The 144,179-nt window shown below is 42.6% G+C and overlaps 5 protein-coding genes and 1 non-coding gene across 7 annotated transcripts; 3 read left to right on the top strand and 3 right to left on the bottom strand.

The window, feature by feature from the left end:
* Window positions 1–29,617: 29,617 nt before the first annotated feature.
* TIMM8A (translocase of inner mitochondrial membrane 8A) lies at window positions 29,618–32,709 on the bottom strand. Its single transcript, XM_004611659.2, has 2 exons — window positions 32,489–32,709; window positions 29,618–30,653 (listed from the first exon to the last, which is right to left on the bottom strand). The coding sequence occupies exons 1-2, from the start codon at window positions 32,618–32,620 to the stop codon at window positions 30,492–30,494; spliced, it is 294 nt and encodes a 97-aa protein (XP_004611716.1). The 5' UTR covers window positions 32,621–32,709; the 3' UTR covers window positions 29,618–30,491.
* A 798-nt stretch (window positions 32,710–33,507) lies between these two features.
* Window positions 33,508–80,325, bottom strand: BTK (Bruton tyrosine kinase). The gene is made up of 19 exons (XM_004611660.2): window positions 80,220–80,325; window positions 67,552–67,719; window positions 66,628–66,726; window positions 62,367–62,435; window positions 60,297–60,378; window positions 50,584–50,712; window positions 50,199–50,266; window positions 48,748–48,935; window positions 48,197–48,259; window positions 47,486–47,540; window positions 46,332–46,411; window positions 46,028–46,155; window positions 45,314–45,388; window positions 44,050–44,221; window positions 43,338–43,554; window positions 41,699–41,763; window positions 41,002–41,120; window positions 38,862–39,019; window positions 33,508–33,922 (listed from the first exon to the last, which is right to left on the bottom strand). The coding sequence occupies exons 2-19, from the start codon at window positions 67,690–67,692 to the stop codon at window positions 33,851–33,853; spliced, it is 1,980 nt and encodes a 659-aa protein (XP_004611717.1). The 5' UTR covers window positions 67,693–67,719; window positions 80,220–80,325; the 3' UTR covers window positions 33,508–33,850.
* A 4,142-nt stretch (window positions 80,326–84,467) lies between these two features.
* On the top strand, window positions 84,468–87,216 carry RPL36A (ribosomal protein L36a). Its single transcript, XM_004622726.2, is given in 6 exon segments — window positions 84,468–84,525; window positions 84,528–84,577; window positions 85,008–85,113; window positions 85,342–85,409; window positions 86,783–86,905; window positions 87,075–87,216. Coding segments are annotated over 6 exon segments (426 nt in total). The 3' UTR covers window positions 87,096–87,216.
* A 2,610-nt stretch (window positions 87,217–89,826) lies between these two features.
* GLA (galactosidase alpha) lies at window positions 89,827–102,147 on the bottom strand. The gene is made up of 7 exons (XM_004611690.2): window positions 101,908–102,147; window positions 98,273–98,447; window positions 96,264–96,441; window positions 95,037–95,128; window positions 92,321–92,482; window positions 91,286–91,483; window positions 89,827–90,259 (listed from the first exon to the last, which is right to left on the bottom strand). Exons 1-7 carry the CDS (start codon window positions 102,099–102,101, stop codon window positions 89,987–89,989), a joined length of 1,272 nt encoding a protein of 423 aa, XP_004611747.2. The 5' UTR covers window positions 102,102–102,147; the 3' UTR covers window positions 89,827–89,986.
* Window positions 102,148–102,356: 209 nt separating this feature from the next.
* Window positions 102,357–108,671, top strand: HNRNPH2 (heterogeneous nuclear ribonucleoprotein H2). Of its 2 annotated transcripts, XM_055122792.1 has the most exons (3): window positions 102,396–102,515; window positions 104,450–104,481; window positions 106,466–108,671. In XM_055122792.1, exon 3 carries the CDS (start codon window positions 106,519–106,521, stop codon window positions 107,866–107,868), a length of 1,350 nt encoding a protein of 449 aa, XP_054978767.1. In that variant the 5' UTR covers window positions 102,396–102,515; window positions 104,450–104,481; window positions 106,466–106,518; the 3' UTR covers window positions 107,869–108,671. The 2 variants fall into 2 exon arrangements, with proteins under 2 accessions (XP_004611719.1, XP_054978767.1); XM_004611662.2 differs by lacking the exon at window positions 104,450–104,481 and having other exon boundaries at window positions 102,357–102,515.
* A 2,084-nt stretch (window positions 108,672–110,755) lies between these two features.
* Window positions 110,756–110,861, top strand: LOC129400557 (U6 spliceosomal RNA). Its single transcript, XR_008627778.1, has one exon. It is a non-coding gene; the product is annotated as a U6 spliceosomal RNA (small nuclear RNA).
* The last annotated feature ends 33,318 nt before the right edge of the window (window positions 110,862–144,179 follow it).

Genomic DNA, 144,179 nt, shown 5'->3' with positions numbered 1-144,179 from the left:
AATAACACAAAAAAATCCAAAAAATTGAGTAAAGAAAAATAGAATTTCCTTAAAGAAGACATACAGATGGCCAGCCAGCATATGAAAAAGTGCTCTTCACTTATCATCAGAGAAATGCAAACCAAAACAAGTTATCACTTCACATCAGTGAGACTAGCACACATACTCACACAAACAAAACCCCAAAAACATCAGTGCTGACATATCTGTGGGATCAGAAAAACCCTCATCCACTGTTGGGAGTGGGATGGTGGGGGTGTTGACTGGTTCAACCTCTTTGGAAAACAATATAGACACTTCTCAAAAAAATTAAGAATTGATCTCCCCCCAGGGTCCCAAAACAGTTCTAAAAAGACGTGGTTTTATGGGTTTTTTTTTTTTGAGGGGCTACACCTGGCACTGAAGAACAAACCTGGATCTGCTGCATGCAAGCCAAGTGCCCTTCCCACTGGACTACTTTCCAGCCCCACTATGGACAGGGGTTAGGGTGGGGGGAATCTATTAAAGGAGAATTTCATCTTTGTGTTTCTAACCAAGGAGCACAACTGTTATAAGTATCAGAGGATTCCCATTCCTTCCCACAGATGTCCTGTTAATTTCGGGCCTTGTATTGCTAAAATAGAATTACCATTTTGTATTCCCAATTATGATGACTGGACTGGTCTTAAAGGCATTTAAGATCTTTATGATACTTATTTGACAATTTGCCTTGGTACAAACTATTGTTATCTCTAGGCTTCTAATGAGGCATCTAAAAACCTTGGACCTATTTTAGACCCTTACAAAACCTTGGGCTTCCATGGTCTTAAAGAGAACACCGGTAAATTACAGAAGTATTTAGAATATAGCATGGTGACAACAAAAATGGAGCCAATGTAAGCCACTGTCATGGGGAAACTGAGACTTTCTCTTTCACAAGTGTTATCCCTTTTTCCCACACAGCTCCAGAAATTTACCTTTAAATGGTTTTGGTAAGAGCCATCTAGAAAGCCCTGGAAATTCTCTAACCAGGCAAAAATAATGGCAGGCCTTTACAACAAACCTTGAGAGTCCCAGTAGTCAGACTGAAACATACAATCACAATATTAGAGAATAGGATCTGTATTCCAACAATATGGATCTTACTCCAACAATATCAATCGATACAGGAGAACAGGATATCATATCCATATTGACCACTGACCTAGATTGTGGGGAAGTTGGTAGGCAGGTGACTAAAATGGTTTTCACACACTTTAACTACAATATAGCTGCTTCTCTCTTCCTTGAGCTTTCCTCTACTTATATATATATTTTTTACTGGATTCCAGACTACTATAAAAGTTGGCTGATTTTTGCCAGTATTGGTTTTTAGTGGTAACAGTGGGTTTTTCTGAATTTGTATTTTGGGCCACAATCAGGGCTAGTGGGAAACTATACAATGCCAGGGATCAAACCCAGGACTCCAGCATGCAAAGCATGCATTTAACCCTTTGACTCATCTTCCCTGTCCTTTTATAGCTATTTTAGAGGAGGAACAGAATCCTGGAGTTCCTACCCTGCTATTTTTGGTGAGGTCACTCAACATGTCCTTTTTTTGGCTTCTGGATCACACCTGGCGTTTCTCAGATGTTACTCGTTGCTCTGCATTCAGCAATTACTCGTGGCAGTGCTTGGAGGACCATATGGGATGCTGAAGATCAAACCCGGGATGGCTGTGTGCAAGACAAATGCCCTACACGGTGTTCTATTGCTCTGGCACCACTCAACATCATTTTAACATTTATTTGATATCAACTTTTTATTCGTTTTCAGAGTTTTAGTAAGTTGATTTTGACAGACTTCTTTTTCCTTTCTTCATCTTGTGATGTCCAGATGTAACTCATTTGCTTGTGGTATTGTGTTAAGGAGACCCAGAGTTATCAGAAAAGCAAAGTCAGCAGAGAAGCAGGTGGCTGATAACAGACAGCTGGGAAGCAGAACAAGACACTCCAAGGACAGAGGAACAGGATTCCTAGAGAAAACTCACGTCCAGACTAAGCAGCTGTAACACATTGCACTTTATAGCTGCCAAGTAGAAAATTCCTTTAACTGTTCAAGGCTAAGTGAGTGTCTGGCTTCTGTACTTTAATTGTGCTTACTTGCTTTATCTAATGAGAAAACTTCTTGATGTAGCCAAGCACAATGTCATAAGAAATGTTTAGAACATTGCGTGGACTTGAGCTTGGGGCTGTACATTGCACTGAGACCCTTGATCTCAGGCTCAGCAGCCCCTCAAATTAATAAAGGCTCTTCAATTCATCAAACCAGTGTATTTAGATAATCTTGGGTAATCTCTCACCCTGCAACAGTACTAGCTCACTTGGTTTCAGTGTACTGGGGAAGGGCTCAAGAGAGGAATGCACATAGTTACGTTGTTCCCACATTTTGTTGTGGCATGCTGGGGACTTGAATTTGTCATGGTGCTAGGGACCACACTAATAGCTACAGTGATTGCTCTCAGTAACATGGGGCAGTGCCAGAGCTGAAATTCAGAACCCGACACCCCATAAGAAGATCTATCACTGAGTCATATCCCTCAGGTCCCAGGAAAGGGCTTTTGAAATTTCCTACTCTGCTATTTTCACTGAGGTCACACAAACACAAGAATGTGCGTGTGTGTGTGTGTGTGTGTGTGTGTGTGTGTGGCTGGAGCAATAGCACAGTGTGTAGAGCATTTGCCTTGCACACGGCCAACCAGGGTTCGATTCCCAGCATCCCATATGGTCCCTCGAGCACCACCAGGAGTAAGTCCTGAGTGCAGAGCCAGGAGTAACCCCTGTGCATCGCTGGGTGTCACCCAAAAAGCAAAACAGAACAAACCAAAAAAAGGAATGCGTGTGTGTGTTTGTATTTTGAGGCCATAGGTGATGATGGTCAGGGCTTGCTTCTACCTCTGTGCTCAAAATCACTCTTGGAGGGGGCCAGAGGACTGACCATATGTGATGCCACAGACTGAACCCAGATTAGGTGCGAATATGTTTTTAACCAAGGTAAATTGTCCATGTCAGTATTTTATCCCACCAGAGATTCATTACTGGAAGGAGACAATGTCTGGTCACTTTGAGCCTAGTCTTGAGTCTGAGGCCCAGCATTTTTCTTAGAAGAACCCTTGTATTAATCAAGATTAATCAAGACCTTATTTAAAATGACCAGCAGCATTTCTGCGGCAGGCTTCAAAATAATGTTTTGAGCACAGTTGTGGAGACTGACTGACTATGGAACTGCTAATCATGCAAAACATTTCCTGCTGTGAAAAAATATCTTCCCTCTGAAAAACACCTGGGTCCTGTTTCTGCAAAACACCCTCATACCTTTAGCACCAGGAAAAGAAACTGTGAAAATATGCTGTAAAAGCACCAAACCCAAGCAACATTCCCATGTTCTAAGGTATCTAGTGCCAGCAGTCCCCATCCACACTGTATGATGTTCTCTTCAATCTCATACCTTGCTCAGACCTGTTGCAGTGCACTGCATACATTTCTTACTTGCCTTTTAGCCTTTGGTAAATTCTTTATTATTATTATTATTATTATTATTATTATTTGTTATTTAGGTGACACCTGGTGATGCTCAGGGGTTATTCCTGGCTCTGCACTCAGGAATGACTCCTGGCGGTGCTCCGGGGACCATATGGGATGCTGGGAATCGAACCTGGGTCGGCCACGTGCAAGGCAAACGCCCTACCTGCTGTACTATCGCTCCAGGTCCTGGTAATTTTTTTTATTTTATTTTGGTTTGGAGGCCACTTTGACTGAAGCAGGCAGTGTTCAGGGCTTGGAGCTGAGGAATCACTCCTGGTGGTGCCTGGAGTACCATATGTGATGCCAAGAATCAAACCCAGGTCAACTATATGTATGGCAAGTAAGTGCCTTATCTACGGTACTATCTCTCTGGCCTGCCATTGTTAATTTTTTTGTGCTTGTTTTGGAACCCACCAGTCTGTGCTCAGGGCTCACTTCCAGCTCTACACTCAGGTATCACTATTAACGGGGCTCAGGCAACCAGATGGGGTATAGGGATTGAACCCAGATCTGTGGATGTGCCTTACACACAGTACTATTGCTTTGGCCATTGGCAAATCTTTTTTATCTCTTTTTTCTTTTTTTGGCCACATTTGATAGTGCTCAGGGGTTACTCTTGGCTCTGCACTCAGGAATCACTCCTGGCAATGCTCAGAGGAACAGATGGGATGTTGGGGATTGAAAGCAGATTGGCTGTGTGCAAGGTAAACACCCTACCCGCTTATACTATTGTTCCAGTCCCAGTAAATTTTTTTACCCTGTGGCACCAGCCAAAGCCTCTACTCATGATAAGTTCTCTTTGAGCAATTTTTATGCTTCCTGAAAGGTTGATTATTTAGGGGTTTTTTTTATCTTTCTCTTGCTTTACTCTTTAGTAGATTATCATCTTTGTCCTATTATCATCCTTGTCCTTTTCTGTATTATCTGAATGTTTTGAAGCTGCTATATAGGTTAATTTTACAATGAGTGAAGGGCGAACAAGCGTTTTTAAAAACAGTTATCACTGTCACTGTATCACTGTCATCCCGTTGTTCATCGATTTGCTCAAGCGGGCACCAGCCACGTCTCCATTGTGAGACTTGTTGTAACTGTTTTGGGCATATCGAATACGCCACAGGTAGCTAAAAACAGTTATAGACAGCTAAATATCTTGTTTCAAATTGAAAAAATATATTGTTTCAAATGGGGTGAAAAGAAGTTTCACAAATGTAATAGGAAAAGTCCAAACTCCTCACTAAAACTCATAAAAGAAACAGTTAAGTTTGGGTGGGTTGAGGCAACAGACACTGGTAGAGGATATGATGACGGAACATTGTATGCATAAAACTTTTAGTACTTTTTGTCCACATATAGTACAAAAGTACACATATAGTACAAAATGACCCATATAGTACATATTATACTAAACGTACTAAATGTGCAGAGAGTCTCTTGCCCGCACGCCTGGCTGTCTTCCCCTGGGCCCCTTGGAGGGGATGGGCTCCAGCTTCCCTCCCCACCCCAAGCAGAGCTCCCTGAGGCTGAAGACCACCGGAAATTAGCTGCAGCCATGCTGGAGGCTCCTCTCTACACGTTCGGACAGACCTCACGCATGAAGGTACCGGCAGAGGAATCCAGGTGTGTGTAATCCCATCAACAGTCAACATCCAGAAACTTAAAAGCAAGCTCTCAGAAGCGCGTGGCCGCAAGCAGCCGTGCGATATCTTTAGCCTGCTTCTCCCTCTGGGGGAAACTGGCAGTCTTCTGAGAGTTTCCTGCCCACATGGGACAGCCTTGCAAGCTTCCCATGATGTATTCATATGCAAAATCCAGTAATAAGCTGGATCTCATTCCCGTGACCCTGAAGAGCCCCCAGTGCAACATCGTTGGGAGGGCCAAGTCCAGATAGACTCCTAAGATCTCAGGGAAAGGACGAAATGAGATGTTACTGGGCCCGCCCGAGAAATCGGTGTTTAACCGGCTATCGTGATCGTGATCCTCCAGATGAAATTATACTAACAACATGTTTGTTTCTATGAAATACTAGGGGGGAAATTATGTAGTTTAAGGAAATTGTAATGACTTGGTTATCTTTACTTTTTTAATTTTTATTTTAATTGCTTTTTGGGTCATACCCGGTGATGCACAGGGGTTACTCCTGGCTCTGCACTCAGGAATTACCCCTGGCTGTGCTCAGGGGACCATATGGGATGCTGGGATTAGAAGCTGGGTTGGCTGCGTGCAAGGCAAACGCCCTACCCGCTGTGCTATCGCTCCAGCCCCTTTACTGGTTTTTTAAAAACATTATTTAGCTTAGGGCCAGGTAAATCGTTCAAGGAACTCTCTCTCTCTCTCTCTCTCTCTCTCTCATGCACATGTTTTCCATGGCAGAAACCCGGGTTCAATCTCTAGCAACACACAGTCTCCTGAGGACCAGGAGCTGGGCAACCCCAAACACCAAATCAAGTAGCCCATTAGCACTGCCAGGTGTGCACCAAAAACAAAACAAAACAAAAAATGCTTAGTCTAAGTCTAAATAAATTCTTCTTTGGGGGAAGGGGTTCAGCTGTCAGTGCTCAGGACATAACTCCTGGTTCTGTGCTCAAGGACCATTCTCTTATACAAGATCTTAATGTCTCCAGGTTGAGATACAAGTCTTCACACACTTTCCACTAGGGAAATTTTTTTGGATCATTTTTAGCAGATCATTCAAAACAAGCAATACAAAATAAGTTATTCAGGATCTGCCTTTGGGCAAGCTTGAGTGGTGGTGGGAAAATTAAAAATAGTGGTGGTGGGAAGGTGTAACGGTGGAGGGATTGGTTTTGGAACATTGAATGTAAAAAAAAATTGTGAACAACTTTTAAAAAAAAGAAGTGTACAGGGCCAGAGAGACAGTACAGCTGGTAGAGCACCTGTCTTGCTTGCGGCGATCTGGTTCAATTCTTGGTACCATATCTGGTCCCTCAAGCATCTGTAGGAGTGATCTCTGAGCGTGGAGCAAGAAATAAGCCCCAAGCACTGCTGGGTATGGCCCATAAACCAAAAAGAAAGAAAACAGGGTTGAAGAGATGGTATACGAGTTAAGTAAAAGAACGCAGTAGTAAGAATTTACATAGATAAACATGTCCTTTATTTGAGGTGTAAGGAGCAAACTTCTAAGTATAAACAGAACAGCAAATATCACTGAAGTAAATATTGATACATTTGGATATAAAACTTAATTTTTACATAAATTTTTATGAAATTTAATGTTTACATACAGAAAAACTGCAGGACATAATGAGAAATGCACATTATGAATTGTAAGTAACATATTTGAAAAAATATATGTTTATATATACTAGAAAAAACAGCCACAACCAAAGAAGACTAAGGAGACAGGATGACTATATGCAGGGTGGTAACCTTCATGGGATCCAATAACAGAGAGGGAAACTAGGTCTTTAAGAAAAGAGGAAGTGTGGGGCTGGAACAATAGCACAGCAGGTAGGGCATTTGCCTTGCACACAGCCTACCCAGGTTCGATTCCCAGCATCCCATATGGTCCCGTGAGCACCGCCAGGAGTAATTCCTGAGTGCAGAGCCAGGAGTAACCCCTGTGCATCACCGGGTGTGACCCAAAAAGCAAAAAAAAAAGAAAGAAAGAAAGAAAAGAGGAAATGTGAATATGGATTTTAGGTAGTCAGTATTGGTTCATTAACTATGAGAAATGTACCACATTAACATAAGATGTTAACAAAGGGGAAACTGTGCACTGGGTATTTGAAAACTCTGATATCTTCACAGATTTTCTGTAAATCTAAAGCTACCTTTAAAACTAAAACGTTTGGGGCTGAAGCGATAGTACAGTGGGTAGGGCATTTGCCTTGCACGCAGCCAACCCGGGTTCAAATCCCAGCATCCCATATGGTCCCCTGAGCACCGCCAGGGATAATTCCTGAGTGCAGAGCCAGGAGTAACCCCTTGCATGCGGCCAACCTGGGTTTGATTCCCAGCATCCCATATGGCTCCCGGAGCACTGCCAGGAGTAATTCCTGAATGCAAAGCCAGGACTAACCCCTGTGTGTCATCGGATGTGACCCAAAAAGCAAAAAAGAAAAAAATATTTAACATTTATTAAATGGGCCAGGGATGTGGGTCAGACCACATACCTATCATGTGTGTGAGGCCCTGGGTTATATCATCAAAGGAACAAAAGTTTTATAAAATATTTGATTTAGAACTAGCTAATAAGGGGGCAAAGTGATAGTACAGCAGGTGATTTTTGCCTTGCATGGGGTCTACGCGGGTTCATTCCCTGCTATTCCATATGGTCCCCAGAGAACGCACCACCAGAAGTGATTTCTGAGTGTATGGCCAGTAACTCGAGCATTTTCAGGTTGGCCCCAAAAAATTAGTTAATAACAATACTATATAACTATATAACTTAATAACATATATAACATAGACTATGTATTATAATGTAAATATAAAACTATAATATACAAATTAGAAAAATTAGATTTTCCAAAATTGAAATGGTAAACATTTAAATATTTGGTAAATATATGAAAAAAATAAACATTGGCCTTTCTCTCCTATACTACTTACTGGAATGTAAATGATTTCCGGCTTTCTAGAAGCAGTTTGTCTTCACACACAATGACAACCTTAAAATATTCATATTTTGAAGGGTGAAGATGTGGCTTAGTGGTAGAGCACTGGCCTAGCATGTTTGAGGCCCTTGACTCTATTTTCAGTACTGAATGTTCCAAAGAGTACCACCAAGATTGACTCCTAAGTAGTAGGCTGATAGTAGACCCAGAGCACAATAGTGTGCCCCAAAAGCAAAACAACAAGATAATACTTTTTACTTAGTAAAGGAAAGCTCAGAAGATTCACAGCAGTTCTATCAAATGAGACTCTTTGAACCAAAAGAGAATGGGGGAAATAATACAAAACCTCAACAAGATGAACACCTCACGAAGAATAACCAATCGGGCTAGATTATCATTCATATTTGAAAGAATGATACAAAGATTCAAGGAAAAGAAACAGTTTAGGAAATTCATAACCTTGAAACTACTCTTACTAAGAGTTTCTTTAGTAGTTACTTCTCAGCACATGGCATGAAGTACGGCACTCACTCATGGTGCTATGGTTGTCTTCCACTAGATAAAGGAGGATATGTTTAATTCTATCTTTCAAAGGGAGTAAATATTTCAAATAATGAATTAATGTCTTATTTACATTGAATGTTCTATGTCCTATCATTTTTTTTACATCCAGAGATTTAAATTACAATCTCTTGTCTGCCTTAGCAGACACCTAAGCAGTATCTATAATGTAATATTTTCTAATATAAAACCAACATTCCCTTTTTAGGATGGAATACTTCGTAACTTTATAGGCCTATTTAGATTTTCCCCTTTGAATTTTCTTTTATGGTTGTGTATGCAATTTTTATTAGGTTTAACAAATCTTTGGAAAATTGTTCTCTTCATCTGTGGCTACAAGATAGCTCAAATCATGTTCAGATTATTTACTCATAAAAGGCTGATATCATTTCCCAGCTGACTTTTTTCCCTTTAAATTTTCTTAATTCTCTTCATTCTTATTAAATTTTAGGGGATTTTTTTCAGCGTCACACCCGGCGATGCTCAGGGCTGACTCCTGGCTCTGTACTCAGGAATTACGCCTGGCGGTGCTCGGGGGTCCATATGGGATACTGGGAATTGAACCCGGGTCGGCCGTGTGCAAGGCAAACGCCCTACCCGCTATACTATTGCTCCAGCCCCTAAATTTTAGTTTTAAACCTTACCTATTTCATGTAAACTTCAAGAGACCACTATGACAATGAAATGATCACTATGAACAAAAACTGAGTGCTGAAAGGAGGTTAAGTGATATGCATGATACCCTTTCAGTAATAGTATTGCAAACCACAGTGCCTAAAAGGAAAATGAGAGAGAGAGAAGAAAAGTGTCTGCCATAAAGGCAGGCTGTGGGGGCAGTCCAGGTGGATATCCGCAGGTGGGAGGAGAGGGTAGGAGGGAAACTGAAGACATTGGTAGCTAGAAATGTGCACTGGTGTAGGGATGGGTGTTTGAACACTGTATGACTGAAACTCAATCATGAAAAACTTTGTAACTGTATATCTATCTCAATAATTAATATATATATATTAGCAAAAAGTTTTTAAAGTTTTGGGGCTGGAGCAATAGCACAATGGGTAGGGCTTTTGCCTTGCACACAGCTGACCTAGGTTCGATTCCCAGCATCCCATATGGTTTCCCGAGCACCGCCAGGAGTAATTCCTGAGTGCAGAGCCAGGAGTAACCCCTGAGGGTCGCCGGGTGTGACCCCAAAATCTAAAAGATAAAAAAGTTTTTAAAGTTTTATTAATAACAGGGGATACATGATTATTACCACAATAAGACCCAAGTACAAAATAAAGTTAATGCAATATATTTTTATTAAGAAACGGTGACTTACAAAGCTGTCGATAGTTGAGATTTAGGCATATAATATTTCAACCCCAATCCCACCACCAGTGTCATCTTCCGTCAACCAGTATTCCCATATTCTCTTCCCACTGTCAGCCTCTGCCCCATCCCCACCTGTCAACTTGACAGGCACATTATAAAGTTCCTGTGGTTGCAGCTTAGATTCATGTTTTCAGTGTTGTTGAGTCTGTGTTTTGGACATATGGCTACACCACTCACCCATATCACCAGTATAACTGAAGCCCTGATGCCTGTTCACCCATGACTTCTCTTTCTCTTCTCCTACCCCCACCCCCACCTTGATTTATTTCCTTCTCTGTCCTCCTCTCTAAACCTAGGGTCAAAGGTAACCAAGGCATCCCCACTTTACTGCAGCACGTTTCCTCATCCAGCAGTCTATATACCACTGCTAAGTGAGGTCATCTTGTGTTTTGTTTGTCTTAACATGATACCTTGCAGTTCCAACCCAGTTCAGCAAATTAATGCCTTATATCTTAAATACCAGAGTTGATGACTTATGAAAATGAGTGCAGGCATTATATTATGCTCCATTAACTTATCTATTTAGGTACAGATCATATGGCAATCATCACAAGTTGACTTTCTGATTTATTTTCTGATAATTTCATTTGCGATTTTTGTTTTCTTGGAGCAATCAGTATGAAACAAATTTGTTATGTGCCTGCTTGGGGGACAAGCTGGGTGAGTGGAAAGGAAGTGAAGGGAAGGTCATAATGGCTGTGGAATTGGTGTTTGAACAGTTGTATGTCTGAAACAAATGTTTTATGAATAACTGTGAACAATGGGGTTTTAATAAACATGTTTTTTTAAATTTAAGGAATAAAATAAAATACCTTACAGACCCCAGCCCTCAACCTTGGCACTTAATAAGTAAAATGTAGTATTCAGGGAAGTAGTAAAAGTGGACATACAAAATTTGACTTCCAAACCTATTTGATAATCATAATGTTAAAATGTTGATTGTTATTTATCCTACTGATGTGATTGCTGACGCTTAACGACATGGGGAAAAAGTTGAGTACAAGAAAAGTAGAAACAAAAATTGTATGCTGATTTTACTTTTGAAATGGTGTGTGCATATATACATACGTGTATGTGAGCATAAAGACAGAGAAAGTATGCCAACATATTAAAATGATTATCTTTACCATCTCACACCACAGAGACTGGCCCACATCTAAAAGAACAAAAGTGACCAGTGTTGGCGTGGATGTGGAGAGAAAGGGACTCTCTTTCACTGCTGGTGGGAATGTCGACTGGTTCAGCCCTTTTGGAAAACAGTATGGACACTTCTCAAAAAATTAGAAATTGAGCTCCCATTTGACCCAGCAATACCACTTTGGGAATATATCCCGGAGATGCAAAATAGTATAGTAAAAGTGACATCTGCACCTATATGTTCATTGCAGCACTGTTCACAATAGCCAGAATCTGGAAAAAACCCGAGTGCCCGAGAACAGATGACTGGCTAAAGAAACTTTGGTATATCTACACAATGGAATACTATGCAGCTGTTAGAAAAGATGAAGTCATGAAATTTGCATATAGGTGGAACAACATGGAAAGTATCATGTTAAGTGAAATGAGTCAGAAAGAGAGGGACAGACGTAGAAAGATTGCACTCATTTGTGGAATATAAAGTAACAGAATGGGAGACTAACACCCAAGAATAGTAGAGATAAGTATCAAGAGGAGTACTCACAGCTTGGAAGCTGACCTCACACGCTAGGTGAAGAAGCAGCTCTGATAGAGAAGGGATCACCAAGCAAAGGGTGCTTGGCCGGCCCACTAGGGATGGGAGATACAGGCTGAAAATAGATTATAGACCGAACAAGATGCCTACTTAATACTTCTGTAGCAAACCACAACACCCAAAAAGAGAGCGAGCAAATGGCAATGCCCTGCCACAGAGGCAGGGTGGGGTGAAGGGGACAGGGTGGGGGTGGTGGGAGGAATGTTGGAACCATTGGTGGTGGAAAATGGGCACTGATGGAGGGATGGGCACTCAATCATTGTATGACTGAAACATAAGCATGAAAACCTGTAAGTCTGTAACTTTGTCTCACGGTGATTCACTAATAAAATAAAATTAAATTTTAAAAATATAAAAAAAAACCAAAAACAAAATAAAATGATTATCTTTTTGAGTAAAGTGTTCAGAACAATCCTAGCACATAGGAAATGGTAAATATTATGATTATTTTGATGTCAGAATATTTACCTAAATGGTCTAAATGTGAATTTAATTGTATTTACCGTGCTCAGAACTCAGGAATCTAGGAATTGAATTTAAGAATTCACATCTTTAATCTGTCAGCTCTCAGTTGTCTGAGTCATCCCTTTTTGAGGGGAGCACGGGGGTTTGGGCCAGTGGTATTAGGGGTTTACTCCTGGATCTATACTCAGGGATCACTCCTGGTGGAGCACAGGGGATCATATGGGGTACCTGGGACCAAAGCAGGTTACCTGCATGCAAGGCAAGTGCACTGACTGCCCTGACTGGCATTGGCTTCTACTACTTATTACATTTTTATATTCTTTTCCCTATTTATCTCTGTTCCCCATTTTGTATTTCCTTATAACTGTTTATTTTGCATAACCATATTGTACTTTACCCCCTTATCTCTTTATCTATGCTCAATGATTTAACTTGTCCATTGCTTTTCAATTTTAAAACCCTTTTTCATTTCTAGATTTTTAAACTCTTATCTTACGAAAATGTGTCATATTTTTTTCTTACATGTCAATTACCTAATTGTTTTAAACTGCCATTTTATACTATACTAGATGATTCTGTTAGTGTCAATATAGGTTTGTTTGCTTTTTTGTTTTGTTTTTGGGGTCACGCCCAGCTATGCACAGGGGTTACTCCTGGCTTTGTACTCAGGAATTACTCCTGGCGGTGCTCAGGGGACTATATGGGATGTTGGAATTGAACACGGGTCGGCTACGTGCAAGGCAAATGCCCTGCCTGCTGTACTATCGCTCTAACCCCTCAATATAGGTTTACCATATTATATACATTATAGTTATATATAATGTTATATTTGGGTAGGGGTGGTTGGGTTATACCATCAGGTTCTCAGGGATTTATTCCCAGTTCTATGCACAGGGATTACTCCTGGAGGTGCTGGGGCTAGGGCACCAGGTGCTGGGGATCTAACCAAGGTTGGTCAGGCAAGCTCTTTAACCCCTTACTATCTCTCTGGCCCTACTAATAAACATTGTTTTCCCTTATCATTTGCCAGCCCCAAAAGTTCTTCAGGATGATGCACTGCTTTTGTTTTGGCAGCTCTTAACTGCTTTAGTGCAAGTGCAAGGGGGGAAAAGTTCTTTTAAATTGAGAGCAACTTCACTCCCTACTTCCCTATCAGGGCAAAACATGAACCAGTTTTTTTTTTCCTTTTTGGTTTTGGGACCACATCCAGCAGTGCTCAGGGCTTCCTCTTGACAGGCTCCAGGGACCCTATGGGGTGCCAGGGATCAAAGATGGGTCAGCCAGGTGCAAGGCAAGGGCCCTACCCACTGAACTATCTCTTCTAGGTCAAACCAGGAGCTTTTAAACCCCCAAAGATGCTTGCTGTATTCCTTGGCTGATGCTGTAAGACCAAACTGCAGGTTACATCACTGCCAAGCCCTACCTCACCTCTGTAGCCACCCTGATATCACTTCAATGCAGAGGCATCATTTTAGGAGAATCCACAATCCCCCCACTACCACCAAAAGTGAACTGTCTATGCTTTAATCTCTCTGTTGTAACAATTCATGCACCTCTGGCTTGGAAAAAATAAAAACAACTTTCAAAGACTAGCTCAGTCACATAATTCTTCTTGTGTTCAGAACAAGAACCCACCAGCTTCGAGGTCATCCCACTAACCATTTTATTATATAAAGACTTGGGGGGGGAGCTGGAGTGATAGCACAGCGGGTAAAGCGTTTGCTTTGCATGCGGCCGACCCAAGTTCGATTCCCAGCATCCCATATGGTCACCCAAGCACTGCCAGGAGTAATTCCTGAGTGCATGAGCCAGGAGTAATCCCCGTGGATTGCTGGGTGTGATAAAAAAAAGACTTGTGGATTTATGAGTCAGAAAGAGAGGGACAGACATAGAGGGACTGCACTCATTTGTGGAGTGTAGGGTAGCATCACATGAGGCTGACACCCAAGGACCGTAGATACAAGGGCCAGGGGAATTGCCCCATAGCTAGAAGACTGCTTCATGTGCAGAGGGGAGAAGGCAGATGGAATAGAGAAGGGATCACTAAGAAAATGATGGCTGGAGGAACTAGTTGTGATGGGAGATTCATGCTGAAAGTAGATAATGGACCAAACATGATGACCTCTCAGTGTCTGTGTTGCAAGCCATAATGCCCAAAAGTAGAGAGAGAGTATGGGGAATATTGTCTGCCAAAGAGGCAGGGGGAGGGTGGGAAAGGGGGGTATACCCGGGATATTGGTGGTGGGGAATATGCACTGGTGGAGGGATGGGTGTTTGATCATTGTGAGATTGTAACCCAAACATGAAAGCTTGTAACTATCTCACGGTGATTCAATAAAATTTTTTAAAAAATTCTTAAAGTGAAAAAAAGACTTGGGGGTTTAATACAACCATTGCATTATGTCAGACATTGCCGATGGTGGGGTGTTTCACCCTGTTTTGAAAATACTTTTGATTGTAAATTGTACTTAGTGTGGCTTTACCTGCGGGGGTCTTGTGGATGAGTTTTTCTACGTAGAGCTGTTTTATGTTACTTCTCTCAGGAAGGTTTAGGGATATCAACAGCTAAGAATCACTAGTTGCAGATTTTTTTTTACCTATGAAAACTCCTAAATCTTAGAGGAGGTAGACATTTTGAGCTCCAAACAAGATGAAACAGGATTGCATTCACAGATCTCCTGACAGAGGCCATTTTCCTTCCTTCCCAGACTGTCTCTCTAGACTAATGAATGGATTTTTGTCTGTTTTACCCACATTGAAGTTGCATATATTAAACAAAACAAAAGCCTACTCGCCACTACTTATAATATCAAGCATACCGCCCCCCCCCATAAAAGGATAAAACTCAAATTCCCATTATATACTCTGGTTTTTAGTTTCCACTTTCTTTTTTGATCTCTGCTAATTTTATTTCTGAAGTATATTGGAGGGCAGATGGGCTGAGCTGGCAGTGAGCTCTTAGAAAGGTAATAAAACCAAGATGGGAATTACAGAAATTACTGTCACTAAGCCCTGAAGTAGCCTAAAAGCATTAAGGCCAAACTCAGGATGTGGACACAGGAAGAAAAGCTGGGTAAGACTAATGACACCATTCCTGGCTCTGGAGCTGTCTTGACATCTGCAGGAAAGGAGAAACTTCTGCAGAAACAATAGGCTGTATTAAGCACATAAAGTATAACCACCAGAAGTTCAAATCTCTTCTAATATGACAATAGCCTTATTTACTGTTATGTACACAGAAAACTCCATACCATGGCAATTGTAAGGGTTTCTATATAAAACTCCCTCCTGAGGGGCTGGAGCGATAGCACAGCGGGTAGGGTATTTGCCTTGCATGCAACCAACCCGGGTTCGAATCCCAGCATCCCATATGGTCCCCAGGCACCATCAGGAGTAATTCCTGAGTGCAGAGCCAGGAGGAGCCCCTGTGCATCGCCAGGTGTGACCCAAAAAGCAAAAAACAAACTCCTTCCTGAAAGTCATTCAAGGGCTCTCTTCCCTCTGGTGAAATTGCTGTTCTCTCTTCAACATGCTGTTCTCTCTCTCTTTGCCTCATCATAGTCTCTAGAGCTTTATATTTCACTATTCATCTCCTGCTGAAATTCTTTTCTGTGGAAAAAAAGAATGGTCACATTCCTGATAAAGCCTGGATAAAATTTAGGACGGAGTTTCTTTTCCTAAAAACAGCAATTCCTCACTCCAGCCCGGATCTCACATCTACCCAAGAAATTGGATGACAGAGATCCTGTCCCACACCAGGCAGAGTAAGTGGAACCCAGGTGTGGTTTGATGACCGCCTCATAGTGCTGGTGAAATGTTTTTTTTTGTTTTTTGGTTTTTTTGGGTCACACCCGGCGATGCACAGGGGTTACTCCTGGCTCTTTCACTCAGGAATTACCCCTGGCGGTGCTCAGGGGACCATATGGGATGCTGGGATTAGAACCTGGGTCGGCCACGTGCAAGGCAAACGCCCTACCCGCTGTGCTATCGCTCCAGCCCCAGTGCTGGTGAAATGTAAAGTCCTAGATTTTCCCAGGTTCTTCACAGCGTGACAGATGTGGGTAGAGGTGGAATCAGCAGGCTCCCTTCTCACAGCTGCTGTGTCTCCTCTCCCTTCACATCCATCACTCACCCATAGCACTTTCCTTACTTGCAAACTCAGTGGTACATTTAAGATGACACTATGTTTATTGGGTTGTGTTGATTGCACTGTACTCCTATGTGCTATGATTTTTCAGGTTCTTCGGGCCACCAGATCGCCAGAATTGTAAGTCAAAAATAATTTTTGTTTTGTTTTTGAGCCACACCCAGTGGTGCTCAGGATTTATTCCTGACTCAGGGATTGTTCTTGGCGGGTCTCAGGGAACTGTATGGGTTGCCAGGACCTGAAGCCGTGTCAGTAGTGTGCAAGACAAGTAGCGTACCTGCTGTACTATCCTTCCGGCCCTGAGTTACTAACTTTTATTCTGAAAATCATGCTTCTTTCTTTTAGCAAAGCATATAATTGGATTTTTCCTATCTTATTTCATTGTCTTTGAGTACTCTGTCTAAAAAAAAAAAACATAACTGACCCCTACCGTTGTTGCTTAAGGTCTGCCATCTCAATGATTTTATTCTAACTCTTGGTAGATAGGATTGAATACCAGATTTTATACCAGTTTTCTTGAAAAAAGACTTCTTAGTGAGGATGAGAAGGATACAACTCATATATCTGCATATAAATGTATAAATGACAAGCATAATTTTAATATAAGAAAATTGATCATATTTGTAGGATAACATAGCCTCAGGTAGTTTAGGTTTATTGGGTTACTCCCGTTACAGTGCTCCCACTCCTCTTTGTTTATTTGTAGCTTCTTTCTTAGTGTTCTGTTGACTTGTAAATATTGTTTTTCTCTTCTCCATGAGTCCTTTGCATAGTTTATTCAGAGCAATGTCCTTTTTGTATGGACACAGGAAGACTTAGCAAATGCTATGCTTTTATAACCTGGGAGTCATTTGACTCTATGTGATATTTTCCTCCTGGGCATCTGTTCTCTCGACCTAAGCCTCAGCTGCCCTTACTTCCTAGCACCCCCAAAAGCAGGGTCCCGACGAGGGATAAGACAGACCCAGGGCAAGCGGTGAGTTGTGTGCTACCCTGGCATTGAGATGGGCCTGGCCAAAGTGCCTAATGCTTAACTATAAGTTAAGAACTTGATCATGGACAAGTGTTGTCATGATCCAAACAGTGATAACTAGATTTGGACCCTGCTAGGGTTAGGAGTGAGTGCTGTGGTCAGAGCCTGTGTCAAGATGTTGTCAGGAGAGCTGCCTTGCAAGCCTCAATGTATCTCTTGCTATGTCCATACAAAAATAACTAGTATTAGGATGTTGATAAGTGTTTGGACTAAGGAAAAGAAAAAAAAACTTAAGAGTCAGGAAGGGCTTTGGAATGCCCTGCCCTCAGGAATTGCTTTCTTATGTTGATTTTGCTACCTGGCTGGGGGTAGCCTAGAGGGCAAGGTGGGAGAGACAAGTAGGAGGAGAGACTAGAGAAGCGAGAGGGCGGCAGTAGATCCAGAGAGGCCGGAGCTGGGAGTGCGGGAGATGAGAAAGATGGAAGATTGAATAAACGGTAACTAATCAGCAACCAGCTTGGTCCTCGTTCTTCCATCGCCTGTCCTTGGCCAATGGCCGTCCCAATCCAGCCCATACACAGCGGTTCCAGAGCACCAAACGCGGGCAGTGAGACAGAGCTTCCCAGAGAGCCTGCAAGTGCACACGCCCGACAGCGTGCCTTAGTTTTTTTACAATATTCTCAACTTTTTATTGATCTGTGGCACAAAAAATAAGAACTGCTTACTTAGCATGCTTTTGACAAGAGAACTATTATCTTCCCAAACATTTCAGAAACAAACAAAACATATAAGATATAGAACAGGTGGTAAATAAGTGAATTTGGGGCTAGGGTGGGCACACAGCCCAGTGCTCATAAACCAGAAGAGGTCCCTTCTCTATGCATTTTTCAAGCTGTCAAGATTTTTTTCAACTATTTTAATGTTCTAGGAAAATGTTTTTTCAACTGTTCTAATGTTCTAGGAAAAAGATAGCTACTCAAGAATACATAAAAACTGGGCCCAAGGGGCCGGAGTGATAGCACAGTGGGTAGGGTGTTTGCCTTGCACGCGGCCGACCCGGGTTCGATCCCCGGCATCCCATATGGTCCCCTAAGCACCGCCAGGAGTAATTCCTGAGTGCAAAGCCAGGAGTAACCCCTGAGCATCGCTGGGTGTGACCCAAAAAGCAAAAAAAAACCAAAACTGGGCCCAAGAGATAGTACAGCCAGTTGGGCCATTTGCTTTGCAAACAGCCAACCTGGTTTCTTTGTACCACATATAAGCCCTGCTAGGAGTGATCCCTGAGAATACAGCCAGGAGCAAAAACCTCAGCACCACCAGGTGTGGCCTCAAAGCAAAAAAACACCAAAAAACAAACACCCAAACAAAAAGAATACATAAAAACAGGCATACAACTGAGGGCCAGACATGTGGTTCAGCAACAGAGTGTATGCTTTGCATGCCCAAAGCCTTGATTAGATCCCCAACAAAACAAAACACACACACATTTAAGTAGAGCCCACAGTTTTCTTTTGGTTCCTTATGGTATTGCTGTTTGAAGTGGTCTAGCCTAAGTTTCCTACGAAGATAACTAGCTTAATTGCCATATATAAAATGCCTAACAGGCTGAGACAGTCCCTGCTAACACAACTAGCTGAGTCCAGCAGACATTAGAGGCCCTACTGCTGCTCCAGTCTGCTAATTCCTAGCATTGGCCCAGTCACATTCTTCCTGGGATAGGCGCAACTGGTTTTAAATACCTATCAGCCCATTTCATTATTGGCCCAGTACCTGTTATATACAACTCACTCCCTTCCTTCTCAGAATTGGCCATACATCCCCTGCTCACCCAACCTCCCAGAATTAACTAATCTGTTTTCTCTCTCTCTCATTCTCTCTCCCTTCCTCCCTCCCCTTTTCTCTCTCCAAGTTTACCAGTTGATAGATATATAAAACCAGTTGAGCCTATCCCAGGAAGAATGCCTCCAAGGAGTCAGTCTGATTGGCTCAGAACATGTTTATATGCAACTCACTCTCTTCCTTCTCAGAATTAGTTATCCCCTGTTCACCACCTCCCCGAGTTAACTAATCTGTTCTCTCTCACTCACTCTCACTCTCTCCCTCCCTCCTCCTCTCTCTTTCTCTCCTCCACTCTCCCTTCTCTCTCTCCCTCCACTGTGTCAGTCTGACAAGTGCACTCACTTGAAATAACCCTACTTTGCTCTCCTCTAAACCACCAAGATCTCCTGGTAAACTCTTTTACCAACCACCCTAGGGCCCAGCAGAAGTAGGTTTGAGAATCTCTCCCTTTATTGTTGATCCTTACTTTATTCAAATTTTGGCATTTTGTTCTCCTGGGTTTTTGCATGCACTTTTGAAAATACTGCTTTAAAATAGTATCATGGGATTGGAAAGATAGGTGGATGCGAAGAGTGCATGTTATGCATACAGGAGGTCTGGGTTCGATCCCTGGTACCACATCACACCCTTCAGCATCTTAGTACATCAAACCCCTGATCACCACCAGGAGAGGCCAAAAACCCATTTTTTAAATATCATGATGACTGGGGCTGGAGCGATAGCACAGTGGGTAGGGCCTTGCACACGGCTGACTGGGTTCGATTCCCAGCACCCCATATGGTCCCCTGAGCACCGCCAGGAGTATTTCCTGAGTGCATGAGCCAGGAGTAACCCCTGTGCATCGCCAGGTGTGATCCAAAAAGAAAAAAAACACAAAAAAAGCAAATGAAATATCATGATGACTGTTTTGGCATCTTCTTTTTTTTTTTTTGCTTTTTTGGGTATGCACAGGGGTTACTCCTGGATCTGCACTCAGGAGTTACTCCTGGTGCTGCTCAGGGGACCATATAGGATGCTGGGAATTGAACCCAGGTCAGCCACGTGCAAGGCAAATGCCCTACCCACTGTGCTATCGCTCCAGCCCCTTGGCATCTTCTTAAATTGAAACATGAGGCAAATAACACTCATCTCACCCTTATCCCAGCCCTGTATGAGGTCTATAGATATAGCTATTCGAGACTGCCAGGTATCTGAAAGGATTGTAGTCAAAATATAGGACTTTTACTCCACACAAATTACATGGTACTTCCTTCACAGCACTCTACATTTTTTTTGTTTGTTTTGTTTTGGGGCCATACCCAATAGTATTCAGGAATCACTCCTGGAATGCTTGGAGGACTGTCTAAAGCTGATCAGATCGGCACATTGGACCCCCTGTGCAGCAGGAGTTGATCACAGAGAATGAGACAGACATACACACATATAAGGAGACAGAAAAACATACATCCAAGCTTTAGGGTCACTTGGGCAGCCATAAGTAGCCATTTATTCAGACATACAATAAGTACATGAGGATCAGAGGCTGGGTATTTCACATAGCTCATAATCGGGCACCCTGAAAAGTATCAAGTCGTGGCAATTTACTATTCTGTTTTTGCTCATGTTGTCCCGACATCTAAAAGACTGTAAACAGTCTTATTCTATGATTCTGTGGTGCATTCTGGCAGCTGGCAGATGTTTGTCATCTATTCCATTCTTTCCTGCTCTACTATTCTTTCACAGATACATTTTTGCAACTCCTTTGCATTTTAATACCTAAACAACCTTATGGAGGGGCATATACCATCCTTGAGGTTTTATTGTTAGGGGGATAAAAGTCTTTTGACAGGAATTTGAATTCCTTTGAATTCCTTTGCCAGGGTCAAAGGCAGGTAGGCTCTATACAAGGTAAAGTGCCCAACCTGCTGTACTATCTCACAGAGTCAAACACCAGTCAAATAGAGTCCAAAGCTCAGAAGTGGGAAGCAATTTTATTGCTTAAGATTTATTTTTGAACAGGAAATACATTCTCATGACTCAAAAGTTAAAGCACAGAGAAAAGTTAAGTTCTGGGAATATATCCCAGGGCTGCAAAAAAGTACAGTAAAATGTTCATTGCAGCACTGTTCACAATAGCCAGAATCTGGAAACAACACAAGTACCCAAGAATAGACTACTGGTTAAAGAAACTTTGGTACATCTACACAATGGAATCCTATGCTGCTGTTAGGAATGATGAAGTCATGAAATGAGTCAAAAAGAGAGGGACGTAGAATGACTGCACTCATTTGTGGAATATAAAATAACATAATATGAGACTGATACCCAAGGACAGTAGAGACAAGGGCCATGAATACTGCTCCATAGTTGGAAGCCTGCCTCGTGAGCTGGGGGAGAAGGCAGCTGGAATAGAGAAGGGATCACTAAGTCAATGATGGTTGCAGGAATCGATCAGGATGGGAGATGTGTCTGAATATAGATAAAGGAGCAAACATGAAAGCCTCTCAGTATCTATATTACAAACCATAATGCTCAGAGAGAGAGTATGGGAGAAATTGTCTGCCATAGAGGCAGGGGGAGGGATGGAATGGGGGGGGTACTGGGGACATTGGTGGTGGAAAATGTGCACTGGTGGAGGGATGGGTGTTTGATCATTGTATGACCTAAACTGAAACATGAAAGTTTTATAACTGTGTCTCATGGTGATTCAATAATTTTAAAAATAATTTCTGAAAAAAAAGATGCAACAAAAAGTTAAAACGAAGAAAACACAGAGAAATGCAGAGCAGGGGTTTCCTCCCAATCCCTAATAATCATCCAGTTCCTCTCCCAAGACTATGTTAACACTCTTTCCATTTGCTTTTCTCTTGTTCTCCCAGACAACGATGTTACTAGCATTATCAAAGACGCTCAATTCTGAACAAAAAAATAAGTTATCACTAACTGTTTGGAGCGTGAGAGATAAGGTAAGGTGCTTGTCTTGCATGCAGCTAAACTCAGTTCAAACCTCAGGACTGCATATGGTCCCCTGATCACTGACCTGGTAATAGCCCCGGAGCACTGCCAGCTGTGACCAAAATAAAAATCATCACAAAGGACTTATAGTGTGTCAAGTACTTTACATGTGGTTTCATCTTTCAACCGTGTAAAGTAGGCACAGTTCAGTTTTATACAGAAACAAGATCAAAGAAGTGTCAGGTGGACATAATCAGGAGTTGAACCCAATTCTGCCTAACTCTAAGAACTTATGCTACTCCCACTATACCGTAATATCTCTAGAATATTCCAGTCTTTCTGTCCCTGGCTTAAAAGAAATATTATTTTCCTATCTAAATACACTAAAGGGGGGGTTAGTATATTTCCGCAATCCTCAAATTTTTTACACCTGCACACCGGCACCTGTCCTGCATAATGGTACTCCAACTGGCAATTATAACCAAAGCGGTAGGCCTTTCTACACCTGCAAACCAACAGGAGTCTGCAACCTGATGGCTAAAGAGCACTGGTATAACTCAGACCATGTGCTCTGGAGTCAAACTGTGTTCAAGATCCATCCCTAGAGCTTACTGGATAGCCATGAATAAGTTACTTTCTTTCTACACCTCAACTTTTTCATCTGTAAAATGGATACAGTGATCTTAGTTCCTCATAGAGTTAGTCTCATAGTTCTTTCTTCTTTTCAATTGTATTAAAGTTATACTTTACTTTTCAAAAGATTTTTAAAAAGATGATTCATGAAAAAGACTTCAAACAATGTGTAGCAAATAGTACACACATCCTCAACAAAGCATAGCCACTATACTCAGACAGAGCTCAAAATTCTGTTGGCCCTTTTAAGTCATCTGAATCCTGGATTTGCAATATCTGAATTATCCCTTCTATTTCTATATATATATGAGAAAGAGCCATAATTATATATGATACAAACTTTGATTTTTATACTGATGTAGAAGATACAGCTTTAGATAGACCATACGAGTCACCAATTCATAAAAGATAATAGCTCAAATGCTCCTTTTTAAGGTCTGAGGGAAGGACGAAGTGACAGTCCAGAGGGGAGGGCATTTGCTTTGCACACATCTGACCCAGGTTCAATCCCCCGGCATCTCATATGGTCCCCTGAGCGCAACACTACCAGGAATAATTCTTGAGTGCAGAGCCAGGAGTAACCCCTGAACATTGCCAATATGACCCAAAAAGCAAAACTAAATAAAAGGTTTGTGGAAACATAGTATTCATTTTATTTTTTGTGGTACCAGGAATTGCCCAGGGCCTCACACATGCAATGAACGTGCCCTACTTCTGAGCTCCATCCCCAACCACTGCTTTAGAATTTCTTATATAAATACTAAAAATAGGGACTGGATCAATAGTACAGTGGGTAGGGCGTTTGCCTTGCATTCGGCCAACCCGGGTTCGATTCCCAGCATCCCATATGGTCCCCTGAGCACCGCCAGGGTAAATTCCTGAGTGCAGAGCCAGGAGTGACCCCTGTGCATCGCCGGGTATGACCCAAAAAAAAAAAAGAAAACAAAATCAAAATAAAAATAGTTCAATTCTTTTATGCCAGAGGGGCTGGAGTGATAGCACAGTGGGTAGGGCGTTTGCCTTGCACGCGGCCGACCCAGGTTCGATTCCCAGCATCCCATATGGTCCCCTGAGAACCGCCAGGGGTAATTCCTGAGTGCAAAGCCAGGAGTAACCCCTGTGCATTGCCAGGTGTGACCCAAAAAGCAAAAAAAAAAAAAAAACCAATTATTTTATGCCAGGACTTGTCTTTTTGGCCCCAAGTGTAGTGATCAATTCCAATTTTTTTCCTTCAATAGGTCTTTGCTATGACTAGAGAAATTTCCTGCTATATATTATCTGCTCTTCTACTAACTGACTTTCTGTGTCAGGTCATAATTTTGTTATAGAGAAGTCAATCACAAAACCAGTATGGGATAGATACTCTTTTTGTTTTTGTTGTTTTGGGGGCACACCCTGTGGTGCTCAGAGCTCTGTGTTCGGGGATCACTCCTGGCAAACTTGAATAATAATATGGGGTCCGAGGATTGAACCCAAGTCAGCCATGTGCAAAGCAAGTGCCTTATCCACTATACTATCAGTCTGGCCATGTGATTGGTGAAAGCATCCAAATGAATGATCTATGGAGGGCGTTGGCTACTTTCATTACCTATATGGCCATTTTCATCTATACTAATTTTTCTTACTGCTCTCATGACTTAGTCTGTCATTCGTTAAATGACTTTAACGGTTTCCCAGTGCCTTTTAAGGTATCAATTTAGCCTAGTCCATACCTATTGACCTTCAACTGGAGATCAACAATAGCCTTAGTTCTCCATGGAATGGAAATGAAGATTACCACACTTTTCTCCACTAACCTCTTTAGAGTTCCAAGAAGTTGACAACAAAAAGGAGACAGAGTATGGACTTTTAAGACATACTGTTGGATTGCATTTGGAATGATTTTTATTCAGTTATTAAAACAGGGATTTTTTTTAAAACAATTTAAAACAGGGATTTTTTTTTCTTTTTTTGCTTTTTGGGTCACACCCGGTGATATACAGGGGTTACTCCTGGCTCTGCACTCAGGAATTACTCCTGGCGATGCTCGGGGGACCGTATGGGATGCTGGGAATCAAACCCGTGTTGGCCACGTGCAAGGCAAACGCCCTACCAACTGTGCTATTGCTCCAGCCCCGAAACAGGGGAAATTTTTTAACAATCATCAGAGATGGAGAGATAGTATAGTGGGTAGGGTGCTGCCTTGATTATGGCCAACCTAGGTCTTGTCCCCTGCACCCCATATTGTGATGAGGTGCCAGTGCCTTAAGGTTAACAATAAAGGCTGTGTTAGCACAGATGCAGATGACTGCCAACAGACAGCTGGGAAGCAGAACGAGACACTCCAAGGACGCAGATAGAGAAAACTCAAATCGAGACTAAGTAGCTGTCTCGATTATCTTTATCTTTACAGCTTCCAAGTAGAAAGTTCTTTAGCTGGTCAAGGTTAAGCGCAAGTGTCTGGCTTCTGTACTGTAACTGTGCTTGTTGCTTTAGCTAATGAGAAAGTTGACTGATGCAGCCAAGCAGAAGGTAATTTAAGAAATGTTTAAAACTTGGCTTGGACTTCGGCTCGGGCTGTTCGTTGTGCTGAGAACTTTGCTCTCAGGCTTGGCAGACCCTGCAGGTTAAAGACTTTTCAGTTTGGCTAACACGTGTGTTCAAGACTTCTTCGGCAATCTCTCACCCCATAACAATATGGTACCTTGAGCATGGGCTGGAGCGATAGCACAGCGGTTGGGCGTTCACCTTTCACGCAGCTGACCCGAGTTCGATTCCTCCGCCCCTCTCAGAGAGCCTGGCAAGCTACTGAGAGTATCGAGCCCGAGAGGCAGAGCCTGGCAAGCTACCCGTGCATATTGGATATGCCAAAAACAGTAACAATAAGTCTCTCAATGAGAGACGTTACTGGTGCCCACTCGAACAAATCCATGAGCAACAGGATGATAGTGACAGTGACCTTGAGCATGCCCAGGAGAAATTCCTAAGTGCAGAGCCAGAAGAAACCCTTGAGCATCAGGTGTGGCCCCCAAAGGAACAACAAAAAAAATTAAAGGCTATCAATTTCTTTCCAAGATATTTTACTTTGGATTGACTGTCTTGTTGCCTGTTTTAAATAGGACCCACACCTAGTAGTGCTCCGGAAACCTAGGGACCACGTGGTGATGCTTAACCCATGGTGCTTTGTAGACCTAACTGTTCAGTGCCTGGGCCCAGGGCTGTATGTGCTTGTGGCCTGTTGCTGGGTCTCTCAGAACACACCTAGTCATATTTAGGTGTCCACACAGCGACAGGAACTATACTCATGGGATCACACTCATACAGTGCCTTTGAGCCATAATCTGGTCTGAATTTTTTAAGAGTTTTTTGGGGGGAATCATCGCAAGAAGTGCTCAGGGAGCCCAGGGGCCACTTTATGGGAAAGGCAACTGAACTGGATAGTTCAATGCTTGGGCCTGGTGATGCTTGGGTGTAGTGGGCTCAGGCACACCAGAAACCCCCCAAAATTGCTTTGGGAGTATCCAGTGCAGGGATGAAACTTAGGACCTCAGGGGCCAGAAGGACCGTCAGCAGATGGGGTGCTTGTCTTGACACTGCTGATCTAGGTTAGATGTCTGGCATCACATATGGTCATCGGAGCAACACTAAGAGTGATTCTTAAGCATAGAGTCAGTAGTTAGCCAAATCTTAGTACCTGCAGCCCTTTGAGCCATCTCCTCACCTGACTTTTAGTGTTTTTGTTTTGGGTGGAGCACCGGGTGATGCTCAGGGCTTACTCCTGGCTCTGTGCTCATGAATCGATCCTGGTGGTTCTCAGGATCATATGTGGTGACAGTAATCGAACCAAGCTCACCCACATGTAAGGCAAATGCCTTGAGCTCTGTAGTTTCTCTGGCCCTGATACATTTTTAATTCAAGCTCCTTAAGGTGATTACCATAAATATGAAGTTCTTTTTTGGGGGGTAGCAGCAGTTTAAGACACACCTGACATTGCTCAGGGCTTACTCCCACCTCTGCACTCAGGGAACACTCTTGGCACTGCTTGGGGGGAAATATGAGGTCAACCATGTGCAAGGCATGAGCCTTACCGTACTCTCTTTCTGGCCCACTAAATATGAAGTTCTTGCTTGACTTCCTTCTGGTATCTCTAATAGCTCAAAATGTAATGGGCAGGAACATTGGGTTCCAGTTTTCTGTGTCCTTGGTTTAAGACTAGAGGCGTATTATTCAATCGACAGATCAGTCTGCAAGTGTAAGAAGGTGGAAAATACTGCCGTAGGATATAAGACAATGCACTAGACATTACTAGGGGGCAGAGGAGGGTGACACAACACAGCAAACAGGCCTTTAGAACCTCATCCACAAAAGCAACTCTGCTTTTCTATTTAATAAATTAGACTTCTAGGGGCTGGAGCGATAGCACAGCGGGTAGGGCGTTTGCCTTGCACGCGGCCGACCCGGGTTCGAATCCCAGCATCCCATATGGTCCCCTGAGCACCGCCAGGGGTGATTCCTGAGTGCAGAGCCAGGAGTGACCCCTGTGCATTGCCGGGTGTGACCCAAAAAGCAAAAAAAAAAAAAAAAAAATTAGACTTCTGAGTAAAATTTCCTGTCAGGAAAAGAGTTTGATGATCTAATCCTTAAATTTTACAGTTTGAGTTTTCTACTCCTTTTGGAATGAAGACCTAGAATGTCATCCAGGGATGACAATACCAGCTTTCTGAACACAAATTTCTGAGACTGACACAACAGGAAAAAAAAAGTTTTTCTGCTACTAAACCTCTTGGTTCAAAGTGAAGACAGTAACCAACGTTCTACCTTTTCTTTCTCGTTGTCTTATGCCAGATAGTGTTGAACAAATACTTGGTGCTCAGGTATATTGTTATGAAACTGACAGATCCCTTCACAGTATTAGCTGAGTACTAATAATTAATGTTCCCAAGTACTGTAAACAAACAAATTAATAAATTAATGTTTATTAATTACAAACATTAATTTATTAATAAATTGTTTGCGAATACTGTAAATAGTAAACACACTAAGGTTTGTCTAAATAGAATCAGAACATTTAATACTAAACAAATGAACAATGATATAGTAATAAATATGAAAAAGAAGACCGGGATGGGAAGGGAACTTGTGGTAGAACCCAAGTCTTACATCTATGAGGCCCTGGGCCTTGGTCCCTAGTGCCTCCAAAGACATCTTAAGAATAAGGAAGGGGGGCTGGAGCAATAGCACAGCGGGTAGAGCGTTTGCCTTGCACATGGCCGACTCAGGTTCAATTCCCAGCATCCCATACAGTCCCCTGAGCACCGCCAGGGGTAATTCCTGAGTGCAGAGCCAGGAGTAACCCCTGTGCATCACCGGGTGTGACCCAAAAAGCAAAAAAAAAGGAAGGAAGACTATTTTATGTTTTGAGGTTTTACATGAACACATTAAATTTTGTAGGGAACAACTCAAATTAGGCAGAGGGATGCCAGTTACATAGAGCCACTGCTTGTGGCTCAGTGATAGAGCACATGGTTCTCAGATATGACACAACAATCCTCAGTGCCACACATACACAAAAGCTCCAAGACCTAAGGTATAGGCCATATCTACCCTAAAAGCTTGATTTATCCTGGATTCCAAAACGCCTTAACTACTTTATTATTTCTCTACCATGTACAAATTCACCAAATAGCACCTGGACATTACATCATTTTTGTCTGCTAAAAACCCTCAAATGGTGCCCTATAAGAAAAGGCACGTCCTTATGATGGTCTACAATTCTCTGCATGACTGCTGTGCACGCACACTCCTCCTGCCCCAGGCCTATTTCTCTTTCTTACTCATCTTACTCATGTGACACTGACCTTTTCACTGTTCTACATAGCGTCATGTCTGCCTGGAACCGTTCTCCCAGCTACTTACATTGCTACTGAAATGCTACTCTCCCAAAGAAGCCTTCTCTAAACAGCTTATCAAAATCATGATAATCCCGGAACACTTCCTAATACATTTTAGTGAGGCAAGATAGTTTTAATGAATAAAACCTGTTTAGAAAGATATGAGAGAGGAAATGTGTTCAAGAGAGAACATGGGCTTCTCCAGCAAGGAATCCCCTATATTATTATGCTGCTTTTTTCCTTCACAGCCATCTTTACATGTTTGTTTCTTATATCACCTCTCTACAATGTAAGTTCCACCTGGGCAAGGCCTTTGTTTTGGGCAATGCTGAGTCCCTAGCACCAAAACCAGTTTGATGTCTGGCCCCAAATGATCACATAAATGTTGATTTCCATTGGGATTTAAAATTTCCCTTTCCCCAGTCCCCAGGTACTGGAATTGATGGATGTGGCCCCCAAGCAAACAAACAAAATCTCTTAGCATTTCTACGGGCAGAAGCTAAACAGGGATGTGAGGCTTCTTTAACCGTGTACTCCCCCCATTTTTGTGAATCGACTTTTATCAAGTTCCTCTTGAGGTCTAAACCCCATCTGTAATAAAAGGGAGTTCAATCAATACTACACTCAGGGAAATGTCAGCATTGAATTCCTCGTCATCCCAGCTCTTAAGGTTCTTTTTCTCACAAGGTCACGGATTTCTGGAACCGTGTGCTCTCTATCCCATGGAGAGGACAGTTTAGCCAGGAAAACAGTCCACACCAAATCTCCTCCGGGTTACAGGTGATAACCGGAAGAGCAATTCTTCTCAGGACCAGATAGATATCTGAAAAAGCAAGCGCACATGATTTGCAGGCAAGGGGCCCAGGTTTATTTCTCAGCACCTGGTTCCCAGAGCACCACCAGGAGTCACCCCTGTGCACTGCTGGGTGTGACCCCAAACCCAAAAAAGAACACCTTCTGAATCACAAACATGAAACGTAAAGAAGCTTTTATTTTCCATGATCAAAGGATGCAGTGAATGCAATCTATGCATTAGGCATGCACTTCTACCTGAAATGACAGTTTTTAAACTGGCCTAATCTTTGTAACTTAGGCACATCTTTAAATGGTTGAGACCCTGAGGTATACAGGGTTATAAGTTACCTTTTTTCCTTGTGGCAATTTAGTGATAAGAATTATGTTCACTGGTGAGGGTCCTTTATCACTAAAGGCCTTTAGATTCTCAGGCTGTGTATATTATCTTAATATCATACTTCATAGATATAATTAACTCACAGTATAAGGGAGATAAACTAGGAAGGTAAAGTATACTATATGAACATTACAGATGGTTTTCCAGCACTCATAGTTAGAATACTGGAAAAGGAGGTCTAAGAGTTAGTTACCAAATTGCTCTTTTTTCCCATTGCCATTTTTTGAGACACACAAAGATGTCTATCAATCTCCCCCAGAAATCTGAAACAAATCCATACCCACGATGGATTTTACCTATGTGGTCCCACTATCGAATCAAAGAAAGCAGTTCCACGATTAAAATTATAGGAAGCACTTCATGGGACTTTGAGGAAAGCATAGCCCCTTGTTACAGTAATAATGCATCTAGTAAATTTCCATTCATCTGTCAACTGTCTTCACATGATTGGCATTTAAAAAATACAACCAAAAAACACATATGACCCCAGCCAAACACACATAATATTGGTCTTTGTTCATTCTTAGATGATGACAGGATGCCCCTCGAGTGACACAGGTGGCAGTCAATCCCCTCATAACCTTTCTTCAACCACCCCATCTATAGGTCTTCATTTCTTGAAGTACCTTCCTTGTCCAAAGAGGTAATGGTGCGATCAGTCAGAGAGGCTTTCTGAGAAGACTGGCTTGGATTTCTGGGTCTGTTCCAGTCGATTCAAGATGAATTGGCTTGTATCAATGAAGCGCTCGACACAGTTCACAAAACAGGCCTCGGCCCGACTGTCCAACTTTGGCCCAGGCTTGTCCATGCATTTCTCCTGCTCAGGACAAGATACAGAATCACAAAGGGAACTGGGGTGAGAGGGAGAAAGGAGGAGAGAGGGGATACACTCGATGCTTAAAAGAAAAAATCATCAGGGCCAGAGCGATAGTACAGCGAGCGGGCAGGGCCTTTGCAAACAGCCAAACCAGGTTGATTCCTGAGCATCCCATACAGGCTTCCAGAAATCTCCAGGAGTAATTCCTAAGTGCCGACGCCGGAGCAATGCCTCAGCATTGCTGAGGGTGTACCCCCACAAAAATAAGAAAAGAAAAACTTATCCCCCTAAATAGTATCCGGTATAATATTCACATTTGGCAGCTTACTTGACAGAGAGCAATTTTCTATACTCTTACATTTCACTCTCCCCAAAAGACAACAAATAGTATTAATCCCCATCTTACAAAGAAGGAAACTGTAGCACAAAAATACTTGGCCCTAAAGTTAGTTACAGGGCCCGAAAATGGCGGCACAATTACAGAGCAAGAAAACTAGCAACATACAAGTAGCCATTTACTGAGTTTCTTTGTAACGATACAATGCCGCCTGCCTTAAATTCCTTTAAACTAACTGCAGAATAAAAAAGTGAGCATTGCAGCAAGATACAGTAAAACTTAGCAAAGGGGCTGCAGAGTTAATACATGAGGCAAAAAGTTCCGCGGGATTCTGGTTGAATCCCTGGTGAGGACTATGGTCCCCTGAAGTCCTGCCAAAGGTGATCCCTGACCACGGAGCCAGGAGTAACCCCTGAGCACCGCCAGCCGGATGTGGCCCCCAAAATAAAACAAAAACACCAAGCAAAGGAAAAATATGCATATGACCTGAGATTCTGGAATTCTCTCAAGATAAATGAAAAACTGAAGGAATTATCTCTGGAAGGGCCCATAGCCTAGATACTTACAGGAGTCCTTAACCATCTACCCCTGGCCCTGGGCCACCGAAATACAAAACAAAGTCCACAGATTTTTAACAAAACATTGTTAATGCAAAGCAGATGAGAATCAAGTGGTAATTTGTTAAGGATCAGAATCCAGCGAGTACCTACGTCTAAGTAAAGGGGCTACGGAAACTGATGACTGGAATAGCTCAAGTTACGTGATTCAAATAAATTTCATTCATTATCCTTCATTATCCTTTGCTGTATATTAAAGCTACAGACCCTACAATTCCAAGGAGAACTATCGTTGGCTTCTGAATTCTATAAACGCTATCTATCAAGGAAGGGACAGTCATACTGCCCTTGGCAGTCGGAAAATACTTTGATCTCAAGCTGCAAATGGCTTTGCCAAAGTCCCCTTTTGGGGCATACTAAATCCCTCAACCTTCAGACCCAAAGCGTTCTGGTATTACACAACGACCCAAGAAGAAGGCGAGTAAGTGTGTATGCTGGGAGCAACGTTAAGCCACTTTCTTACAGTGGACTAGAGCCGGTCAATTCTCACGTCGGGAGAATTAGTGGACCTGGGTGCTCAAAGTAAACCTGAAGAATCCAGGAAAGGGAAACTAACCGACTCTCTGAGACACGTGGCTCCCAAATTCATCCCAGCACTCCGGCTCTGATAAGCCGTTGGTGACGGGAACTAGGCAGTTGCAAACTCGGATGCCTGAAAGTGCTTGTTGGGTCAGCGGAGAAACTCTTGCACGCGCCCGTCCTCTGCACCCACAAAGCTCAAGTCCGGTGTGCCAGTCCCTCGGAAAGTGGAGTAACCCTTTCTCCCCGAGGAAACCCAACAGGTGCTGCCGGGTGCTTTCCCCCTCCCCGGATCCGAAAAGCAAGGCAAGGACGGGGTACAAGTCGGGGCACCGGCCGGGACCCAGCCCTAGAATCCTCACCCAACAAAGTTCTGTCATCTGATGCACCAGCTGCTGGAAGCGCTGCTTCTGTGTCTCCACCTCGATGAAGTGCTGCAGCTGCGGGTCGACGGAGCCCAAACCCCCCGCGTTGGAAGACGAGGACGAATCCATCCCGGCGCGACCCCGCGTGCCGAGTTGAACTCCGCACCAACTCCCCGACCTTCACGTGTCTCCAAGACGGAAGTGGAACCACAATCCTCTGCCTCGGGGACCGCCCCGTAAGCGTAAGTGCACTGCGTCTGCGCACGGCTATGCGCGCTGTCCCCCCCTCCCTTCCCCCGCACTGCCCTCCCTCCCTCCCTCCCGCCCGCCCGCCCGCCCGCCAGCCCGCGCGCGCCGCTCCCGTCCCGAGTGGGGCCGCAGTACCCTGCGTGCGCCCTGGGGGTCGCGGGGCTGGCGTTTCAACGCCGCGATCGAGAAGTTCTTCCCAAGACCAAAAGCAGGGCGGTGGACTTGGAAAGTCGCAAGGAACTTATTTAAGACCACGTGGACAGTTCCAGCCTGGCCTCACGGTCCCGCCCGGTGGCCCGTTGCCAGGTTGGCGGGTGCCGTCCGAGCGGCTCTGCTCGCGCACCGCCCTTCGTGGGCGATCCAGGGGTCCCCGCTTCTACTCGACAGGTGTTTCCCCCTCCCAAAGTAAGGGGAAAGAGCCGCAGCCGTTCCCAACATTCAGAATCACTTCGGTTAGTGTTAAGTGCCTGCTGCGTGCCAGTCACCGTCCTGTCCTGTGACTCCACCGTGCTCCAGAGGCACAGTTCAACTGCTAGAGGGGTTAAGTGCCGAGGTTTCAGTCGAGTTCTCAGTGTCAAATGACGCCAAACCAATGTCACACAGTGCTTACCTGGAATACCGAGAGAGTGCTTCAGCGAAGCTGCATGATTAGTTGAGATAGCAAGAAACTTTCGTATTTTCTAGGAATTTTATTTTACCGAAACACCCTCCCCTACTATTTTTGACATCGTTTCCCTACCCCCCATACACTTTCTGCCTGCCTTCCCCCCAAGCTCTAATGCACACACCCAAAGAGCTGCTGCACCCTCCTTGTTGGGCTATTTACATCGCCCTTCTCCAAAATCTTTCCATCTCAAATGCAGTCTGTCTTAAAAATACTCTGGGGAAGTTTCCACTCCGGAGCGCAATAATTCCTTGGACTTTGTTCAAAAGGCGTTATCCCAGGGAATCAAAGAAGAGAGGCATTCCTAGATGTAGACTCTGGGAGTTGTTTGTGTATTCAATGAGAACACATAGTCCCCAGCATTGTAAATCTAGGATTTCCTTAGAGAAAGTGAAATTGGGGCTTGTTGGAGGAGAGGAGTAGAATGAAGAAGGTGATTGATCAGTTCAGGATTCTTCATCCATGACATCTAAAATGTTGCTCAGTAGAATTTTGAAAGTGGGACGCTCATCTGCTTTCTGAAACCAAAGATAAAAGGCAGTGTTATCGATCTTTGATCAAAAAAAGAAAATATTAGCACACAAGGCTCAACCTTTAACAACATGCTAGTAATCCCTTATTCAAGAGCTTACTCTCTCCAGGGTGAGATACAATACTCCTCACACACTTTCAGGAAACTTTTTTGGGATCATTTTTAGCGGATTATTCATAACAAGCACTACAAAATAAATTATTTAGGATCTGCCTTTGGGCAGGCTTGGGTGGTAGTGGGGAAATTCTAAATAATGATGGTGGGAAGGTGTAATGGTGATGGGATTGGTGTTGGAATATTGAATGTAATACATAAAATAATTTTTAAAAGGCAGTGTTAGAACTTAAGGGAAATGCAGTGAGTAAGCAGCAAATGCTTATTAAGTATATCCATCATGTCCAGCAGCAAACGCTTTTGATTACCAAAAGGTAAAAGAAAACAAAATTGTTCCATAAAGTCCTTTTCACCTTTAGTAACTCAGATCATTAATATGGTGACAACAATTTTCAAATTAAACAAATAATTAAAACCTGGCAAATTCTTTACAATAATTGTGCACCAAAACGATCCTCAATTGAAAAATAGTAGCTTTGTAACTTTCCACATGGTGATTCAATAAAAGAATAAATTAACAAAAAAAGAAAAGAAAAATAGTTACCAAATGTATAACTGAATTGTTATACATTGTGATACTTTGTAATTTGGTTTGAAACAAAGTTCCTCTATGATTTACTGTCCCGACAGTTTTTATACTAAGTAAGTCCAAATGATTGCATGTGTCCATAAAATATGGTAGAATTTTTCACTCTCATTTTCAGTTAATATCTTTAGTCTGTAGCTTATTCAGTTGAATTTTGGGCACAAGATGCCAAAAAAAATTTTTTTGCTTTTTGGGTTACACCCAATGATGCTCAGGTGTTAGTCCTGGGCTCTGCACTCAGGAATTACTCCTGGTCGTGCTTGGGTGGCAATATTGGATGCCAAGGATTGAACCTGGGTCAGCTGCGTGCAAGGCAAATGCCGAACCCACTGTGCTATCACTCCAGCCCTGAGATGCCAAAAAATTTAAAACAAAAGGCTAGGGGCCAGGAAACTGGCTCAAAGGGTTTGTGCACGTGCTTTACATTCGGGAGACTTGGATGGGTTTGATTCGGGCTCCACAGGCCATGACCTCTAGAGCACAGAGCACCCCTAAACAGGGTTGGGATGGTTCAGGCCCCCCCCTCAACACATACACAAGCTCTTTGTCAAATAAACTTTGTCTGCTAGTGTTGACTAGATAAATTAAAACACTTTCTGTCATAGCAAAAGATAAGAGTTTTACATTGTAAAACAAAAGGCTGCATCTGTGATCAGGGATTATGAGACCTGGAGCCCTTTATTAACACTGTCTGGCCTTCAGACAAAGGCCCTTTTTTGACAGTTATGGTTCTTAGGCTCATGTGCTTTTTAGGGATTCAGGGCTAAGTCAGGCCAAAAAGTCTCAGGCTATAAGAATCAAAAAGTCATCAATTACTTGTTCCTTTGAGTCATTCTCAAACACAGCTGAGTATCAATTTCTGGGAATTTTAAAATGAAATATCAGGGTTCTACCACAGACGAACTTAATGAGACTCTCTGGAGCTGACGCCCTGTCATCCATATTTTTTATAATGCTAGTTACAATTTATTTAAAAATTTCCCCCAATATAGGTTCTGTGCTCTATGAAGATAAATTAGGTTTGGGGGTTTATTTTCTTTGGAGGACCACCTGGTGGTGCTTAGAGGCTACTCTCAGCACAGTGCTCAGGAAACCAAACAGCTCTAGGGATCAAATCTGGGTTTCCAGTGTGCAAAGCATGCACAGTAGCCCTTTGAGTTATTTCCCTGGCCCTGGATAAGTTAGTTTTATATTACATTTATTTGTATTAGATTTACCTCTGCTTTGAATATTTGGATCAGTTAAAGTAATTGGAAAAACTATGTAATGAATCTGGTAACTTGATTTGAATGCCACTATAAATATAAATTTCTTCTCTAATTTTATAAATGTTAAACTTAAAACTTATAAATTTCTGACTTAAAAATATTTCCCAAGCCTAAGATACAGCTGAGAGGGGCTGTAGCACATGCTTCACATACAGGAGTCCGGAGTTCCAAATCTGATATCAGGTGGTCTCGCAATCACTGAGTAGCTACAGCTGAGCGCTGAGCCTGGAACAGTGTCTGAGTAGCAGGGTGTGGCCCAACGCAAAAAAATTCAGTCTGTGGGATTGAAATATTAGCTTCTTGCATCTGTAGGTTTTTTGCTGAGGAAGAGAGATGCACACTCAGTGGTGCTTAGGGGCTGTGTGTTGCTGATAATGGAACCCAGGGTCTTGCACATGCAAGGCATATGATCTACCATTAGAGGCACTTCCTCACCTCTTGCATCTGTGGTTTTAAGAGCTCCTCTCCGGCCAAAGCGATAGCTCAACAGGTTGAGCATATCATTTGCATGCAGGAGGTTTGACATGGGCCCTTGAGCAGCACCAGGAATGAGAGCATGGAGCTGGGAGTAGCCCCTGAGCACTGCTAGATATGGCCCAAGGCACATTTCACACCCCTCCAAAAATGGCTCTCAGGAATTCTGATGTGCATCTAGTTTGGTGACTACCACTTAATACAGGCAGTGGAGAAAGTGCCTGTCAAAAATAACTATCTAGCAGAGCACAACAGGTAGGGCATTTGCCTTGCACGCGGCCCACCTGGGTTCGAAACCCAGCATCCTATATGGTCCCCGGAACACTACCAGGAGTAATTCCTGAGTGCAGAGCCAGAAGTAACCCCTGTGCATCGCTGGGTGTGACCCAGAAAGCAAAAAAGAAAAAGAAAAGAAAAGAAAAGAAAAGAAAAGAAAAGAAAAGAAAAGAAAAGAAAAGAAAAGAAAAGAAAAGAGAAAAGAAAAGAAAAGAAAAGAAAAGAAAAGAAAAGAAAAGAAAAGAAAAGAAAAGAAAAAGAAATAACTATCTAGCAGAACAGAGATAGATGTCCTAGCTGGAAGGGAGCCAATCACCACTAATCAAGCCTGCTTGCTACAGAAGGGAAATGGCACCTTTTATGATCTTAGTCATTTGTTGAAGGAAAGAAGCTATGCCCTTTGATATGAAAGAAGCTACTTTGATATGAAAGAAGATCTAGAGAGCTACTTTTCACACTACCCACAGAGCTCCAGATTTATACATTGGCTTGCTGGAGACTACCTTGTACAATATCTGATGAAGTAGAATTTATTTATTTCCTACTAGAGGTTTAGATAATCAAATGAAGGTTGACAAGAATGTACTGAAAAGTGTAAGAGGCACCTCAGGAAGAACATGAGGTAAGTCAAGCAAAGCATTTCAGTAACAGTGGGAGAAACACCCTTTTTTCACCAAATTACCACATGCTCCACTCACAGATCCCATAATGCAACATACTTTTTCATGACAGATGCATAATTTTTGGACCCATACCCAGCAGTCCTTAGGTGCTTCTAGTTTTGTGGTTAGGGTTCATTCACAATGATTTTCGGGAGGCCATGTGATGTCAGAGATTAAACCCAAGCTCCCTACATGAAAAGCATGCAATCAGCCCATTGAATCATCTTTCTATCCTGAATTATTTATTTTAGTTCCTTTTCAGATATTAGAGTTGTTTTTCAATCTCTCTTAGGTGAACCAGACTGATAGTACAGAAGTTAAGGTGCTTGCCTTGTATGCTGCTAACCCCAGTTTGATTCCCAGCATTGCATAGGTCTCCTGAGTACCACCAGGAGTGATCCTTGAGCAAAGAGTCAGGAATAGGGCCTGGGTACATCTCAGAGACATGGCCCAAAAACTAGATGGAGAAAAAGGCAAAATCTCACTTAGGAGCCAGAGATGTGGCCCAAGGATAGAGTGGATGCCTCATCACAAGTATGAAGCTCTGGATTTAACACCTGGTGTGAGAAAAGCAAACAACTTATTTAGGAGAGTCATTCAGATGAAAGAGCCAGTGACTCCTAAAAGAATGGGCAGAAATTTTATTTAAACAATTTTTAAGTTTTTGGTTTTGAGCCACACCCAGTGATGCTCAGAGCTTACTCTTGGCTCTGCACTCAGGGATCACTCCTGGTGGGTCTCAGGGAACTGTATGAGGTGCCAGGGATTGAATCACTGTCGACTACATGCAAAACAAGCACCCTGTCCACTGTAACTGTACTATCACTTCAGCCCCTAAATGTTAATGACTTTAAGGTTAGTTTTTTTCCTTTTTGGGTCACACCCGGCAATGCTCAGGGGTTACTCCTGGCTCTGCACTCAGGAATTACTCCTGGCGGTGCTTGGGGGACCATATGGGATGCTGGGAATCGAACCCGAGTCGGCTGTGTGCAAGGCAAACGCCCTACCTGCTGTGCTATTGCTCCAGCCCCAATGACTTTAAAGTTTTAATGTTTTTAATTATTTTTTTTCTTTTTGGGTCACACCCAGCAATGCTCAAGGGTCATTCTGGCTCTGCACTCAGAAATTTCTCCTGGAGGTGCTTGGGGACCATATGGGATGCCGGGGATTGAACCTGGGTCAGCCTTGTGCAATGTAAATGCCCTACCCACTGTACTATTGCTCCAGCCCCAAGATTTTTTATGTTTACACATCATCTTAGGTCCTTTTATTAATGACTTCTACTAGGTGACAAGACCCCCGCAGCACTTTCTCTTCTAAAAGTGTAAAGCTGAATTGGGTTCTGAGAAATTTATTTTATCAAGAATTGGAGAACAGGCATGGGAAATCCTTGGGCCATGAAGAGGCTGACATTCGAAAATGGATGCTACTATGTTTGTGCCTGGCTACCATGCTGCCAGGGAGAATGAGTTCTGGGTGCTGGGACTGCATAATAGAAAAGCAGAGTCAATGAAAGAGTTTAGATGAGTCTGATAAAGAACTTACCTCATGCCAGCAACTATACATAATAGTATATACCCTCTCCGAAGCTAGATGAGGCCTGTAGAGTCGCAGGCCTTGGGCAATGTGCTCAGCTGTTTCACTATTAGTAAATCTCTCATATGGCATCTTTCCAAGGGAGTATATTTCCCACATCAAAACCCCTAAGAGATAGAAAAATTCTTAAGTCATTTTCTCGTTTTTCAGGGAGTTGGGGGCGGGCAGTAATAGTTATCTTAGAACAACCCCAAAACTTGTATTCAACTGGTTCCCCCTCTCAGTGTTTTTTGCATGTATATAAACAATTATTTCTATAGTTATTTAGGCCACACCTGACTGTGCTCAGGGCTTAGTCCTTGCTCTGTGCTCAAGAATCACTCCTGGAGGGGCTGAGGGGACCATATGGGGTGCTGGGGATTGAATCAGGGTAAGCCATGTGCAAGTTAAGTGCCGTAACCACTTTACTATCTCTCCAACCCCCAGTGCTTTTTGCATTTTATCCAAACTCCTGCGATAGTTCTGATCACACTGGAGGACTATGAGTATTACACTGAACTGTTACTTCTCTAGGACAGATACAAAGAGCCTCTAATTTGTCTTAAAAGTAATAGGGTCTGGCAGAATCCCTGGTACATACTATTGAGAAGATGTTGAATATTAAATGAATTGTTCATTTACCACACTATAAATTCCAAAAAGACAGGAGTCATGTAGAGTGACTTTGATTATCCCCAGGAGACCCTAGGGTGCCTGACCTAGTATGCATTTTCTTAGATTAGATCAAAATTTCCCAAACATAAGTGGCCCACCACACCCTTCTCAGGAAAAAAACTCAGGTTGGGGAGGTGCATATTGTTCCAGTATCCCCTGGCGGAGGTATTGCCCACTATGAGAAACACTGGATTGAATGAAAGAACTAGAAGTCAGGGAGACTCTAAAGACTAGTGCACAGGCTTTGTATGCAGGAGTCCCAGGTTCAATCCTCAGTACTGCATGCATGTCCTTTGAGCACCAATTCTGGGAGTGAATACTAACTACCGTGCCAGGTGTGGCCCCAAAACCTAAAAAAGAAAAACAAATTAGTTTTCTCTCTTTGCAGTACACAAGCATGAATTAACCCTTTTGCCTTCCTCTATTCTTTTTAACACAATGAGCACAAATGTTTCTTGCTTTAAGTATTAGATTTCATCAATTTCATGCAAAGATCTAAACAGTTATGTGTCCCCTCTGCCATCTTTTACTAAAATAAAACCCAGATAATTGACGTTTTATGATTATAGTTTGAGGTATTTAAAATAATATTTATTTTAAAATTCCAAAATTAATCCTAATGTAAACTATGGAATTGAGGTGCTAATCATATGTCAATATAAATTCATCAATTGTAACAAATATACAGTTTTGATACGAGATACTGATGGTAGCTGTGTTTGTTGAAGACGACTAACAGCAAATTCTCTCCACTTACATTTAACTTTTCTTTGGACCTACAACTACTCTAGAAATAAAGTTCGTTATCAATAACGAAGGGAAAACAATCTTTTCCCATTCTTCCCTATTTAACTATGATAACTATTTCACAGATAAAATTAGGTCAGTAATCATTTGTGAGCTTAAGTTTATAACTTTTAGTTTTCTTACAGATCTAGTATTAAGACCAACTTCTCGATGAACATTGGATCCTTAAAATTTATATTTATGGGAATTCAGTAAAACAAAGATAAAATCAAGAGACCATGAGAGAAAAAGAATAGTCAACCACCTAGTGACCATTACTTTTTTCTGTCATTATTTAAGCTTCAATAGTATATTGCAATTGAGATTCTTGAGCAGGAAAATAGTTTTAGGTTATCCATTTTTGATTTTCTTTATTCAATATTAAAATTACCTGCTGCTATCAAAGTTGAAGTTATAATCAAACAAAAGAGCAAAAAGTAGAGGCTAGAGTATATTGTGGTTAATGGATTGTGTTCTATTCAGGTTCAATCCCAAGAACAAGATATGGCCTCCTGAGTATAGAGGCATGAGTAAACGCTGAGCACCGCAGGTGTGATCCCCAAACGAACAAAACACATAAAACAAAAATCCAACTATTCCCCTTCCTCATCTTTAGAGTTATATTATCTGCGTAACCTTATCCACTCACCAAAAGCCCAAATGTCAGATTTGCTGCTGAACTTGCTATACATAAGAACTTCTGGTGGAGACCATCGGACTGGAAATTTGGAGCCTATTGAGCTCGTGTATTCATCATCCAGAACATACCTGCAAAGGATTGTGGACTTGTTACCATTAGGATGTGGAGATGCTGTATGCTCAAGTTTTCTAGGCACGGTCACAAGAGTTGCACACACCTACAATCTTTCTCAACAGCCTCTGTTGGCCGATCAGAGTCTTTTACAAATGTTATTTTCTTAAAAAAAAAACATTTGTTTTATGGATCCTTATAGATAGCATGGTTTACAGGAGGGTGAAGTGAAATAATATCTAATAGACATCGCCCTTCCTCTTCTCTATCTCCCTTTCCTTTCTCATTTCTTATCCTTCCTTTGTATCCTGCAGTTGCCTGTGGAAATTAGACTGATTAGGGAAGAAGGAAGGGTTGAGTAAAGTGGACAGGCTTAATAGATTTGGGAGAAAAAGCTAGTAAGATAGCTGCAGAGAAGAAGAAAGGAAGAAAAGGGACATAACAAAACAAAAGATGAAAGAAGTGACAATTCAGAGAGAAAGGAAAGGAACCGAAAAATGAAGATGAGGGAAAAAAAGGAAGACCATTAAAAACTAGAGTGTTTCCACCTGTACTGTCTGATTTTTAAGAAGGAAGATGAAAGAGTTGCACTCACCTGGACAGACCAAAGTCAGATACTTTAACCACTCCTTGATCATTTACCAAACAGTTTCGGGCAGCCTGTAGTGCAAGAGATATCAGTGAGACTCGTCCCTCACATACCAGTTAAAGGCACATAGCATGGAATAAGAGGCCAGGGAAACCTCATCTCAACTAAAGTTACCTTCCGACCTAACAAAGTTCTGCTGATACCACTGGAGATTGAGAAACTGGGGGACGTGGAGGTTTACTCCTGGGAGTTTACAGGAGACTGTATATTGCTGGGGGTTGGGCCTGGGCCTCCAGCATGCTCAGCCCTTTCCGCTATCTCCCAGGCCAAAATATCTAGGGAGTGCCAGGAATCAAATCCAGGTCTCATGCATACAAGACATGCAGTTTACTACTGATCCACATCCGTGGACTTGCCACTGAGAAATTTTGATACCTTTCTGCCTTGTATAAAATAATCCACAATGCAGATGTTCATTCACATTGGAAATTGCATGGCACTACATGCCTCTACAATGCTTTGCTACAATAATGGGGGGATTAAGGGAGACTAGAAGGTCAGTTTATTTTTCTATTCTTTTTTTAACTTTTTACCAAAAAAGTAAAAAATGTAAGCCCAGTAATCAGGGCTTACTCCTGACTCCATGCCCAGGGATAATTCTTGGTGTGGCTCATGGAAACAGATGGGGTACCAAGGATCAAACCCTGGTCAGCCTCATGCAAGACAAGCACCCTACCTAGTCTACTATGGTTCCGGCCCCCTTTTTTTCCCCTTTCTATTTGCCAGCTGGACAAAGGTTGCTGCTGGGCCTGGCTGAAATAAATGGGCACAAAGTCTTCTCCCTCCAGAGGCCAGGAGGCAAAGTGAGGTGGAATGGATGGAGATTTGAGGAGAGTAGAAGAGATCACGTGGCTGGTCTAAGGAGGTAGCTTGGGGCTAAAGACTAGTACAGAATTGCTTAATTGTATAATTGCTGTCCAGGTAAGCACTGGCGGGTGTGACTCAAACCACTGCCCTTCCCCCCAAAAAAAGAGTTGTCAGTTTAACACCTGACCTCCAGTTGACTGGAAGCACAACTAAGAAAATGTGGATTCAGTTTTACAAGATGATCTAGATTTTATAAACCAAGTACAAATGTCATTTTCTAATATAAACAGTTCTTTCTTTGGTGCTGCGGGTGGAGTGGCAAATCCAGGGGCCCATAGGCGCACTCTGCGTGCATGAGCTACATCCCCAGCCAATGAAATGTTTCCTTTTATGTGTCTGCTAATCACTATATGATGTTTTTTAAAAACACACCCACAGGCCCCCATTTTGGGACTGACAGAGCCAAAATGATGCTAGAAATTGTTACATTGAGAAGAGAGTTTCCCCACAGCAGCTGAAGGATCCATCATTTCCTGGGGGCAGCAGGGAGCTGGGAGTGAGCTTCCCCCATGGCAAAATTTGTATTTAGGTTGGAGATCCTTGACTGACTGACTCCTTGGATAGTGGCAGACCTTGTTTCTTCAGTGTTTTCTAGATCAAGTGAATTGATTTAGAAGCCAGCAACCCTCCTTATCTGTGTATGAGGGGTTCTTCTCTACCACTCTCCTCGCCTACCCCCTCCCAATTGAGCCTTTTGTTTTAAGCCAATTCCTCTGACCAGGTCACGGTGAAGAAACTGCTTTGACTCCAGATATTCCATCGCTTCACAGACATCCTTGCACATCTCCAGCAGCTGCTGAGTCTGGAAGTGGTGACGCATCTCCCTCAGGTAGTTCAGGAGGCAGCCATTAGCCATGTATTCAGTGATGATGAAGATGGGACGCTGCTTGGTGCAGACTCCATACAACTGGACCAGTTTCTCATGGGAAAGATTCCTATAGGGGAATAAAGACTGAATTCTCTTTCTGTTTCTTCATATGAGTCATACATGGGCTCAGGAGATAAGGAATTGATTAGGGGTAGAGCAAAGAGACCATAACAGCAATTGGCTGTCTTCATTCATTTTCCTCCTAACCCTGCAAAGTGCCTGATATGTTGGATTGAGCAGAAATTTAGAGCACTTCAACAGAACAGGAGAAAAATTAAGTGTCAGGCCGAATGGATTCTAAAGCTATATTAGAATCGGTCTTCCTATCTACTCCTAAATGCTACTTAAGATGGTACGTCCTTATGATCAACATGATTAAGAACCAATGTCTAAGGCATTTCATAGAAGTTAGGCCTCCTACCCATCCCATCAAAGGCTAACTTTCAGGCCCTATTTCCAAAACCCTCTAACTGTAAGTTACTTTAAACCACATTGGGAATTTCCTTGGTAATTCTTAGACTCTAGTATAAGAATTGAGAACTTAGTATGGGCTGTAACTCACATCATGACTTTAGCTTCTTCAATGAACTCATCCTCAGACATAGAGCCTTCTTTGATCATCTTGATGGCAACGTCATACTGGCCTCTCCATTTCCCATACTTCACTACCCCAAATTGTCCAGTCCCCAGCTCCTTCAAGAATGTCAGGTCCTTTGGATCGATTTCCCATGATCCTATAATAACAAGACCTTGGTGTGACTCTTTGGGAGTCATACACGTATAATTCCTACAGTAGATGATAATGTCTAATGGAGTAGAAAAGGCCAAGTAGTGAAAGGGACAGGGAATTACTGGTTGGGGGAATTTGGGGATTTTGCAAGTTAGAGTATAAGGCAGGAAGGTAAGCTAGAAAGCCCCTTTAAATGCTTTTGGATTAAAATGGGGGGACACTGGACTTCTTGCACTGGTAATGGGTGTGGTGTTCGAATCCTGTTCATGAGAAACCATAATTTTTTGTTTTGGGGGGCCACACCTAGCAGTGCTCAGGGCTTTCTTCTGGCTCTGATTTCAGGAATCACTCCTGGAGGAGGCTGGAGGGCCATGTGGTATGTTGGGGATTGAACCCATGTCAGCCACATGTAAGACAAGCATCCTACCAATAATACTATTACTCTGGCCCTGAGGAACCATAGATTAACAGCACTTCAAACCATAGAGCCTCAATCAATTAAATGATTTTCAAAATACTTTGGATAACAGGCAGGGCATGGGATGGGGATGGAATATGGGTACACTGGTGGAGGGAACTTGACACTGGTGGTGGGATTGGTATTGATATATGATATGCCTAAAACTCAACTATCAATAATTTTGTAAATTTTGGTTGTTTAAATTAAACAAAAAATATTAAAAAACAAAAGTAAAATCCTTTTGGATAAAAGGAATCAATTATATGGTGATGAATGAAAACTAGACTTTTGGTGATGAGCAAAACATAGTATATAAAGATGGTGATATATAATTTATATACCTGAAATCAATATAATGTTACAAACCAACGTTACTATAATTTTTAAAAGAGAAAAATATCCCTTTATGGATGTATTTTTATTTACCTATAATTAAAAATTTCTTTCTCAAAAGATTTTTCTATACTTCCAGTATAGGAAACCAAAGGGAGATAAATTACAACTTTTGTTTTGCTGTCTTAACCTTCCTTGAGGTAGCTGGTACAGAACAGCACACTGTCAGGATGCTTTTGGATGTGTCCAGGACAATCCTTGCAACTGGCCAATCCACCCAACCCTAGCCAAATAAGCAGTTACCATAGCCCAGGCCTGCTGTGGAAGGTGCATTCTTGTTTTGTTGAGACACTGGATATTTGAGCCTAGATATGAGTCCTGAAACAACAGAGAGAATCATGCTATGGGTGCATGTTGAATCCCAGAAGATCTTCATAAACTCAGGTTGTCTGGAACTGTATCCTCTCACAAAAGTTTTTTTGGGGACAGAAAAAAAGAAATACCAATTGAAATGCATTCCCTGCTAAGTATGTCCCCACCTCCTAATTCAGGGTTAGGTCACATCCGGACTTCTCAGTGCATCTTTTCTCATCTATCCATGCCCTCATCAATTTCTCAGTTGTCAGAATGTCTGCACTACTTAGAAGCTGTTTTCAAATTTCTAACACGTATGTCTTTTTAGAGCAAGCACCTTGGTTAATAATTTTCCTACACTCTCCTCTAGTTCAGAGGAAATTGCTGAATACTTACCAGGAACCCAATGAATATATGCTGACTAATTGATTCCAGTCTCTTCTGATTCCTCCTTTCCTTCACACTAAACATCAATCACCAAAAAAGCAAAAGGACTGCATTTGACTACCTCTTTACTTGGCTTTACCCGGCATCCTAGAGGACTGATTACTTTACATCTAATTTGCATGACCCCTGACACTTATTTTTTTCCCTCTCACCTGGACCTGAATTGCTTCTCCTGATGCCTGCCAAACCCTTCTGCTCCTGTGACCTGCTACTCACCTGCAGAGTTATGCTGATGGTAGTTAATAAGCTCAGGGATGGTACTGAAAAGGTGCTTTTCGGCCAGGTAATACTGGCTCTGAGGTGTGGAACACACAACATAATGGCGTATCACCCCTTGAGGGTCTCTGAAAAAGTAGAAACTCAGCCATCAACTTAGTAACCAGAGTCAGCAGGACCCAAGAAGTAAAATTCGTTTTTAGATAGGGAAAGTAAAAAATTACATCATTAAGAAAATATTACGAGGAACCCTACCCCCAGCCTGTCCTTTATCCTTACCACTGTGAGCAACAGTAGTTCTTACCCTGTTGATTTAGCAAACACAGAGACAGTGTATTTTCCAGCCTTACTGGAATCTCTCACAATGAAACCTCCTTCTTTTCCCTGAAACAACAGAAATGAAACCGACTATAAGAAGGAAGAGATACAGCAATGCCACTCCTGGGAATATATCCTGGAGAGGCAAAAAGGTATAGTAGAGATGACATCTGCATTGCTATGTTCATTGCCGCACTGTTTACAATAGCCACAATCTGGAAAAAATCAGAGTGCCCAAAAACAGATGACTGGTTAAAGAAACTCTGGTACATCTACACAATGGAATACCATGTAGCTGTCAGAAAACATGAAGTCATGAAATTTGCATATAAGTGGATCAACATGGAAAGTATCATGCTGAGTGAAATGAGTCAGAAAGAAAGAGACAGACATAGAAATATTGCACTCATATGTGGAATATAAAGTAGGTGAGAGGTACAAGCTTGCAATGATACAATGTCTGGCAGATATTTCTTTGGACTTAGTTACTTAAATACTAAAATACAGAAATCCAAAACTGTGAGGCCGCTAGTGCAGCCACTTGACCTCATATCTCTTCATTCTCAGCAATGGAAAACAAATTATCAAATGCTTCCTTTTCAGCAGGTCTGAATTTAGGGGGGAGAAACTCCAAACAATAATAGTGAGTTTTTTTTTAAATATTGAATGTAATCAAAGTAAAGTGAAAGTAAAGTGAAATTTATCAGTTACACAGGTGGGTGGGGGGCCGGGGAGGTGGGAGGTATACTGTGATTCTTGGTGGTGGAATATGTGCACTGGTGAAGGGATGGGTGTTCACAGCATTGTATGACTGAGACTTAAACCTGAAAGCTTTGTAACTTTCCACACGGTGATTCAATAAAAGAATAAATTAATTTAAGAAAAAAAGAAGGAAGGGATATTCAAAACTGCCTATCATTTTCCCAAATCAGAGTTAAAATAGAATATCCCTGGTTCTACTGAGGTAGTCCACGTTGGAACTGCAGCCTCATTTGATAGGGAAAAGTGCAATTGTGACTCTATAAAACCATAGGTCCTTGATACCGTTTTGCTTGGAGGTGGTGGGCAGCAGCAAGTCCTTCTTTCATGACCTTGAGTTTTGTACAGGCGAACACTGTTTGCTTGCAGTTGAACACTTACCTCTTGCTTTAGCAGTTGCTCAGCTTGACTCCGAGTCATATGTTTGGAATACCACCTGCAAAGGGAGAGTGCTGTAGTGGCTCTAAAGTCATGGCCTATGTAGCTCAGCAACTGAGCCCCCTCCAAGTCTTAGTTATGTCAGTTATTCAGCCAATTCCCCAAACCCTGTTAATTGAGTGTGAACAGCATAGTGTAGCCTTCCACTGAAGCCTGAATGGCTCTGAAGAGCCCTGAAAATGGAGATTGGACGGCAAAGGTGGGTGGCAATGGGTGTGTGTGTGTCTGTGTGTGTTTGTGTGTGCACGTTTGTGTGTGTGTGTGTGTATAGGGGATTCAGGGAAAGGACACTCAACAATACATATTCATGATTATGGAGAAATGACAAAAGTGGATATTTTATATTTCCACTCTTCCTTATCAAGTTTTCAATTCCTTTTATTTGAATGCAGTTAGTGTGGCTCTTCTACTAGTGGAGGGGGTGGGGTCACATAATGACCTCATCAGCTTTCACAAGCAGAGGAATATTTTAGCTGGATGGGGGGTGTTATACATGGGCATTTACTTGAGATGGTGGTATCATTCAATCTCATTGGCACTGATGAAAGTAAATAATCTTGAACATTTTTAAAAATGCTTAAATGCATAAAATGTATATACTCCAGTTCCTCTCGATACCTTCCTCTGTATGCTGGGAAAATAAAATGTACTCACTCATACATTTCTATGGAGTCTTCTGCTTCAGTGACATAGTTACTGGGGATATAACCTTCCTTCCTGTAGAGGAAGAAAATAGTTCATTATATATTACTCCCCTTGCTGGGGGAGAGATAGACTGAGGTCCCTGTCCTCAGAACCCTGTACTCAGAATCCATCTCAAACGGACTTATAGAAAACATGCTCCTACTTCAGAGATGGTCATGTTACTGATGCAGGGATAAGCCAGGGAAGTGTGTCACTTCTGCAAATGCAACCTTGAGTTTATGTGCACCACAACACTTGGGTCAAAGCTTCCAGTCTCTGAAATGTGGCCATATGCAGAACTCACTCAGGAATGTACTGGAAAGAAGAGTGAATTCACTTAGGCTTGGGAAGAATGATACCTTTTTTAAAAAATTGGGGGGCCACATTTGTGTTTATTCCTTGTTCTATGTCCAGGGATCACTCCTGGCAGAGCTCAAGGGATCATATGTGTTGGACTTGGATTGGCCACATGCAAGGAAGTGCCCTACCCACTGTGCTTTCACTCCAGCCCCTGGACTGACCCATTTTTATCTCGTGCTCGCCACCAAGGTAAGTTGCTCTCCTCCAGAATATAATACTCGTCGCCCTTCCGCAGCAGGAGATCATTGGCATTCACTGGCATGTAATCATAAAGGGCTACAACTTTTTTCAACTCGCTTGTAGAGACTGGCGTTGCTGGTGGCTCAGGGGGCAGTGGCTTTTTCAAGATCTGAGTAGTTGGGGATGAAAAGAAGTGGGGAGTGTTGGTTAGACATGAAGTACTCTCTTCCCCCTACTTACTAGAAATACTTTTCTAATGCAAATTAAGCATACTGTAAGGTTTATTTAGCATTCATTCAAAACTATCTATTTTTTTTCTTGCATTTTGGGTCACACCCAGCGATGCACAGGGGTTACTCCTGGCTGTACACTCAGGAATTACTCCTGGCAGTGCTCAGGGGACCATAGGGGATGCTGGGAATCGAACCCGGGTTGGTCGAGTGCAAGGCAAACACCCTACCCGCTGTGCTATTGCTCTAGCCCCCAAAACAATCTAATTTTGGGGGGAGGGGGCACCCAAGTTCTGGAGTGTGCACAGAACCTGTCTCAGAATAGCTGACCTAGTCAGACAATAAAATGCTAGGATGCAGTGCTCCTCAGTATTCACGATGATAGGGAGCAGTGGGGCCACACCAGCAGGGCTCAGGGGCCACCAGGACTATACCTAGAAATGTTCAATGGCATTGGGATTGAATCTGGTACAGATGATGTTTTGCATGCACCCCAAATTCCTGTGCTATCCCTTCTGGCCCTGAACATCATGTTTAAAGCCCCCTATGCAAAAGTTGTCAGTCTGGAAAACATAGCAGAATCACCTAGAGAGTGACTGAAGATCTTGATATTGGTGTAGCTCACATGCCAATTAGACAGAGATAGGATACAGGTGTAGGTATTTTTTTATTGCTAGAGATCCAGCCCAGGGCCTTAGACATGCAAGGTAAATGCTTTTTGTTCTGTGCTATCTCTCCAGTCCCTGGTGTCCATATTTTTAAAGCTTCCCTGACACCATCTCTGCCCCCAAATAAAAGCATACAACATAGGCAGGATGCCTTGGCACTAGTTACAATTACTTTTTTGTCAAATGAGTTTAGTAATTCCTTCCTTGCTTACCTATAATGTCTAAGAAAGGGCTTTCTAGACCTCAAAACATAATCAAAAATCAAGTTTTAAAGTAGAATATTAGTGGTAGAATCTAGGTAATGGTCATACAGATGTTCTCTGTTACATTATTTCATCTTCATGTTTTTCAGTTACATCAATTAAGTATTCCTGATTTTCCTAACTGTAGACATACGCAGTGCTGGGGACTGAGCCTGGGTGGGATGTGTGCGAAGCAAGCACCTTGCCCACTATGCTATATCTTGGGCCTGTAGATATGTTTCTGAGTAAAACTTCCACCTAAACAGTAGCAGTACCCAATTTTCCTGTATACCTGGTCTTCCTCAGGTGTGGGAGGGAGAGGCTTTTTTGTTTTTCGGTGAGAACTCCCAGGTTTTAAACCTGCAAAATATGAAACAAGTGATAATAAAAAATGTATCTTAGGAAAGAGCTAGAATAAGGTTTGGCTAAAGACTTTGCTCACAGTGCCATTAGGTAAGTTAGGAAATGTCAGGGTGAATACAGCACCATAGCAAGTCACACAGCTTGGAAAGTTGAACACCTGCTGGATTTGTCCCCACCCCCCAAATTCTTTCTCCAAGTCCTTGCTGCAGTGATCAAAGGATACAACCTGATACCATGTTTGACACACCCTTTGAGATGATAGTGGATAGAGCCAAAGAAGGAGACAATCCAATCACAGCAATTAGATCTCTTACTTCCATTCCTGTTCTCCAAGATTTGACAGCCCATTGCATTTTTGGCTGTCTGGGAGCAGCAGAGATACTGCCCATCGATCCAGAAACAAGGATGATATTTCTGCACCAGATCACTGTTGTACCGGATGACTGTAACAGAAAAGATTAGAACAATCAATTACAGCAGAGGTTCCACTATTTGCATTTTTTCCTCTTTTTACTTAGTGTGAACTTCACTAAACCGCCCTTCTCTTAAGAATGCAGAGAAGAGAATCAGCTGACACACACCTTGCCCCGGAGAGTTCCTGTGTGGTTCCCTCCAGGAGTCTGTTATGTCTATGCCCCAATCAGTGTGATACATATATCTTATATTGGGCCACAGAGATAGCTCAATGGGCTGAGTGCGTGCTGTACATGAAGTAGGTCCAGGTTTGAGTCCTGACTCCAAGCACGGCTGGTCGTGACTCCCCGGCCCAAAACCTAGAATGAACACCACTGAGTGTGGTCCAAAAATAGAAATGTCAAGAATATCTGACGTCTCCAGACAATTCAGGGACAAAAATACAGGTGAGCCATGAGGATGGCTCAGTGATAAACAACACTTGCTTTATCCCCTTGCTTTATCCTGGTCACAACACTTGCTGTGACCAGGAGTTTCATCCCCTTTTCGGCTAAGGGAAACATTGTGCCCAAGCTAAACCCACACTTTAACCATTTATATACCAATGTCAGCTCACAAACATGGTGACCATTACTACAATAAGCCAGACTTTCTGTAAGAAGTGTGACAAGGGACAGGAAGGATAGTACAAGGCTTAAGGCATTTGCAAGCACCCAACTCATGAACTATGGCACCAGTCTGAGGCTAGGAATTCTTTTTATCTTTTTGGGTCACACCCATCAATGCTCAGGGGCTTCTCCTGGTTCTGCACTCAGGAATTACTCCTGACAGTGCTCGGGGGACCATATGAGGTGTGGGAGATCTAATCCAGGTTCTACGAGTGCAAGGTAAATGCCCTACCATGGACTATCACTCCAGTCCATGCCTAGGAATTTTTAATTAACAACTAGCTATTCTGAAAAACTACATTATGGTAATATGCTAATGAGGATCTCTAAGGCTTCCATCCCTCCCCACATTCAGCCCATTCATTAGGAATTTAGTCTATACAGGCCAGGGACAGAGCTCAAAGAACTCATGCACTTGTGAGTCCCAGGTTCACGATCCAGTTCCTAATGGCCCCTTGAATGCAATCAAAAGTGACCCTAAGCAATGTAATGGAAGTAGCCACTGAACCCTGTTGAGTGTGGCCCTAAAACAAAATAGAAGAACCCACTATGACAATGATAGTTGGAAATTATCACTCTGGACAAGAACTGAGTGCTCAAAAGAGATAGGGGGATAAACATAATAATTTTTTATATATGTGTATTGCAAACCCAAAAGGAATGAGAGAGAGAGAAGTTTTTGCCATAGAGGCAGGCTGGGGGCTGGGGGCTGGGGGCTGGGGGCTGGGGGTGGCAGGAGGGAAACTACGGACACTGGTGTTGGGAAATGTACACTGGTGAAAGCATGGGTGTTGGAATGTTATATGAATGAAACCAAATCAATGGACAACTTTGTAACTGTGTATCTCATGGTGATTTGATTTTTAAAATGCTATAAAATATAAAGCAATACTAAAACAAAGCAAATCAAAAAGAGCTCACCTGAGGAAACTATGGCCTGGTCATTACCAGAAGGAAAAGAGGGGTTGGAAGGAGTGGGTAAGGGATCTTTTTGGTAGTGAGAAAACACTAGAATATTGTTCATGGGTTTAGTGAGTCATACACACACATACAGTATTCAGGTATATCCTTGAAATTCTCCAGCAAGTGCAGGCAGGTGGATCAGGAAGGGCCCTTGATAATGAGCATTTGGTGGAAGTAATAAAATCAAAATGTGATTTTGGGGGGAGTAATAATATCAACATGTTATTTAAAGAATTTCCAAGTCACCAACCCTGAAGCATCATCCCACTGATATGAAGGCATCATCCAGATGGAGCAACTGAAGAACCACCCAAAGAAGGGAGGACCCTTTCAGAAAAGGAGAAGCTCTAAGAAATTAAAAACAGTCATGATAAGATTATGGAAAAGACCATCTAAAGTTCAAGGCTCTTTGCCTTAGCCACATTCTAGCAACAAAAGCCCTAGGAAGGTCAGTTTGGGGAAATGCCTATTATAAAACCACCTGGGCTAGGGCTGGAGCGATAGCACAGCGGGTAGGGCGTTTGCCTTGCATGCGGCCGACCCGGGTTCTAATCCCAGCATCCCATATGGTCCCCTGAGCACGGCCAGGGGTAATTCCTGAGTGCAGAGCCAGGAGTAACCCCTGTGCATCACCAGGTGTGACCCAAAAAGCAAAAAAAAAAAAAAAAAAAAACACCTGGGCTGGAGCAATAGCACAGTTGTAGAGCGTTCGCCTTTCACACGGCCGACTCGTGTTCGATTCCTCTGCCCCTCTCGGAGAGCCCGGCAAGCTACCGAGAGTATCGAGCCCGCACGGAAGAGCCTGGCAAGCTACCCGTGGCGTATTCGATATGCCAAAAACAGTAACAAGAAGTCTCACAATAAGAGACGTTACTGGTGCCCGCTCGAACAAATCGATGAGCAAGGAGATGACAGTGATAGTGACCGTGATAAAACCACCTCTGGAAAGACCAGTGGCTGTACATTTATCCACCTTGAGGTTTGCCCATATCCCAACCTGATATATGTTCTCAGCTTTTTCCTCTCTGGAAAATCCCATGTTCTCTCTTGAACACACCCCTCCACCTGTCTCATATTTCTTTAAAAATGACTATTTTAACTTAACTGCCTCCACCTGAAATTCTTTTCTGTAAGGGACAGCAATGATACTGGAAATGCTGCAAGAGTTTAAGATTGATTTTCTTTTTCTTTCTTTCTCTTTTTTTTATTGAATCACCATGAGATAAACTTCCACAAAGCTATTCATGTTTGCCCAAGAATAGTAGAAATAAGCACCAGGAGGTTGGCTCCATGGCTTGGAAGCTGGCCTCACATGCTGGGGAAAAAAGGCAGTTCGGATAGAGAAGGGAACACAAAGTAAACTCTTGTTGGAGGACCCGCTCAGGAGAGGAGATGCGTACTGAAAGTAGACTATAGATTGAACAAGATGGCCACTCAATACCCCTACTGTGGACCACAACACCCAAAAGGAGAGAGAGAGAGAGAAGGAAAGGGAATGCCCTGCCACAGAGGCGGGGGGTGGGGGGGAGGGGGAGGGAGAGGCGGGATGGGATTGGAGGATGGGAGGGATACTGGGTTCACTGGTGGTGGAGAATGGACACTGCTAGAGGAAGGGGTGCTCGAACATTGTACAAGGGAAACACAAGTATGAAAATGTGTAAATCTGTTACTGTACCCTCATGGTGACTCACTAATTTAAAATTTAATTAATTAATTAATTAAAAAAGCTATTCGTGTTTGTTTGGGTTTCAGTCATACAATCTCCAACATCCATCCCTCCACCAGTGTGTATTTCCCAACACCAATGCCCCTAGTTTCCCTCCCACCACCCCCAACCCCCACCCCCTGCCTGCCTCGATGCTAGACACCTTTCTTCTTCCTCTCTCTTCCTCTTCCTTTTGTGCATTACGGTTTGAGGTACAGTTGCCAAGAGGTCATTGTGTTTGTTCAGGGCGTTCAGCCTTCTTATCAGGAAGGTACATCTGGAGTAGCTTTTTATAACTGGGTGGCAGTTTGGGGGTGTGGAAATGACCGCGGGGACTTCCGGAGGTACAGGGAGGCAGGAAGGGTAGCCCATCTGGACCCCCAGAAAGCCTGAAGATTTCAGTCACAAACCTCGCATACCCAAATTTTCAGGTGAAAAATTTCAGGTGAGGTCTGTCCCAAGACAGTGAGGTCTGACCAGGGGCATGGTGGCAATTTTGGACTGTGGGAGCAAGGAGCTGCTGGGTTCTCTGTTTGAGTGGGCACCAGGCAAACCTGCTCCCCTCCAATTGATCCCATCTGTTCAGCCTTGGGCAAGTCTGAGATTAATTGCAGCTTTTGATCTCTTTTGAGATTTATTTATGGCTCTCTGAAGCGAGGCCGGTAGAAGAACTTACACGGTGGCGCCAGGGTTGGCTCATGGGGGTGACTACTGGTACTTCCAAGGGTATAGGGAAGGCACGCATCTCCCATCCTGAGCGGGCCCTCCAAGCATCCTTTACTTGGTGGTCCCTTCTCTATCTGAGCTGCCTTGAAAGTAGACTAGGGACCGAACATGATGGCCACTTAATACCTGCATTGAAAACCCCAACACCCTAAAGGAGAGAGAGAGTAAAAGGGAATGTGCCTGCCACAGAAGGAGGTATGGGGGGGTGTGGGAGAGATACTGGGATCATTGGTGGTGGAGAATGGGCACTGGTGGAGGGAGGGGGTCCTCGATCATTGGTACGACTGAAATGTAAGCACAAAAGTTTGTAAGTCTGTACATCATGGTGATTCATTAAAAAATGAAAGAAAAAAATAGGAAAAAAATTTAAAAATGAAAGAGTAGGGGCTGGAGCAATAGCACAGCGGGTAGGGCGTTTGCCTTGCACGCAGCCACCTCTGGTTCGATTCCCAGCATCCCATATGGTCCCCTGAGCACCACCAGGAGTAATTCCTGAGTGCAGAGCCAGGAGTAACCCCTGTGCATTGCCGGGTGTGATACAAAAAGCAAAAAATAAAAAAATAAAAATAAAAGAGTATAGGGAAGGCCCATAAATGAGCTTGTATGGCTGAGCCAGAGATGGTTTGTGGGCATCGCTCCCACATACCTAACTTTCGGTGGTTTAATTTCTAGGAAAATTGGTCCTGAGAAGTCGGAGTCCGGCCAGAGGCAAAGGGGTGATTTTAGGGTGTCAGAGTGGTCCAGGGCACCATCAGTTTACAGATGCCCTGTCCGCCACTTCACCCCCCACCCCGAGTTGGGTGGCGCTGCAATCTGGCAGAAACTGCCCAGGGGACACATGCCCCATCCTTGGTCTCCAGTCAAGTTGGCGCTCAGGGCGGCCCTCCGTCACCCGCTGCCGGCTGGGGCATGGAAGAAACGGTGACCTCAACGCCCTGTCGCTGGCCAGTTGCCCCAGCCGGTCTCCCACGGTGGGACCCTTGGCGCCCCCTCAACTCCAAGACCCAAGCTCCTCCACGGTAGTGCCAAGTTGGACCCGGGATGCCCCGCTCACCCACGGCGGCCGGCTGCCCCCGGCACACAGACGCGTGCGAGCCCGCCAGCGCGCCTGCAGAATCCCACCCCCGCCAGCGCTCCGTGGCCCGCGCCAGTTTGGTTCTCAAACAGCCACTCTTCTCGAAGGGACATCTTTAAACGGCACTAGCAGTCATCCCCGCCTTTTCAGACCCCCGTCAGCCCGCGGCTCAGGAAGCCGAGAGCGGTTGCCGCTCCACCAGCTCGGGCGCCGGCTGACTCTCATTTCCATGCCAAGAGCAAGTCCTCGTTCCAGTCTGCGATCATGGCTCCCTGAGAACTGCAGGTGGTGGGACAGGATTCCATGCCACCGAGATCAAGGGGACTTCAGGTGAGGCCTAACGACTGCCAAGTGGAGCTGATGGAACACTTGACCCGTCTTAACCCTCCCATGCATTTCCCAGGGAGACCAAGTCCAAGGGGTATAGCAGGAAGGCACTCTTCTCTCAAAGCTACCTTCCTTGCTCCCCACTTCACCCAAGTCATCTACATGACTTGGTAGGTAATGTTGCCAGTGCCACGTGACCTGCAACATAATTTGCCAATTTGTCATCCCACTAAAAGAACTGCAACAAAATGTATTAGCCGATTGGAAGACCTGCTTCTTTTAGTTATGAGGTACCTGAATCACTATATTGGAAACTGAGGTATACTTACATATAATAAGGTGTGGAGTCTCAGGAATACAGCTAGCAAAGGTTGTCTACCACAACTTAACCACCACTCAGTTCTATCACTTCACCTTGTGCCCTGTCATGACGAGTACCCTTGCAAAGGTATCCAGTATTCTGGCAAGGATCTCCTTCTTCTGTTAGTGATTTTCAGTTGGTGACTTTTGCCCTAGAGTAGGCTAACTTGTGCCTTCATTCATGGTCTAGTTCTCCAGCCCTATAGTGTCTCACCACTTGCATTGCTGGCCACTGGGGCTGACCTAGGGTTATCAGACCGTGCATCTAAATCTCCCAGCAATTATACTATTTGTCACAAGGTGCCTAATATTTGAATCATATCATCAACCCAAGCAGGTTCCGCAAGATGTACACCTACATCTGGAAAAATTGGGAAACAAATGCCTTCAGTAAAACACAAAGGAAAAGAAAGCACATTTGCAACTTATACTACTCACACAACTAAAATGAACTATATTCTGTTCACTTGTTTTTGCTTTATTTTTACTGTGGACATTTTGCTTACCTAATAACTTAATAGCAATGCAGAAACAACATAGTTAGGTTAACATCCGATTCATTAATTAACTTTAAAAACTGGATATTTTTTGTTTTCCTTGCTTTTTCAAGTACATGTTCTCTTGAACATGTATGTCTCTCTCTCTCCTCTGCTTTTTCCACTGCCCATGTTCTCTCTTAAATACATATTCTCCACCACGTCTTTCTAAGTAAATTTCTCTTAATAAAAAGTATTTTGCTTCACAAAAAATATATAAATAAAAATTGGATATTTTTATTTTTGGTCATTACTCATACCTTGAATATGGTGGGCATTCAATAAATATTAACTAAATTGTAACTGTTTTAAAAACAATATTTGAAGTATAAAAGAGCTACTAGTTTGTATTAGTATCTCCCAGTGTTTTTTCCATCTTGTTTCTCTCTCTTTCCTAATATGTCCCACCCACTTTAATTTCCAAATGAAGTCCTTGCTGCACATCAGTGTTGGGTCCAAGTTGGTGATGACTGTTTGTTCCCACAGACAAAATCAATTTACACAACTATTGATTATTCCCTCTCTGTGGTCAAGACTCTGTAGGAGTCACTATGGAGTGAACTAAATATATATGCTCTCTGGAGATCTTACTGTTGCCTCTGCAAATACTTCTCTGCTTATTAAAAAGCATATTCATTCAAAACAGGGAATTTAGAGCTCAAGTTCTAAGACTGAGCCTGCCATTTACTAATTATGTGCTGTTGTGCAAGTTACTTATTTCTCTATAACTTAGTTCTCCTATTTGTAAAATGAAGATGAAGGAAATATCTGCCTCATATGCTCAATATGAAGAAGAAACAAGTTAACATATGTAAATAATTTAGAAAAGATCCTGGATCACAAGAAACAGTACTAAAGTATTTGCTTTCTACCCCCAGGACTAACGTAGGTCTCTTATCTCAAAATATATCAAGAACTAGACTGTGTGGTACAAGATAACACTTATTTGTAATCTCAACATGACTTTAGAATATCTTGCAATTTCTGGGCTAGAAAATTAAGCAGCACAAAACTTAGTTTAGGCTTTGGGGTATCACAAACCCAAACCTGGTAAAAATCCAGGCTCCACCACTCAATAATTGTATGGCTGAAATGACTTAACCATTTTGAGCCTCAGTGCCCTCGTCTGTACTACTTCGTGATCTCCCTGTGGATTAAATGAGTGAATAAACTTGAAGGCCTTAGCACAGAGCCTGGTACATAGCAATAGCTTGTTAAGCATTAATTATTGTTGTTTTTCAATAAGGATTGCTATGAGAATTAGATGAGAAAATAAATATAAGGCATCTACCTCAATGTCTGGCACATAGCAGTAAGTGTAAAAATTACCCATCTTTTTCCTTTCTTCACTTCCCTTTCAGCATAAATATTTTGTTGAATTGTATTTCACTCGGACTTGTGTTCAAGGGATTGAACAAAGCTGGTATAGTCATCCACTGAATATCAGAATGTAAATGTTTTTTTTTTTTAAGACAAAGGGCTGTCATGCAATAACCCAACCATGCTGTTATCAGTTGGCCATCCTTCCTGTTTCTCTAGGTCGCCTTTCCTGATGTCAACTCAACCAGTTAATCTCTCAGTCACTTGACGGGTGGCTATATATACACACAAATATGTATGCAGGCATCCTGTGTAAGCAGTTACAGTCAAGTTTATCTGAACACACTGTATGGTCTGTGTGAAATGCTGCAACTATGTTCAAATTTAGATCCCCACAAAACAAGGAACATAAAATAGTTCCTTGGAAAATATTTATCCATGGTCAAGATACATATAGTGCTTTTTCTGTAGAATGCTTCACAGTTTTCCATGTGCTTTCACATATTGTCTCATTTATCCCCAGGAAAATCTGGAGGTAGGTATGAAAGGCATCACTATTATTCTTATCTCAGAAGAAGAAAATGGGTCTCAAGGAAACTTTGTTGGCTTACTTGCCAGAGGTTACACAGTTTGTTAGTGGTAGAAGATGGTTTGGGTTCAGGTTTTCTGAAGTACTCTCATAATAACCTATTTAAGAACTACATATTTCATATTTAGAATTTAATGACACGACCTCTGTAATAGAGTTAAAGAATTTTTTTTGTGAATAGGGAAATGGAGGTGCTTACAATTCCAATATTACACTAAAAAGATAGTGGTAGAACTGGATTGAAATTTTTAATGTAGTTTGTGATACACATATAATAGATTATTAAACCCAATAGTATGTTAAAAATAGTCTCTCCTCCCTTTCTTCCACTTCCTCATTCCTCTCTCCCCCCCTTCCTTTCTTTGTCTCACATTTTCTTTCTTTCTTTCTTTTTGGATGGTTTTTGTCCATACTGGGTGCTATTCAGGGGCTACTCTTGACTATTGTTGGGAGTCACTCACGGCAGCTTTCAGGGGACCAAACCATAGTCTGCTGTATGCAAGCAAGACAAGTGCCTTAATTCTTTTTCTTTTTTTGCTTTTTGGATCACACCTGGCAATGCACAGGAGTTACTCCTGGCTCTGCACTCAGGAACCACTCCTGGTGGTGCTCAGGGTACCTTATGGGATGCCTTATGGGAATCGAACCCGGGTTGGCCGCGTGCAAGGCAAACACCCTACCGGCTTTGCTATAGCTCCAGCCCCAAGTGCCTTAATTCTTATACTATCTGGTCCCTCCTCTTTTTATTTCTTTCCCTAACCTCCTTTCTTTCTTTTTTTTTTTTTTTTTTTGCTTTTTGGGTCACACCTGGCGATGCACAGGGGTTACTCCTGGTTCTACACTCAGGAATTACTCCTGGCGGTGTTCAGGGGACCATATGGGATGCTGGGATTCGAACCCGGGTCGGCCACATGCAAGGCAAACGCCCTACCCGCTGTGTTATCGCTCCAGCCCCTAACCTCCTTTCTTACATCTATTCTTCTTTCTTCTTTTCTTCTCTGCTTTATCTCTCCTCTCATTTCTTCCCTTAACTTCCCCTTTCCTCTCTTTACATTTCTCCTTTTTTTTCCCTCTATTTTTTCTTTTTGGGTCACACTCGGCAATGCACAGAGGTCACTCCTGGCTCTGCACTCAGGAATTACCCCTGGTGGTGCTCGGGGGACCATATGGGATTCGGAGAATCGAACCCAGGTCAGCCACATGCAAGGCAAACGCCCTACCCGCTGTGCTATTGCTCCAGCCCCATTTTCTCTATTCTTATCTTTCCATGCTTCTCTCTTTTTTCTTCATGTTTTCTCTTATTTCTTTCCTTGAAAACTACTTTATTATCTCTATAATTCTCACCATTTTTGAGCTGGTGAATCCAGCGTTTCCTCAGTTCTTCAGTTGGCGAGAAGACATAGAGAGGTCCTTCATCATATACAACCTGGGACAAAGATTTCAGCAGTTAGAACTCAGGGGAAAAAAGAGGAAATGTTGAATGAACTAATCTTAAGCTGCAATTCTTCTATTCACAGAGCAAAACAAATAAAGACAGGGTCCTTAATCATCAGTAATCTAGGATTCTATGAATTATTTGATGAATTCCTGAACAACTCATTAGGAATCTAAGACTTAGAAATTCTTATTAGAATTTTGAATACCCCACGTTTTCTTGACTCATGGCTCAATTTTTGTGTGAACTTGGTTCAAAATGTTTTTCTCAGACCTTGAAGAAGACAGAATTTTTGTTCATCTATTAAAGGAGGCTTTATAATTTTATTAGCATTATTATTAACAGATTACCCAATAAACTACTTTAGGGATGGTTTGGGTCACATCTGACAGTACTCAGGTTCTACTCACAACTCCATGCCGTGAATATCTCCTGATTATCCTTAGAGAACCATGCGATACTAGAGATTGAGTCAGGGTCAGGTACATGCAAAGTAAGTGCTTTAACAACTCCTGTCTCTCTTATTATTAAACCTATGATCTTATTATTAAGCCTTGACCTTGTAGAGAAGAGAACTGAAGAAATTATTTATATAACCCAGGTCATAATTAGTACTCATGGATTACTCACTTGGCTATATAGAGAAAATATTAAAATCATAACTAATTTTCCTTCCTATTCCTACTTCATAATGGCTTCCTCTCTCCTACTATTAGTGAAAATAAACTTAGAATGACTCAAAGTCCTAGAAGTGCATGCTTTGTAATCAAAAGCTCTGAACTCGATTACTAGCCCTACAGGGTTTCCTGGGCACTGCTGGAACCAACCCCCAAGCACTCTGCTGGGAGTAGCGCAAAGTAGTCCTAAGCACTGCTAAGTGTGGCCCCAAACAACAAAAAAAGTAAAGTATATCTTATGCACTATAATAAAATCAAATTAGTATTTTTGACTACCTCACATGTACTGTCATTGTGCTTGGTATTGTGGAGGTGCATGAAAAAGTGTTTCTAACCACCAAAGACCTAAATTATGGCTTTTAACTGATTATAAAATCAAGGGAAAATTAATTTTGAATTACTTGTTGTTTATCACTATCTACTCACCCAGTGGGAAAAGGATCGGCTCATATCCAGACTATATTTGGCCCTTTGCTTGGAGGGAAAGCTGCTCCCTTCGGTGTTCAGGGAACCATGCAGTGCTAGCCTTAACCCCATACCTACTTATTCTTCTAGCCCCAGTAAAAGACTGTTTAAAACTCTCCTTCGCAGGTTTTGTAAACGTTGATACAGTCTGGGCCATGAACGAGATCCTTTTCTAATTTTCTTTTAGCTTGTTAGTCTTGCTGTGTTTATAAGTCCATGACAGAAAGCCCCCTCCCCTGAGACTTTCCACTTCCTTTTCTGGCTTTCACAGTTGCAGAGGCTGCTCTATTCATGTCATGTGGCCAACAGAGTTATCAGGACATAAGCATGCCAAATCGAAGATAAAATCTGAAGTTTCTTATCTCCTTTATGGCTTACACTGCATCTTCCAAGCAGATGTCTATGTGGCTCTTATTCTAGACTAGAATGGAATATAGATTTGTGTGTCAGTCTAATAAGCCTTCCACATACTGAACTTCCGAATACTCCTACCCTCCTCTTTCTTTTCAACTTGCCTGACCACCATTAGACAAATAGGCAGAACCAGAAGGAAGTGAAATGCTCACTCAACAAATAGAGCATCTTCCCAATGCAGTTACCATTGACCAGGCCACACCATAATAGAATTTGCGACATTATGGATTCTCTTTGAGGTGTAGAAACTAAAATAAACTAGCTTAGATTGAGCAAATAGAAAAATCAAACACCCTCAGCCCATGGCAGTCTCATTTTTCAGTCCAGGTTTATATTCGCTTCAGCTTCAGTTCACTGGGATTTAGAATCATTCCCTTTGCCGCATACAGTCCTTCTGAGAATAGGTCAGATAAAATATCTTACCTGGAAAGGGTAAGGAAACCTTTCAATGATTGAAATCTGCTCCATTTCACTGGATTCCTCACCCCTTCTCTGTAATGAATGAGGGCATGGTTATTGACTAAAGCATTGTTCTTTTCTGAATTTCCATAGGTGCTAGGGGTCCTTTAACAATGATTCTAGAATGTTCTTCTGCACAATGTTAATTCTTAGTGATTTATTTCTATAATCCAATAGGGACACCTATCCATAGGATCCACTACACATTGACTCAAATATATAAGCATAACAAAACCTCAGAAATTTCATATCACTAAGGAAATGAAGGCTACTCAGTAAATGGTGCTGGGACAAACATTTACACAGTAGAGTAAAATACAGATGGTTTAAGCACTTAACACCAAAAAAGGAAAGCATGGGTGACCAACAAAAAGTATTACTGGCTATAGCATTTTGTGGAAAGCAAGGTCTAGTATAATTCTAACAGTACCATTAAGAAAAAGATGAGGGGGAGCTGGAGCAATAGCACAGTGGGTAGGTCGTTTGCCTTACACGCGGCCTACCCGGGTTCAATTCCCAGCATCCCATATGGTCCCCTGAGCACCGCCAGGAGTAATTCCTGAGTGCAGAGCCAGGAGTAACCCCTGCGAGTTGCCAGGTGTGACCCCCCCAAAAAAGATGAGGGGGCTGGAGCGATAGCACAGTGGGTAGGGCCTTGCACACAGCTGACCTGGGTTCAATTCCCAGCATCCCATATGGTCCCCGAGCACAGCCAAGAGTAATTCCTGAGTGCATGAGCCAGGAATACCCCTATACATTGCTGGGTATGACCCAAAAAGCAAAAAAAAGAAAAGAAAAGAAAAGAAGCGAAGAGAAGAGAAGAGAAGAGAAGAGAAGAGAAGAGAAGAGGAGAAGAGAAGAGAAGAGAAGAGAAGAGAAGAGAAGAGAAGAGAAGAGAAGAGAAAAGAAAAGAAAAGAAAAGAAAAGAAAAGAAAAGAAAAGAAAAGAAAAGAAAAGAAAAAAGAAAGGGAAGGGAAGGGAAGGGAAGGGAAGGGAAGGGAAGGGAAGGGAAGGGAAGGGAAGGGAAGGGAAGGGAAGGGAAGGGAAGGGAAGGGAAGGGAAGGGAAGGGAAGGGAAGGGAAGGGAAGGGAAGGGAAGGGAAGGGAAGGGAAGGGAAGGGAAGGGAAGGGAAGGGAAGGGAAGGGAAGGGAAGGGAAGGGAAGGGAAGGGAAGGGAAGGGAAGGGAAGGGAAGGGAAGGGAAGGGAAGGGAAGGGAAGGGAAGGGAAGGGAAGGGAAGGGAAGGGAAGGGAAGGGAAGGGAAGGGAAGGGAAGGGAAGGGAAGGGAAGGGAAGGGAAGGGAAGGGAAGGGAAGGGAAGGGAAGGGAAGGGAAGGGAAGGGAAGGGAAGGGAAGGGAAGGGAAGGGAAGGGAAGGGAAGGGAAGGGAAGGGAAGGGAAGGGAAGGGAAGGGAAGGGAAGGGAAGGGAAGAGAAAAAGATGAGTGACCACAGTTGGAAGCCTGACTCACGAACTGGAGGAGAAGGCCGCTGGGATAGAAAAGGGACCACTAAGTCAATGATAGTTGGAGGGATCGCTCAGGGTGGGAGATGTGTGCTGAAAGTAGATAAAGGACCAAACATGATGGCCTCTCAGTGTCTGTATTGTAAACCATAATGCCCTAAAGTAGAGTGAGAGTAAGAAGGAAATTGTCAGCCATCAAGGCAAGGGGTGGGATGAGGCAGGGTGGCAGAAGGGATACAGGGGGTATTGGTGGTGGAATATGTACACTGGTAGAGGGATGGGTGTTCAATCATTGTATGACTGAAACTCAATCATGAAATCTTTGTAACTATAACTCACAGTGATACAATTAAAAAAAGAAAGAAAAAGATGAGTGAATTTGATGACACAGACTTAAAAAAGAAAACCTCAGTATGGTTTAAAAGAAAAGCAATGACACCAAAAAGATTTAAAGATAAATTAAAATATTTGAACATACATAAAATATTAATATTTTTAAATTATTTGTCTTTTAAAATTTAAGGCGCCTTGATTGCAAAGTTGTTCACAATAGAGTTTCAGGCATACAATGTTCCAACACCAATCCCATCACCAGTGTCAACTTCCCTTCACCATAGTTCCCAGATTCTTTCCCACCCCCCACCTCCACCCCATCCTGCCTCCTTTCCAGGCACATTTTTAAGTTTTATTACTGTACTTTGGGTCTCCTGCTTACAGTGCTATTAGCTCTGTGGTTTCAAAACATACATAAGCTCTACACCACTGATTTACTAGGGACTCCTGACCCCTGCCCCTGTTACCTTCCATCCACCTCTTCTTACTACCTCCCTTGATCTCTTTTGTCCCCAATCTTTCTCATTTCTATAACCTAAGGTTCAGGGCAATCAAGGCATTCCTCCTTTGATATCTTGCATTCTATTAAAGGAGTAATATTATATATCAAGATCTCTTGAAGAGTACTAATAATAGGATACATATTATGGTAGAAAGCGCGCAAAATATGATAGCCAACTCAGAAATGAAAAATATAAATGTACTTTACACATATAATTATTCAATCTTATGAGTAACAAAAGTGTTGCAAAATAGGTCAGCAATAAAATATTACTTTTTGCTGCTGTCAAATATTATGAATATCTGGTATTGGATTTCATAGAGAAATAATTATAGAGAAACATTATAGAGAAATAAATACCCTCCTACATATCTTCTAGGAGTGTATGAAATTCAAGTTCCACTTCTAGACAGTAACATGTAATAAAAACCCAAAAATAACCAAATGTACAGATTTCATAAAGAGGCCAAAATTTTACTTCTAGAAAGTTATTATAAGAAAGATAGAAGTATGCAAAACGTATGTTTATCATGGTATGTTGATAATATCAAGTAATTAGACACAATGTAAATGCACACTAGTAGATTGGTTAAATAACATTGTACTCAGAAAATGGAAGACAGTATAGTTACTAAAATGGTGTTATTAAACAACGGTGTTATTTCTGGAAAATTTTTTGCATATATTATCAAATTGAAAATGTAGCTTACAAAGCAAGATATAAATTATAATTCATTTTTTCTTTACTTTTTTTGTTTGTTTTGTTTTTTAAATTTTTTAATTTATTTTTTTATTGAATCACCATGTGGAAAGTTACAAAGCTTTCAGGTTTAAGTCTCAGTTATACAATGCTCGAACACCCATCCTTTCACCAGTGCACATATTCCACCACTAAGAATCACAGTATACCTCCCCCCCAACCCCCCACCTCCCCAGCCCCCACCCCGCCTGTGTAACTGATAAATTTCACTTTACTTTGATTACATTCAATATTTCAACAAAAAACTCACTATTATTGTTTGGAGTTTCTCCCCCCTAAAGTCGGACTTTTCCTTTACTTTTGAACCATATCTTGTAATGCTCAGGGGTTACTCCTGGCTCTGTTATGAGGAATTACTCCTCATGGTGCTTTGGGATGCCACGCAAGGCAATCACCTGACCCACTGTACTATGACTTTGGCTCTAACTGATACATATTTTTAATCAACTTAGAAGACAGTATTCCTGGAGGGAATCTGGAAAGTTAGAAGAAAATATGTAATAAGCTATTAAACCAACTTTTTCCACTCTGGCAAAGCTCTCTCTTGTTTCTTGAACAAGCATAAGTATCTCTCTTTGTCTCCTTTCACTTTTTTTTCTTCTTGAGCCAAATTTGGTGATGCTCAGAGGTTATCCTTGCTCTGCACGCAGGAATTCCTCTTGGCAGTGCACAGGGATCATATGCGATGACAGGGATCGAGCCCAGGTGGGGCATGTACTATTGTTTTGGCCCAAAAAAATGTAAATGCTTTTCACATTTCCTAAAGTAAATTTCTTTTAGTAAAATCTATGTTTCAAAAAAAGAAGAATCTTAATGACTCAGAGCCTTATAATTCTGATTTTCACACTAACTAAAGCTTGTAAAACTGAACCCGGTAACTGAAACAGTAAAACCAACTATTTCTGTTCAGTTAAAATACTTGATATGTTATGACATCATCCAAAAATTGATTTCACAAATTTTCAAGACTGAGTTATTTTGTATCTTGGTTTAAGATGCTCAGATTCAAATAACCAATAAACAACAAAATGAATACTTTCATATAGAAGCTCTACTGTGTTTCGCCTTGCACAGTATTATCTGTTCATTTACAGAGAAATTGAACTGTCTGAAGTTACGTGACCAACCACCCTTCTTCCCTGCTCTGATGTGACAATGGTAATCTCTTACCGGAATTTGTCTTTCAGGGGGAGGATTCTTTTCAGGAACCACCGTTTCAACGCAGGTGATCTTCTCAACATCTATTGAACCCTTTTTACTGCCTCTTCTCTGAATAGAATGAGGAAAAAATAGAGAAATATTACAAGTGTTTAAGAGAGGTTTGAAGAGGTATTACTGGGAATAAGCCGTTTGCTTGCCTTGTATGTGTTAGGCCCTAAGTTTGATCTGTAGCAGCACCACATACATAAAAATCATACAGTTGACCCTTAGGGGCCAATAAGGTGACTCAGGAGTAGAGTAGATGATTTGCATTGGATTACCTAGATTAAGTAACCAGATAATTAGGTTTTATTATCTAATCCATCATTTACGTTCTCTATCAGAACATGAGTTTTTGAAAATGACCAGATCTAGTAATCTAACCTTTTTTGATAGATAGAGAGAAAATACTACAGAACATTGTGTGATTGTGTGTGTGTCTTTGTCAAATGAAATAAGGAAGCAATGGCCAAGTTTATATTTAATTCGGGATAATAAATTAGTGATTCCTCACTAATTAAATTAAAATTAGGATTCTAATGGTACAGTTTCTCCTAAAGTTTTTGAATACCTTGGAAGTTTTGCCTCAGCATGACTGCAGCTAGATCTAGGCTAAGAACATTTTGTTGAGTTTGATCATTTTTTTGGTGATTGGGCTACACCTGGTTGCGCTCAGTGCTTATTCCTGGCTCTGCAGGTGCCAGGGATTGAACCCAGGTTAGTCACGTGCAAGGTAAGCAGACTACCTGCTATACTATCTCTCCAATCCCCTAAGTTTAAGGTGTAATCAGGTTCCTTTCAGCCCCTCCTCAAACCAAAGATATTGTATCTCTCTCTCCAGGAAGATGGAAGGCCAAGTCTTTGATACTTAAGTTTTACAGCAAAGAAACTTACCCCACGTTCAAAGTCATACTCATAGTAAGATAGTTTCTGTACAGTCAAGAGAAAGAGACGCTTCTTGAAGTTTAAAGGTGATGTTTTCTTTTTCTGCTGGGATCGCTTCAGAAAGATGCTCTCCAGTATTACTGCAGCCATAGCTTCCTTCTGGTGCTTCCTTGTGTACTGTTGGTAGTGAAAGTTCTTGAGAACTGATCACATTAATCCTTATTATTCCTCCCTCCACCTAAGCCGAGCCACATAGTTTCTTTTCTTTTTTTCTTTTTGGGTCACACCTGTCGATGCTCAGGGGTTACTCCTGGCTCTGCACTCAGGAATCACTCCTGACGGTGCTCGGGGGACCATATGGGATGCTGGAAATCGAACCCGGGTCAGCCGCCGAGTGTAAGGCAAATGCCCTACACTCTGTGCTTTCGCTCCAGCCCAAGCCACATAGTTTCAAATGGAACAGAACCATGCTAAATTTACAAAGAGCTTTCTGCCTACATTGATGTCTGCCTTCTTCCAGGCCCCATCTGTCAGTTTTCTGATATAATGGATGGACATTCAGTTGAAAGAATTGGTTCTACACTATGTAGAACCAGTAAACTGGTTTTTGGTTCATTTTTTGCTTTTGGGGCCACACCCAGCAATGCACAGGGGTTACGCCTGGATCATGCGCTCAGGAATTACTCTTGGCGGTGCTTGTCAGGGGGGACCATATGAGATGCTGGGAATTGAACCCGGGTCGGCCGCGTGCAAGGCAAACACCCTACCCACTGTACTATCATTCCAGCCCCTAAACTGGTTTCTTATATAAGGCCATGGAAGGTTCTGGATATTAGGTGAGCTGTTTCTGTGTTCTTGGGAAATTGTGGTGAGAGGCAGTTTTACAATAATCACCATTTTATGATACATGCAGAAGTTGTGAATAGCAAAATTCTCCATGCAGCTGTTGACTCTGATATCCCCAAAAGGGAAAATGCAGGTGTCAGAACTCTACTGAGGAAAATATTCGTCTTTCAGTTCCCAGTTTCCTAGACAGTGAATTTGATTTTTCAAACACTGTCACAGAGGTTTTTAACCAGGGGTCTAATAAGGATATGAAGGCTGCACCTGCAGTCATGGACATAAACTATCAACCAACTGATTTTATATATTTTGCTACTGTCTGAACTACAGAAAGGCAAGTTCCTCTAGGTTTTCTTATTCACACAAAACAATAGCACTTCATCTTAGATATACACTTAGAGTTTATGTATGATCTTATATTACTAATTCCAAACTTAACTATAAAGCTAAAATGAAAATATAAATAGTCTCACAAAAATGGGGGCAGTAAGTAAATACAAAAAAAACATTGCTACAATTCTCCGGTTTTTGCTTTGTTTTGTTTGTTTTTGAGCCACACCCAGCTATGCTCAGGGGTTACTCCTGGCTCTATATTCAGGACTCACTCTTGGCGATGCTTGCGGGACTGTACGGGAAGCAGGGATCAAACCCGGGTTGACCACAAGCACTTTACCCACTGTACTATCTCTCCAGCCCCTAACTCTAAGGTTTCGTTAGAGGTGTGCTTTCCTGGGGAGGAGTTCTTATTTTTTTAAAGCTGAACTCCTTGTGATTTTTGATGGCACCATGGAAGCAGAATAAAGTCAGCAATTTAATTTTCTCTACTTTTAATCACAGATTATTTTCATACCAGGAAATAATGAGAGTGGCTTTTATCAACGCCAGTGGCAATCCATATGCTATTTTACTCTTTCCTGTGGTGGAGCAGGTTCTATTATCATACCAAGAAGACAAAAATAGATTAAAGGAGCACTAGGGATCTTCAAAATACTACTTACTCACCATGTGGATGCGACTGTCTCCCAATAGTGTATTAGCTCAATGGTATGTAAAGGAATCTTTTGATAAAAAATGGGCAAAGGAGCAAAGCTGTCACTGCACCCTGCCGCAGTGCAATCTTCTTTCCTTGAATTCCTGGTTTAAACAGTATCTCACAGGACCAAGTAACTAAAAAGAGTTGATATGACTTATTCATACTTCATCTTAGATACCCACTTAGAGTTTATGTATGATCTTATACTAGTAATTCCAAACCTTAATTATATAGCTAAAAAAATAAGTAAATTTGTTCATTTATTTTAGATTTTGGGGACCACACCTGGCAATGCTCAGGAATTACTCCTGGCTCTGTGCTCAGGAATCATTCCTGTCAGGACTCACGGGATATATGTAGTGCCAGGGATCAAACCCAGGTCAGCCGCATGCAAAGAAAAAGACTACTTACTTTGCTATTTCTCAGGACCACCCTTTTTCTTTTCAAAAATTTTTTACTTTGGGGCTGGAGCGATAACACAGCGGGTAGGACGTTTGCCTTGCACGCGGCCAACCCGGGTTCGAATCCCAGCATCCCATATGGTCCCCTGAGCACTACTAGGAGTAAGTCCTGAGTGCAGATCTAGGAGTAACCCCTGTGCATCTCCAGGTGTGACCCAAAAAGCAAAAAAAAATTATTTTCTTTTTATGGGGCTACATCTGCCAGTGCTCAGAGCTTACTCCTGGCTTTGCACTCAGGGATCACTCCTGGTAGGCTTATGGGGACCATATGGCGTGCTGAAGATTGAACCTGGGATTGCCGTGCTACTGTGCCCTAGTAAGATAAGTGCCCTAGCTACTGTGCTATCACTGAGGTCCCCTTATCTTTTAATTTTTAAAGACAAAAAAATCCAGTTTGTACAAGGGGAAGCTTTCCTCTCTTTCAAGCTTCTGTGTTGGGATAGAGTTTAGTGGTGGTCTACACATGGAGAAGTCTCTCTTTAACCATAAACCTTCTGAGCAAGCGGTGAAATGTCCTTTACCTCTAAATATGGGGAATTTTTGGTATTTCTATGACCTCATTGTCCCCACTTATTTCTTGTGATCTAGTTCAGACACCCATATTATGAAAATGAGAGAGTTCTTCCTTGTCACTTCTAGTCCATCCACCAACAGTGTGAAATTCCAAGCATCCTTCTTTAAATTTTCCTTAAGGTTAGTGTGTCATGAGCACTGCGTATTAAAGGATAGTTGTTATTTTTTTAAACACTTATTGTGGAAGGTCTTAAAAAGGACCATATGGGGGGCTGGAGCAATAACACAGCAGGTAGGGCATTTGCCTCGCACGCGGCCGACCCGGGTTCGATTCCCAGCATCCCAAATGGTCCCCCAAGCACCGCCAGGAGTTATTCCTGAGTGCAGAGCCAGGAGTTAACCCCTGTGCATCACCGGGTGTGACCCAAAAAGAAAAAAAGGACCATATGCAGTATCAGAGATTTTTGTTTCCTTTTTCAGCACATACAGAGTCAATTCAACACAAAAGAAGCATCGTGAGGGCCACTCCTGCATCCCACTCAGGTGGTTGGATGAGAGATAGAAATGGCCACATGTAGTACTTATATGTACATACATAGAGAATTATTGTACATCTAGATAAAGAAAAGAGGCAAAATAATTGAAAGTCAGAGCTCTTCATTTTAAAACATAGAATTCCTTCGCTGTAGTTTTCTCTTTATTAACAATAACAGTGAGGATTTTTCACACCATGGTATTTTGCAACCTTGCTGTTTTGTATGCAGCAGCAGAATTCAAAACAAGGATGCTTGTTCCTAAGAGCTCAGCCATCTTGGGCTGAAAAGACAGATGAATGGGGTAAGTGCAGACTTTACATGCAGATGGCCTGCATTCAATCCCTGGCACTGACAGGAGCAACTCTTGGAACCGAGCTTCCAGAAGTAGGCCCTGAGCACCACTGGGTGTGGTACCCAAATTAAAAAACAAAGAGAATTAAGCCACATTACACATTGCAATATGAGAAACAACTGGTATAAAGAACACTTGCAGAATCAATAAACAAAACCATTTTTGTATTTTAGTTTTTGTTTTGGTATTACTTGGGGGCCATACCAGGAAGTGTTTCAAGGTATCTCCTATGGTACTCAGGAATACTGTGATGCTAGGAGTTGAATGCAGGCCTCCTGCACGCAAAGCATGCACTCAGCTCATTGAGCTATCTCTCTGATCCCTAAACTCAAACTAAATCCGTTTGGGACCTATTATTGGCAGTACTCCAGGAGACTCTAATTATAAATAAGCATAGTTCAAATAACTACAGTTGACCTTTAAACAACACAGGTTTGAAGTTCAAGGGTCTGTTTTCCTTTTTTGTCCTATCCAGCCTAAACAAGGTAAAAACAAAAATTGCCTTTGTGATAATCCACTTATTATTTTATTCATAACACTTTTTTTTATCTTACTTCAATATAAGAATATAGTATATAATATCTATAGCATGCAAAGCACAAATTCAACAACTGATTATGTTACCAGTAAGAATGCTGCTCAATGCAAAGGGAATGCCCTGCCACAGAGGCGGGGTGGAGTGGAGGGTACAGGGTGGGGGTGGTGGGAGGTATGCTGGGACCATTGGTGGTAGAAAATGGGCACTGGTGGTGGAGGGATGGGTACTCGACCATTGTATGACTGAAATGCAAGCATGAAAGTTTGTAAGTCTGTAACTTTGTCTCACGGTGATTCACTAATAATTTTTTTTTAATTTAAAAAAAGAAAAAAGAGGGGGCTGGAGCGATAGCACAGCGGGTAGGGCATTTGCCTTGCATGCAACCGACCCGGGTTCGATTCCCAGCATCTCATATGGTCCCCGGAGCACCGCCAGGAGTTAATTCCTGAGTGCAAAGCCAGGAGTAACCCCTGAGCATTGCTGGGTGTGACCCAAAAAGCAAAAAAAAAAAAAGATTTTTTTTTAAAAAAAGAATGCTGCTCATTGGCAGGCAATTAATAGTTAGATTTTGGCAATTAAAGGTTCTGGATTTTTCTATTGATTGGGGTTGGCACCCTAGTCCCCCAAACCTAATCAGTTATATTTAACAACCAGAATTTCTAAGCAGCAGGACTTTTCTTCACTTCTCCTTTAATATTATTTATTATTATTAATATTTAATATTATTTACACAGCAAGATTTCGGCCATTCTCTTTTCTCCCCCAGGGGAATAGAAGGGAATTCCTGTTGCTCTGTCTCATCTTTCTGTCAGGTCTCTTACATGCATTATTTCATTTCTCCTCACAACAAACAGACAAGGAAAATGAGACTCATGGCAGTAAAATTATGAGACATATCCAACCTCATCCATATGTGACTCCATAGCTCATGGCATTTCTGTAATACCTCATTGCCTCCCAGAGGTGCAAAGCCATGGTCCTCAGCACCCTGTCATTCCCCCATGACTATCACCAAAGAGCAGTTGTGACAATCCCTCTGCATCTTCCAGGAACATACAGCAAAAGAGGAAATGGTGGTAAGTCTAGGGGATAAGAAATAATTCAGAATTCAGGGCCACTGTCCTCTGCAGTGTTCCTCAGAATGTAAAAGATGATCAGCCACTGTTAACTGTATACTGTAATTTCACCTCATGACAACGCTTCACATCTCCCTCTATTCTCAGGAAGACATTTTCTCAAGGAAAATTTTTTCTTACACCTTTCCTCGAAATCCTTTATGAGGAGATCCCGTCCAACTGGTTGATTCCTCAGGTCATTTGCTGTTTCCTTTTCGGGTTTTTTAATTGTTGATGGTTTGCAAGTCCAGTGTTTAGTTGGAACCTCCATTCCTCTCTGTTCTTTGGGGTCTTATTAATGTGAATGTAAACCCTTGATTGAATATACTTTCTATATTTGGGATGCAAGATAGTTTTTAATGAACAAAGTTTATTTAGAAGTAAGGGGGAAAAAAGGGAAATACATACTCAAGAGAGAACGTGGGCTTCTCCACAGTGAAAAAAGCCATAAGCAAAGAGATATAGAGATAATCAACCGAGATATGTTTAAGGAAGAAGAAGGGCTTGCAGAGAAACCCTTGATATACTTCCATATTATGAAATATCTCAATTAGAAAATACAAAGTATGACTTTATAACCATGTATTCATGTCTTAGCTCTCCCAGATCCTAATATTGTTCCATTAATACTTTGTTGGTGAGAATTTTTAGAAATGAAATAATATCAATAGAGTCAAAACCTCTTGTAACCTCTTAGCCCCTGCTGTATTCAAAAATTACTAAATGTGTACATTTAGTACACGAATTACGAATCACGAAATCCCATTAATCATCGATTTCTCGGGCGGGCTCAGTAACCTCTCCATTCGTCCTTTCCCTGAGATCTTAGAAGTCTCTCTCAACTCGGCCCTCCCAACCTGGGTTCCTCTGCCAGTACCTTCATGCATGAGGCCTGTCCAAACGTGCGGAGAGGGGCCTCGAGCATGGCTGTAGCTAGGTTCCAGTGGTCTTCGGCCGCCAGGAACTCTGCTTGGGGCGGGGAGGGAAGCTGGAGCCCATCCCCTCCGAGGGTCCCCGGGGAAGACAGCCTGGCGTGCGGGCAAGAGACTCTCTGCACATTTAGTACATTTAGTACAATATGCACTATGTGTGTAATTTTGTACTATATGTGTACTTTTGTACTATATGTGTACATATAGTACAAAAAGTACTATATGTGGACGATTATTAGTGCTAGGCCTGTTTATAGTATTATTATATGTGTAAAAGTTCATAAAAGATATTTAGAATTCAGGGACAGAGTTCAATGGGCCAAGTGCTAAGGCCTGGGTTTGATCTCTGCCACTGTATGGACCCTGAGCACTTCCAGGAGCAACCTCTGAGACCAAGCTGTGAATATCCTCTGAGCATTTCCGAATTTGGTACCCCAAAGAGATACTTAGTATTGGTTTGCGTGTTTTATATTCTTATATAAGTGGTACATATTTTATAGCAACTTGCTTCCCCCCCCCAAATATAATTGTTATAATTTAATTTGGAAAAAACGGTAGCTCTAATTTGTGTTCAATTTTCATATGAACTAAGTACTCTATATGATGAGTCACTTCACAATTTATACATTAGTATTTTGGAGGTGGAGGTTTGGCCACACCTCTCAGTGTTCAGGGGTGCTGGTAGAGATTTTCAACTTTAAGTGGCAGACTTATACATTTGACTCCTCTGTTAACCTTGTGCCATCCCTTGTTCCCTTTTTACAAATAATTAATTTGGGACTGAAGGGCTCAATGGGCTCAGATCATGCAGAGTAGATTTTGCAAGTGGGAAGACCAGAATCTATCCCCAGCACCACGAGCACATCAGCACAATCTATCCATGAGCACTAGCAGAAGCTACCCCTGGGCAAAAAGCTAGGAGTATTCCCCAAGTACCACGGTGTGTCTCCACCAAATCAAAACAAACAACAATATGACAACCCTTGGACTCTGGATATAGAGATTACCAAGCAAGAGGCAAGTGTGGGAGGGCCAGAAGTTGTGAACTAGAAGTGACACCTGGACAATGGTAAAGGGTCTTAGGCACTCTGGTGATGTTGGGGTGGCAGTAACTCTGTAAACCATAAATGTAAACACTATTGTGTTTACTATTGTAACCATGTTACCTCAACTACAATTTAAAATAGATACTATATTGTTTAAAAATTGAAATCTCTTTTTTGTTTTTGGGAAACTGGGCACATAGGTGGTAGGAAATGTCCAATGGTGAAAGGATGGGTATCGAAACATTCTGTGACTGAAACATAACCATTAACAACTTTATAGTTGTATCTTAGAGTGGTTCAATAAAAAGTAAATTAAAAAATTGAAATCCTTCAGCTGTTGTTTTGGGGCCACATCAGAGGTGCTCAATGCTTATGCCCGGCTCTTTGCACAAAGATGAGGAGTGTGTGGCTGGTTCAGGAGGGGCATAGAACCCAGGTTGGGTACATGCAAAGTATGTGCCCAATCTGCTTTATGAGCTCTCTGACCCCTGAAATGTTACTCTTCAGTATTATCTTCTTGGGGCCTTACTCTAAAATCCGTTAGAAATATCAACCTTTTTTTTTTTTTGCTTTTTGGGTCACAGCCAGTGATGCTCGGGGCTTACTCCTTGCTCTGCGCTCAGGAATTATTCCTGGCGGTGCTCCGGGGACCATATAGGATTCTTGGAATCGAACCCGGGTCGGCCGCGTGCAAGGCAAACGCCGTACCCACTGTACTATCGCCCCAGCCCCAATATCAACTATCTTTAATCACAGCATAACTGATCAGTTAAATTTGGTTCATTAGAAAGATCTCAGTTGCAGGTATCTTTCAGGTTCCTACTATGTTTATTAACAATTTTATGCCATTAGAACCAGAAGTATTGTTTAAAGTATAGCCATGGAAACAAAGAAACCTAATTAATCTTATCAAGTCTCCCAGAAGCTCTGTAGTCTTCAATAAGACCTAATTATTTGATGGTAAGCTTTAGATTCAAACCAACTGTTTTGCCAAATTTGTGAAGATTTTCACCCAAAATCAATTTTTTCCTGGCTGCATGCTAATCAGAGAAATTCTCATACACTGTTGTTATAAGGTACTTACTATCTGAGTTGACTATAGTCCTCTCCACAAGGTCTTGGGGCCTTCATTCTTCCTCAGCATTTCACAATGCTAATATTTTATATTTTTCTTCTGTGGATTTATAACACATTCCATTTCTGTGATTCATTCTCTCCTGCCCTCCACTACAAATGATACATTCTGGTCAAGTGGGAGAGAGTATAAGATGCAATTTTCTGGCAAGCAGTCAACTCTATTTCAATTTCCACATATGTTCCCTGAGTACCACTAGCAGATACTCAGGGAATACTCAGACTCAGACAAGGGATACTCTGTATATTTTTATGACCACTTTTTAATTCCATTTTGTTTTTAACTTTTGTTAAAGGCAATTTTTCGGGGCCTGGAGGTATAGCATACTCGTTTAGAGCACTTGCCTTCCGAGTATATATGGTCAGGAGTTCAAACCCCCAGTGCCCCACATGTATTATGCATGACCGTGGAAGCTCTGCAGTTTAAACCTGGCAATTCAGCTGTTGGTAATTACAGTGTGATGAGCAATTTACAGCTGCACCACAAACAGCCAGGTGTGTGTCAGTGACACAAAAAGATTGTGATCCCTGGCAAACACACTATGAAAATAATGAGTGAAGGACAGAGAGATAGTACAGTGGTAAGGTGCTTGCCTTGCTCTAGGCACCTCTCATCTAGTTTACCAAGCCCTATCAGGAGTGATCCCTAAACACAGAGTCAGAAGGAAGTTCTGAATACAGTAGTGTTGGTCCCCCCCACTCAAAATAAAATAATAAAGCAGTGTGTTAGTACCCAAGCCAGGAAGTGCAACTGCTTGTGAGCATGTGTGTGAATACAGCAGCAACTCCTGGCAAGCACCACAATCAAAATTTACATACCTCAGCTATGAGTACAACCTTCAGTGACTATGTGTACAAATATGACACTCAATGAGCACCAGAGTTAGGCATGTGTGTGACCCCCAGTCATCACAACAATGAAGGGCAAAGGATGGGAAAGGAATAAAAATTAATCAATCAAACATAAATGAAAGGGTTTAACAAAAAGTCCAAAAAATGGTGTTGTATCATTATCACACATACTTGTAATTTGCTTATTTTTATTAACATCCAACACATCCTTCTTCAAAATATTTAAAGTTCTTATTCGCATTATTCTTGATTATTTTCCCATGATATTAGGATTTCTATATAAGCATCACTTACCAAATCAAAATGTGTGTGCATTTTGTATTTTGCTACATATTGACAAAATAGTTCACAGAAACATTCTTCTAATTTCCATTCAAAAAAATTGGGGAGATTTTTCTTTCACTACACATTATATTTTATTCAGTTTTTCCCTGAGTGCAGAGTCAGGAGTAAGCCCATAGCATTGTTGGGTGTGGCCCAAAAACCAAAAAAGAAAAATACATGGAATGGAGAAATAGTATAGTTGGTGTTGCCTTGCAGGCAGCCAAACTGGGTTTGATCTCCTACATCTAGTTAACTCCAGTTCAAATTTCTGGCACTATATATGGTCCCCTAATCACCACCAGGGTCACCCCAAGCAGAATCAAGAGTAGCTAATGAACACTGCCAGGTACCTCTCCAAGTCCTGTCTTCAAAAAACACAAATTTCACATTCTTTCCCATTTGCTAGTTTCTTCTAGTGTTGTCATTTAAAATTTAATAAGGTTGGGCTTTTCAACCGGGCAATAAAAAATACGCTGTGTTTACTATATACTGTTGGTTTTTAAATTTTTGTGTATTTGTTTTGGGGCCACACATGGCAATGCTCAGGGCTTACTCCTGGCTCTGTACTCAGGAATCACTCCTGATGGTGCTCGGGGGACCAGATAAGATACTGGGGATTGAACTTGGGTTGGCTGTGTGCAAGGCAAACACCCTACCAGCTGTACCAGCTCTGGTTCCCACACTATTTTGTTTATTTGTTTTTGTTATTACTATTCTCTTCAACTGAGTTTGTGATCTTGAACTCCGATATATTTCAACCTCCAATTGGTACAAAATCTACCTTCTCTTGACTCAAGAATGTCTTTGTTCTGTGCCCAGGAATAAAGTCACATTTATCCTCTTTATTTCAGGTTTCTCAGAGGAATGCTCTCTCCGCCATACCCTGACAGCTTCATTTGCATAGCCAAGCAGCTTGGGAGAGAATTGGGTCAAGTTCTCTAGCTTCATATTGAACACGGCCTTACTACCTTCTAATTCCCCCTTATTTCTTGGAGTTAGCAAAGAGAGCTCTGTCGTCACTGGGCAAAAGGCAGCAGGTACCCGATGGCTCTTCGAAGAATACCCAAACTGCTTTTCAAATGCTATTTCTTCCCCTTATACCTAAATCACTTCCTGGTCTAGTCCACTGTAGGAAATTTGCTAAAATGGAAATAGTAAATCACAATGAGGATAATTTAAAATTGCACCGAAACTCTAGAATTAGATGGAAACTTGCATTCATTCTCAATATGAGGAATTTGGAAAGGATTCTGAACAAATCCAGCAAAAGCTAGAAACAACTAGGAATTTGGACTTTCACACAAGCCAATAGCTAAAGCAGCCTAAATAAAAGAAACAGCGCTGGCCTTTAAAGGCATACTGTTCTGGCAGAATGAGTCCATTACTATTTGCACTTTGTGGCTTATGTGGCGGGTGATATACTGTTTTATGAAATATCTAACGTTATTTTATCAAACGTCTAGTGTGGCCGCAGCATACTTGGTGCAAGAGGTTGGCATGCAAACTGACAGAATGAAAAGAACGACAACATACCCAATGGCACACAAGAGAGCACTGACCTGCACAAACTCCCAGCCTCTGGGCTTTGCTGGGGCACTATCTCTGGAATTGTCCAGAGTGCTGAGAGGCCAGAAAACTGGAGTGGGATCCCATTTGGAGGCCCAGCAACTCATTCAAGGATACTTTGATCAGGGCCAACAATCCCTTATATTTTATTTTATTTTTATTCTAGGAGGGCAAGGTTGAGCCACATACTGCTTTGCTCAGGACTTAACTCGTAGCTCTGTGCTCAGGAATCACACCTGGTGGTGCTTGGCAAATCGTATGTTGTGCTGGGGATAGAAGCGAGGTCGGCCACATGCCAGGCAATGGCCTTACCTGATATACTATTTCTCTGGCCCTTTCCTTTCATTTTATTCATTTAATTCTTTTTTTACAGCACTGTTAATCAAATTTCCCCTTAATTTTAAATGACACAGTACTCTAGGCAGGCCCGCTGGGGACACTGGCAGGTTTCTGGTGGAGTGAGAATCATAGCAGGCACTGAGATAAAGCGCTTCTCAATGCCAGGCCTTGTTGAAACTGCAACAATTTTCTGAAGAAGATACTAAATCAGGAGAAATGGGGACAGTGGAAAAGCCAAGGGAAGAACGGGGCAATTAAAGTCTGATGTAATTTGACAGTTATTAACACCTGAACATTCCAAAAGATGAGACATTAAACGAGATAAAGGAGAATATAAAGAAGAACTGTAGAGGAAAGGAGCGGAGAGTTTGAAGGCAAGAGAAAAAAGGCATGCACATGGTCGGCAAGGTCAGCAACAGTAAGGAAAGAAACCCCCACAACCTCCAGGGCTGGCCACACTCTTCTGGGCTGCTTTTTCCTGCCCCAGACTCTTACCTGCTGTTACCACGAGGTTGGGACACACAATTCTTCCAAAAAGTCAGCTCTGAATGCAGTAACACGGGCGCATTGCAGCCCAAGGCAGGTAGTTTTCGACCTACTGTAGCCTTTGCTTTTCCCCAGTTCTCTAGGTGGCATGTGAGTTTTTACAATAAGTTTTCTTAGAGGATCTACCTCTTAGAATTTCTTTCTCTAGGGCCCACGTTACCACAGGTATACATCATGGATCTTCAAGCAGTATTTTACCCAGATGCGTATTCTTCTTCTTCTACCGTCAATGGCAATACTCCTCTCTGGCTCAATTTTGCAGCAGTTTCCAACATTTGCAACCTATTCGGATGGTGCCCTCGCGACACTTTCTGTTCTTGTTCCCGGGCCCCTCCCCACAGCCCTACTCAGAAGGGACCCGTGCAGCCCCTTCCCACGATCAGAGGTACGGTGCGGGCCTTATGCTGATGACACTCCCACTCTCTGTCAACTTCCTTCACCGGCAGACTAAATGGCACCAGCCATGCTTTCTCTCTGACCTTCAGGGATCCCGCGCAAGGTCCGAGCTGTTGCTCCCCATCCCCCCCGCGCGAAGCCCCAGACCCACCTCAGTCCTGACTTAACGTCGGAAGCTTCCCAGAAGCATCGAGATGCCAGGACTTTGCAGGTGGGACTCGGTCTCAGAAGACACTGGGCCTGGAGACATATTCTTACAGTCCAGAGAGGAAGGACAGTCTGAGCAAACCCCACCCTTTCACAGCCACTCAGTTCCCTTTTTTTGTTTCCTGACTTAAACCAATGACTTTTTTTCTCTTTTTCTCAGCAGCATGGTATCTGGTTCCTTGCTGCTGTCCCCATTCCACCCCCACCCCAGTTGTCCCCGCCCTTCATTTGCCTGTGACCTCTGACCCTACCGTCTTGAACTGGTTCTGAAAGAACCCTTTCCAGGGTCACTGGAACCACTGAGACTCAATGAGACGGGGCTGGCTAGAGAAGTCACAGAACCTCCTTGGGGCCAAACGTGTAGAGCAGGGGAGTCATTCAGAATAAGGAATGAAGGCTAACAGAAAAGAGAAGAAATGCAAACTGGCAGAGACAGAACAATGGGACAGTTGGGGAAACATGTCTTTATTTACATTTGAAAGGCCACGCTGAGTGATGCTTGAGGACTCATTTTAGCCTTGTGTGCAGGGGATCAAATGGTGCCAGGGAGTCTGAATATGGGGCTTTGGCATGCAAAGTATACACTCCAGCCCTCTGAGCCATCCCCCCAGTTCAGAAAGAGTATTATTAAAGTCTTCTGTCCTCTAAGGCCCGGCGAGATTCGGTACCACACAAACTCGATAGTGAAAAACGAAGAGCACTCACTAAAGGGGCCCCCAAATTAAGAACCTGACAGAGGTAACGACAAAACTTCCCCCTGCTGAGTCATTTTCTAAGAAAGAATTTTTCTTCTTTCTCCAGATAAAAATGTCTAAATAGAAACCCACACAAGACTTGGGTCTTCCCCATTTTCTGTGGATGTTGATATTCTCAGTTAAAATTTGGTTGGTCTCAGGGATTAACTCTTAATTAATGCCTTTCTCTCGACACCTGTAAACCCATAAACCACAGTAGGCATGTTACTGAAGTCCTGAATACTTCCTCAGTCTCCTCTTACCTTCTGTTCCAGCAGCAATCTTCTGCGGGAGGATTCTCTGAGGAAAGGCAAGTATTGGCTGCACTCCAGGATGGGAGACTCCATAGTGACTGATCTGGTTGTCTATTGTGATGTCAGAAACAACCATGTGTCCCGGCAGCTGCATTCTAAAGTAGACACAGAACATAGATATAAAGTGGTCCAACTAATCTGTGAATGGTGCAAGGTTGTCGTGAGCTAGACTGCATGACATAAGCAGAGCAATTGGTTTCCAAAATGATCCTGACCACCTGCTATGTTGAGCTAATTACAAAAAAGTGCATCTTACCAGGAATAAGAGTTATATTCCATAAATGAGCATCAGCATTGAACTTCAAATAACTCCAGGTAAAAGTAGGGTAACAGCAACATTTGTGAAGTAAGCATAGAAGCTTTTGTTTGATAACAATCACAAGAAATGTCATGTGAGTAACTTAGCTGCTTCGAAAATCAAGGTGCTGTTAAGCTTCTGTGTAGAGGTCAAATATCTAGACTGGAAAGTGAACAGGCCAGGCCACAGTCCTTTATCAGTTCCTAATGCCTTATCTTGGGGGAAATTAATGAGTAAGTGTGTGTCCAAAACGGAAACCAGGACTGGTGGTCCTGGAGAGATGGTACAGTGAGTAAGGCACTTGCCTTGTATGCGCCCAACCCGGGTTGATCCCTGGCATCACATATGGTCCCTCGAGCACCACAAGGAGTAATTCTTGATTGTAGAGCTTGGAGTAATCCCTGAACATCACCCTGTGTGGCCCAAGTCCCTCCCCTGGCAAAAGAAAAAAGAAAAAAAAAGAAACCAGGATTGTTGAAAACAATGGAAATCAAAGATGCACCACATGAAGTACAATAGAGCCACAGTTAATGAGTCTAAGGGGAGTCATGTTCATTGATTTCGTAAGTCCATGTTATATCAAAACCTTCAGAGGGAGCAGAAAGGTAAAAACGGGGTTAAGATACTGGCCTTACAAGAAGCTGACTCAGGCTGGATGCCTGTTTCCACATGATTACCCCCAGCACCTTGAGTGGGTACCAGTAACGTCTCCATTGTGAGACTTGTTGTTACTGTTTTTTGCATATCGAATATGCCATGGGTAGCTTGCCAGGCTCTGCCATGCAGGCGGGATACTCTCGGTAGCTTGCCGGTCTCTCCAAGAGGGACAGAGGAATTGAACCCGGGTCAGCCTCGTGCAAGGCAAATACCCTACACACTGTGCTATTGTGCCCGCTTGAGCAAATCTATGAACAATGGGGCAACAGTGCTACATTGCTACAGTGCTACCCCCAGCACCACCAGGAGCTACTCCTAACCCTTGACCACAAAACTAGGTGTATCCCCCAAACAGGATCTTATCAGCATGCCTAAGATTTGGAGAGAAGGAAGAAATCCTGTAAGGGGGGCAGAGAGACAGTATAGCAGGCAAGGTACTTGCCTTGAATGCGGCCACCCAGGGTGCATCCGCGGCATCACATATGGTCCCCAAGCCCACCAGGAGTGATTCCTGAGCACAGAACAATGAGTAACTCCTGAGCAGAGCCAGGGATAAGCCCTGGGTGTGGCACGGAAAAAAAAACACTTGGCATACCATACGGGCCCAATAATTGCTTTTAATTATTGAACATAAGAAGCACTCAGGCTCTAGAGTATCCCCAGCTCAATAAATATTATTCACATTAGACAAATTGTTTACTACCCTGATCAATTTCATTGGGAAAGTGAGAAAATATTAGCTACCACCTGGGATTACCTCCAGGATTTTATTAGACTATTCATTTCTTGATTTTTTTATTATACATATATATATATTCACTGTGAGATACAGTTACAAAGTTGTTCGTGATTAGGTTTCAGTCATACCCATCCCTTCAATAGTGTACATTACCCACCACCAATGTCCCCAGTTTCCCTCCCCACACCACGTCCATTCCCTACCCCCTACCCCAGCCTACCTCTATGGCAGTCATTTCTCTCTCTCTCTCTCTCTCTCTCTCTCTCTCACACACACACACACACACACACACACACTTTAGATCAATTCATTTTAAATGCTCAAGTTTCCCATAGTGTTTCTCTGCTGGACTTTCTTAACACCTAGAACATGTCTTCTACCAGGTGTTCTGGAAATAGAAGAGCTGCTGGATATTTCCTCTCATATTTATCAGTGTCATTTCATCAGATGAACAATTTTATAGTGAATTTTAAGAACCTGGGGTGGCCAACTTATTCCCTCAATAAATGGGGTCTTAGGGTCCAGGGATAACTCAGTGGTGGAGCATTAGATTTTCCAAGTAGGAGACCCATTGTTTCATATACTGGGCCTCAAAGCTGTGTGAGGCCAAGTGCAATTTCGGCAAACTCTGGAATTTTCTGTGCCACAGCAACGTGTCTGGTCCACAAGCAAGACGGTAAGGGGTACAAAAGGGGGCTACTTTATTATTATTATTATTATTATTATTGCTTTTTGGGTCACACCTGGTGATGCACAGGAGTTACTCCTGGCTGTGCACTCAGGAATTACTCACGGCGGTGCTCAGGGGACCATATGGGATGCTGGGAATCGAACCGGAGTCGGCCGCGTGCAAAGCAAACGGCCTACGCGCTGTGCGATCGAGCCAGACCCAAAAGGGGGCTACTTTAATGCATAGCATTGTTCCTTCTTATAATGTAGTTAGTGTGTTGTATTTTTTTTATGGACACTGTTATTTGTGTCCCTCGCCAATGGTAGGAACCTACACGGAAGGGACTCAAAATAAGCATTAGTTGTGGGGCTGGAGCAATAGGGTAGGGCGTTTGCCTTGCACGCGGCAGACCCGGGTTCGATTCCCAGCATCCCATATGGTCCCCTGAGCACCGCCAGGGGTGATTCCTGAGTGCAGAGCCAGGAGTAACCCCTGTGCATCGCCGGGTGTGACCCAAAAAGCAAAAAAAAATAAAATAGAAATAAAAATAAGCATTAGTTGACGACCAACTACGGTGAAAATGAAGTGGGCCCCCTCGGAGACTTCCGTGAAGCAGCAGTTCACCGAGAACGTTGCTCTCACTGCGGTCGAGGTGAACCGGTTATGTAGAAAATGGAGGACGGGCCCGTGGGCTCCACCGCAGGCGATCTTTCACGCGACAGGGCGCCAGCGAGTCCTCTGGGCCGCCCGGGGGCGCAGCAGGGCGCGCCCTCGCACTCTATGGTCACTCCCCCAGACTCCCATGAGCAGGTGCGAGCAAGACCCGCCTATAAACTTCCGCTTCCGCCGGGCTCCTTCCTTTCCTCGCGGACGCCGCTGCCGCAAGCATGGTAGGAGTCTGGGGAGGGCGCCCCGCAATATCCACTTCCATCCTCCCCGCCGCCGCCCGCTGCGCTATCGTGGCATGGGTCCGGGCAACTGCGTGCACTTCTTGTACCCGAGATGCCCTTGTGGTGGGGGATCGACCCCCCGGGGACTTACCTTCGGGGCGAGGGACTGAAGAGATGGGGTCGACGAGGTAGACTTAGCCGGGGTGGGATAAGTAGGCTCCGCTTCCCACTCGTGGGGGCTCCACGGAGGGACAGCCCCCTCCGCCCGACGCACACCCGAGAAACCATTCCTTTTCGGAACTTTTGCGTGTTCGAAAGCGGGGGTCGCCTGGAATCTTTGAGCTTCGGCCGGGTCGGCAAGGGCGTTGGTTGTGCAATCCGTGTCGGGTAACAACTCCACGTTCCGGATGCTTTTTTTTTTTTTAACTAGGTGAACGTACCGAAAACCCGCCGGACTTTCTGCAAGAAATGTGGCAAACATCAGCCCCACAAAGTCACACAGTACAAGAAGGGCAAGGATTCTCTGTATGCCCAGGGTAAGACCGTCTGATGTAATTCCTTTGCGATGTAGCATATGTGTAATCGTATAGGAACCCGTTTTGTGGGTTTTTGTTTTGGTTTTTTTTTTTGTTTTTGTTTTGTTTTAGCTTGGGCGTTATTGTTTTCTGATACAAAAAGCCCGAGATAAAACCCAGACGACTGTGCCATGTGGCTTTTGTGATTTCTGGACCGTGGTATGCTGGAATATAACTTTGTTATTTCAGGAAAGCGTCGTTATGACAGGAAGCAGAGTGGTTACGGAGGTCAGACTAAGCCGATTTTCCGGAAAAAGGTGGGTGGTTACTGTATGAGACGATTCCCGTTGCCCCTTTGAAAGCTGCGTTTGTTACTACATGGTTTGGATAGAGGACTTTTCCTTGCTCCTAGGTGGGTGGACAGGCAAGGGCCCCTCAGCACTCTGACATGCAGTGGTCCCCAAGCAAACTTGTGTAATCTAGTGCTGACTTTACAATACTAAACTACTTTTTTTTGTTTGTGGCGATATCAAGGGTTCACTTCTGCCAAGGATCAAAGTAGTGCAAGGCAAACATCTCGCTTGTTCTTTCTACAGCGCTCGTTTTAAGTATTTTTGCCCTATTCAAAGGGATTTGAAACGGGGGCACATACGGCAAAGCAAGTGCTATACCACTGAGTTGTGTGCCTACTTAAACATTGGGCGGGGAGGGGTGTTTAACGCCACCATGCGGTTCTGGGGTTTAAACTTGTGTCGGCGGCATGGAAAATAGTAGATCTCGGCTCCCTGCCTGCTTATTTTGAGAGCTAATGTGTGAGTAACTCTAGGTTGCAGTAATTTTCTTCATTCAGACTCTGCTTAGAAGCCTGAAGGTAATCAGCCGCTCACCATGTCGTCCAAGTCCCTAGGCTGTTAATACTAGCTATTAGGAACCTTCCACTGGCTTCTAAGATTCTGTATTATTTTCAAACTGAATTTCTGCCCTAGGTGATTCTTTGGGCAGCCAAACTGCTCATTTAACCTGATTTCTACAGAGGAATAAGGAGTGACTAGTGTTCATTTCGTGCAATAAACTGATCTGAAGGACAAATGGAATTGCCTTTTCACATTCAGTTAACTAGTTTAGCAGAGAGGTTTTGGCTAGATTTTCCTGGGGGGAGGGTACTGAACACCAGAAGCAGGATTTTGAGGGGTTCTTTGACTTATGATGACTACCTTAATATCAACTCTAAATAAGTTGAGTGAGAAACCAGCCGAGGAATTCTGACAGCAGGTTTTACCATGAGGAGATATGAATAGTTAAATTAATAACTGAGGCATGATTATAGGTAGCTCTTGGAGAACAGTAACAGTAATTAACCCTACGTAATGAATTGCAAAATTTGTGTTTATTACAACATTGCATGCACTTGGTTGACCCATTTTGGATTTTGAAAACCTGTGAAGCTGAGATGGGCCACAAGGTCATGGTGGTGTAATAAATGCCTATTTGATAACCCTGGAGGATATGGAGGAGAGCTTAATAAAAACAGGATGAGCTCCACCTTTGGAAGTCCACCGACTTAGGGTTTTTTTTTCTCCCTCTGCAAAGTCGTAAATAACAATTTGCAAAACTGCTTTGGGTGGTGCATAAGCCAACATTTTTTAAAGAAATGTTTTTTGGTGGAGATTTAACTTAATTACTTTTCTAGGCTAAAACTACAAAGAAGATTGTGTTGAGACTTGAATGTGTCGAGCCCAACTGCAGATCTAAGAGAATGCTGGCCATTAAGAGATGCAAGCATTTTGAACTGGGAGGCGATAAAAAGAGAAAGGTATATAATTACGGGTGGAAGGTACAATCATTCCTGTCTAGCTTTTTCTGTTTGGGGAGGTGTTGGTTTTGGCATGATGAGGAAAGGAAGAATGGGAACTCCCCTTACAGGCGTTTTACTGATTCTCTTTGCAAAGTAAAAACTCACCGCTTGTTCTGTTCTCTTACAGGGACAAGTGATCCAGTTCTAAGCTTCATCTTTTATTATGAAGACAGAAATCCTGGGCTGTGACAGACTGATGGAACAATCCATGTTTTAGGAGGGAAATTAAGTAGTGTCATGAATAAACTCCCTGAGGGGAAATTTGCTTATTTCTTGTACTTGTTTTGCATTCTGATTGTGCTTACCTGATGTGATCTTATCTGGCACTTTTAATTATGTGGGACTTAATGGGATTCCTTTTGCTTTAAATCACACATTATTGGTTGTCATTTGGTGAGTAGTGTCTCACATACCTTTGCTACTTAAGTCATTCAAAGAAATGCAGCCTAGTTCTCTAGGTGCAGTAATTGAGTCTCTTTAAGTTTTAAATTTGTCGGATTTGGGCGAGAGGGATAGGACGGGCTAAGGTGCTTGTCTTGGACTCAGCTGACCCTGGCACTACATGGCCCCCAACCCATCAGGAATAATACCTGAGTATAGATCAGTGTGACACCCCCCCCCAAACAAGTTGGAAAAGGTAATGTTAAGTCGCAAAGAATATGCTTTAAAGTGAATTATATTTCCTAGTGGAATCTAAGCAGGATATGTATCAAATTTGATTCAACAGCACATAGCTGGGAATGGTGGAACATGTTTTAACGAGATGTATCGATAAAGGATTTGCCATGACTAATAGTTCTTATCTAGCTGACAATAGTTCAATTCCATGATAATTTGTATTTACATAACAGGCAATTATATTGAGTGGTTACTGCCTACTCTTGTGGAATCAAACATTCCATAAGGCTGAGCATAGTGAAGTTGAGGGAACTGAAAGCACCAACTGTAGGGACAGAAATGAAAAATTCTAGAAGTCACTTGCCCTTATACCCTAGCTGGAACTTTCCTGTCACATCACAGCCTTGAAGAGTTGGCCCTATCAGATCAGAAGTCATCTTCCAGAGTTACTGGTGTCCCCATAGGTGTGAGGGGTTTCTACCCTCATGCATTCTACACAGGAGCCACTGGGGCTGTCGTGCTGATTCCCCCCCCCCCCATCTTCAGGATTGAAGCCATCATCTGGGATCCGAGGCTTTTTTTTTTTTTTGGTTTTTGGGTCACACCCAGCGATGCACAGGGGTTACTCCTGGCTTTTCACTCAGGAATTACTCCTGGCAGTACTCGGGACCATATGGGATGCCAGGGATCGAACCCAGGTCGGCCGCATGCAAGGCAAACGCCCTACCCGCTGTGCTATCGCTCTGGCCCAATCCGAGGCTTTCTCAAAGGCACTTGAGCTGTGATGAGTGCAGCAGGTAGGGTGCTTGCATTGCAGGTGCACAGCCAACCCTCAGTATCTGGCATATCCATGTGGTCTCCCATGGACACAAAGTAACTCCTGAGTACTGCCAGGTGTGCCCTAAAAGTAGCCCTCCCTCAAAATTTGAAAGTTGGATTGGTAGGGTTGGAATGAGCTGGAAGGTTTAGTGCCTTGCATACTGAAACTAGGGTCCCCTGAGGAATGTCTTGTGTGGCCCAAAAAGTATTTGTGTTTAGCTTAAAACTCAAGTACATAGTAATGTGAGATTGCCTCTGATTCTAGATTTACACACCCCCACCCCCACCCCCCTTGCCCATCTGCCAGATTTCTAATTGGTTATTGTAATCCAGTTGTGAAAACAGACCTGGGGATAGGGGGAATTGAGATTGTACTACCCAGACACCTCAATAGGCAGTTGTGTGAAGTCCTGGTCACCTTGCCCAAGTAGTGTTTTGGTGAGGATTAAGGGTACTCAGTACACCTAGAACAGACGAGTGCATAGGACCTATATTATTGTAGTTTTAAGAAAGCTTTTACCCAAAATATTCTCTTCAGATACCTCAACATTGAAAAAGAAAAGATACTGGCTGGAGCAATAGTGGGTAGGGCACTTGTCTTACACACATCTGACCCAGGTTCAAGACCCTGGCATCTCACTGGGTGTCCTGAGCACTGCCAGGAGGGATCCCTTGGACACAGCTGTAAGCCCTGATGACTGCCAGGTGTGACATAGCACTGTCTTTCTGTCCCGTTCATCGATTTGCTCGAGCGGGCACCAGTAATGTTTTGAGACTTCTAGTTACTGTTTTGGCATGTCGAATATGGCAAGGGTAGCTTGCCAGGCTCTCCAAGAGGGATGGAGGAATCAAACCTGGGTCGGCTGCATGCAAGGCAAGCGCCCTACCTGCTGTGCTATTGTTTCAGTCCCCAGATGTGACATAAAAATGAAAATTATTAGGGGCTGGAGTGATAGCACAGCGGGTAGGGCGTTTGCCTTGCACGCGACTGACCGGGTTCAAATCTCAGAATCCCATATGGTCCCCTGAGCACCGCCAGGAGTGATTCCTGAGTGCATGAGTCAGGAGTGACCCCTATGCATTGCTGGGTGTGACCCAAAAAGCAAAAAAAAAATAAAATTAAAAATCCAGACCCTTAAGCTGCAGAGCTGAGGTTGCCAAAGGGGATGGATGGAGTAGGTTGAAGTGGAATTCATTGTCCTGGTGGAAGGATACTGTTTGGTGGTACACATAGTATGGAAATGTATTTTGAAGTTGAGAAGCTGTAATACAGTCCTGTAAACCTCAGTTTAAAGCTCAACTGGAACGAACTCTCTGGGTTTATTCATATTTGCAGGCTTCAGGATCAGTCTTAAACATTATCATCACCACTAGAAACCTAATGCCATCATTTATACAATCATTTGTGGATCATTTATGCAACCCAATTTACTCAGTTCACATGCATTTTTTTCTGATTTATTTCACAAAGCAAAATTCCCTCTAGTTCATATTATTAATGGCACAATTTAATACAGCAAGTATTTCAACTGGAAAATTGAAAACAGCTAAAGTGGAGCTAGAGGGAAAGATGACAAAAGGGGTGAAACAATAGATTTTAAATTAATAGTTCTGTGTACTTTCTATCCGAAACAAAACCGTGCCTGTGGGATTTATCTGAGTGTTCAACACTGAGGTCCATGTATGAAACCCAACATTTTTCTTCACAGGAAGGAGTTGTGTGATGAAGCAGCCAGGATTACAGGCCAGTCCTTTACCCAGGGAATTGATAAAGATGCTATAATATCGAGGTCCACCTATTTCCTGTTGGTTTATTATAGCCACAGCCCAGGCTAAGTTCGAGAGAGGGCGTTCCCAGACTTCAATGCTGTCTTCCTAAAAAGCAAACCAAGATAATAAGTGTGAAACCATTATAACTAGCAATAAGATAACATTTTATTGACTCTTTGAATTATTAAACACTTAAAGGAAAATTTAAATGATCCTATCATGTTCTGGGAAGAAAGTACTGAAATCTACCAAAAGGAACCTCAATAGAGATAACACAATTATAAAATACATATTCTTTGAATTAAAGACTCCGAATTAAAAAAAAAAACAGACCCTTAGACTGCAGAACTGATGATAGGTTGGAGCAGAATTCATTGGCCTGGAGGAAGGATACTGTATTTGGTGGTACATGTAGTATGGAAGTGCATTTTGAAGCTAAGAAGCTGTAATAGTCTTATAAACCACAGTTTAAAGCTCAACTGGAAAGAATTATATAGGTTTATTCACAGTTGCAGGTTTCAGAATCAGTCTTATACATTAATGATCACCAAAATGTATACATTATGATCACTTTGACTCTTTGAAATTATCGAACAATACAAGTATCATAATTATAAAATATAAAATATATATTCAAGATCAGTGCATGTCCTCAGATATAGAAGATTTAGGAGCAAGAGGGTCAGGGGATCCTGAAAGAGCCCGAAAGAGCCTCCAATTGTTGGTAAAAGACAAGTAACGAGAGGCTGTTAAAATCTCACGGCTAGGACGAATGGAGAAGTTACTGGCACCCGCTCGAGCAAATCAATGAACAACAGGATGACAGTGATACAGACAGTGATACAAGAGCAAAAGAATCTTGGGATTTGGGTACAAAGCCATCTTAAAAATATACTTCCAAAATAAGGATTTGGATAATTTGTATGCTAGAAGTCAGACAACTTTCACCATAAAATTGGTGCTCCCTTGTTTTGTAGAAATACCAGAATAATTAAAAGCCTTACATCATAGTTGCACCCCACTTTCTGCAGAATATTTGGCATAAAATTTGACATTAATATGGTAAAATATGGCATATTTATGGTCAATTCTTATTCTTTTCCCCCATAAAATAAATATTAATTACCATACCGTTCTAAGCTGGTACCCCTGCTTCCCCAAGGGGTCCTGGTTGATGGCTATTACATCCTTATTCTGAAGGAGGGCTTTGGCTTGAGGACTGATGGTTCGGAGGTCATTGGACATTAGTAACGGAGCTGCCATGATAGCCCACAGGGCCATCTGCGTTACCTGCTGGTCCCAGCTAAGGCCAAAGTTGCCAATCACTAACTAGGAAAAGAAAGAATTCAAATAAGACAAAATACTCAGTTTTCATTTTGGGGGGAGATTGGGCCATACCATAGTGCTTGGGTACAGTATCACGGGGGCTGGCTGCATGCAAGGTAAGAGTCATACCTTTGTACTATGTCTCTGCCCTGACAAAACATTCTTAAATGTTATCTAAATCACAGTTTTTCAAATGAAAAATCTATCTACATGGGGCCAGAGCAGTAGTCCAGTGGGTAGAGCATATGCCTTGTACATGGCCAATCCAGGTTCAATCCCATATGGTCTCCTGAGCCTCTTGGAGAGGGATTCCTGAGTGCGGTGCAAGAAGTAACCCTGAGCACTGCCAGGTGTGGCCCCCAAAACAAACAAATAAAACCCTCTGTCTAGATATGGGCCAGGGACATAGCTCAATGGGCAGGAATGCAAGCTTTGCATACAGGAACTCCAGATTTGATTCCCAGGAACCACATGGTCCTTGGAGCAATGCTGGTTTGACTCTCTCCTCTGACCGCCCCCCCCCCAAAACGAAAACTTAAAAGGTGTCTAGACACTGAAACCACCTTCCATTATACCCGACTCCAAATATTCTCACTAAGGGGATGCTCCTCGGAGTTCCCCCCCCACCCCGTTTTTTTTGATTATAGGGGAGACTTAGTGGGCAGTGCTCAGGCACCACCATTTGGTTCTGGGGACTGAATCCAGGCCTCCCACTTGCAATGCATATGCTCAACCCATTGAGCTATTTCCCTAGACTCAGAACTTTCCCTTCTGATTTACTTTGATATTGCCTCTGAAACAGCCCCACCGTAAGTGCTCAAAGAAGGCTAAAGTTCTTACCATATCTGGGTCATTCCAACCCCCTGGTCCCGCAACATGAACGATCTCCTCCTGGTTAGAAGATGTCCAGGCCAAGACGCTCTTTATACTTTGCCAAGAATCATAGATGTCAGCAAAATTTCTCCAGTGATTGCAATACTTTCGAATTTCTGTGTAATTGGGCTGTTAAAACAGAGAACTCATTAACCTTTTGGTATTTTTGTGATTTGAAAAAGTCATGTTTACTTTTTTTTTTGGTCACACCTGGAAATACTCAGGGGTTACTTCTGGCTGCGCACTCAGGAATTACTCCTGGCGGTGCATGGGTGGACCATATGGGGGATGCCAGGGATCAAACCCAGGCATGCAAGGTAATAGCCCTGCCCACTGTGCTATCACTCTGGCCCTGAAAAAGTCACATTTAAAGGAGGCACTTTGTAGCCTTCTCTTTATAGATTATAGGTCTCCATAAGAATAGCTGAAATCCTTATCAAAACAAGATATTATTGTGAACTTGCTTCAGAAATAGGCCAGAAAACTTAAAAGGAAACTGTCTAAAGGCAGGTTCCAACACTAGGATGTAAATTTATCAAGTGGCTGTTAAGGTATTATATTTATGGAGGATTTTAATCTTGCCCATATGTCACTGTATTTGCAAACTTAAAAAAAATGAACATGCATTTTTTTGTCAAGGTAGCAGTGGTACAGGGGCCAGTATATTTGTTTGTGGCACATATTTGGTTGAGGCATGTGTGGTCGCTTGCACTCTGGGCCCCACACATGCACTACCACTGAGTCTCTGAAAATGTTTTGTCATAAACAGAAATAGCTAAAATGATTTCAATAAATAAATAAGTCTTCAAAATTTCATTGGACTCATCAAGCATGTAAGACAACCTAAATCCTATGCATGTAAATTGTGACTGAAACAAATAAGAGTTTGGGGTCAGGGAGGCGGGATATCTAAGAGTTAACATACCAAGAAAGAGGGGAATGTATTTTGCAGCGATTACATAATTATTCCACATTTAATCATGTGCTAGGATGAAAAGACAAAATATCTCCTGAAGCTGATATTCTAATGGGGAAGAAAGACAGGAGGTCAACAAATAATTCCAGAGAGTGCTGGGGTCTTAGATGGAAGCTGAATAAGTTAGTGTAATGAAGAATAAATGAATGGAGAGCTATTTGTAGAGTTAGAAAATACATGTCTAAATATGTGGCATTTGGGGCTGGAGCAATAGCACAGCGGGTAGGGCGTTTGCCTTGCACTCGGCCGACCCTGGTTCGATTCCCAGCATCCCATATGGTCCCCTGAGCACCGCCAGGAGTAACTAACTCCTGAGTGCAAAGCCAGGAGGTAACCCCTGTGCATTGCCAGGTGTGACCCAAAAAGCAAAAAAATAAAAATAAAAATAAAAAAATAAATAAATGAATAAATAAATAAATATGTGGCATTTGATCTGCGAGCCCAATGTTAAAAAGGAGTAGGCCGTTTAAAAAAACATTGGGGGTGAAGAGGGGCCAGAATACGGCTCAGGGAACAAGTCAGCAACAGGCTTTAACAGAAAGAAAATCAGTCAGGGTAAGATGTTTAGCTTCATCCCAAGTGCAATGGGAATCCACTTAAGAGATTTAAGCCGAGAAGTGGGAGGGATTCTATTTGGGTAAAGGATGGGGTTCTGGCGAGAATGGAAGCATCAGAGCTTTTAGAAGTATTAAAGTATAGTGGATTCATCAGGCTATTAGCGCAGGCTGGGTAAGAGTCAATACTGACTCGAAGATGTCGCAGTAGAGATGGAAAGTGGGCTGGCTGAGGGTTTGGAGACTTATGGCTCTGGGGATTGAATCCAGGACCTCATCCATGGGCCTTGGTGGAAAGGATGGCAATGGTGAATCAGAGAGAAAAAGAAAAGATGACTTCCCAGGTGACAGCATCTTAGACCAGGGCTTCTTAGACTTGTCCACTTGCAATACCATTTTGGGGGTGGGGGTGAACCATCACTAGCTGCGCTTAGGACTGATTCCTGGCTCTGCGCTCAGCGATCACTCTTGGTAGGGCTCAGAGGACCATATGGGTGCTGGTGATCAAACCTGGGTTGGCTCCGTGCAAGGCAAGTGCCCGACCCACTGTACTCTCTCACGGGCCCCGCAACACCTTTTTGGCTGAGAAATGCCACGGTTGAGTGCTGACAGAAACACCTTAGATTCGTCATGTGTGGGATTTTTGAATGGATTTTTGGTTGCACGTTCAGAAACCATTTACTGTTTGTAAAATTGTTTGCAACCCCCATATTCTGTTACCCCATATGAGGACATGACCCACAGTTTAAGAAACTAGGTCCCTCAGACCAGTGATTTCTATTAGTTGAAGAAAGGATTCAAAACCACTGGTTTCGACAAGTCATTTCTCAACCGGGGATCATGTGTGTCCTTTGAGGGCCCTCAGGATAGCGCATGGAGTCTATAGGTGATAACCGTGTAAAAAAAGGGACATAGTACAGACTAGGAAATAAGGTCAGGAAATAAGTTCAGAAGGGGATACAGTCATAAAGGTTGGGAAACGCTGGCTTAGACTCCAAACACAGCACTTGAGAAATAAGTTCTTGGATCTTGGGAACATTGTACGATGAGACTATTAGGTAGGGCTGGACTTCTTGCAGGTGTTTGTCTCCTGTTTTCAAGTTCTGAAAATCCATCAGCAAGGTTCTATTGGATTTGGGGCTCTTTAACTCACCCGTTGAAAGGGCCACGTATAAAGGGGCCACTCACAGGAATACACAATACTTCTGCCAGTTTTGTTCAGGGCCAAGGACATGAGCTTATAACCTGCATGAGAAAACATTAGGCATAATAAGAGAACAAAGTGAATTTCCAGTTGGGGCTCTATGTTTTAAAAAAAAAGTCTGCCTGAAAGAGCCATCACTATATTTGAAGCTGATAGTCTAAACAGGCAGCTGCTTTATGTGTTAATTGTGTCTAGTTCCTCCCAGACTGCTGGGATTGTTCTAAGGAGGTAGAATAGATCGATTGAGGGAAGGCAGGAATAAAGCTGTTCCTTTCTCTGTGGACAGTCTAGATGCTTTCCCAAGTGATATTATAGACAGTAACAACTCTTGTTTGCAATGAACTCTAAGAGCCCTCTTGAATTAAATGTACAATATTAATTATGGTTAGGCATGCATAAATGAATAAAAGAAGAGGTAGGAAACAGATCAGGCCCATTAAGATTTATTCCTAAAGACATGATCAAAAAATGGCAAACCCTTAACCTTGGATTACAAAACTCAGCTTACAAAGAGTCTGTGATGGGGCAGGGCAATGAAGATGAAGAGCAGAGGTGACATAAGGACAGAAGATGAGGCTCCTGTGCATTTTTGTGGTGGTGCAGTGCAGTAACTATCTGTCTATACCATAAACATTCACATTAGTATAACCATGATACTCAGACTATAACAAAAAATAAAAACACTGAAAACGAAAAAATATTCTTCCTAGAGGGGAGAGAGATAGCTCAACAAGTTGAGCACATGCTCTGCATGCCGGAGACCCATATTTAATCCAGAGCACATCCAGGAATGACTCCTTAGCACTAATCTGTGAGTAGTCTCGGGGCTGGGGCAATAGCACAGCAGTAGGGTGTTTGCCTTGCACACAGCTGACCCGGCTTCAATTTCCAGCATCCCATATGGTCTGCCAAGCACCGTCAGGAGTAATTCCTGAGCTCAGAGCCAGGAGTAATCACTGAGCATCACTGGGTGTGACCCAAAACAAAAGAAAAAAAAATCTGTGAGTAGTCTCTGTGTATTGCTGGGTGTGGCCCCAAATTTCTCCCCACTAAAGAATAATTATAATACTGTGACTGGGTATTGAAAAATGTGAAAAAAGTATTTTGGGTGCTCTCTGTTTCCTTTGCCTCAAAATTCTTCCCTTTGTTCATGGTTAACTCTCTAATGAAACATACCATCGGCCACATGTTCCACACTGTCACAGTAACAACCATCAAATTTTAGCAGATCCACTCCCCAGTCAGCAAAGGTCTGGGCATCAATGTCATAGAATCCAAAACTCCCCGGGAAGCCAGCACAGGTTTTATTTCCGACATCTGCATAAATCCCTAGCTTCAGTCCTTTGCTATGGACCTGAAATGAGAATAAAGAGTCACGGTGACCAAAAGGCAAATGTGAATCAGAAAGAAAACCGGACGAGAGAGACAGTACAGAGGGTAGGGTGCTTGCCTTGCATGGGCCGATCTAGGTTCAATTCCTAGCATCCCATATGGTTCCCACAGCCCCCCTCCCCCCTCCGAGAGATTCTTGAGTACAGAGCCAGGAATAATCCTTGAGCACCACTGGGTGTGGCCCCCAAACAAACAACAGAAAATAAAACTGTATGCTCCAGGCTGTGAGTACAGACAAATACACTTCATCTGATATCAAGCCTTCCCACGCTCTGCAAATTATCCAGAGAGTTTGATGGAAGACAAAGAACAAATTTCAAATTCTGCTGACCTGCTTCATATTATACATCAAAACTTTAGTCCTAAACTGAAGAGAAAGCTACTAGCCACTCCAATCTTCTTGGGATGTGATCTTCAAAGTCGCTTTACTAGGGTAATGACACGTGTAACTGTAAGGATTCTCTCCTAGAAAAAATATTGGTTAGGCTCCTCAGAGTCCTCACGTCAATGAGGCCTTGGCTTTAACCTGACTTTTTTTTTTGCTCTATGGGCCACATCTGGCTGTGCTCAGAAATTACTCCTGGCTCTATGCTCACAAATAACTTTTGGAGGGCTGAGAAAAGCCAGGGATTGAACCTAGGTCAATTCTGTGCGAAGCAAGAACCCGACCCACCATACTCTTGCCTCCAACCTTAATCTTCTATATCCTGTTTAGCCAGAATCTTGCTAAGCCAACCTCAGGTCTTTGATGTCTGATCAGGTTCCTTGATGCGTGAAAGTTCTCAGTCTGCCTTCAGCAAGAACCTCCCATCCTCTTGATATTTCCTTTTAGTAATTTTTTGTTTTGCTTTGGGCCATACCCCCCAGTACTCAGGGCTTACTCCTGGCTCTGTTACTAAGGGATCACTCCAGGGGGTGCTTGGAGGACCATATGCAGTGCTGGGGATCAAAGCTGGGTCAGCTGTGTGCAAGGCAAGCGCCTTCTCCTCTATACTATATTTCTGGCCCTATCCTCTGGGTAATTTTCCACCTACTGACCCACCTTTCTTTGTGACATGGCAATAAATCCCAACTTGTTTAGGTCTGATTGAGCTTGGTTCTTTCCCAAGTGACGGTGTTGAGTAGACTATGTCACCTTTCACTAGTGTCGGGTTTTATGACTCTTCTAAAAACTGTATTAGAGGCGCTGGAGCAATAGCACAGCCGGTAGGGTGTTTGCCTTGCATGCGGCCGACTCAGATTTGATTCCCAGCATCCCATATGGTCCCCTGAGCGCCGCCAGGGGTGATTCCTGAGTGCAGAGCCAGGAGTAACCCCTGTGCATCGCCGGGTGTGACCCAAAAACCAAAAAAAATGTATTAGAGTATAGTCCTTCTTCTATAATTTTCATTTATAGCCCCTGATTATAAAATGAAGCTGTATTAGTAGAGACTACAGTATAGTATATAACAAAGAAGAATGGTTTATATTATAATTGCAAATATCTGCTCACAGTTTATATACAAATTATATACATATATGTCAAAAACCAAGTTTCTTTTCCTCCTAGGTAATTTAGTTATTTCAGCAAAATATCTTGTCTAAGATGGCTCTCACGAGGTATTACAAAATATTTCTCTGCTGATGGGACAAAAGGTTTACCTGATAAGCCTGACGAAACTCTACCTGATAAGGTCAGATAACAGCAGCAATTCTAAGGTTTTAGATAACAGTAACCATTCTGTTTCTAAATAAACTTTGGTACAGAAGAGCTTAGAGTTTCCTGAAGGACAAAGAATTATCTGTAAACTCACATAATTAGCCAGGTGGGGGATCCCTCGAGGAAAGCGGGTAGGGTCTGCCCTAAGTCTGCCCTTTGCATCTCTTCCAAGCGCCATCCAACAGTCATCAATGCAGACGTACTCATAACCGGCGTCTTTCCAGCCATCTGAAACCATGATATCTGCCATCTTCATAAAAAGCTCCTCACTGAAGGAGATTGCAATTATTAAAATTCACTAAACAATTGGTTGAATACCCCTGTTTATTAGGCACTTTAAACGTAACATTTTCTCCCTCCCCCGCCCCCCCCCGCCCGCCAACCCATTAAGAGTTTAGTAGTAAGTATAACTATCATAAGGTAAAAAAGACCAGGTCATTGTATTTTTCCCTCTCCTCCCCTCTTCATACTTTCATCCTAAGGACCCTTAAACAATTAAAACATAAATGAGTAATACATGAAATAAAAAGGTTAGTAGAAACCTGAGAAGTGGTTTATAGAACAGGAATTATCAAAGGTGGGGGTGATATTGGGAGGGACCTCGAGACAATGAAGGAAGAAAGTGGTCATTCTGGTGTTTTATGCATGACAGAGGGTCTGACAGATATTGCAGTGGGTAAGGTGCTTGCTTGCATTACATGTGGCTGACCCAGGTTTAATCCCCAGCACCCCATATAGTTCCGTGAGCACCAGGAGTGATCCCTAAGGAAAAGAGCCCAAACTAAGTCATAAGCATGGGATATGACCCCAAAACAAAAAAAAAATAAAAAGTATTATAATTATTTATAACACTATAACAATTTTAAAAGGCTATCATTAGAATGAAGAAAAAATGTTTAGCAAAGAAAGATAATATACTCAACAACTTTCTTGGGTATCAACAATAACCAATTTTCAGAAAAAGATACCATTCAATGGACCTGAGAGATAGCTCAATGGTCTAAATACATGCTCTGCATGCAGGAGGCCTGGGTTTGATTCCCGGCATCACATGATCACTGGAGCACTGCAGAGAATGATCCCAGAGGAAAACTGGGAGTAGCCTCTGAGCACACCTGGATGTGGCCTTCTCAGATAAACAAACAGATTATTGGCTGAATAATAATAATAAATAAATTATTTGATAATAATTTCTCAAATAACCAATAATATATGCAATGTTAATAATTATATCATAATATTAATAATCATCATTATTAATAATACCAATACAATATTGTTATATAATGGTCATTGTTAATTAATAAATAATTATTAAGATCACTTATTTGTTAAAATAAATACTTGTTCTAATAATTAATAATTAAACAAATAATAATAAACAGAATAATAATTATTATTCACAAGAACAACTGAAAAGAAACAGAAAAATATAGTAATTCTCTTTTGAGGGCTAAGGGGCTTAGGCCACCTTCAGTGGTGCTCATGGATTACTCGTGGCAGTTTCTGGGGGACCATGTGCAATGCTGGGGATCGAATGAGTATTGTCTACAGGCACCTTAGCCCTTAAACCCTGTACTATCTCTCCTGTCCAGATGTGGTATATTTTTAATTTTTGGTTTTTGGGCCACACCTGACAATGCTGAGAGCTTACTCCTGGCTCTATGGTCAGGGATCACTCTTGGTGGGCTTAGGGGACCATATGAGGTGTCAGGGATCGTGGCCGTGTGCAAGGCAAATGCCGTATCCTCTGTACTATAGCTCTGAGCCTACAGTACATTTTTTAAAAGTTAAAAGAAAATGTGGCATCCCTTATAAGAGAATAATGTCCAGGCAGGCAAAATATTTAAACACAAGAATATTAGCAGAAAATCTAAGAGATTATAAAACCGTCAGGTAGAAAAGAACTTTCAGAGTATGACTCCAGAGCTAGGAATCATAAAATAAAGTGCCTGATTTATAGGTATCAAAACCAACATAGAGTAAGGACATCACATTCACAACATCTGACCATAAGAAAGTAACACCCCAACAGAAAACCAGGGAGCAGAAACAGGAAATCCATAGAATTAACTATGCTAATAGCCAATTTAAGATAGGAAAAGATGTTCAACCTTATTAGTAATCAAATAAATGAAAAATACAATACAATGTACAAATAGAAGTGACTTTAGAACAGTAGTGGGAGGTATTGGGCACTTTGGAAGTGAAGTGTTAGATAATTTTGTATAACAAAAGTTAACACTATTGTAACCATGTTACCTAAACAAGGATTTTAAAATGTTAACACTAAGATTAAAAAGTAGCAATGTAGGAACATTGTTACCCAAACTAAAAGTCTCCCTATTTTAGTCATTTTATGATACTAAAAAATAAGAATCTTAAGAGACTACGAATTTATCTTGGACCTTCTGTTTTGTTAAAACTTAAACATGTTATATATATGTGTGTAATAAAGTACAGTCTATCAAAATGGCAGTTTTAAACGAATAACAAACGTGCAGGGTATGGGGAAACAACCATTCTCACACTGTATTTACATTTGTAAAACGTTGGAAGAGGATACAACAAAACACTCTGAACCCAGTAATTAGACTTTTGGGAAAAGAATCAGATGATATACGAGCATGATCGGTACAGCTCTGCTCATAATGAAAAATAAAAAAAGCCTAAATAGCTACCAGGAGACTGTGTAAATAAATTATGGTATACATAACTTCCATTTATGAGGCTCTTATTCTATGTTAGGTACTCTACTCAGCTTACATTTATATAGTAAAATTCATTTTCCCAAGGTCACACTAAGGATGAGCTAGACTCTGAATCCAGGCAGGCTGACTTCAGTGTCTCGTGACATAGATCTCATTTTAAAAGGAACCTGATTTTAATTTCCAGATAAACAAATTCTATCACTGGGCCACATTCCTGGCCTCAAGCTATCAGATTCTTAGCTTTTGATGGGTAACACGTTCCTTTGAACCTCTGGCCAAACTAACAGATTCTTCTCCAGAAAATCACACACTTTGATTTGATTTTTCCCCATAGATCTCCAATTAAGACCATTTGATCCACATGCTGAATTGAAGGGTCAAGCACTGCACTGTGAAACGGGTTACCTCGTGGAACGTTCACCTGCATAAGGAACTGTTTTACAGATCCTTCTGAAGCAGCTGTGTGAGGTAAGAGTTGTTATTCCAATCGACAGAGAAAGAATGTGTGGACCTGACATATTGGACGCCTGTTTTTATCTCGCCTCACACCTTCGTCTTTCATCTTAAAAAGTTATTCAGCTCCAACAACCTTCTAGCCAGAGACCACGATCGAGGGGCTGGCGTGCGGGGATCGGGGGCGACGATCCCAGAAAACATGAGGAATCTAGACTCTCTCGAGTTACAGACAAGAAACTCGTGACCCCTAGTTCTCCAAATCGCCGTCTCGCCGTGCTCGCTCCCAGTACCTGCCAGAAGCAGAGCAAGTTTACAAGACGAATCCGAAAGGCACTGGGAGGTAAAATGAAAACTCTCCTGAGCTAGGCAGCCAGACACAGAAAAGTGGAAATCGCTCGTGGGTCTTCCACCCGAAAAGGCTTACGAGGAGAAATCTTGGATTTTCGGGCTGGTTTTCTGCGGGGCGGGGTGGGGGGGGCGTCCCTCAGACAGCACCACCAACCCGACCCCCGGCTCTCCAGCCCTCCCGAGAGAGAAGAGAGTGCCCGACAACTCTGGATACCTGATACATGCATCTGGCTCATCTCGACAGTTCACGTTGCACATGAACCGCTCCCAGTGCAACCAGCCCATGGTCGGGGTTTTCGCCAAACCATTGTCCAGGGCCCTGGCCCCCAAGACGCCCCAGAGAAGCAGGACTGCGAAGCGCAGCGTCAACGCGCAGACCGGCCTCCCAACTCCTCCTTCCAGCCTCATTGTGCAAACAGTGTCGCAGTACTGCTTTCCGCGGGCAAGAGCTAGCCTTTTAAGTTTATGGGCGGGCCAATCAGCTGCCGAGTTACTCAATGATGACGTCATTGTTTCTCAGGTAACTGGGACGGGTTCCCCAGAGCCGGGCCAATGAGCGGGCACAGGGCTTCCCGGCAGCCAATCACAGCCCTTCTTCCTGGACAACAGCCCACCCTAATGCTTTACCAGAAGGAAGTGCGGCACCTTTGTGATCTAGAATTTTAAAAAATCTAGGCTGGCTCACGTGACCCAGATCTCACATGACGTAGATGCTCACGTGATCCAGCGCTTACGTGAGCAGAAGTAGTTCTGGTCGTCGTCTACCGTCTCGCTATAGCCGTTTGAGGGAAGAAGGAGGAGAATTATCCGCTATCTGTAGAGGTGGGTGCGGAAACGGGCACGGGGGAGCCGGGGTGATGATGTAGACGACGAAAACGGGGTTCGGGGGCCGCCTCCGCCTTTTCCGTTGCCTGCTTCCCCCTCCCCCGCTCCCCCTCCCCCTCAGTGCCGGGAAGCGCCGTTGCTGCGCCTGGTGGGGAAATGGTGGACGTTCGTGACTGGGAATGTGTTTGCGCTTATCTGTGTAGCTGGGCGGGCCGTGGGGCACCCTTGACCGGAACCGTAAGCCGAGAAACGTTTGCCAACCACAGCCCTGGATGCGAATAAACACATCCCCGAACTGTGGTCTGAGTACCGATCTTTGCATCCAAGGCGGCCAGAGAGAGGTACCCAGTCAACTCTCATCTGGAGACTCATTTCGAGGCAGATGCTGCGTGGCTGACAAAGAGAGGCGCCCCCCCTCCCCCCGAGGAATATTTTCACGAAGTTGAACGTTTTATTCGCCATTGAATAATTGATGATGGTTTCTTTGCGGGGGCGGGGGGGTGGCGCTGAGAAGCAGCAACTACGTGTTTAATTTGCAACATTCCAAAAAAATAGCCCTATGCGAGCGTTTTTGTTTTTTTTTTTTAAACATGCGTAATTCACCACCCGGCGATAACCACTCGGTATTCTGATGTGTAAAAAGTATGCGTATCAACACACCGAAAAAAAAAAGAGACAAATTCTCCGCTCACAAATGCCGTTGTACTTCAGAGTTCTACTCAAGGGAAGCAACAACTCGCGTTGCTTTCCCAGGGTTAGAGATGCAGTCAAGGAGCAGAACCGCCCCGGGCCACAACGGAGTGGGTGGGAAGGCCCCCGGGCGCTGCAGATGGGCGCCTGGCCATCAAAGAGATAAAGCACGGAGAGAGCCTGTAAATCTGTGACTTGGGCCTACAGATGGCCAGGGAGATTGTTATCCGCTGCAGATGCCGCGGGGCCAGGAGCACATAATCGTCATTAGTAAATGCTGAATTAACTCAAGTGTAGTTTTTCTGGCCGTTAATACACTGTACTTTCTCTCCAGAAGACCCCAGTACTCAGAAATCTAATAAACAAACCATCCACGTACAGAACTGTTTTGTACGTTTTGCTCAGCTGCACCCCCAAAAGCAAGAGTTTCAGCTGTCTTTGAACTAAAAGTAATAACGTTCTGTATACAGAATGAAGAGTGCATCAACATTTTTAAAAAGTTAAATTGTTGGGACCGTGCTCCATTTAACATTTATTTCTAACACTTCTAAATTACAGTTTCAATGATTTAAAAAAAAATTATGGTATGAAACCCTGCCATTAACAGTATTGTAAACCACAGTGCCTAAAATAAAACTATAGAGAAAAATATACTTGTGCTAAAATTAGTGTTTGGAAAGCTAAAAAATTAAAGCTACATAGAAGTGTGCACAGTAAAAAGTGGCACCCCACTTCTTTTTACAAAAACAATTTATATCATGATTTCATATCTTATATTGTATGTTTGCATAAATATATGCCTGCTTGGTTACATTTTAAAATGAATAGGACTTTCTTACATAATTTTGGCTGTGTTTTCATTTTATTATTTGGTAAAAACCTCATAAATGTTAGGGCCACACTAACTACCATAAATAATAATCATGAGTTGCAGAGAAAGTGTAGGATGCTAATTTCCTTCCTTCTTACATAATTTCATTTCAGATGTTTTGGAAATCTTCCTAGGTCTTCCCTAGATCTTAACTACAGAATATTACACTTTTTAAAAAATTTGCACTAATGGCTTAAAAAGACTGTCAATGGAAGAGTTTCATATTACATTTTAAGGATAAAGTATAATAAACTATAATTCATTATGCACCCCCCAATTAATAGGTAGTTAAGTTTCTAAGTTTCTGCTATTTCTAAGTTTCTACCATTACTAAAGTGCTACAATAAACTTTTGTATTTTTGTTGACCAGGACCCTGGAAGGAATTCTGGCAGGGTCAAAGGGTATGTAATAAAACATCTATTTTTACATAGTTGAGATTATATAGCTGAATTTTGAATCACTTAAGATTATAGCATAAGTAATTTTTCATGTTATTTTACTTGTCTAACATTCTAACTTAGTATGCCTTTCAAAGAACATATAGCTTTCCAAATGTTGGGATTTCAGATCATATCCTTTGAACAAATACCTGAAGTCAGTTTTCTGTCCAAAAGTGTGATACAGACTTCAAATTGCTTTCCAGAAATATTATTGGACTTTTTGCTCCTCTAGGGTATATTAGCTTGCCAAATCTGAACATCAGCATTGATGTTCTCCTTAATTTCACTCTCTCCATGGGTGAAAAATGGTGAATAATTCTAGTTTTAACGTTCACTTTTGTAACGGATGACATTTGGACATTTCCTAGACCCCTGCCCTGTATCCTTGATGTGTTTCTCTCTGTATTTAATCTCTCAAGTCCCACAGATACCCCAGATACCCCTTGTTTTGAATGTGTTTGAAAGATCACATCTTTTTCTTTTAAAATCTTGCTGATGTTTTAGGTGAATCCCTAAACATATTTCTAAGAGACTAGGGTTCTAACAGTGCCATATTGTTGCCTGGGTGATCTTTCTGAAAGGCTTCCATGACATCACTCCCTTCCCCTCCCCCTCACTTAAAACCTTAAAAGGCCCTTTGAGTTTGTCTCTCAGATGATGCATTTGGGATCTGGTCCCTACCTTGCTAAGCCTGCCAACCTTATCTCTTGCTTTTCCTCGTGTTTTATGTTCCCTCATTTAATAAATCTATTTATGGATCTCTGAACTAGGTTAGTTGTTTTATCTCATTGTTTTACTGCTGATAGGGCTGATCAACCAATCCCTGTTTTATGACACCTTCCGTCCCTGCACAGAATTATGTCATAGCAGGGATAATGTTTATTTGCCCTATGTCTTTAGTAAAGATGTACAGTGTTGCTGTATAACCATAAGCTCTTTCTGGCCTTCTTGATCTTTGTATGCCAGACCTGAATACTGAAACTTTCAGCCAAACACTTTAAAATGAATGGGTGAATTTCCCATAGGTCTTTCCACCTTGTATCTCTTAGCCTTTAATATTTCCCTGATTTTTGTCAGTTTATATGCAATCTTTATGTAAGAGGGATATCAATTTATTGCAGATATCTTTTCAAGTATATTATCTCTTAATTCCATTTAATCATTTGATGTAGTGAACTCTTTGTTTTATATAATCATATATAGCCATCTTTCTGTTTTGCTTTTGGGCCACATCCGGCAGTGCTCAGGACTTACTCCTGGTTCTGTGCTCAGGGATTACTCCTGATGGGGGTTTTGGGGACCATTTGGAGGGCTGGGAATCAAATCTGGTTTGGCTACCTACAAGGCAAGCACCATACTTTCTTTTGATTTGGCAGAGGAAGATAGTTTTTATTAAAACTTATTTAGAAAGATGTGAAGGGAGAGAGAAGTATGTGCTCTAGAGAACACAGGCTTCTCCAGAGGAGAAATAGCAAGCAAAGAAACAGACAAGCAAGCAATAAACATGTTCAAGGGAGAATATCTTTTATTGATGTGTTTCATTGATTTTGCTGTTACCTTTTTATGCCTTTTTAAAATGTTGATACATGGTTGGTAAGAATACCTAGAACTTACAGAAAAAGAAAAAAAAATCCCTGAATTTTTTTTTTATAATCCTGCCAGCCAAAAGTAATCAGCATTAAGGTTATCCAACATAATAGGTATAAAATACAGGAATGAATGAATATTTCAGAAATTTGGTACAGAATTTACTTGGTATATGATGCCTATGATAAAACCCAGGGCCACACATATGTGAAGCGTGAGCCCAGCCCCTGGCGTGATAGTCTTATTTATTTGACTGTCTTTCAAAGAAAAATCATCGTCAGCATAATCAAATTTGGACGTTAATTTTTTCTCTTGTTGTGAACATTATCCATGACAGTCACCCTTTATTTCTTTTCAGCCATCCTGAAATTGCATTAAGCCCAGCTTGCCACCGGGAGCCCAACAGTCAACATGATGCTGAGCACAGAAGGCCGGGAGGGGTTCGTGGTGAAGGTCAGGGGCCTACCCTGGTCCTGCTCAGCCGATGAAGTTATGCGCTTCTTCTCCGATTGCAAAATCCAGAATGGTACATCAGGTATTCGATTCATCTACACCAGGGAAGGCAGACCCAGTGGTGAAGCATTTGTTGAACTGGAATCAGAAGATGAAGTGAAATTGGCTTTGAAGAAGGACAGAGAAACCATGGGACATAGATATGTTGAAGTATTCAAGTCGAATAGTGTTGAAATGGATTGGGTGTTGAAGCATACAGGTCCGAATAGTCCTGATACTGCCAATGATGGCTTCGTCCGCCTTAGAGGACTCCCCTTTGGCTGTAGCAAGGAAGAAATTGTTCAGTTCTTTTCAGGGTTGGAAATTGTGCCAAATGGGATGACACTGCCAGTGGACTTTCAGGGGCGGAGCACAGGGGAGGCCTTTGTGCAATTTGCTTCCCAGGAGATAGCAGAAAAGGCCTTAAAGAAACACAAGGAAAGAATAGGGCACAGGTACATTGAAATTTTCAAGAGTAGCAGAGCTGAAGTTCGAACCCATTATGATCCCCCTCGAAAGCTCATGGCTATGCAGCGACCGGGCCCCTACGATAGACCGGGAGCTGGCAGAGGGTATAATAGCATTGGTAGAGGGGCAGGCTTCGAAAGAATGAGGCGGGGTGCATATGGTGGAGGGTATGGAGGCTATGACGACTATGGTGGCTATAACGATGGGTATGGCTTTGGGTCCGATAGATTCGGAAGAGACCTCAATTACTGCTTTTCAGGAATGTCTGATCATAGATATGGAGATGGTGGGTCCAGTTTCCAGAGCACCACCGGGCACTGTGTACACATGAGGGGATTACCTTACAGAGCCACTGAGAATGATATTTACAATTTTTTCTCCCCTCTTAACCCCATGAGAGTACACATTGAAATTGGACCTGATGGCAGAGTTACCGGGGAGGCCGATGTTGAATTTGCTACTCATGAGGATGCTGTGGCAGCTATGGCAAAAGACAAAGCTAATATGCAACATAGATATGTTGAGCTCTTCCTGAATTCGACTGCAGGCACAAGCGGTGGTGCTTATGATCACAGCTATGTAGAACTGTTTTTGAATTCTACAGCAGGGGCAAGTGGTGGAGCTTATGGTAGCCAAATGATGGGGGGGATGGGCTTGTCCAACCAATCTAGTTATGGCGGTCCTGCTAGCCAGCAGCTGAGTGGTGGCTATGGCGGTGGTTACGGTGGTCAAAGCAGTATGAGTGGCTATGACCAAGTTCTGCAGGAAAACTCCAGTGACTATCAGTCCAACCTTGCTTAGATAGATCAGGAACACCGAGCAACTACTATAGAGATAGAAGTTGTGCATTTCTAGGAATTGAATAGAATGGGAGAGATGTCTAGTATATCCAGTATGATTGTTAAATGGGAAGTTTAATTGAATCTGATCACTCTTGGTCAGTCTTTCTTTCTTTCCTTCTTTCTTCCTTTCTTTCTCTTTTTTTTAAAAAAAACAAATATTAAGTTTTGCATTCAGGCTTGTAATTCATGCTTACTGTAAAGTGGAAGTCAGATTGTTTTAAAACTTCAAGCTCAGTAATTTTGAACAATGAAACATTCATCTAGGATGTAATAACAAAGTTCAGTATTGACCATAACTGTTAAAACAGCTTTCAGCTTTCCTCAAGTTAGTTATGTTGTAGGAGTGTACCTAAGCAGTAAGCGTATTTAGGTTAAAGCAGTTTTACTTATGTTAAATGTTGCTCTTATACCACAATACATTAAAAACTTTGGATGCATGTTGAGAAACATGCTTTTCTGTAAAACTCAAAATATAGGAGCTGTGTCTACGATTCAAAGTGAAAACATTTGGCATGTTTGTTAATTATAGATTTTTGGTTTAATAACCTATAAGGCACGTGAGTGTACACTTCTTTTCTTTTAAAAAAAGAACTGGGATAATTTTGAGATGTAATACCAACACTTTAGGAATTTGGCTGTATTGTTTGTATGAAATTCTGAACCTTTGATTTAAATCTTTCCTTGTATTGTGATTTCCATTAGATGTATTGTACTGAGTGAAACTTGTTAAATAAATCTTCCTTTTAAAAACTGGAAAAAGAACCTTTCTCAGCTTGATTTTTCTTACGTTCTAGCATATGAGCACGGTGTGGTGTCTTTTATACAATTCTGTGCTGTTGTGCTGTTGAAATTTGTTTTGTTTTGATTTTTGTCCACCACAGCTGGTGGTGCTCAGGGCTTACTCCTCACTCTGCACTAAGGAATCACTCCTGGTGAACTTGAGGGACCATACAGAATGCCGGGAATCAAACCTGGGTCAGTGGGTTGCGTGCAAGGCAAACACCCTACCCACTGTACTATCTCTGAAATTTTGCCGCATGAAATTTTATTGTTTTTAATTTTTTAATTATCCCCAAAATTATCTTTCTATATATCACTGTTTATATCATTATTTATAAGATATATTTCTAGATCTGTAACTGCTAATTTAAAGGCATATATTTTTAAGACTTTTGATTTATATTAACAGAAAGATAAAGGTAACTTCGTTTCTGGGGACATTGGTGGTGGGAAATGTATACCGATGAAGGGTTGGGTGTTGGAACATCATAGGACTGAAACCCAACTTTGTGTATCTCCTGGTGATTCAATAAAAACGGGGGGTAGTTGTTTCTATAAGAAGTATGTTTTTGTTAACTTTATTTTTACCAGAGTATTTTTTTTAATTTTTCCACCATGGCTTCCTAAAAATGTACATACTCTTCTTTTTTTTTTTTTAGTTTGTTCTTGTTTTGGGGGCTGTAAACAGTGTCCTCGGGGCTTACTCCTGGTTCTGTGTTCAGGGATGGCTTCTGATGGGCTTGGGTACAATATGGAGTGCCTGGGATGGAACTCGGGTCAGCTGCTGCAGGGTAGCACCCTGCCTGTTGTACTCTTGCTCATGTACCACATACTGTTCTTGATCTTGATTGATTTGTGGAAAAATTATATCCTTTTGCTATTTTGTATTCTGATAAATGTTATGGTGGTGTGTTTCTCTTTGTAAACTTAACATCACCACATCCACAAGTTTATTGGAGTCTTTGTACTTTATCAGAGCAGCATTCTTTATTTGGTGCTTAGGGACAGCTCCCAGTTTTGTATTTGAGGGTGAATTATGGCAGTGCTCAGGAGACCTCATTCTTCAGAATCCAAAGAAGTAAAAAGTAATCCTTTACCTTTGAATACAAACTGGAGTGTCTAAGGCAGGTTTTAAAAAATGGTAGGTTTGTTATTGGAGAATTTAGTCTCCATTATCAATTCATTGATAAGAGTCTCATTTGCTTTCATTTGTTAAGTTTTTCAGGACATTTTTCCTGGGTTTGGGGCTATACCCAGTGGTACTCAATGGTCACTCCTGGCAGTACTTGAGGTACCATATGCAGTGGTAGAGATCAAACTGGGGTCCACCGTGTGTAACACAAGTGTCTTCATTTCAGGACATTTAAAGCTTATTTTAGACTAGGTATTCTTAAATCTTGTGTGCCAGAATCATCTGCAGGATTTGTTAAAACATTCATTCCTGGGGGCCAGAGACAGAAAAACAGCGAGGTCTTTTGTCTTGCATGCAGCCTTCTGGATTTTGATCCCTGGCACCATTTATGATCTGAACACTGACAGGAGATTCCTGTATGCTGTGGGTGTGGCCTCCAAAAATCCAATGTTTATTATTGAACCCCACCTTTAAGCATTCTGAAACTCACCATTTCTGGGTGTGGTGCCCAAGAATCTGCCGTTTTCAATTCTATATTCACCACCTATGACAGCTTTCCTGGGTCCAGGTCGATAGCTCAAAAAGTTGAGAATATGCTTTGCATGAGCACATACAGAAGTCCTTGGTTCTATCCCTGGTACCACATGGTCCCCTGAGCACTGCTGTATCAAGCTCCAAGCGTAGAGCCAAGAGTATCCTCTCAGCACTGTAGAGGACTTCCTAGCCTAAATAAAGCAGCTACTTATGTTTTCTGATTGCCTCCTCTCTCTGTCCACAACAAATAGATTGAACAAGTAGTTGTACTGAAGTATAAATCACATTATTTATAATACTTTGTACCTTCCATGAAAACTGGCTGCCTGTAGCGTCCAGTGTTATCTTACCTCTATCTCTGTCCATGTCACAGTGGCCATTAACAATTACACTCCTCGATGCTTGCTTAGGCAGCACATGCTAAAACTGAAATAATGCATACAAGATGTTTAGCATGGGTCCTGCACAATTATGACATGCAAATTCATGAGTTGGTCTGTATTTAAGACAGCAGCAGAAACAACTGTACTTTTCAATTTAGGCCTGGAACCCTCAGGTCAGTACCAGCTACACCTGAACTTGAACTTGAGCAGTTCTGTATGCATCTGACCAGCCTGGAATGGTTTGTCACCCTTTGTCTGTTCATGTCTTGGGCCCAGAAAAATGCTCTGAAATGGGAAGCAGATACTAAATTCATATTGCCTGACTTCATTTTATTCAAGAACACTTAAATTATTTTTTTTATAGTTTATTTTTAATTAGTGAGTCAACGTGAGGGTACAGTTACAGATTTATACATTTTTGTGCTCATGTTTCTCCCTTACAGAGTTTGATAACCCATCCCTTCACCAGTGCCCATTCTCCACCACCAGTAAACCCAACATCCCACCCCCCCTTCCCAGTCCCCTCTCCCCCCACCCCACCCTGCCACTATGGCAGGGAATTCCCTTTTGTTCTCTCTCTCTGGTTAGGTGTTGTGGTTTGCAATAAAGGTGTTGAGTGGCCATTGCGTTCAGTCTCTAGTCTATATTTGGCCCGCATCATCTTTCCCCCACATGACCAACAACCACATTTTACTTGCTGTTCCCTTCTCTGAGTTGCCCAGAGTGAGAGAACAGCCTCCAAGCCATGGTGACAACCTCCTGGTACTTATTTCTACTATTCTTGGGAACACTTAAATTATTTTTAAGTTATTATAGATTAGGCGGCATGGTTACAATAATATTAACATTTATGGCGTTGATGTACAAAATTACTGCACCCCATAACTATCAAAGTTTACATGACCCTCCACCAATTTCTTATGTTATTTCTATTTCTATGTTATCTCTTCGTTCCCCACCCCCGCCTTTCCCTCCATTGCTTTGTAATCTGACTTTAATCCAAAGCCAAGGGTCTGTCCTTGTTACTATCTATTCCTTGTTTTGTTTCTATACCAGAGATTGGTGACATCATCAAATATTTGGCCTCCCTCCACTTGTTTTGCATAACATGATACCTTCCAGTTCCATCCACATTTCTGTGAACAGCAAGATTGCAGTTTCTCTTACAGCTGCATAGTATTGTCTGTATACAGCACAACTTCATTGTCCTCTCATCTTTCATTGGACAAAGGCCATTTGTATGTCTTCTTTGAGGAAAGGCCACCTATAATTTTTGTAAATTATTTTTTTAATGAGTCACCGTGAGATTCGGTTACAGACTTACAAGCTTTCATGATTGCATTTCAGTCATACAATGAGTACCCATCCCTCAACCCGTGCCCATTCTCCACCACCAATGATCCCAGTATACCTCCTGCCACCCCCCCATCCGCCCCCTAACTCTGTGGCAAGCACATTCCCTTTTACTCTTTCTCTCATTTTGGGTATTATGCTTTGCAATACAGGTAGTAAGTGGCCATCATATTTGGTCCATAATCTACATTCAGCACGCATCTCCCATCAGAGTGAGCTTTCCAAGCATCATTTACTTAGGGTTCCCTTCTCTATCCCAGCTGTCTTTTCCCCCCAGCATGTGAGGCCAGCTTCCGAGTCGTGGAACGATCCTCCTGGCCCTTATCTCTATTATCCTTGGGTGTTGGTCTCCCATTCTGTTACTTTATATTCAACAAGTGAGTACAGTCATTCTATGTGTGTCCCTCTCTCTGACTCATCTCACTTAGCATGTTGATCCACTTACATGCAAATTTCATAATTTCATCTTTTCTAATAGCTGCATAGTATTCTATTGTGTAGACGTACCAAAGTTTGGAAAGGCCACTTTTTTTTTCTTTTTGGGTCACACCTGGCAATGACAGGGGTTACTCCTGGCTCTGCACTCAGGAATTACTCCTGGCGGTGCTCAGGGAACCATATGAAATGCTGGGAATCGAACCCTGGTTGGTCGCGTGTAAGGCAAATGCCCTACCTGCTGTGCTATCACTCCAGCCCAAGGGAAAGGCCACTTTTTTTATTTTTTTTGGTCTTTTTTTTTTCTTAGGGAAAGGCCACTTTTAATTAAGCATCATTTCTAGAAAATCATTTGCACTAACAGTAGGAAGTAATTTGAGATTCTTTGATGACATCTAATTTCTGTCACCACTGCCAAGAAATCAACTTGCCACTTCAGACTGGGTCAATTGTTACCTTGTCCATGCCCTCCTAAGCCTTTCAGAAAACCTCAGAGAGTTCAGGAACAGGTGTTTACCAGGCTGCTCATTTTATTTTCCGGAAGATTCTCGAAGTATAAACAAGATTCTCTAGTTAGCCACTAGATGTCACCAGTTTCCAGGAAAGGATAATACAGGGCCTGCCATCGAAGGTATTTGCTCTTTGCTGGATGAGAAAACTCAGAAAGTAGGGCTAAAATAAACACCCTACTAAATGAGTGAAAATAATTGCACACCATTCATCAGATAAAGAGCTTATATCCAAGTTACATGAAGCGCACACAAAGTTCATAACAACAACTCCATCCAAAAATGGGGAGATGAACAGACACACTTCTAACAAAAGAACATACAGACAACCCAGAGAGATGATACAGCAGGTAGGGCATTTGCTTTTCTTGCAGCTGACCCACGTTCGATCCTCTGCACCCCATATAGTTCCCTGAGTACCAACAGGAGTGATCCCTGAGCTCAGAGCCAGGAGTGGTCCTGAGTACCACCCGGTGTCACCCTCCGCCCCCCTCCCCAAATGAAAAGAACGCCATATATTGAAAAGACTGGAACAGTCGGCATTGACAGGGATATGGTTTAAAAGGACCCATCATTTACTGTTGGTGTGAACATTTTCTGGATCAGTCTCTGGAAAATATATGGGAATTCCTTAACATAAGAATAGAACTCCTGGAAGTCTGCCCCACGGCTTGGAAACTGGCCTCCCATGCTGGGAGAAAAGGCAACTGAGAAGGAAACACCAAGTAGAGGATGTTGGGAGGACCCATTCGGGTTGAAAGATGCGAGCTGAAAGTAGACTATAGACCGAACATGAAGGCCACTCAATACCTCTATTGCAAACTACAACACCCAAAAGGAGAGAGAACAAAAGGGAATTCCCTGCCACAGAGGCAGGGTGGGGTGGTGGGGGATGGGATGGTGGTGGTGGTAGGGATACTGGGAACATTGGGGGAGGAGAATGGGCACTGGTGGAGGCATGGGTAAACGATCACTGTATGACTGAAATGCAAACACGAAAGGTTGTAAGTGTTGGAATATAGCTCTAAATATTTTAGGCCTGACTTTGGTTTGTCCTTTCTCCCTTGCTATAAAGAGTTTAGCTTTATCTGGTAATAATCTCTAAACAATTTTAGACAACATTGGTATGTCCTGTTCCCCTTGCCACAAGGAGCTTAGGTATATCGGGTCACGCCCATCAAGGTGCTCCCGAGTCACTCCCATTCCTTTGTTTATTTGTAACCACTTCTGTGCTCTCTTCCCCAACTAGTTAATCAGCTTTCCCCCTAATCAGACTCCGTTAATTTGTAAGGTCAGACCTTTCTAGGACAAATCTGAACTTGTACTGTAAGTTAATATTGCCTTTCTCCTCTCCTTGTGTCTTTTGAATACTTTACTTTAAAGCAATGTCCTTTTTGTATGGACAAAGAAAGACAGTTGTTAATATGTTTTTGTAACATGGGATTTAATTGGATTCAGATATTATCCACTCCCGGGCATCTGCTTTCTCAACTTAAGCCTCAGCTGCCCTTACTTTCTAGCACCCCAAAAAGCAGAGTCCCTGCGAGGGATGGGACGGACCCAGGGCAAGCGGTGAGTTATGTGCTACCCTGGCATCGAGATGGGCCTGGCCAAAGTGCCTAATGCTTAACTGTAAGTTAAGAGCGTGGTCATGGACAAATGCTGTCATGATCCAAAAGCAACGACAAGACTAGGGCCCAGATAGGAAAGACTAATCTGGCCTGAGCACTGTAGTCTGAGATCGAGGTGACCCCAGGAGAGCAATTCTATAAGCTTAATGCATCTCTTGATATGTCCATACAAAATGATTAATATTATGAATGCTTATATGTTACTTGGACAAGGAGAGGAGAAACACAACCATGGGATTCCACCCTTGGGTGGGTGTCCTGCTGAAAGAGAATCTATCCTGGAAGCAGCATCCCCTGAGGAAAAGAATTTTACCCCTATTGGTTGTGACCACACCTATGTGTAAGCCCTGACCCCTCATGCTGGGGGATTTAAGGAGGCTGTAAGAGGGGGTTCGGAAAAGAAGCAGAGAGAGAAATGGGAGTGTATAGAGAAGAGATTGGAATAAACTGCAACTGAGACCAACCAGCCTGACCCTTGTTCCTTCCTTCGCCTGCCTCATCATCGCCATCCACTTCCCTGGGGTGGGGAAGCAGCTGGAGACTACAGAACACAGGCGGCGAGAGATAGAGCGCCGCTGCCCTGTGCCCAGTGTGGTGCCCCCTTTCCTTTTTTGTGTGTGTGTTTACACAGTAAGTTTGCAACTGTGCCTCATGGTGATTCAGTAATAAATTTTTTTTTTTAAAAAAAGAATAGGACTCCCGGGACTGGAGTGATAGTACAGTGAGAGGGGCACTTGCCTTGCATGATGCTGACCCAGGTTGGACCCCCTGCACCCCATATGTGTCCTCCCAGCACTTCTAGGAGTGATTCCTGAGTGCGGAGCCAGGAGTAACCCATGAAAATCGCCGAGTGTGGCCCCCAAAACACGCAAAAGTGAAAAATAGAGCTTCCTTATAACTCAGTGATTTCATTTCTTCACATCTATCCCCCAAACACACAAAATTATTATTATTATTACTATTATTATTATTTGTCTTTTTTGGTCACACCCAGCAATACTCAGGGATAACTCCTGGCTCTGTACTCGGAATTACTCCAGGTAGTGCTCGGGGGACCATATGGGATGCCAAGGATCATACCTGGGTCAGTCGCATGCAAGAAAAACGCCTCCCCGCTGTACTATCACTCTGGCCCCAACATACAAAATTAGTAATTTGAAGAGAAATGTGCACAAATGTTTTCATTGCAGTGCTCAATAACTAGAATATGGAAACAATTTGATTGCCCAATGACAAATTAATACATAAATCATATATAAGTAATATATAAAGCTGTGGCATATATACATAGTGGAATACTATGCAGCTGTAAAAAAGCTGAAATTCTTGCATTTCACTGCAAGTTAAGTGAAAAAGAAAAAGCATTGGATGTTCTTTTTCATCTGTGGTAGATAGGGAACCAAAAGAAGGGAATGGACAAAATATTTGCCTTGTTTTACATGACAGATTACCCTGTAGCAGTGAGAGAGGAAGTGGGGGAAGGAAGAGGCAGACTAGAACTAACAGGGATATTTGTGCGTGGTTTTGGGCACTTTAGTGGTGGTAAGTTTTGCTGAAACTATGCTGGGTCTCAGACCATTGAGAGCAGCTCAGAAAACGTTTCACCTTAGGAGTATTCTCCTTGGAAAATATCCAGATAGTGGGCTAGAGAAATAGTACAGTGGGTAAAGGGTTTGTCCTCTATGCGGCCAACCCTGGTGCCACATATGATCCCAGGAGCAGGGTTGTGATCCCTGAGCACAGAGCCTGGAGTAAGCCCTGAGCATCGCTGGGCCCAAACTGAACGCAAAAGAGAATAAAAAGAAAAGATCTCAATGAAGACAGTGGAGTTATTTGGAACAGCTGTTATGTGTTAAATACTGTCAAGTATTTCTCCCAGGTTTTCTCATTTAGTGCTTTCAACATTTTTGTGAGACAAAAGTCATAGTCCTAACTTTAGCTCAAATGAAGCCAAGCCCCAGATAGGTCCCTAACTGTGAGAATAGCACATATCTGCTAAATTGCAGAGCCTGCTTATAACCCCTAGCCCCTGCCCACACACAAGCCCATGATTCTCTCAGGGCTCAGAGAGAAACTTACCATTTCCCTCACCTGGGAAAACCTCCAAGTATTGAAGATACTCAAGATGACAAAAGAGAGACCTTCGAGTGGCTGAAGTGATAGTACAGCAGGTAGGGCATTTGCCTTGCAAGCGGCCGACCCAAGTTCGATTCCCAGCATCCCATATGGTCTCCCAAGCACCGTTAGGAGTAATTCCTGAGTGCGAAGCCAGGAGTAACACTGCATTGTTGGGTGTGATCCAAAAAGCATAAAAGAGAGAGAGAGAGAGAGAGAGAGAGAGAGAGAGAGAGAGAGATCTTGGAGAAAGTCAACAGTAGCATTATGGAGAGGGACTGCAGGACTGGTCTGGACGAAAGTGTTGATGTCCACGCACACACACCACCACCACCACCACTAACTCTCCCAGGAGGTATGCTTGGAGATAAGTCACGTAGTCCATGTATACACCCACACACCAAGTAAGGACATAGGTTTTAAACTGCAGAGACCAGCAATGTGACAGGCATCTGCCAGAAAATTTGCAGCCACAAGAATCTGGTTTAAAGGGAAGAAACCCTTTAAGCTGATGGCTTATGCCAGTGGTTCTTAGGGTACAGTACCTGGATCAGTAGCATTAGCATGATCTGGGCAGTCATTTAGGAATATGAAGCTTCAGACCCCACTCCAGACTATCACTATATCTCTGTATCACCGCCATCCCGTTGTTCATCGATTTGCTTGAGCAGGCACCAGTAATGTCTCCATTGTAAGACTTGTTACTGTTTTTGGCATATGGAATACGCCACGGGTAGCTTGCCAGGCTCTGCCGTGCAAGCAAGATACTCTTGGTAGCTTGCCAGGCTCTCCAAGAGGGGCGGAGGAATCGAACTCGGGTTGGCCGCGTGCAAGGCACACGCCCTACCGGCTGTGCTATTGCTCCAGAATAACCAAATCTAAAACTTCTCTGCTGGACCCCTAAAATAAGTCTGTGTTTTAACAAGCCCTGCAGATAATTCTGCTTCTGTTTCTGACACAGGGTGCTAACTTATTCATGGATCCTTTTACTCACCCTTCATTCTTTCTTGTCATTCACATATTCGTCTTTATTCATTTATTCACTGATACAACCATAAAGGGGTTCAATAAAAAGAATCGCACTGGTAAGCATGCCACAAACTCAGTATCTCACCCCTTTACCCTTTACCCAGGGAAAAGCTATGAAAATTCAAGGCCCATTCATTTACAAATCAAGGTTATCTTTCATCAGGCAGAATTCCTAGACTGTCAGCACAAACAAAGATTTCTCCAAGATGGGCCTCAAGAGCTATTGCAAAACAGAAAGCAGCTGCTTGGAGTGAAATTCCTCTGGCTGTGGCTGATAGCAAACTGGAGTGTTGCAAGGGTCATTTCACAAGCTGTTCCCACAGGGAATGCAATTCATTCTTGCAAATGCATCGCAAGCATCTTCACATCCTGGAGGTCACCAGGTTAATGTGGTGCGGGACCTCACTTTGGAGGTACAGGCTTAGGTTATAGCTGGAGCATGTCCCCTTGAAGGCCCAGTCCCCTTTCTTTTAGCCCTCCCCCACAGATCACAATGTTGATCAGCATAGACAGATGCACAGAACTCGCAACCATGAGAATGTTAAGTTTCTGAAAGGAGAGTTCGGATGAACCGGGCTCAAATAAATTAAGAGCAGTCAATTCCTTGATCCTAGTTCTTTTCTTATTGGCCTCTCAGCCCAAAAGCCTAGACCTAAGGACAGTTTTCCTTCTTTTGTGTTTACTTATTTAAATTTGCAGATAATAATGTGTCTTAGGATCCAGGCCCTTAAGGGGATCTTATTGTTCACGCTGGAGCCCACTCTTTTTCCCACTCTTCTTTCCCTATAAAACCCCGTCCTGTCCTGCTGACCTGTTGCTAAGCAATCCTTCTTGACCTTTCATCTGGTCTCAATTGATCTCTCATGGTTACACTGCGGGACAACTGAGAATTCAGTGAAACTTAGTCACTAATTATTTCTTTGCTATATATTTTTGTAATGTTGTACTATGTTAGCTATGACATCTGTCCGTTTTTCCAACTTTTTCTTTCTGTTCTTTCTTTCAATAGGTTGTATTGAAAGAAATTTAGATAGATGTGAGGAGAGAAATTTGATTAAATTTCTCAATAAAAAAAACTATTTGGCTTAAGAGAGCAAGGGAGAAAGAGAGAGAGGGAAATGTCCAAAAAAAAAAAAGAAAGAAAAAATAGAACAGGGGGTTAAAAAGCAAACCAGCCTGCTTTCTCTTTTGCACGATACTTGTTTCTCATAGCTAATGCTTTTACTTGGGAGCAGAAGTCACTGTTTTCTTTGGGAAAGAAGCGAGGTGCTGGACAGGAAGGGAGAAATGATGTCCGGCTAGGAAAAGAGGACACAGCTCATAGCCTTCGGGATGAATGCGGGACATCTGTGCCCTAGAACTTGTGTGCTTGAGGATGGAGATGACGGTGCTGGATCCTGCTCCCCCCCCCTTTTTTTTTGGAATCACCGTGATATACAAAGTTGTTCAGGAATTTAGTTTCAGCTGTACAATGTTCTAACACCCATCCCTTCACCAGGGCACATTTTCCGCCAATGTCCACAGTTTCCCTCCTGTCTGCGTCCCCCCATGCCCACCCCGCCCCCTCAGCCTGCCCCTATGACTCTTTTCTTCTCCCTCTGTCTTATTAGCCTTTTAGGCTCTTCTTTTCTGCATCTCCCTCCCAGAGGTAAAGGTCGGTTAGGGGGTCCTCAGGAGGGCGGAGAAAGAATTCTGGAAGAATGATTGCCTTTTTCTCGAGCTTTCCAGACTTTCAGTTGCCTTGGGGTTCTCCCTCGGGGGGGGGGGGGGGTCTTTGCGTATTTCCCGTGCAGAGACGGGCGGGGCCACGGTGGGTGGGGGAAGGGCGGGCTGGGCCAGGCCCTGGCTGCAGCAGGGGGCAGTGGTTAGCTAGGTCCAAGGCGGCCGGGGGGCCCAGGAGGGGAGGGAGCTGCGTGCCTTCGCTGAGATCTGAGAGAAGGGACCCTTTGGGGGCTTCACTTTTAGCTGGCTGGGGTGAGCCTCGCCTGCCTTCCCAGGCCCCTTTGACCCCCGAGGGTCCTGCCGAGCCGCTGGCAGCTGGAGGCCAAAAGGCCAAATCCGGTTAGAGGGCAGGAAAAGAATGGCCCGGGAGCCCTCCTGGCTTATCTCAAGCCGGTCCCAGCGCGAGCCGAGGGTGGGAGGGTGGGCGTTCGCCGCGGCTGCTGCCCAGCCGGGGTGGGGGCGGGGTGGAGGGTGGAGGTAAACAAAGCAGAGAGGCGGCGAAGAGGGGCCTCTGCGGGCCGACGGGAAGCCGCCACTTCTCCCCGTGCAGAGCCTCTGGTTTGGCACGCTGGAAACGCTCAATACTGGAAACGCTCGATGTATGTTTATTTGCAGCTGGATGTTGACACAATCTCTATGGCTTGAGATTTAACTCTTTTCTTTCCGTCCCCGAAACTCCCGTTGTCGACTGAAAAAAAAAATCATCGAAAGACAGACGAGAGGTGATCATAAGCGGGTTAGGGGCTGACTTGGCCAGCAGCCAACGCCGGGCTGGTGCCTCAGTACCCTATATATAGATCCCCGAACCCCGGCAGGAGTGATCCGAGAGTACAGAAGCAGGAATCAGCCCGAGTTCCAGCCCTGAGCCACGAGTAAGCCCTGGGCCGGATGTGACCAAAACATTCAGAAAAAAGAATTATGTTGGTTCTTTTTGATTTCTATTTCTAAACTCATTTTGCACACACGCACCCATTTGAATTTGCTTTATTTTGTTTTCCTTTTTATTTTAAGGATGGGCACACCTAGCAGCGCTCAGGGCTAACTCCTGGTTCTGTACCTAAGGATGACATCGGGTGGTGCTGTGGGTGACCCATATGTGGTGTCAGGGATTGAAACTACGTCATGCTTGTGCAAGAGAAGGTCCCCGTTCCCTCTTCTTTCCCTCCAGCCACCAACACCTGAAAAATCTTTTTTAATAGAATTTTCAAATTGCAACTTATTTAGAAAGTTGTGAGGGGAAAAGGAGAAGTGTGTGTTCAAGAGAGAATACAAGCTTCTACACGGTGGAAATAAGCACTGTAGCACTGTAGCACTGTCCTCCCATTGTTCATGGATTTGCTCAACAGGGCGCCAGTAACGTTTCCATTTTGAGACTCGTTACTCTATTTTTTTGTTTTGGTTTGTTTTTGGGTCACACCTGGTGGTGCACAGTGGTTACTCCTGACTCATGCACTCAGGAATTACTCCTGGCAGTGCTCGGGGGACCATATGGAATGCTGGGGTACGAACCCTGGTCGGCCGCGTGCAAGGCAAACACCCTACCCCCTGTGTTATTGCTCCAGCCCAAGATTTGTTACTATTTTTGGCATATGGAATTCACTCGAGTAGCTTACCATGTGGGTGGGATACTTTCGGTAGCTTGCCTGGCTTTCCGAAAGGGATGGAGGAATTGAATCCGGGTTGGCCACGTGTAATGCCCTACCCGTTGCGCTCTCGCTCCAGTCCAGAAATTAGCAACCTTTTAAAAATTTTGTTGTCTGTAGCAAAGCCTTAAAACATCTTATCTTTTCTTTGGAATGTCTTACTAGTACACAGCTTAAATTGATTTGTCTTTTAGGTCTTTTTTGAGCAAATAATTAGACTGTATAGTTATTAGTGTTTCTCAAATTTTCCCACAGATGGTAATTTTGACTCCTGACAGGTTAAATGTAAGTTATAGTCTTAGGAAAGTATGAATGCCTTCACAAATGCCTGTGGATGGAGCTAGAGGAAGTGACTGCAAATTAGAAAAGATAATGAAAACATCCTGCGTTTAGATTGTGGTAATGGTTTGCACAACAGCTGCTGAACTATATGTACACTTAAGTTGGCTAAACTTTACAAATATAAACAATATGTAAAAGAAGTGTTTATAGGGTTCAAGATATAGTTTAGTAAGCAAGGCGCTTGACCGGTAGGTGGGCTCACTCAGTTAAAATAGCTGGCACTACTTATATCCCCCTGAGCACAGCCAGGAGTGATCCCTGAGCACAGAGCCAGGAGTAACCTCTGAGCACTACCATATGTAACCACCAAACCAAAAAAAAAGTGTGCCTACAAATATTTTTGGACCAATGATTATGGAGAGATATATATTTTGTGGGGGAGTCTAGAGGTATATTAAGATTATAATGATAAAAACACAATGGCCTAAAGAAGTGACGTAGACTCAATTAAATTTTAGACAGAATCTTCTAAGCCCTAGTTTCTTTTTTTTTTCCTTCTTTGGCTTTTTGGGTCACACCCAGTAATGCTCAGGGGTTACTCCTGGCGTTGCTCAGGGGACCACTTGGTCTACTGACAAAAGAACCCCGGGTCAGCCACATGGAAGGAAAATGCCCTCCCTGCTTGGCTATCACTCCAGCCCATTTTTTCTTTCTTTTTAAAAAATGTAATTGGTTTATTTTTGGTTTATAATACTCCTAATAATGTTTTCTTGTAGACATAATTCCAACACCACATTCGTCACTGAGCCCTCTTTTCAACTAGACTTAATTCTTGGGCCCTATCCTGGCAACTATAGCTCAGTTTTAGCAATTAATTCCTGCTATGTTGTCCTTTTACCCATAACAACTAATCACTTTGGCCTGGCCTGGCCTGTCTTTAACAAGAATCCTGTTAAGTGAATTTAGCAAAAACCTCCCTCTTGACGTCTCCTTTTAGTAATTTTGTTTTGTTTTGTTTTATGGCCATACCTGGCAGTGCTCAGTGGTTATTCCAGGCTCTGTGTTCAAAGGTCACTCTTAGTGGCACTCAAGGGACCATATGTGTGTCTAGGAATTAAATGTAGGGTCAATGTGTGCAAGGCAAGTACCTTATCCTCTGCACTATCTATTTGGCCTTCCTTTTGATGTAGGCAAGTATATGGAAAGGCCCTCGGCAATGAAACTTGCGAGGTCAGCAAAATCTCTGGGAAGGAAAGTTCTAATGTTGATCCACACTGTGGATGCGGAAAAGAAAACATGATAAGGCCTTCAGCAGACTCTGAGGAGGTTGGACCCCTCCCCATGAAGGAAATTCCTCAGAATCCCCTCGAACCTGATGGGCTGGAGCGATAGTACAGTGATAGCACAGCGGTAGGGCGTTTGCCTTGCATGCGACCCACCCGGGTTCGATTCCTCCGCCCCTCTCGGAGAGCCCGGCAAGCTACCAAGAGTATCTCGCCGGCATGGCAGAGCCTGGCAATGCCAAAAACAAACAAGTCTCACAATGGAGATGTTCCTGGTGCCCGCTCAAGCAAATCGATGAGCAACGGGATGACAGTGAGTGACAGTGACCCTTGAACCTCTCCCTTAATTTGATTAACTTTAGTGATCCAGCCCAGAGAACACTTCAGAACATTCCAGACCAAGACATCCGAAGAGGATACACTATAATTGAACAAAGGAGGGGTGGGCATATGCTGCTCAAGCCCATGTGCTGCTTGTGCCCTGTAGGATAACATAGCCTCAGGTAGTTTAGGTTTATTGGGTTACTCCCATTACAGTGCTCCCATTCCTCTTTGTTTATTTGTAGCTTCTTTCTTAGTGTTCTGTTGACTTGTAAATATTGTTTTTCTCTTCTCCTTGAGTCCTTTGCATAGTTTATTCAGAGCAATGTCCTTTTTGTATGGACACAGGAAGCCTTAGCAAATGCTATGCTTTTATAACCTGGGAGTCATTTGACTCTATGTGATATTTTCCTCCTGGGCATCTGTTCTCTCGACCTAAGCCTCAGCTGCCCTTACTTCCTAGCACCCCCCAAAGCAGGGTCCTGATGAGGAACGAGACGGACCCAGGGCAAGCAGTGAGTTGTGTGCTACCCTGGCATCAAGATGGGCCTGGCCAAAGTGCCTAATGCTTAACTATAAGTTAAGAGCTTGGTCATGGACAAATGTTGTCATGATCCAAACAGTGATAACTAGATTTGGACCCTGCTAGGGTTAGGAGTGATTAATCTGGCCTGAGTGCTGTGGTCAGAGCCTGTGGCAAGATGTTGTCAGGAGAGCTGCCTTGCAAGCCTCAATGTATCTCTTGCTATGTCCATACAAAAATAACTAGTATTAAGATGTTAATAAGTGTTTGGACTAAGGAAAAGAAAAAAAAAACCTTAAGAGTCAGGAAGGGCTTTGGAATGCCCAGCCCTCAGGAAGGGCTTTCTTATGTTGATTTTGCTACCTGGCTGGGGGTAGCCTAGAGGGCAAGGTGGGAGAGAGAAGTAGGAGGAGAGACAGAGAAGCCAGAGAAAGGCTGGAGTAGATGGAGAGAGAGGCCTGAGCTGGGAGTGCGGGAGATGAGAAAGATGGAAGATTGAATAAACGGTAACTAATCAGCAACCAGCTTGGTCCTCGTTCTTCCTTCGCCTGTCCTTGGCCAACAGCCGTCCCGATCCAGCCCATACACAGCGGTTCCAGAGCACCGAATGCGGGTGGTGAGACAGAGCCGCCGCCCGGAGAGCCCGCGAGTGCACGCGCCCTTCGGCGAGCCTTAGTTTTTCACAGTGCCCATGTGGCCGAGCACATGTGTTGCCTGAGTACATGTGTCTCCTGCATTTCCCCTCTTGAGATGTGTACTTTCATGCTTTCATGTCTAACGCTGGGATGTGTGGAGGGGCTCTCTCCGCCCTTAGAGAAGCCCAGGTTCTCTCTTGAGCACATTACTCTCTCCCTCTTTCTCTCCCCCCTCCATACTTTCAAAAACCCTCCAAATAAAATCTGTTTACTTCACTGATTGACTACTCCTGAAATTCTTTTCTGCAAGGCTAAACAAGGACCCAGTAACCCTGGGTCCTGGATGACAGAAGCGGATCAGGAGAAAGTGACCATCTTTTTCTTCCCCACTTCACATGAGCCCCCCGTGGGGCCCACCGACATCACCTTCAGTAATTTTTATCCACTGACCTACTTTGTTCCTTGCTTGTAAATCTCCGTTTGTCCTTGTTGTATCCAGAATAGAGCCATATTCTATACTGAAGTCTCTTTTCCCCTCTTGCTATAACACCAAATAAAATGACATCTTTACTATCTTTTAAACTAACATCGGGCTCTCTTTGCTTGGACTGGTGGCCCTCTCAGACGGTGATTCTGATCGCTTACATAAACGTGGCCACCTGGTTTCATTTTTTAAAGATTCCCCCAGAGGGCCCAAGGGGAGGTCAGTTGGTAAAGCTTCTGCCTCTCACCACCTAACACACAGAGTGTGACCCCAGCAGTATGACCCCAGGGGCTCCCAGATGCCACAACAGTGTGTAATCTCTGGAGCACCACAATTAAAAGTGTTAGCACCACAGCCACCTGTCTGACGCCTGGCAAGCAACCTTTGTCACCACAACAAAACAAAGAGGGATATCTGTATCTATATCCATTTATCAAAGACTATCAAAGGGACCCAGGATATGACTTTGTGGTGGAGTCGGTGCCTTGTTTTCTTTGCATATATGAGGCCCTGGGTTCTATCCAAGGAACTTAAAAAAAAGACCACCAATCAGTGCCTAAGCACCTATCGATTCACAAAATACTTCTTTAGGGATGGTCTGCTTATTACCGGGCCTGCTTATTGCCTGCTGCTGATAAAACAGATGTGAGCTATACCCATCTAGCTTTCTATCAACATGAAGCTCAGAGTCTAGAAAGAAGGGGATTCATGGTGCTTTGAAAGTCTTTGAGATACAAATCTAGCTAAAGTTTCAGAAAATTAAACTGCCAAGCAGACTTTGAAGCATAAAACCAATTTACTAATTCATAGCGACGCTATTGGCCCAGAACGGTGTGCTGCTGCGTGATTTTGGACAGAATCTCTACTTAGAAAGACAAACAACTGCTTGTTCTCTGATTGCTTGGTTGAATTTTCGTACTACATAACTCAGAGGGTAAAGAAACACAAAACAGTTGCTTCCCATCCTAGCAACTGAGTTTGTACCTATTTAGAGATAAATGCTTAGGTTGCATTCTAAGCATGTATTACATCCCTACAATGGAATGCAGTGCCTTCACTAAATACAGTTATGTGGCATTGTATGTATCTTCTATCATCAAAATAGAACAGGACCTGTCATTAAGATCACAGGCTTTTGAGAAAGACTATCTGGGCTTCATCTTGACTCTTTGACCTTTCAACAAATGACATCACGTTGCTGAACCTCTATGTGTGAGAAGAGAGGAATCCTGTGGGTTTGCTTTGAGGTTTAAATAAGATAAAATGGTTTGTTATGCATTTAATTCCAGCACCACCACTCACCCATCACCAGTGTCTCATCACCAGTGCATGTGTATGAAAACCATTCGTAATAGTATTGTAAACCCCAGAATCTCAATAAAAAATAAAATAAAATAAAATAAAATGCTTGGACCCTTAAAAAAACACATCAAATAAGTGAAGTCTGATTCGAGATAAATGTATCATCAACAAAAGGAATGGGTCATCAGCATTATTCTGATGTTTCTGCATTTCTCTGGTCAACCCACGTTCACCCTTACAACCAATTAAACATTAATTTATTACAAACACCCAAATTCTCTTCTTTATTTTCTCTCTATGCAGATGCCATACCCGTAGAAAAAGACAGGGGCTGAAGAGATAGAACAGCAGCTAGGGCACTTGCCTTGCATGTGACTGACCTGAGTTCTATTCCTGGTACCCAATAGGGTACCCAGAGCCCACCATGAGTGATCCCTGAGCACAGAGCTAGAAGTGAACCCTGAGCACCACTAAATGCGTCCCCAAACCAAAAAGAGCCTCCAAGAGGGAGTGCCTCCTCTTCCTAACACCAGACATAAACTTGCTGATATCTGCACACATCCTGTTCCTCCATTTAGGCAAAGATGCCCTTTCCTCCCATATAAGCCGGCCATTCTCGCCATCATATTTTCAATCACTCACTCCCAAATGACACTTGTACAAGATTACTGTGTTTCATTTCTTTCTTTCTTTGTTCAAATGTCTCTTCAGAATTCTAATCCCACTCCTGTTACTACCTTCACTTTTCTGTGTTATTCTTGGCTAAATTGCCTCAAGTAGGGTCCATAGAGATAGTGTATTGAGTAGGGCAGTTGCCTTGCATTCAGCCGACCCAGGTTTAATCCCTGAGCCCATTAGAAGAGCCAGAAATAATCCCTGTGCAGTTGGATATAGCACAAAACCCATAAGTAAATAAATAAATAGCCTCAAGCAGTTTTCTGTACTCTTTTGCTTCCTCATCCTTGCCTCTCTCTTTCTGCTAACCACAGTGCAATGTAGATTCCAGGCTTGTCATGCCATGAAAACTGAGTTGGCTAAGACTGACAGAAACTTTCATATTCTTAAATCCAACACATCTCTACAAATCCACATCTAATTAGACCCATCAACACCAATAGGTTCTGTTGACAGACATGTCCCTTCTCCTTCCTCCTACCTTGTCCTTTTCAATGATGACATGCTGGGGACTGGGCGGGGGGGGGGGGGAGGGCGGTGCCTGCCTGAGGTAACACATCAGGTTGTGGTGCTTACACACTTGGCTGAGTGCTCATTGCTGTTTGCACTCCAAGTTGAGGCACAACTTGGACTACTTGCCCAAGACACAGCCGTGGTGCTGACACATGTGCTCCGCACCAGCAGTCTCTCTTCCTGGAGGTGCTATTGATACTTCTCTTTTAGTTACAGCCATCTCCAGGGCTAACACTCTATTTATTTTTAATTTTATTGAATCACCATGAGATAGTTACAAGCTTTCATGTTTGGGTTACAATCACACAGTGATCAAGCACCCATCCCTCCACCAGCGCACATTCCCCACCACCGATATCCCAGGTATGCGCCCCCCCTCCCACCCTCCCCCTGCCTCTATGGCAGACAATATTCCCCATACTCTCTCTCTACTTTTGGGCATATGGCTTGCAACACAGACACTGAGAGGTCATCATGTTTGGTCCATTATCTACTTTCGGCACACATCTCCCATCCCGACTGATTCTTCCAGCCATCATTTTCTTAGTGATCCCTTCTCTATTCCATTTGCCTTCTCCCCTCTGCTCATGAAGCAGGCTTCCAGCTATGGGGCAATCCTCCTGGCCCTTGTATCTACTGTCCTTGGGTGTCAGCCTCATGTGATGTTATTCTATAACTCCACAAATGAGTGCAGTCCTTCTATGTCTGTCCCTCTCTCTGACTCAATTCACTTGGCATAATACTCTCCATGTTTATCCATTTATAAGCAAATTTCATGGCTTTATCTCTCTTAACAGCTGCATAGTATTCCATTGTGTAGCTACACCAAAGTTTCTTTAACCAGTTCTAGGGTTGTTTCCAGATTTGGGCTATTGGTAACACTCTATTTTTTGGTGCTCATACACACCTGGCTATAATGCATCCAGGACCATTTTCAGGGATCACAGGTAGCACAACTGCTGGGCTCAAACAACAAAACTGCCTTTCTGTGCTTGGAATATGTGGGACACCAGGGATTTGAACTCATAACCATATGCTTGAAAGATATCATAAGCTATTTATCTGGGACCTCTTTCCTTCTTGGGCATTTTTAAAAATATTTTTTCTTTAGCTTCAATGGCACAAGTCTCTGTTCTAACATTCTTTAAGCCTCCCATCTCCTTTGTAGATTGATCTGCCTATATGCCACGTTGGTTCCTGAGGTTTCACAAGGATCCTTCCATTCTCCCTCAGAGATTCTCTAGCCAGCTGGAATAAGGTTAGCCCAGAACATGTCATTAATTGCCACCTATAGGACAGAGCTCACAATTCATATCTTTAGGCTGAATTCCTCTTCTGAGTTCCAGATCTATTCATTGGATTCTTAAACTGTGGGTTGTAGTCCCATATGGGTTCACATAAGTGAATGTAAGGGTCATTTTAAAATGAATTTATGATTATTTATCAGTAAATGTTTATCTCACCTATTTCATACACTATACCCAGGGTAATGTTAAATTTTCTTTTCCCGTCATTCCGAGTTAATACAAAGTTTCATGGGCAAGCAACAGCTTGAACCCCTACTGTAAACGACTATGTCTAAGTTTTAAAAATTAAAGAAAAATGTAATTTACGGGGCTGGAGTGATAGCACAGCGGGTAGGACATTTGCTTTGCACACGGCCGGCCTGGGTTCGATTCCCAGCATCCCATAGCATTCCCCGAGCACCACTAGGAGTAATTCCTGAGTGTATGAGCCAGAAGTAAGCCCTGTGCATTGCTGGTGTGAACCAAAATGCAAAAAGAAAAATTAAAGAAAAATATAATCGATGGCATTGTGAATCATAGATGCCTCAAAATGGTAAAGGGAAATAAACTAAAATAGAACTTGTCTTTTGCTTTTTGGGAAGTGGTGGCCACCACAACCAACATAGTCATTCACCAACAGCTCAGGTGAGAAGCCCAAGTGATGATCTGGCCCTGCCATGCTGGCATGTTTTTCAGTTCCTTTTAGTCATCATGCTATCTCTCAATCAATACTCATTTTTTTGTTTTTGGGTCACACCCGGTGATGCACAGGGGTTACTCCTAACTCATGCACCCAGGAATCACTCCTGTTAGTGCTTGGATGACCATATGGGATGCTGGGAATCGAACCCAGGGTTGGCCGTGTGCAAGGCGAATGCCCTACCCACTGTACTATTGCTCCAGCCTCTCTCAATACACTTAAACGTTCCTCCCCAGCCCAACTTCAACCTAATTAGCTTAATAATCACATCCTCAGAGCAGCATTCCTGACCACTTCATTGTCACTATCACTTTCATCCCGTTGCTCATCGATTTGTTCGAGTGGGTACCAGTGATGTCTCTCATTGAGAGACTTATTGTTACTGTGTTTGACATATCCAGTACACCACGGGTAGCTTGCTAGGCTCTTCCGTGTGGGCGAGATACTCTCGGTAGCTTGCCGGGCTCTTCGAGAGGGGCAGAGGAATCGAACATGGGTCGGTGGCGTGAAAGGCAAGCGCCCTACCACTGTGCTATCGCTCCAGCCCCCTGAGCACTTAAACTAGTAAAATTATATTCTCAAGTCAGCTAAAAGACAGTGTAAAATCTCCAAAAGGTTTATTTCAGATAGGCAACAGGGAGTTTGAATTTCTTTTCATTTTGCTTTGCTTTGGTGGCACCCCCACCCCATTTTTATAGATTTTGTGTGACTTTGTTTCTTCATGAAATGAAATTTATTTACCTAAAATAAAAATCCAGGTTAGGCAGAGAACATAGTTCTAAGATTTGACTTAGACCTGTTTTTGAATTGACTGCTAAAGTTGACATATGCTTGTTCTTTATCAAACAATACCATTCTAAGGTATATTTCCAAGAAATGAAAACATATGTATATACACTGACTTATCCATGCATGTTCAAAGTAACTGCATTTGTAGTTGCTCCAAATGAAACAAACTGGGGTACATTCCTATAACAATACTAATTAGTTCAAACATGAAAGTTTTGTAACTTATCTCATGGTTATTCAGGAAAAAAAAAGAAAGAATACTACTTAGCAATAAAAAAGAAATAAATCTCACAAAAAATTTTGCTGAAAGAAGTCAAAACTAGCAGGAGAGTAAATATTTATTTAGGGTTTTTTTTTTGGTCACACTCAGTGATGTTCAGGGCTTATACTGGCTCTATTATCAAGGATTAATCTTGGTGATCAGTGAACTGTATGGGGTGCCAGGGACTGAACCCGGGTCAGCCATGTGCAAGGCAAGTTCCTTACCTGCTGTACTATCTCACCAGCCCCCAGGAGAATAGCAAATTTTAAGAATTATTTGAGGTACTATGTTTTATGGGCTTACACACACACATGGTGATGGGGGCAGTTTGTGGGTATGACTCCCTAGCTACTGGAAAATGGGGGATCTTATAGCCCTGTGGCCACGTGACATTTTATAGTCTAGTTCTTCCTCTCAGAGAACCTGGCAAGCTACTGAAAGCTTGCTGCCTGCACGGGAGAGCCTGGCAAGCTCCCCGTGGCATATTCATATGCCAAATACAGTAACAATGATGGGTCTCATTCCCCTGATCCTGAAAAAGCCTCTAATGCGGCACCATCGGGAAGGATGAGTAAAGAGAGGCTGCTAAAATCTCAGTGCTAGGACGAATGGAGACGTTACTGGGCCTGCTCAAGCAAATCAATGATCAACGGGATGATAGTGATAGTGATAGCGATAATGACTATGGTTTATAATCCTGTTAATGACAAGGTTTCATGCATAACTTAATCCATCACAACACCCTCCCCCAGAGCGTCCTCTTTCCTCCAACATTGTCCCAGTGTCCCTTACATCTATTTTCTTCCCTTCAGGAACTCGCCTACCTGCTTGCTGTTCTATCTGTCAGGCCCCAACACTCCTGCCAACTCAATAGCCACATTCCCCTTAAGTGGAAAATGTACAAGGCAGTTTATTCAGAAGGCAGGATCAAAGAAGTCTGGTTAAAGATGATGATTGAGGGGCTGGAGCGATAGCACAGCGGGTAGGGCATTTGCCTTGCACACGGCCGACCCGTGTTCAATTCCCAGCATCCCATATGGTCCCCTGAGCACTACCGGGGGTGATTCCTGAGTGCAGAGCCAGGAGTGACCCCTGGGCATCACCAGGTGTGACCCAAAAAAAGCAAAAAAAAAATATGATGATTGAGAGGCATCATTACTTCCTTTTCCCTGCACTTGGATTAGATGTGTCTTCGAGTACTCACTTCTGTTGCGGTATTTCTCTAAGAATTGGTGTTTTGGGGTTCTAATAGACTTGCCTTTGAATCTTTGATGTACCACTTATGTGCTTTTTGACTCTGGGGAAATAATTTAAGGTCTGTGATACTTAGTTTTCTCATCCATAGTATGGCTATAATCCCATGTTCCTACACTCATTGTTTATTTATTTATTTGCAGGGATGTGGCGCTCATCCAGTGGTGTTCCTGGCTCTATGCTCAGGTATCACCCCTAATGGTTCTGGGGGTACTATTTGCTGTGCCAGGGATTCAAACTGGGATGGGTCATTTGCAAGGCCTTAACACAATTTTCTATCTCTCTAGATCTTTCCTAAACTCTTGTGAATTCTGTGAGAGAGTTTAGCTAAAGCACTTTGTCTGCTACAGAGAAATCATTCGCTTTTGGATGACTCCTTTCTTTCTCTACAAGGTTATGAGCCTGTACCCTGTTAATCTTGGGTGGCATTCAGCCCTGCTCCACTGGACATTAACATTTAAGAGGAAGACTTGTAATGTGATTTGTAAACCCATTCTTGGTCTCACATAGCCCTGTACCAAATGAAAATGGAGAGGTATTTTTTAAATCTTCGTCAACTTCCTCAATGTTCTGAACAGTTTGTTCAAGAAAATTAGTTGTTGCTATTCTGTTATAGAAGTAAAGACAGGAGAGGCATTTTGCCTTCACCAATATCTTATAGTTTAGTGATAAAACCCCAATACATGCCAGTGTCGTTCCGTGGCGGTATGCTAAGACATTGAAAATACTTATGGAAATAAATTACAATTGTGATTTTTTTCTTATACCAAACAGCTATTCTTACCATATGAAAGTGATTGTGAAAGTCAAATATAAGATATATTTGTTTCCCTCCTTGCTAACCTATTTTGGAGAGCTTTTTATGCTTAGCCATGCTATCACTATCACTATCACTATCAACCCGTTGTCCATCGATTTGCTCAAGAAGGCACCGGTAACGTCTCCATTTGTCCCTGTCACATGCTAGTGTAGCCCAATGGTGTCTGCTCACTCCAGGAACACGAAGAGCATCAAGCCGTTGATTCAGGGTCTTGACAAAGCTAGCCATGCTAGTTAATTAAACTCAGAGTTGTCTCTTTTAGCGAATATTCAATGGAAAAAGAGATGCTTGTTGAATAAACACTGTTCTGTATCAAGCATGGGGTTAATTATTTAAAAAAACATGTCTAAACAATAGTGAGATAAGTGCATTATTACATGTTGGAGATGAAGAATCTTTGTTTTGGTAAAAAAAAATTTAGGAAAGGGGCATACCTGACATGCTTAGGGGGCTACTCCCCACGGAGTGCTTGGCAATTGCTTCTGGGAGTGCTCAGGGGGCCATGCAATGAGTAGAACTTGGACCTCCTAACTGCAAAACATACACTCAATTCATTGAACGATCTCTCCCATCCAGAGGATTCATTTCCAAACAGTCACTCAGCTAAAATATGGTAGATACAGTATTTATTATCTCCACCTATTGATGTGATTTTTTTGCTTTATATCAGAATGGAGAGTATATGAAAATAGACCAGCCTTTCTATGTATTGGACTTATTATATTAACGTTCAACCAAGGTGTATACATACCTGAAACCAAAATTATTCAGATTAACCATAAAAGCAAATTAAACTCTGTATGTCTGTTTGTTTGGTTTTGGTTTTGCAGACATACCCAGCAGTGCTTGAGGCTGCTCCCAGCTTGAGACTATGTGGTTCCAAGAATAGAAATCAGGGCCTCACTCATGTAAGTTCAAATACTCTTATCATAGATGAAAATTGAATACTGGAAACACTGATAGTCCATAATCTACAGAAAAAGCCTTAGCCGAACAATGACCATTCCTTCATTGGTTCAACAAATATTTATTGAGCACTTATCATGTGCTAACTCATGTGAGGTATGATAGCCCCAGAGTGAAACAGTTTATCTTCCACAAGTGAAACATGTCCTTCTCAGAGGACCCATGTTAGGAGAGAGCAGCTTTGGAGTTGGGTTTAGAACTGGGACTTAAGTCTCAAAATAAAGGGCAAATATTTACTGAGCATGGATTGTGTCAGATCTGTGGAATTCTTGGAAACTCAATCCCCAAGATGATTCTTGATTTGTAACTCTAGGCAGCAGCGTTTTATTTATTTTTAAAATTATTTTTATTAAGATACAGTTTATTACAAAGTTGTTTAGGGGCTAGAGAGATAGTACAGTGGGTAGGGCACTTACCTTCTATTCAGCCAACCAGGGTTCAATCTCAGGCACTCCGTATGGTCTCCCCTAAATCCACCCGGAAGGATCCTTGAGCTCAGAGACAGGTTAAGCCCTGAGCACAATCAGGTATGATCCAATGTCCTCCCCCACAAAAATTTCCCAGAAAACATCTTTCAAAGTTGTTCATAATAGAGTCTCAAGCATACAATGTTCCAATAACAATACCATCACCAGTGTCGACTTCCTACCACCAATGTCCCCAGGTTCTTTCCCACTCTGTAACCTACATCCTCGATGGCAATTTTTTGGACCATACTTATTGGTACTCAGGGCTTTCTCCTGGCTCTGTCCTGAGGGATCACCCCTCGTGTGGCTGGAGTACCATATGGGGTGTCAGGGATTGAGCCCAAGTCAGCCATAGCATGTTGAGTGCCTAAATGTCGTTCTATTGCTCCAACCTCAAAAGATAGATTTTAAGTTTAGTTATTGTAGCTTCGGCTGGAGCGATAGCATAGCGAGTAGGGTGTTTGCCTTGCATGCAGCCGACTGAGGTTCGATTCCTCTGCCCCTCTCGGAGAGCCCAGCAAGCTGCTGAGAGTATCTCACCCAAATGGCAGAGCCTGGCAAGCCACCTATGGTGTATTCGATATGCCAAAAATAGTAACAACAAGTCTCACGATGGAGACATTACTGGTGCCCGCTTGAGCAAATCAATGAGCAACGGGATGACAGTGACAGTGATTGTAGCTTGGCTCTCCTCCTTACAGTATTGTTGGCTCTATGGTTTAGATATATACATATATCTCACTTCCGATGTGCGTTCAGGCTCCTGATCACTGCCCCTGTTACTCTCCTTTACCTCTTCTTACTGCCCCCGCCAATTTTCTCCTTCCCTAACCTTCTTGGTTCTAAAATCAAGGGGCCCAGGTAATCTAGGAATACCTACTTTGATACCTTGCATTCCCTTGCCCCATTATTCTATATACCATAGATCAGTGAGGTCATTGAAATTTGTCCTTCTGATTTACTTCACTTAATAAGATATCCTCCAATTCTGTCCAGGTTGCAACAAATTGCATGAAAAAACAGCATTGTTTTCTTTGTGGTTTTGTGAATTAAACAAAGAGCCTCACATATTTGAAGGATGTGCTCTACCACCTGAGTCACATCCCTGCCTGTCCAGTGGATTTTAGAAAGCTGCTCTGAAGTTGGGGCTCTAAAGGACAAGAGACCCTCATGTTCCCTTTTCAGCACCCTCTTTCCTACTAACCCTACTCCTGTGTCTCAGAAATCCATGCTTGTCTCTGCATCCAAAGCCTAATTTAAAATATATGCTTATTTCATTCCATGCTCTATGTCTATCTTATTTGCTTGCAATGGTCAGATGTCAAACTAGAAATTTTGCCACTTCAGATGAGTCAGGGTATAGTGATTCTGGGAGAGAGTATGGGTTAAATCTTCTTCCCCTGAGAAAGATGTGTAGAGTGTGAGTATGACCAAGGTTTGGATTGATTGATTAATTGGCTTGCATAGAGGTGTCCCTTAGTATATGTTTTCTGTGCTCAGACTTGAGATTTGTTATATGGCTCGGTGACACTTTGCACTTATTTCCTAGTACTTCACAATGTTTCCTAAACCACAGATAAGTTAAGAAGTTGCTCCATATGTGGTCTTACAAAAGTTTATGGACCAAATTCCATTCCTTCAAGGTAATGTACTGGTTACTTCCTCCGCTTCTAGTTTTGCTAATAGTTTATATTTGCTGATCACGCAGTAACTATGTTGTCTGTAGAAATTAATGAAATTATAAATATATACTTTTACATTCTGCTGTATTTTCCTCAATACAATGTATTTCCTGGTTATTTTCCTCAAAAGACAAATATTCCACATAAAATCTTCCTCCCCAAACTTACTAAAATATATGATGCAAATAAAATGTTTAAAGTCTACACTATGTTGATTTGCTATATTTATAGAGTACAAAATGATTACCACCATAGGATTAGCTATCATCTCCATAGTATCACACAATTACCATTTCTTTTTTGTAATGAAATATTTAAGATGCCCTATCTTAGCAACATTGATACACATGATACAGCATGTTTAAAATTGCCATATTGGGTGTTAGTCTTTCATTCTGTTACTTTATATTTTACAAATGAGTATTATTAAGGATAAGTACTGGGAGGATTACTCCACAGCTTAGAAGCTGGCCTCACATACTGCAGGGAAAGGCAGTTCAGTTAGAGAAGGGATCACCAAGTAAACGGTGCTAGGAGAATCCACTCGGGATGGGAGACGCACCCTGAAAGCAGAATATAGACCAAACATGATGGCCACTTAATACCTTTATTGCAAACCACAACACCCAAAAAGGAGAAAGAGCAAAAGGGAATTCCCTGCCACGGAGGTGGGGTTGGGGGATAGGGGGCGGGGATGGTGGGAGGGGATACTGGGACCACTGATGGTGGAAAATGGGCACTGGGATGGATACTCGACCATTGTATGACTTAAATGCAAGCATGGAAGTTTGTAAGTCGGTGATTCACTAATAAAAAAATAAAAGAAATAAAATAAAATTGCCATTTTGTACATGAGATACCTAAACTTGTTAATCTTATAACTGAGAGTGTTCACTCTTTGAGCAATATTTACCCATTTCCCCACCATCCTAACTAGTACCCACCACACTACTCTTGGTTTCTCTGAGTGTGTATTTTTTAATATGCACATATTAAAGAATATCTATATATAAATTCACATTCATGTATTTGGGTTTGGGGGCCACACCTGTGATGCTCAAGGACTACTCTCAGCTCTGTGCTCAGGAACCATGTGATGTGGGGGATTGAAATTGGACATTCCAACTGTGAAGCATGCACTTAGTATGTTGAACATCTGTTTGGCCCTGAATTTGTTTTTAGATTCCACATATAAGTAATATCATACAATATTTGTCTTTCTTATTTATTGTGCTGCAATTAAATGGGCGTGGAGATCTCTACAAGATCCTGACTTTAATTTCTTTGTATATATACACATAAGTGGAAATATTGTATCATATTTTTCTTTTTTCTGTACTTATTTTGTTATGGGCTGAAGTGATAGCACAGCGGGTAGGGTGTTTGCCTTGCATGCGGCCGACCCGAGTTTGATTCCTCTGTCCTTCTCGGAGAGCCCGGCAAGCTACCGAGAGTATCTCACCCACAAGGCAGAGCCTGGCAAGCTCCCCTTGGCATATTCGATATGCCAAAAACAGTAACAACTATATCTCACAATGGAGACGTAACTGGTGCCTGCTTGAGCAAATCGATGAGCAACGGGATGACAGTGACAGTGTCAGTGATTTGGTGGGGTGGTGACTAAGGGGCAGGTGGACATTGCCTACCTGGGGGCAAATGACTGTTGAGACTGGGGATCAAGTTGGTGCTGGAGACCTGGGAATAAGGGGCAGGTGGGCACTGGGGCTAGGGGGTAGGTGGATGCTGAGGACATGGAGACAGGGGACAGGTGAATTCTGGGGAAAAGTGGGTGCTGGGGACAGGGGACACATGAGCATTGGTACTGGGGGCAGTTTGGCACTGGAGGTATAGGTACTGGGGGCCAGGGGGTGCTGGGACTAGGGGGCAAGTAGGTGCACTGGGGATTTGGGGACTAGGGGAACAGGGAAGCACTCTGGGGACCTGGAGATTAGGGGGTTCAGGGGGCACTGGGACTAGGGGGCAGATTGGAGCAAAAAAATTGGGAACTAGGGGGACAGGGGCCTGAGCTGTGGGACTAGAGGCATTTGCCCATTTTAAAATAAAGTTGTCGGGAGGGTTTTGTTAATTTTTTGGTGGGAAAGTTATTTTGTTTCTCTAAGTCTTAATTTCCTCACCTGTGACATGGATCAGAAAAATTCAGCCTCATTGGTTCATTGTAGTGATTAAATTGAATATGCCTCAGAAACCAATCCCAGAATATGGGATATACTCCATATATTTTATATGGAGTATAAAATATACTCCATAAATGTCAGTTACTACTACTGTTGCCTGACAAATGACCTGATTTGGAGATGCGTAGATTGAATGGAGAAAACAGGACAGAGTATTGGAATGGTGATTAATTATATTAGAAAAATTATTATTGCCTTTAAAATTCACAGAAACCATGCTGGTACTGAGATTCTCAGAAGCATTTCACCTTAGAACACATCCAGGAGCCAGAGAAATAGTACAGTGGGTAGGGTGCTACCAGCTTTCAATCCCTGGCATCCCATATGATCCCCCTGAGCACTGCCAGGAATAATTCCTGAGTGCAGAGCCAGGAGTAACCCATGATCATTGTTGGTTGTGACCCCAAAAGACAAAAAGTAAAAATAAAAACACCCCACATCTAAAAGCCCAATGGAGCAGAGGGCTGAACAAAACTAATATTTTAGGAATGCCTGCTATGTGTATCACTCTGTCAAATGTTTCCCCCAGGGTTTCTCATTTAATACTTTCAACACATTTGTGAGGCAAAAGTCATAATCTTAACTTTAGCTCAAATGAAGCTGATCCTCAGTTAGTTTCCAAAATGTGAGAAGGACACATAACTGCTATGTAGCAGAACCTGTCTGTAACCTTCCCACCTGCCCTCCTCCCACACCAATACCTTATGCCAAACCCATGATTCTCTCGTTCTCATAATGGCAGACTGGTTGGAGGACTCAGAGAGGCAGTCAACACCATTTTCTTCAACTGAGAAAACCCATGAGTTCAAGAAAGGCAACAGGGGTGCTTGTCTTGCATGGAGCCAACCCAGATTCAATTCTCAGCACCCCAGATGGTTCCCGGAGCCTGTCAGGAGTCATACCTGTGTGCAGAGCCAGGAGTGAGCCCTAAGCACCACTGGGTGTGGCCACATAAACACCCCACACAAACCAAAAAAAAAAGGCAAAAGAGTGAGACCCTGAGAAAGTCAAAAGTAAAGTTGTAGAAAGGGACTCTGGCATCTGTCAGATAGCAGTACAGATGTGTACACACACACACACACACACACCACTTCTGAGTCTTCCAAAAATCTAATACAATAAACAGGAGAGTATGTATGCTGGGAGATAAGGCAGGTAGCCTATGTATACACTCAATCACCAAGTAAGGCAATGGTTTGAAACAGCATATTCCAGCAATTTGCCAGGCATCTGTCAGAAAGTTTGCAACCACAAAACTCTAGCTTAGAAGGGTTCTTCATTGATGGCTTATGCCAGTGGTTTTCAGGGTGTGGTTTCATATCAGTAACATCAGCATGATCTTGACACTTATTCAGAAATATAAATGTGCAGACCCAACTCCAGACTAACTAAATCCAAAATTCCTATGCTGAACCCCTAAAATTTGTCTGTGCTTTAATGAGCCCTGTAGGTGGCTCTGACACACAGGCCACAAACTTATATATACATCCCTTTATTCACCCATTCATTTAATCTAGTTATTTATATATTCCTCTATTCATTTATACATTCATCCAACCACACAGGGGGTCAATAAAAAGAAAATATTACTTGTAAGCATAATACATGCTTAGTATCTTATTCCTTTACCCTTACTCAGGGGAAAGATATGAAAATTCAAGCTCTGTACATTTTCAAGATATGAAAGTTCATTTACAAATCAAGGTCCTCTTCCATAAGGGAGAATTCCTAGACTGTCAGCACAAACAAAGATTCCTCCAAGATGGGCCTCAAGAGCTATTGCAAAACAGAAAGCAGCTGCTTGGAGTGAAATTTTTCTGGCTGTGGCTGATAGCAAGCTGGGAATGTTGTAAGGGTCATTTCACAAGCTGCTCCCACAAGGGCTACAATTCAGACTTGGGAATGCATAGCAGGCATGTTCATGTCCTTGAGGTCACCAGCTTAATGTGGTGCAGGACCCCACTTTGAAGGTGTAGGCTTAGGTTGTGTCTGGAGCATGTCTCTAGAAGCCCCCTTCGCCATACCCTTATCCACATCCCCCCATGACTACAATGTGGATCTGCATAGAGAGATAAACAGAATCACGACCCGCAAGCCCCATGAGAAGAGAATGTTGTTAGGTTTCTGAGAGAAGAGTTGGGTAGTGAGAGAGAGCTGACAATTAGTACACATTATTAAATCATTCTTTCCGTACTACTTAACCTATACTAGAAAACTATGTTGGAACAAGCACAAGTAGGAGTTGATTCCATATCAGAGCTATTGTACTGAGTGTGGCAGTGTGTAATAGTATGCAAATGTCTCCATGCTGCCACTGAAATAACTAGAGTCTCCCTATGACAAGGCTTTACTCTTGGCCTGAGCTCATTGTGACTTACTCTGTTCTCACTCAGATTAAGTTCTCTTTTAACGTTCTATATTAAAGATCTTTCCACCTTCAGAAAGACCTGAAATATTCTTGTGCCAGGCTTCCCTTCTAGTCCTGCTGATGGATCTTGCCACAAGTGATAAACATAACCTTAATCATTTCCTGAGCTTCTGTTGCACGTAGACTTCCACTGAAACATTTCACCAGTTGCTCCAGAGGTGTATAACGTTAGGCCCTCAAATATATGAAAAATGGGGGATCCCCAACTCACTCAGAAGTGAATTTGCTCAAGTCTTTAAAATCTGCCCAGTTTCTGTAGGTTTCTGAGTATGAGCTTATGAATAAGCCCCCGAGGGAAGGCTGACCTATTTTCCATAGCAACTTTCTGACCGCTGTCAAAATAAAGAATTGGTGCTTATTAAAAAGACGTAAATTCCTGTATAAATCATTTCCAGGCATGCACAGCTGCAGAACTTCGTAGCATCTAGCTTTCATTTGATAATACAAAAGAACTGCTAAAGTTCTTAGCCATTGTTTCCACAGATAAAAAGCAGTGGAAAATATTATGGAGAGCATCCTCCCAATGTTTTAGTACCTGTACCATTGCCAATAAAGGCCGATCATGGTTGCTTATATTTGATGGGGTTCTTATTCAATTGATCTAAAGTCAGTGACTTTTTTATTCTTTTAAATTAGAGAACTGCAATTTACAGTTATTGATAGTTGAGTTTTAATCATATAATATTTCACTACCAGTGTTAATTTCCCTCCACAAGTTTTCCCATATTCCATTCCCACCGCAAATTCCACCCCATCCCTGCCTGTCAACTTGACAAGCATATTAAAAAGTTTTAGTTAGTCCTTGCAGATTTGATCTCATCTTTTCAGGTTTTTTTAAATGAATTTTGGATATATGTTTGGATATATGTTTTGGATATATGGCTATAGCAGTCACCCATATCACCAGTATAACTGAAGCCCTGATGCCTGTTCAAACATTACTTCCTGTTCTCTTCTCCCTTTGATTTCTTTCCTTCTCTACCCTTCTCTCTAAATACTTGGGGCCAAGGGTTATCTAGGCCTTTTATAATACATTTCCTTACGCAGTATTCTATATACTACAGATTAGCGAGATCATCCTGTGTCTTTCTTTTTCTGTCTTACTTCACTCAACATGACATCTTCCAGTTCCAACCATGTTGCAGCAAATTGCATGATTTCATCGGTCCTTACAGCTGCATAGTATTCCAATGTGTTTACATACCACATCTTCATAATCCATTCATCTGTGATTGGACACCTATGTTGATTCCACATCATAGCTATTTGTTCTCAGTGCAGCTATGAGTAATGGTGTACATAGGTCCTTTTGAGTGATTGTTTTATGTTTTTATGCCCTGGGGGTAGATGCTCAGGGCATTTTGCTTATTTTTTTTATTGTATTGGCTTTGCCAGTGGTACCAGATCATTGAAGACACCTTTGAGGTGCAAATTTTGAAGTAGTACTGAGTCATATGGCAGTTCAATCCTTAGTTTACTGAGAACTCTCCATACTGTTTTCCACAGAGGTTGTACCAGACATTTCCACCAGCAGTAGATGAAAGTTCCCTTTTCACCACATTCCTGCCCACACAGGTTGTTCCTACTATTTTTGATATGTGCCATTCTCACTGATATGATATGGTATCTCATTGTAGTCTTGATTTGGATTTCTCTGGTGAAAAGTGATTCTGTGCAAAATTGTCTATTGGCCATCTACCTGTCTTCCTCTAAGAAGTGTCTATTCATTTCTTCTCCCTGTTTTTTTATTTTTCTTTGTTTATTTTTGTGAGTACTTTATATATCCTGGATATTAAACCTTTATTTGATTTTTTTTTGCTTTTTGGGTCACACCCGGCAATGCACAGGGGTTACTCCTGGCTCTGCACTCAGGAATTACTCCTGGCGGTACTCAGGGGACGATATGGGATGCAGGAATTTGAACCCCGGTCAGCCTACCACAAGGCAACCGCCCTACCCGCTGTGCTATTATCACTCCAGCCCCTTTATTTGATGTTATGAACGCAAATATTTTTCCTATTCAGTTAGCTGTCTTTTAGTTTTAGCCCGTGTTTCTTTTGTCATGCAGAAGCTCTTTAATTTTAGTCGCATATGCTTGTTTTTTATTGTGTCACTTTTGGGAGTGGTATGAGATCATTGAAGACAACTTTGAGGTCCAAATCTTGAAGTGTTCTGCCTATATTTTCCTCAATATACTTTATAGTTTCTGGTCAAATCTCAAGGTCCCTGATCGACCTTGAATTGACTTTTGTGTGAGGTGAAAGATATCAATCCAGCTTTAATTTTTTAAAGGTTGTTATCCAGTTTCCTCAGAATCATTTTTTGAGGAGGCTATCTTTACTCCATTTCATGTTCTCAGCTCCCGTATCAAAAATTAACTGCCCATATATATGGATTTTGTCATAGGGTAATCAATTCTTGAGGTCAGTAATTTTAAGCAAATAGGGGATTCCTTTAATTATCTAAATCTCCCACCCCACAGTAAAAGACCAGTGAGATCTCAGTTTTCTGGCCATATCTGTCAGATTTTGCCAGATCTTTCTAAATAAGCTTCAATTAAGAGAGACTCCCATTCAATGCCCCCAAATAAGGTCAAGCTATATGGGGTTCTGGCCTGATATTATAGGGGAGAAGTGTTAAGAACTCCTGAAGATACTGTCCTGATTCTTCATCACATGGTATCCAGTGACCGTGGGACAGAGGTAATCAGACCTTGCTTCTTGGTAGTCCCTTGTCAGAGACTGAGTCCAGTAGTAAAATCCATTGCTGGTAACCACATGTGGACTGGACAGTGTGTGCCTGGTACATTGACAATGCTGGCAATGGCCCTGTGGCTCAGTTAACTTCTATTGTTCTAATTTTATTAGCTTCCTATGGCTGCTGTAACAAAATGCCACCACCAACTAAGTGGTTTAGAATAAATAAATTTATTCTCATACTATTATGGAAGCCAGATATTCTATTGATTATTAGCGATGCCTCCCCTATGGAGATTTTTTGGGGTAGAGGACTAACTTCTCTTTACCTTCTGGTGGAATTTGGCATTCCTTGATTTTTGACTATTGTTCTAATTTTTGTCTCTATGGTCATATTTCTTCCTCTTCTTTTTGACAAAACTCCCTCTGCTTTCATCTTGTAATTCATTTACAATGGATTTTATGGTGAATGCTGATAAATAAGGATAATCTTCTTATTTTAAAATCTTTAATTTAATACAATCTGTAAAAATATTTTCCAAATAAGGTACCATTCACAGGCTGCAGGGATTAGGATGAGCATGTCTTTGGAGGCATATTCAAACTACCATGCTGACAAATGTCCTCGACTGGATACCTAGATTTGAGAAAATACTCTCCCAGAGGACCTTTTCCACTTCCTTCACTAAGGGCTATGTCCACTTTTTTAGAGATATTCTATTAGAGAAAAAGCAACCCATTACCCCCGCCCACTACCACACACAGTACTCCATCTCTGTAAGGGCCTCCCATACTTCTCACCTGTAATTCTTTCTCTCCTTGACCAAACTTTATCTAGGTTCTTCAAACTCCCACTATTATATTTTTTGTTGGCAAGGGGGGGTGCTCCTGGGCCACCTGCTGGGTGTCTCCAGGGCTACACCCAGTGATACTAAGGGGACCTTAGTAGTGCTGGGGTTTAAACCCAGGTCAGCTGTGTACAAGGAAAATGCCCTACCCATTGTGATCTTTCTGGCCCAATAATTTTTTTTTGCTTTTTGGGTCACACCTGGTAATGCACAGGGGCTACTCCTAGTTTTGCACTCAGGAAACACCCTTGGCTGTGCTCAGGGGACCATATGGGACGCTGGGAATCAAACCTGGATCGGCTGCGTGCAAGGCAAATGCCCTACCCACTGTGCTATTGCTCCAGCCCCCCAATAATTTCTTTTTAATAGCTCACAGCTTCCCAGATAAGATTCCTGGATGCTGAAGCTGGCTCTAATCTTATCACTCAGACACTCAAAAGCACCCCGCTGCTTAGTATTTATTGCTTGCCCTGGCACACCTTTCATGCTCCAAGGTTTTGAAATAACATTACCATCATAGAGTTGTGAAATGTGAATGTTATACATGTACTTGATTTTATTTGAGCTCATATTTAGGGGTTATGTTTCTATAA

Source organism: Sorex araneus, chromosome X (genome assembly GCF_027595985.1).
Source record: "Sorex araneus isolate mSorAra2 chromosome X, mSorAra2.pri, whole genome shotgun sequence".
NCBI lineage: Eukaryota > Metazoa > Chordata > Mammalia > Eulipotyphla > Soricidae > Sorex > Sorex araneus.
Note: the sequence above shows the minus strand (reverse complement) of the source record. Positions and strands in the feature narration are given on the sequence as shown.

Bases quoted from the DNA above. Each gene is read 5' to 3' on its own strand.
- GLA (XM_004611690.2), bottom strand. From the start codon at position 102,101: ATGAGGCTGGAAGGAGGAGTTGGGAGGCCGGTCTGCGCGTTGACGCTG. The intron at 92,483-95,036 runs GTGAGTTAAAGA...CTGTTTTAACAG, and splicing joins ATACGTGGCCCTTTCAACGG to CCCAATTACACAGAAATTCG. The intron at 91,484-92,320 runs GTAAGAACTTTA...TTCTTTTCCTAG, and splicing joins GTTGGAATGACCCAGATATG to TTAGTGATTGGCAACTTTGG.
- TIMM8A (XM_004611659.2), bottom strand. From the start codon at position 32,620: ATGGATTCGTCCTCGTCTTCCAACGCGGGGGGTTTGGGCTCCGTCGAC. The intron at 30,654-32,488 runs GTGAGGATTCTA...TGTCCTGAGCAG, and splicing joins AGATGACAGAACTTTGTTGG to GAGAAATGCATGGACAAGCC.
- HNRNPH2 (XM_004611662.2), top strand. From the start codon at position 106,519: ATGATGCTGAGCACAGAAGGCCGGGAGGGGTTCGTGGTGAAGGTCAGG.
- BTK (XM_004611660.2), bottom strand. From the start codon at position 67,692: ATGGCTGCAGTAATACTGGAGAGCATCTTTCTGAAGCGATCCCAGCAG. The intron at 44,222-45,313 runs GTAACTGCTTAT...TTGTTATTATAG, and splicing joins CACAGCAGGCCTGGGCTATG to GATCATGGGAAATCGATCCA. The intron at 43,555-44,049 runs GTGAGTTACAGC...ATTCCCCTATAG, and splicing joins GAAGAAGCTAAAGTCATGAT to GAATCTTTCCCATGAGAAAC.